Source organism: Alosa pseudoharengus, unplaced genomic scaffold (genome assembly GCF_046254945.1).
Source record: "Alosa pseudoharengus isolate Yale_2024_CS ecotype anadromous, Long Island Sound unplaced genomic scaffold, YU_APseudo_1.1 YU_APseudo_1.1_scf_2, whole genome shotgun sequence".
Classification (NCBI taxonomy): Eukaryota; Metazoa; Chordata; class Actinopteri; order Clupeiformes; family Clupeidae; genus Alosa; species Alosa pseudoharengus.
The window spans coordinates 10,619,519-10,735,534 of record NW_027468663.1 but is presented as its reverse complement, the minus strand read 5'-3'; the positions used below and the strand labels follow the sequence as shown (position 1 = coordinate 10,735,534).

The window sequence follows — 116,016 nt, the reverse complement described above, 5'->3', positions numbered from 1 at the left end:
TGGGATGCCCACATCAAAAAAGAGAGGAATCTCTAATAATATGCTTACGAATTAAGTTAGTAGCGATTTAAGACATCTAAACCCCTAATTTGGGAATCTGCCTGAGTAAGCTTTTTAGCTGGGATTTCTGACCGGCTTGCTTGCGTTCTGCATTATGGAGTCAGAGTGGGGCGAAGGGATAAACATGGGTTTAACCTGAAAATGGCTGCATCTATAAATTCTCCCGATTCTGCTGCAGCTTCTCAGGAGATGACAACATGATAATCCTGCCACACACAGGATAATTCCAGAACACAAGATCGAAATGAAATGCAAATGCTTGTAGAAAAACATGGCATGGGGATGCTTATGGGACATAGTATATTTATACTCTTGTAGCATGTACTGTATATCAGTCACGTGCTGCTGGTAGGCAGCTAAAACAGGAACCAGCATAACCAAGGAAAAAACATAAATACAACATAACAGACACCATTCCTAGTTTTGCATGAATCAACTCTTTATTTGTATAACACCAGCCAAACAAAACGCTGTAATTTGAAGTAATATGTTGAATCAGGTTGAGCCATGTTTACGTTACAAAAGCAAACTCTTGCAAAGTTATACACATTCAGAGCTGATGCTGGGCTCTGCCCCACCCTGTCAACATGATACTAACATTTCAAATAATCAGAAAGTGAGAAAGGTTGAATGCTTATTTCATGACCAATGATCTAGCCATGTAGCATAGGCCTACTCAACATTATGCTCTTTACAGAAGGTGCACAATGAGGTAAAGCATAAGAGAGAACAACCCTTCATCTGGTTTTATGGTTTTTACCCGCCATTGCCTTACTGAGGCATGGAGTCACAGATGCTGTGGTTAGTGGTGGTCATCTTGTTAATCATGATGCTGTTGGAGGTCAGCGTGTTGTGCAGTTGCTCAATGGTCTCCTTGGGGAGGGAGCGGGAACGGCTCAGGATCCAGGCGAAGTCAGCGTAGAACAGACCGCCGTAGTTCTGGCAGCCGTAGACAAGGGCGTAGTTGTCATAGTCAGTGTCCAGGACCCAGTAAGGACCAGGAGGGGATCCTGTGGGATGTTGAAATGAGGTGTTGAGAGACACTGACTTTCCACACCTGATCTCTAACCTAACTGTAATATTGACCTAATAGGTAAACACTAGCCTATCTGGAACACAGCTAGTGCTGCTAAATGTGATTAATTAGAATATTTTTAAAAAGGTTTCAATGACACTGCCCTTCAACATGTTCAGCAGCAGATTTGAATTAAGGTTTCGTCTGAGAGATGTGGTTAAGGTTTTGCTGAAGAGTCTTGCATTGGAGATGCAAATCAGTGTTTACCTGGGAAGAAAGTAACGGCCAGCTTGGCGGGCTGAGCAGGATCCACGACCTTGGCAGAGCCCTCAATCTCACTGACAGTGCCATCAGCCCTGATCCAACCACAAAGCAACACAAATACTGTTGAGTGAGATGTTGACTACAGGTAAGCTATCTGGCACTGCAAACCATTTTAGTCACACACAGTAAGTCAGCTGCGCACACCATGTACTCAGCTGTTAAGAGAGAGGGAGATTAAGAACAGCTCTTACAGCAGCTCAGCGTTCAGGACCTGCACAACCCCATCACCCAGGGTGTAGGTGGCCTGGCCACACTCGCCTTTCTGGAAGATGGAGGGGAGCTTCTGGATCTCATACCACCGGCCCATGTACTGAAAACGGCAGAACAAAACATTCAGCCTCAAAGCCGGCAGGTGCACTTTTTACACATTACTGGGAAATCTAAGGCATGGTGTTGCTCTGTCCTGTCTGCGCTGTTGTATTTGTTTCATTTTTCCTATCAAGTTAATATTCTTTCAAAGAAGAAAAAAGGAACATATGAACATACGTTGTTCAAATGGAATGAGAATGATCATAATATGAACTAGAATTAAAACATAATACTTCAACCTTTTCTTTCACTTTTGTTTTGAACGGCATGTATTGCATGTCAGCGATACTTACACTGGTGACATCAAAGTTCTCCTTGACTGGAGGAACAGGGCATCTTCCTGGATGGAGGACCTGGGCGTTGGCGACCAGGGCAGAGAGTAGGACCAGAGACAGCACCTGTAGAGCCTGCATTGTTCAGCTTTCACCTGGAAATGGAGATCATGATCAGTACAGCTCATTTGCTTTTGGAGCTGGCCGCGGTCTAGGCTCTGCTCAGAACTCTTACCTGAGGTGTTCAGCTTGTTCTGAGTGATGACTGACACCCAAGGATGCACATTTATAGCCCATGCTCAGACCACTCCTCCAAATAAGGAACACAGCCCTGCAACTCTAGGAAATATGTTTTGGAAAGTAATATCTGAAGGAGCACCTGTGCTAACAAAACTGATGTTTACAGTGTTGTGTGTGTGTGTGTGTGTGTGTGTATGTGTGTGTATATGTGTGTGTGTGTGTGTGTGTGTGTATGTGGGTGTGTGTGTGGTGGGGTGCAGGGGGTTAGGGGGGTTGCTCAACCTTGTTGATCAACCTTGGGTGACACTCATGCTCATTGATGTGGGCCAGTCAATAACATTGGTCTATTATGGCATATTAAGGCACAGGCCTACATAAAAGCTTTCCTGTAGTAATTGGTAAATATCTGTTAATCACAAATACCCTGCAGATACTAAAGTGTCCATAGGAATATGGGCAGATCACAACACAATTGGTAATTTGTTAGTATTGCAATTGGCTGGGAAAATGTAAACTGTTGCAATTGAAATACAATTTATAATCGCTAATTGTTCATTGATTTGACTATTAAATAGCATAATTCAATACACATACAGGATTTGTATCTATTTTGAGTTTTATCATGTCCCTTAAATAACATCTATTACATATTGCAGACTAATTTGCATCTGTTCCATAAATATGAATACATTATTATATACCCCAAGCTTCATGTCCTCAGCAAGAGGAAACATTTTACCAGAAATGTGATTAAAACTTATTCAACTTACCTTTATACTGGCCTGTTTGTTTACAGGTCATGCATCATATGCAAAACCTAAATGTGTACAAAGTTAACAGACGTATTTGACTGCTTTTGAGGAACTGTAAGCTTTTCTTTCTGGGGACATGTATATCTGTGTATCTGTGTAAAATGTGTAAACTTCAGACTATTGGACAAAAAAGGTTCATATATTCTAGCACATCTGTATTTTTCCCTTAACATGGCTCTAGTTCATAACATACATTCTTCAAACACATCTGCAGCTTTCCCTTAACATGGCCCCAGTTCAAACACTTTTTTTTGAGTGGTGACCTCATGCACTCTTTAAGGGTTATCAAGTAGCTTGAAATAGTGAAGGGAAAAGATTCTAATCTTAACGCAGTGTTTTTCAACCTTTTTTGTGCCACGGCACACTTTTGACACTTAAAATGTCCCACGGCACACTAACATCCTTTGTGAAGAAAAAATAAACATACCATAGCCTAAAATTTCAAATAATACACAGATATGGCCTTATTATGGCTTCTATGCAAGACCTGCTCAATAAAACAAGTGCCCTCTGTTTCATTTGTAGGTGACTATATCTAATTTAATTGTTGTTATGAACTGGATTATGTGATGATTCTGTGAATACTGGATATGTTGCCCCCGTTGTACAATGCCTGCATACCACAAATAGTGCAATCATACAATCAATGAGAGCATTAGTGGGGGGCCTTAAGCACATAAATAGGTTGTTTCGCGCAATTTCTTCTAAAAGTGCCAAATTTGGCACAGATGTAGCTCAAATTATACTGAAATGATTTAGCTAGGGCGCCGGAGCCACAGACCCTCGGAGCCAAGATGGCAGCCAATCCAATATGGCCGCTGCCCGAAAAGGGTTTCGACTAGCTTTTAACCACGAGCTACAAATACAAACTTGATGTCTTTTTCAACTTAATTGATCATGGGAAACACATAGGAATGTTTATATTTATGACCCAGTATATCTGGACAGCTTAATCCTCCAATTCCAATATGGCCCCTGTCCAAAAAAGCAGTTTTGACTGTAGTTATACCCCATTGTTTGCGCCAATTTATCTACAAGCACCAAATTTGGCACAGATGTAGCTCAGGTCATACTGAAATGATTTAGCTAGGGTTCCGCAGCCAGCGACCTTTGGGGCCAAGATGGCAGCCAAATCCAATATGGCCGCTGCCCAAAAAGGGTTCCGACTATAACTTTTGAACCACATGAGCTGCAAATACAAACTTGATGTCTTTTTCAGCTTAATTGCTCATGGGAAACACATATAAATCTTTATATTTATGACCCAGTATATCTGGACCCCTTAATCCTCCAATTCCAATATGGCCTTACACCCCATTGTCAAAATTTGGCATGGATGCAGCTGAGGGCATACTGAAATTATTTAGCGAGGATGCCGGAGCCAGTGGCCCCTGGGACCAAGATGGCTGCCAAATCCAATATGGCCGCCACCTGAAAAGGGATTACTGTAGGCTGCATATTTTGAACCAGATGAGATACAAATGTAAAATTAATAAATATTTCACCTTTTCTGGCTATGGGAAACACAAAATATATATTTATGATTGGGTATATCTGGACTCTCAAAGTCCCCAAATGCAATATGGTGACTGTCCGAAAAAGGGTTTTGACTACAACTTTTGAACCGAATAAGCTACATATGAAAATTAATTTTTTTTACCATGACCACACATTAAATTACCTAAGCTTTGCTATGCTCTGACCCTTCTTTGGGGCAGCCGTGGCCTACTGGTTAGCGCTTCAGACTTGTAACCGGAGGGTTGCCGGTTCAAACACCGACCAGTAGGAACAACTGAAGTGCCCTTGAGCAAGGCACCTAACCCCTCACTGCTCCCCGAGTGCTGCTGTAGCAGGCAGCTCACTGCGTTGGGACACCTGCGCTTCTGTGCTTCACCTCACTGTGTGTTCACTTTGTGCTGAGTGTGTTTCACTAATTCACGGATTGGGTTAAATGCAGAGTCAAATTTCCCTCACAGGATCAAAAGAGTATATATATATACCTCCAATCCAGTTTATTGTCTATAAGAACCCGCACATATTTGTAGTTCTCAACAACTTCCTCACCCAGTATTGAAATGGTATTTAGCTCAGGCCTGGCCCTACGAAAGTCCACCACCATTTCCCTTGTCTTAGCCACATTCAAGACAAGGTGGTTGTTTCTGCACCATGTCACAAAGTGGTCCACCAGTTGCCTGTATTCCGTCTCCTCACCATCCTCACTGACACACCCAACAACTGCAGTCTGTGAACTGTCTGAGAACTTCTGCAGGTGACATGACTCAGAGTTGTACTGGAAGTCTGAGGTGTACAGTTTGAAAAGAAAAGGAGACAACACAGTCCCTTGTGGTGCTCCTATGCGACTGACTACCTGTTCAGACACACACCCTTTCATTCTCACAACCTGTGGTCTGTCAGTCAGGTAATCAGTAATCCATGAAGTTGTGGAGGTGTCTACTTGCATCCTTCAAAGCAAAGCTTGTCACATAGCAGCATAGGCTGTATGGTGTTAAAAGCACTTGAGAAATCAAAGAACATGATCCTCACAATACTGCCAGCCCCTGTCAAGGTGAAAGTGTGTTCTATGAAGCAGGTAGATTAAGGCATCCTCCACAACCACCTCTGGACGGTATGCAAATTGTAATGGGTCCATGTAGTGGTCACCTGTGGTCTCAGAAGATGACCAACAACAGTGTTTAGCCAACTACTTCCTTTCCTACCAACTTCCTTCCTAACCAGGTGTACTTTTTTCTATAAGTGTTTTGTTCTTATGACTACAATTGTGAGAGAGACCATGAGAATGAGAATTCATGAGAGAGCAAACAGTTACCCCACCTTCTGGCAGGTGCAGGACAAATTAAAACTTACTCAATTGAAAAAATATAATGTCCACAACACTGCTTTTGACTCCCATATATTTAATGCACATCAGGCAACGTTTCGACCCTGCTGGGTCTTCTTCAGGCAAAAATTCATGAGAGCGACCATGAGAATTCACTGTTGTTATTTTTATGTTATTGCTGTTTTTTTGATATGCTAAGCAAACCTTTGAAGAGTTTTGGACAAATTGACTATATTATTCTTTTAACAATTTGACATACTATAAATATTGCCTTGCAATAATAATTATGTCTTATTCTTTCTTATATGATTACATTTCGAAATGTATTCACCTGTGGTACACTGAAAGCATTCCACTTTTATAAGGAAATTAATCCACCTTGAGAATAACCGTCAAAGTTGTGGTAAAAAAAGATTTTCAAACAAAGTCTTGAAAAGAATACAGGTTCCAGACTTACACAAGCATATATATAAATATGCCAATGGACTTCCTGTGGTCAATAAACTAAAAATAGACACAACATCCTCATTTGTAGCGCATTTGGTTCAAACCCTTGGTTGAACCCTTTTTCGGACAGCAGCCATATTGAATTTAGGGAATTTGGGGGGTCCTGATATACCCAATCATAAATGTAAGTATTCCTATGGGTTTCCCCATCATCAAAAAAGGTCAAATAGACATCAAGTTTGTATTTGTATCTCATCAGGCTCCAAAGCTATAGCCGAATCCCTTTCAGGCGACAACCATTTTGGATTTGGCTGCCATGTTGGTCTCAGGGACCATTGGCTCGGGCGGCCTGGCTAAATCATTTCATTATGCCCTCAGCTGCATCCGTGCCAAATTTAGTGCTTGTAAATTAATTTGCACAAACAATGGGGTGTAAGGCCCCATACTACAGCCAAAACTGCTTTTTTGGACAGCGGCCATATTAGAATTGGAGGAATAAGGGGTCCAGATGCACCGGGTCATAAATATTAACATTCCTATGTATTCCCCATGATCAATTAAGCTGAAAAAGATATCAAGTTTGTATTTGTAACTCATGTAGTTCAAAAGTTATAGCCGGAACCCTTTTCGCGCAGCGGCCATATTGGATTTGGCCGCCATCTTGGCCCCAAGGGCCGCTGACTCCGGCGCCCTAGCTAAATCATTTCAGTATGACCTAAGCTACATCTGTGCCAAATTTGGCGCTTTTAGATGAATTTGCGCGAAAATGTGCTTAAGGCCCCCCACTACATGTGGTTATAAATTATTTGATGCAACAGTTGCTTTTCTGGACCAGTGAGTGACATTTGGGTAATTTTCTGCGGCACACCTGATGATCTCTCACGGCACACTAGTGTGCCCCGGCACAGTGGTTGAAAAACACTGTCTTAACATATATAATCTTAAATATTACTCAACATATCAGACACCCCCATCACGCTGACCCCCTATTGGTCCAGTGAGCAGTCATGGAGAGTTCAGGTGCGAGGTCTCATCAAATGGAGGCCTTTCAGTGGGTGTGGTTTTATTCCCACATATATGCAGAGGTGATGCAACCTCTGACTATCACCTGTGCACGTGTGTGGGACTGTGGTCCCCTAATGGCCCCCTTACTTGTGAATGCTGCAGCTGTTCACTTATGGAGATTTATTCCACATTTCTCATAAGGAACCATGTTGCGAAACAGTGCCATTATACAATATTTTTTTCCATGATTATGTAAGTCTTATGCTATACAAGCTTCTAAGACCTTGGGCTTTCTATTACTACCTTTAGAGCTGAGGTAGAGCAAGCTCTATAGCCAGACAGGTAAAGTTTATATGCGCCATTTGAAAGATATAGAGAATGACTGGTAGCTTTACTGTTACCATTGATATTTTCTACTAATATTATGTGTTAAATATTAATGCTATGTATTACATAGGCCCGTAATTAATTCATACAGGGAAGATGCGCAAAGTCTCTATTTGTTAAGTGTTTATTGATATCTTTCCTACGTTATTTAACTCTAATATTAGATGTACTATTAACAAGCATGGATTTTTTTTATGACTTATTTATTGATTCAGTGCTAATTTTATAATATGCCTCGGACATGAAACCAAACCATACCAAACCAGCCAGCCAGAGTTCATTTACGCCTGTATACGTTGCAGTCTACCTTTGTGTTCACGTGTGAAGGCAGAGAGCATGCAAGCTGTGCGGGTGCTGTTGTTGACCCTCTGTGTTACCCTGGGGGTTGGTGCCCAGTCCTTATGGGAGGGCCGGTGCCCAGTACCTCCTGTCCAGCAGGACTTTAACATAGCCCAGGTGAGTAATGCTTTTTCTTCACTCGGTACACCAAGCCCAACTGCCATGGCTCAACTGCCATCTTTAGTGACTCTGCTCTGCTACCTTTGTACTGTAGTATTCGGGCAGGTGGTATGGCATCCAGAAGCTTCCAGCTGTGTTTCAAAAGGGAAAGTGTAGCCAGGCAACCTACACCCTCCAGAGTGACGGACTGGTCAAGGTCCTCAACCAGGGTCTTCTGTAAGTGGAGTGTGTTCAAGTGGAGTTTTAAGTTCAAGTTTATGTTCTTCTGTGAAAACTTACCATGGAACAAAATCATACGTTTCTCAGGACCAGCATGGGTGGACAAACAGTCCTGCATAGCTGCAACACACTAATAAAGTTAGATCTGGTGCCTGAGTTAAGATCATTTAAAACTAGATGTACCGCATAGCGGTACAAAATATGACCGCCGCTCAGTCCTGTACAGCCGTTCTGCGAAAATAAATCACACTTCAATTTGTCTCCATATTTTACTCCATCCCCCACTCTTGAAACTTTTGTGTATGCTTGTTTGGCATGCCTGAGTGTGTGGGTGCGGCTGCACAGAAAGTAGCCTACTGGTGCTGAAAAGTTGAATAGATTGTAGAATAGCCAAAGAAGATGTAGCATTGTTATAAAACCTTTAAAATCTCTAAACAATCACAAGTAGGGCAGTTCATCACAGTTCATCCATTGCAACTGATTGATGAAAGGTCATTTACACCTGTAGGCTACATTGTATTTGGGAAAAGCAAAAGGTATCAGCATAATGTTATGTATGTATTTATTTGTTTGTTTGTTTGTTTGTTTATGAACAAAAACATCTCTGTCAGTTCCATGCCGTTTTCAACAGCTATCAAAAACAAAGGTCATTTTTGGATGGATGGATTTTTTGTGAATGTTTCTTCTTCTACATAAGATTTTAGTCATCTTTAGTTCATGTAATACTTCATTGTCAATGCACAAATTAAGTAACAGTAGTCTGAAACGTTATTGTTAATGCACAAATTAAGTAACAGTAGTCTGAAACGAAATGCTGTTTTACATGTAACCAGTGGTGCAAATAACTGACAGGTCCAAATGGGCCTTGATGAAATGCGTCGCTAGACTGTTCATACACATTTTAACGGGCCAAAGTTGAAGAACTGTTGTCCGTTATTGTTCGTGCAAATATAGGCTGATTCATGTTCCCTTGCACTGTGTAACAGAGGTCCATGGCTAGTCTGGCTTTCACCAGACCAAGCTCAATCTTTTAAGAAATCAAAAAATAAATAGCGGGCAGATCAGGCTGGGTGAACCATGGCAGTCCATGGCACCCGATATTGTTTAATTTTCCGATTGAGATATCCACGCTCTGGCTATTCTAAATACAAAAATGCACCAGTTATGACAAAACTGTGACTAATAAACTAGATCCTAATAGAAAGCTGTTAGCTTCCCTAAGCTACAGGTAGGCTTATAAGGTAGGCCTATTTACAACATGTCAATAGGCTATGCTGGCGACACAAATAAAATCTCCTTTGGAAACCAATGGCTTACGCCTTACAGTATCAAGCGGACTTAAACTGCCATATTGTGGCGAAAAGTTGTAATAAAATTCATGCAGCTCCATGAGTTAAGGAAAGCGCGAATGAAGTAGCCACTTCTAAATGGGACCCACCCACTACACAGTAGCTTAAGGTGTGTTGCTAAAGCAACCATAATGAAATGAAGGTGTCATTGTTTGGATACTTCACACACACGTGCTTTTTAATTTCACAGACTACAACTACCAAGCTGGAATCAAAGCACATCATCGATTCCCCTCTCACACACCCTGCACGCACTTAAAACGAAATAAACAGGCGTCTAGTCTCACGCATGTATAGGCAAAACTGTATCAGTAACGTTGGTTAATCTTCCATTGCACAGAATGATTTTTGTAGCACGTGCAACAAATGACAGTCGAAAGATACAATTACAGTGCTGCTATCAATTTGCTTGGTATAACCGCATTTCTAGTTTTCTACAAATGCAATCAATCAAATTGGCCTCCATCACTCAACCAACGCTAACGGTAACATTACCTAGGTCCTTATTGATATTATAAGATTAACGTACCTGCAGTAAAAACCAAGCGTGTCCGATAAACATCCTCAGATTTATGTCGGCTTCAAGAAGAAATGGGAATTACATTTCATGTGAACATCGTCCTATCCTTATTAGACGTTCTCTGCGGTAAATTACAGTCCTTGTAGGAAGCGTCCATTGTTTTTTTTCAACCCACTTTTAACTTCCAACAAAATTACGTCTCACTGCAACGATGCGCCATCTAGTGGACAAACGACTACTTATCGCCAATACTGGAAATGCAGCCATGATGATGGTGATGAATATTTATTATGGCTTTCTTTTAATCCTACTGAATTTGTAATTATGTATCGGCCGTTCTAATACCGATAGTATGTGGGTGCCTGTGTGTGTGTGCATGTGTATATGTTAGCACCGCCATCTACAGGCCAATGAGTGTACAGTCACTAAATGTACACATAATCTAAATTTTTTTAGACCCCCCCATGGATGAAATTCTACGAAACTTGGCATACCCCCAGAGAATGCCAGGTCAATCATACACATAAAATTTGGTGCAGTTCTGAACATCTTAACTGAAGATAGGGGCGATTAAAGCAGAATAATATTGCATTTTCATTTTTTACCGGGGGGGGGGGGTGCAAATCACAAATGAGTGATTATGGGCCAGGTTGTTATTTAGGAAAAACTGTTTTTTTTGCGGTTCGGGGGGCCCAGCACGGGGGTGGAGTGGCCCCCGGGGACGAAACGAAAATTTTCCGTAAAAGTCTAGTGGGGCTACATACCCACCAACTTTCATGTGCCCCGGTGGTTCGGTGTCCCGGGTATTGTTGACCAAAAATTCAGGAAGTAGATGACGAAAAAAAAAAAAAATAAAAAAAAATAAAACTTTGACAATCCCTATATGACCGCTTCGCTAGCTTCGCTAGCGGCGGTCATAATAAACAGAATGATAAAGAAAGAAAGAGAAATAATTACTCTGAATGTTTTTAAAAGGTATCTGTGTAAATTCTGTGCAAGTTACAAAGAGTTCAGTAGTCATATGGTATGTTTGTTTTAAATGGGGCAAACAGTCTGTGAGGTGTGTGTGTGTGCGTGTGTGTGTCTGTGAGTGTCTGTGTGTGTGTGCGCGTGCATCTGTGTGTGTAACATCCACTGGTTCAGTGGGAGTCCTGCAGAATCCCTCCACCAGCATGTCTGGGATAACTTCTGCAGCCTCCCTCTGGGATAACTTCTGCAGCCTCCCTCTTTGACTGTCTCAGTGTAATCCCATTGTGCTGTTGACAGGCCTGATGGAGAAATCGCCAACACCAGGGGAACAGCTCGTGTGGCAGATCTGAGTGACCCTGCCAAGCTGGAAGTGACCTTCACTGGAAGTAAATACATACCACCGACACATTTTACACAATTACAACTGAAAAAATAAACACATACGTTTCCCAAAGGAATATGTGAAGGCCAGGGGCGTCGTTAGGCCTATTTTGGGGGGGGGGCTGAAGCCACCACAAGATGATCAAAAGCCCCCCCCCATAAAAAATATAGCAATGTGTCCAAATTCACACCCATTATTCTCTGCTGAATTTCTCACAGAGTACTTATTACACATAAATCACACAGATATGCGAAAGAGCGGAGCCGGAGCTTTCCGATAATATTAGCGGCTACCGGTTGTGATAAACAGTTTGTGAGTAAATTAACGTGGATCAGGGACAGACTGGCAATCTGTGCATTATTTTTTTTACATTTCCGTCACAGAGGACCATGCCCCCGAACCCCCCTAGCATTTGGGAGGCCCAAAAGTATTTTATCACATGGGGCCCACATTCTCCAGCAGCACCCAATCAATAATTAGTATTTTTGTAAAATGTAACCTATTTGTGAATGTGATGCCTTGACTGGCAAAGTATATAAGACAGCAAGGGTGTGTGTGTGTGTGTGTGTGTGTGTGTGTGTGTGTGTGTGTGTGTGTGTACTGCATATGGTCGTGGGCCTATTTGGAAGGAAGTCCAGGGCCTTTTTTTAGTCCCAATCCGTCACTGACGTGGATATATATGACATTTCATCATATTTCCATTCTGCACACAGCACTTCGTCCATCTCCACCCATTACTCTCAGTGGTATATCTCACTAACGCTTCACTCCACACATGGCAAACCATATAAACAGCACCTTACCGGACATGAGGATATGAAGCATTCCTCTGTATAGTAAGCCATTCCAAATAAGTGCAGCACATTTCTACATGGTATCCAAATTGGAGCTGGAATTCCAATATAATAGCAGCCCAAAATAATGAACTTGGTTTCCATATCAAAGAATCAAAAGTTGATCATGGCATGCAGATCAACTGTGCTTTTGAATAGATATTTCTTCAGGCATACTTCAGGTGACATGAATGCAAAACATTCATGAGAAGTATTATTCCTTGAAGGCTGACATAAGATATGCAAGCATGATCACATCATACTTTCCCAGATAGCCTATACTGTCTTGAAAACGATATAGCCTAGCATATGAAGAGCTCTTTTTCAAAAGGTGTATAAATGTGTATTTCAGCTCATATCAATTAAATAATTTTACCGTGTTTACTATTCATTTAAATACCTAATGTGAACTCACAACAGTTTATGACATGGGGGGTGGCGACAGCAAACGTCTCATCTGGCCATTCCTGTTAAAATGTTCTGGGGGTGCCACTGGCAACACACAATATTAGTCACTGCAGACTGTTGTTATACATGGTGTCCCTGTTAATGCTATTGTACCAGTATATCCTTCAATTCATTGAAGCCCTTTAAAGGTGTGATGAAAATGTTTCAGTGCATGCATTACAACTCTGGGAGCTAAGTCTTTTAATCCTAGTGGCGCCCCTGGTAAAGGCACACACTTAAGTAAAGTGATACTGCATAGAATCAGGAATAATAATGACATCTTTTCAGGTCCACGTCCGAGGCCTTACTGGGTGCTCGCTACCGACTATGACAGCTATGCTCTGGTGTACTCCTGTACCAACACCAGTGAGCAGTCCTATGTGGAGTTCGCCTGGATCATGAGCAGGACTCGCTCCCTCCCTGCAGACACCATCACAGAGCTGAAGGACAAGCTTCATTCCCATGGCATCAAGACGGAAAACATGACTGTCACGGACCAGAGTGGTTGTAGTAGCATGCCAGTGTGATCGAGGCGGCTCCTCATCCTCCCCTAAAGCTTTTCCAGCTCAAATCAGAAGCGAGTGATATCTGTATCTGTTACAAACATCCTCCACAATCCAGTATTGAGGTGTTCACCTGAATAAACACAATGTGAAGTTGAGGTGAACATTATGTCTGTGTCATTTGCTTTAGGTCAAGGTCAATATCAATGAGACAATATAAACATGAATTAACAGCCTTGTAACATGCTTTTAAAAGTTTGTTGTGTCACATATAACATTATGGCCAAATAACCAACACTGAAGTAATATTTGGGAACTGAGTACCTGGTGGAGCACTGGGGGTGGGCTGATGGGGAGAGTTGTGGCAGTCAGAGTTGTTGCCCCAGGGCCTGGTTGTAGCTGGGTCCTCTTTGTGCAGCAAATGTGTGAAATTCAGAAAAGGGCGAGCCCATGGTCCACTGTGTACTTATTCTGACCCCATAAACAAACTATTTTGTTTTGGGAATCAGGAGCAGCCTCTTAGCTCGGCTGGTGACGTGAGGCAGGACGTCCCAGAGGTGAGTCAGACTGGAGGCATGTGTAGTGACAGAAGACAGCAGAGGCCCTTCATGACTGACCAGCCTGCGCTGCTGCCCATTGTGCTCAGTCATCACTGTATGCCCTGCCACTCAGGTCATGCTCTCCATGTTTTTGAGGTTGAGCTTGGCCATACTGGCACAGTCTTACATGAGCTGCAAGCAACCTGTGTAAATGTCTATGTACACTGACAGATGGCATACTGTTTCAAAGACCATAACAATAGCAACTTTCTGTAAAACAGTATTTGTAAAAAGATATGGTGTCATGCACACATACACAAAAATAAGTAACGTCTCAGCTTTCATATCTGTTACTATTCTCATCTAACTTGAAAGAGCAACAAGGAAAGTAGAGGTGTCCCCTTGAGTGTAGATGCAGACCAATTAAATTTCTGCCGGAATGTCCCACATGATTTCAATTTGTCTAATGGCTCGCTTCATGTCCGAGATAAGCTTGGCCCTCACAAAGACACTCATTCATGACACACAACTTTGGAGTAACGTGACCCTGGGCAGCAGAGTCGCTCTTATAAATACACAGCGCGCCATGATTTGTTGAATATTTTCACGCAGAATCCAAAGAGGTAAGATATCGTGTTTTCTTTTAGCTACTTTTTTCTGTCATATTTCCCACTGTAAGAATGAAATGCGATGCTGTATGTCTGTGTAAATGGTAGCAAGATGAATCAAAGGATCTAGATTTAAAAGGTTCCAGAGACTGCACTAATTTGTATGGCAACCATGTATAGATATTTTAGATATACACATGCATATTAAGTAATAATAACATTGCTTGCTCTGCTTGTATTGATAGTTGGATGTATGCTGATGCAATGTGGTTCTTTGTTTTACGAAACTCTTGAACTCTTGCTTTGATTGATCTATAAAGCTTTGGTGGTGCTTGAACCAACTGAGAGGGACATTACGGATGCTTCTGTCTGCTTCTGTTTTTTTTTTTTTATATAAATGCCCAAACTAACAGCACTGTTTATCTGCATTTCAGGTCCAGGTTAGCACTGTCGCCATGAAGCAGTCCATGGTCTTGATCCTGCCCATTCTCCTGCCTCTCATCAGGGCACAGGTTCCTCACTGGGGCCCATGTCCAGACCCTCCCGTGCAGTCTGCGTTCAGCATGAAAAAGGTATTAAAGATTCCTCTTCACTTGCTACTGTATGTGCATCTCAGATAATGCCAACTATGTCTCAGAGATTGGCCTTAGTCAAGCGAAGTAAAAGGTTAGAGCGGTTAATGGTGGATTTTCCCCCCATTATTATTATTATTTTAATTTGTTTACATTACCATACATGTACATAACAAGGTGTGTTTGCTGTGTTTTGTTGTTAAGTTCTTGGGAAGGTGGTATGAGGTTGCAAAACTGCCGGCTCAGTTTGAGAAAGGGAGATGCATTGAGTCCAACTTCACCATGAAAGCAGATGGGAGTGTTCGTGTGGTCAGCTCAGAGATACTGTAAGTTCAGACGCTCTCGGCCACATTACAGTACTCCACTGTAGTAGGTCTATATGCTGAATACTGAGAGAAACTAATAACATATCAATAGACACCTTTATCATTTATGTCAATGTTTTCATATATGTTCATTTTTGTGTGATGCTATTACAAGTGAAATACCTGACAAGTGAGTACTTGACCTGAGTGTGACACAATGAAATAGTTAAATAATGCCAATAATTAAGAATAATGACACAAACTTTATCTTTACTCAATGTCATCCTGATCCTACAATTGAGGTGGTCATTAAATGAATTATCCTTCAGGAGGTTATAAATCTAAAAGAGTATTGAATGTAAATGTCAACATTGATTATACAAGATTTTGAAATGGACCATCTCTGTTTTTGTGGGACCTTTAGAAAGGGTGAGCTGAGGGCCATAGAGGGCACTGCTGTGGTGCAGGACATGAGGGAACCGGCCAAGCTCGGCATCAGCTTCTCCTACGGTGAGTACAGGAAGGGCACACAACCACTCAGCATGAGGATGCTCACATCACACACACACACGTAAACACGCACGAACGGACGCATGCATGCACGCACACACACAATCTGGATTTTTACATATTGTATTTTTTTTTTTATCATATTGTACAAATTATAATACATATTTGTGCGTATTATTTGTTTGATCCAATCCCAAATTGACCATCTGAAAAGTTTGATAGGTTCTTCATGAGTAGAGGATGTAGATCAGAGGATTTAGATCATGAGAATGTCTTGAGTGGATGAGTGTAGTGTGTTCTGTGATATTGCTCCCTGTTAACTGAGCTGTGCTGCACTGCTGTTGGCTCTCCAGTGCTCCCCTACACTCCATACTGGGTCCTGTCTACCGACTACGAAAACTCGGCCCTGGTCTACTCCTGCACAGACGTCCTGCGTCTGTTCCACGTGGACTTTGCCTGGATCCTGGGCCGAACCCGAACCCTGCCGGTCGCCACAATCACCAAGGCCAAGGACGTCTTTAACAACAACGACATCGACATCAGCCGGATGATCATGAGCAAGCAGGCAGGCTGTGAGAAGGACTACTGAGACACCAGCAGGAGAGAAAAAGAGTGAGAGAGCCAGAGAGGAAGAAGGGAAGAGTGGGGAGAGAAGGAAATCTGGGGAGAGCAAGAGAGGAAGGCGGCCACGCTGGCAGGTCAAGAGGTCTGCTGGACTGGCTGCAGCCTGAGGGGCATCACTGATTGAACACCGATTGTTTTCAATTATCTCCAACTGTCACTTTTCCTTTTCATCCATTTTGTTTTATTTTTTTATACATCATATCATTTTATGGTGAAAGGAGTCATTTGTTATGTAATATATATCATTATCTTGTTTCAGTTTTTGTAACATTTTTAGGGCACAAGTAATTGCATCACTAAAATGGGTTCTGAAATTTGATTTAAAGAGTTAATGAAACAAACTGAAGCCATGAGATCCTCCGTGGAGAGAAAAATAAAGTACAGTGTCATAACAAGCATCATGTGAACGGCACTCATCATTTTCTAGACCACTTTACATAACATGTCTCCAGTTAGAGGTCTACTGACACTATTTTACAACTGACACAACCCCCAAACTAGAGTTAATTAAGTTAATTTGGTGGCCATAAGTCAAGACACCGAACATGTTTACTCTTTACTATTAAACATTTAGCTATTTTCTGGTGCTTCATTCTAGTCAGTTATGGCTTATTAATTCAGCAGGTTAAAAAAACAACAAGCACAGACTGAAAGGCCAAGCATTTATTTCAGTGTTTGCAGAAGGAAGAATTGCAAAATAATATATTTGATACATTTCCATATTTTCCACATTTTTCATCTAGGCCATTGCAATCTTCAAGAAGCCAAAAGAATTTAAATGATTTACGTGTGCAATCATTGTGGAATGCATACCAATAGCCATGACACATTACTTAACATTTCACTTGGAGCATTAAATCTACATGTAAAGGTTAAGGTTCCTTGTGTCCAGAACAGCTTTCTGAACACATTTGATAAATACATGGGTGTCAGGCATACAAACAGATGGTTAGCCAGGATTTGTATAGACAGGAAGAAGGGTTATGTGTATTTGATAATGTACAAATGGAGGTCCCATCTCTACTGTAGGACTAGAGCTCAATAGAGCCACTTCTGGTAAATGTAGAGGGGTGTGGAAACCGGGATAGACAAGGAGAAGGAAGGGAAGCCAGAAGGGACAAACAAGCCATTACATTTTCTGACATAATCAAATGTGCCAGTTTACGTACATCCCACGACCAATCACACTACGTTTTCGTGACCTCCATCAGCTACGAGCCTGGGCACGCACACCGTCAGAGGGACCTGCTGCCTTCCCTTCTCATTCCTCTAGCGGAACTGCAGAGGGCTCACACGCAGACCAATCACATCCTTTCCAATCTCCGTTGCCTGGGAAGCAAAGAGGAAGACATTTTATTTTCACAACCTAAAACGATGAGTCTAAGGTGGTTAAGCATTATTGTAATTTCTTTTTTACATGAAAATAAACAAGAATGCCTTTTGGTTATATAAATTCCACAAATGTACCAATACTGTAGTCAGTTAACCCAGACAAGCCACAGTAAAAGAGAAGAAGTAGTACTAAGGTCAGACTGTTTTGTCCATTGTGGGACATGGGGGCAGTGAGGTGGGCCTACCTGTGTGACCCTGCAGACCTGACCCTTGTATGTGGGGCAGTAACAGGCTCCAGACAGGGGGCACTTTTCCACCGGCCGGCCACGGTAGAGTGGCGTGTAAGAGGCGGCGCACAGGTCAAAGGGATTGTGGGGGTCGTAGTTCAGCTGGTGGGTGTCTGTCAAAGTCTTCTCACAGGCCGCCAAAATCTTTCTGGTCTAATAGACAGACAATAGAGGCAATGGTGCCATTGTAATGAGCTGGCAGTTCTCTGTTAATACTCTTACCTTGGACACAAACAAACTCACACACACACACAGAAATGGTTACCTGTTGTGCCACCTCGGGTTTAGGACCGAGTTCGAGCAGGCGCCGTGCAAAGCCCGCTGCAGTCTTGAAGTTGCGTAGCTTGAAGAAGAGGTTGAGAGCTGTACGAAGCACTAGCACCATGTGAACGGGCTGCAGGTTACAGTGTGTGAAGTACGCCGCCATCTGGTGGGCAAAACGGGGAAAACAGTTTCCTCATCTGCAGTCAACCAACACTAATGATACCAAATGAATTAGTAGGCACGCGTTCAATGTCATAACATCGGCACATGTCCCATCTCTGACGTTAGTTCTTTCACTGTGTTGTGACTCAGAGTTGTCCCATCCCCAGCGCATCCTGTGTGTCCTACCTCACACAGCCGCTTCTGTTGGTCAAGGGTGTCTTTTGGCAGCTTCTTCCTTTCCGTTTCCATGGTGAGCCCAACAATGTACTCTCTGCAGATGGTGATGAGCTGCTGAGCCTGTGGGGGGAAAGACAAATCTGATCACTGACAACCCATCAGCACTAGTCACATGAATCACATTTTCATTGAGTGGTTTCACATCAAACGACGTTCGATTTTGATTCCAAAGGTGGGTATACATGGCCTTGAACAACAGATTTGCACCTTACAGTAAAAGTATGTGCACGCGTACACATACACAGACACGGACACAACGTTACCTCAGCAATCTCCTGCTTGTTGTCCACCACCAGCAACGGCACGGAAAGTAGGATGACACGGAAGCGCTCAACGGCCTCCTCGAAGCGTCCGGCCGTGGTCAGCTGGTAGCACTGCTGCAGGCGGGCGATGAGGTCGGCCAGGCGCAGGCCTACGGCCGGCAGGCCACCCTTGGCACCGCCGTCCTTCCAGTTGCGCAGTGGGTGGCCGCGCAGGCAGGGCAGAGAGGGCAGTCCCAGGTAGGCGGTGCGTCCACGCGACAGCGTCTGCATGAAGAGCTGCTTGTAGGGCTCGAAGCACACCACGCCCACCTGGTCATGCAGGAGCTGAGGGGAGGAGGGACAAACGTTACTGACTGACCCGAGGACAGTGCGGGAGCTTTTAAAGGAACCAGTTAGCCTAAAGCTAGCCTATAGCTAACAGGGAGCTATAAGTTATCTGGTCGAACCCAATTCCAGTGAATTATGAGCTAGGCCAACGGTGTCAGACTGGGCAATTGCACCGCTTGCACAGAGAGAAGGGTATGTATCTTTTTGGTAAATAAGCTTATTTCCCAAAAAAATCCTTTCACAAGTCAGTCACAAGCTGCAGTCACAAGCTCCGCAACGTGACACTGTCGTTTCATTCATTTGATGGGCTCTTAGTTAGACCTTCTGTAAAAGGACTGTTGTTTAGTCTAGTCTAGTTTTAGTCGCTGTGATTCTGCTTATTATGAAAAATTCTAGAAAAAACTCAATTGAAGTGACCATGAGCTGAGGCCTGAATAATTGGGGTTCTGGACTCACCCTCATGGCAGTCTCAAAGGATCCGGCCAGAAGGTGGTCCACAACCAGCTGGGAGTTGTTGCACCACATCTGGGTGGGGCTCATGCCCTTGGTGGGCGGCACAAAGAAGCCATCTTCAGCTCCGCCTCCAGCTCCAGCAGGCAGCTCCTATTGGTCAAAGAGTGAGGAGAGTCAGTACCACTTTATTTACAGTGACTGGCATGGACAAGCTATTTAACATGTGCATATATGCATGGTGAAAGTCAGATATGATGACATAACAGGAAGCTTGAATTGAATAACAAAAGTGTGACCATAATAATGACCAGACCATAGTATGTGAAAATGATACAATTATAGGGGAGCATAATAGTCTGAGTAATAATTATTATGGGATTGTAATAGTGCGAGTGGGGAGTGTAACAGTCTGAATGGAGAAGCCCACTCCTCACCAGCTCTGGGGGCAGGTCCAGATCCTCTTCCACCTCCCAGCCGCCTCCCTCTCCCTTCCCGACGCCGGCCTCATCACCCAACACATCCTGGGCATCAGCAAAGCCATCTGAGGGGGAGAAAGAAAAAACACACGCTCATCAGACAAGACAGCAGACAATGAGAGAAAGGGCGAAAGACAGATGGGAGGAGAGGAGGTGAATTAACACAAAGCAGCCCTCACCTTCATCCATGTGCAGTTCAGCATCCTCTCCCCACCCTTCTCCTCCGGGAGCTTCCATATCCATTTCTGCAGCCATCTGGCCGGCTTTACCTGAAACACACACCAACGTTACATACAAACAAACCCACACAAGCACATAGACGCACACAAACACACGGTCAAGACAGCAAGGCCAGTGAGTGCTTATAGTTCACCTTTGGCAGCAATGGCCCCCTCAAAGAAGCCCTTGGAGACGGTGAGCAGGGGCCAGTTGGTGTCTAGGGGGTTGATGGGAGGTGGGGGCTGCAACAGCTGGGCATTGGAGTCCACCTCAGGAATCTGAGAGAGAGAAAACAATTTTTATTCCACAGTCTGTGAGGCTCCATCCCAAGTGTATAAGTGTGTATAATGGAAGACATCCATTACAGCATGGTAAAAAAGGGCATTACCATGACCAAGTTGTGAAATTTGTCCGTGTGCTCATCTGGTCTTACCATCTCCTTCTCGGGGTCAAAGGTCTCCTTCAGGGCCTCAGCCTCCTCGTCCAGGCCGTGGGTGGCAGCGGTCAGATAGGCCAGAGACTCTGGAACACAACCAGCCAAGGACACTTACAGAGCTGGTCTCACTGATAACCAGATGACCATTACACTAGAGCCTTATTATACTGCACCTAAAGTACTGTGGGTGTAGATATGGACTCTATGGGGTTAAGGAGGGACATGGTGTTTGTATCAGTAAAATACTCACTCTGTCCACAGTTCTTCAGGATGCGCACTCGCTCACTGACGTCGCCCAGATACAAGGCTCCTTGGTAGTGTCCACTCATGTCTTTCCTGATCTCAGCTATAACACAAACAAAAAGGATCAATATAAAGGATCTCAGATTCACAAAAACACACAAGTGTGTGTGTGTGTGTGTGTGCGCATGTGGCTCACTCACCGATCTTCATCATCTTGCGGAGCTTGGCCAGGTTGCCGGTGATGAGGTAGAGGAAGGTCAGCTTGTCAAAGTTCTTGGTCCTCTGGTAGCACATCTCCACCACCTGGTGGTGACCCTGCAGCAGTGCGGCCTCTCCCAGGCGTTCCCAGCAGCTGCGGTCATCCAGGGCCTTCGCAGCCTCCAGCGCCACCTGCAGATGAGGGGGAGACAGTGCAGTCAGGCATTAGCTTCAGATAGCTCCAAAGTGGATGCATTGTGATCCCACATTGTGATCTCAGATCAGTTCTCACATTTAGCCACTAACGAGAAGAGAAGCCGGCAACAGACCAGCAGCTAACAGCCAGTAAGAGTAATGTGAAATGGTATGTTTGGGGGAGCTGTGGGGCGGAAGTGGCTGCAGTCTCCATACCACATTCGGGTCCGAGTGCCCACGGGGACCTGGGTTCGAATCCAACCCACGGTCATTTCCTGGTCCCACCCCATCTCTCTCTCTCCCACTCGCTCCCTGTCACTCTTCGCTGTCATATCTGAATGAGGTGCCTCCTGCTCACACGCACCTCAATGTTGCCACATTCCAGAGCCAGGCTGAAGCGGGTCTTCTCATCCTTCACAAAGTGCAGCGCCACCTCCGGATATCCCTTCTTCTGCAGGTATGCGATGATAGACTGGCCAACCAGCTTGGCATTGCGCACCATGTGCAACACCTGATAGACAAAATCAGATTGGTCAACTTAAGAAAGCTTGGACAGTGACTGTTATGCAAATCCCCTAAAATCAATGAACTTCCAGTTTAGTCAAACACATAAAACGTTACAATACTAATACTATGGAGAGTAAATACTGACAAAAATGTAATTCATTGCGGAATTGGCTTCAGTGGAAGCACAGAGTAAGTATGTGGGTTGAAAAATGCATGCAGGATGGCAGGTGCCAGCACAGACCTCTTCGTATTTGCGGCTGACCAGGGCCAGTTTGAAGCGATACTCAGTGGGGTCAATGTTGAGCACACGAGGGCGGCACTCACGGTCCAAGCAGTACACACTGTTCCCCCGCACACGCGTCACATAGATGGGCAGGTCCAGCGTGCGGATGATGCCGTGATCACTGCAGAGACGAAACAGAACGGACCAATGAGGAACAGGGGAAAACCACTGATACCTGAACTGAATGGAATGACTGCAAAATTGATTTTGGATCCAAGATGGCGGCGCAACGCGCATCGGCTCGACGTCTCTCTGCACTTGGTATTTAATGCTTCTTTTGCACTTTTGGTTGGATGTCAACTGCATTTCATTGGCTCTGTACCTGTACTCTGCTAAATGACAATAAAGTTGAATCTAATCTAAAAAAAAATTGATAGCGCAAAAATGCTTTTAAAACATTTCGCTGATTTGACAATCACACTGGGAGGTCGCTAGACAAGAACCACTGGTCTAGGTTAAAGGGATGTGACTGATGGTCATAGGGACACCGAAGTACTGGCATCTGTGTGTGTGTATGTGTATGTGTGTGTGTGTGTGTGTGTGTGTGTGTGTGTGTGTGTGTGTGTGTGACGTACCCTGAGGTGAGAGCGTATTTGATGTGGTTGGAGGTGGTGTAGATGAAGACCCCACTCTCGTCCCAGGCGCCGCTCTTCACGCGGATGTTCTCATGGATGTTGCACAGGCTCTCCAGCTTCCTGTTGCAGATCATGATGGCTGTGTGGTGGGTAGAGGAACAGAAGAGAATAGTGAGGTCCTTGTTTGGCAGAGTGAGGAGCCACAAGGCAAGACAGAGCCCATTGGCCAAGGTCAGCCTGAAAGACCAGAGAGAAAGCCTGAATGAAGAACAGACTTGTGTCAGTGTGGGTGTCCTACCGTGTTTGGCCAGCAGGGCCACGTGGCTGGTATCGGCACTCCACACCACGTACTTGACCTTGGCGATCTTGACGGTGGCGAGCGAGCGCTTCTGCTGCACGTCAAACAGCGTGACTCCGTCGGCGTCGCGCAGCAGCAGGGAGCCAGTCCCAGCGTAGAAGATCTCCTCACAGCTCGGGACCTGCACCTTCTTCACAATCTCATTCTTCAGGTTCTTGATCAGCAGCTGGTAAGAGCATAGGGGTATAAAGTCAATAGAAATGGTGATGGAAAAGCCCTCAGCATATGCTGCCGGAAGAGTAAAGGGAGACACATTTTACTGTTCAGTTTCGACCGAGGACCGAGCCGCATGTGAACAGATTCTCCCTGTTCTCAGAGTACTGAACTGATATCATTGCAAGGAAACAGCATAGAGGGAAATGGATCCTTACAGAGTGCATGCGGTCCAGAACGGCAAACCTGTTCCTGGCCACCCAGACAGCCGTAAGACCAGAGGAACGCTTGCCTTCAGGAGCTGGGAGTGAGTGCAGAGGAGACATTACCATCATTACACAACTTTAATATTATCATATGAATACTCCTGATCAAACTTTGCTTTATAGCTGAAGAACTCTTAAATCTAGGGCGTGGCAGGCTTACCATCAGGGTTTTGGGAGTCACTTTCACGTGGGATGGAGTAGAGATCATAGGTGCTGTTCTCCAGATTCGTCGCTCTCTATTCAGTCAGGACAGAAACGGGGAAAAAGTTACACATTTGTCTACGAGCTATCTCAGCTTTGCTGATGTGTCTGGACATTCCCAACACTAAATAAATGGACAGTCAAATGCAATACTCACAGTGCACAGCAGGACGGCATTCTCAGCTGGGTTGTAAGACATGCTGAACACGGGGAACTTGGAGCCACTACATAAAGAAAACAAACGAACATACTCGGCTAAACATGTCAATCGTTGTAATCTCATTTACCTCTTCTGATATAGAAAAGACCTCCTCACTCAACCATCTTATCATTTTCACACAAAAGGCAAATGCCCCGTACCTGCGCAGCTGCATGACGGCTGTGTCCTTGCTGCTGTTGAAGTCCAGCTGGCGCAGAAAGCGGTCCTTCACGTAGTACAGCATGTTGCCGTACACAGAGTAAGCTGGCCTCTCCCTCTCCAGCTTGAACACCAGCATCCCACTGTCATGGCCTGCAGACACACACAGCCTTAGCGCTTTACTGACAAAACTGACAAAGATATTACATCAATTCAGTTTGCTATATATGATATGTCACAGTCCATTTCTCTCCATCTTCTCTCCCATGGTCACTGAAAGTTAAAGGAACACTTGCCCGTTTTGGTTTAACATTAGCGGGCTAGCTACCTACAAGGCATGCAAGACCTTACAAACACCAACAATAGAGCCTTATTGGCACTTCTACAAGTTTGCCAACATACAAACTGGTGTATTTTTCTTTCATTTCTGCCCCAAACACAGAACTGCATAGTGCAAATCCTGGATGGAAGGGGGAACGACATGCATTTATCCGTCCTCCACATGATCATATACTATCAAAATGAATGTGAAGACGAGTTGCCCGATAAAAGCATACATCAAAAACTGACAGCATTCTGAAAATAAATAAATAGAAATAATATTTGAGGGCCTGTATGGGGGCGCTGAGAGGACATTCTCACCTGCGGCAAAGAGGTTGAGGTTAGGGTGAGCTCCCAGCACCCAGAAGCGGTCATGGTCCCTGCGGAAGGTCTGCACCCCAGTCCTCTTGGACATGTCCCACACGCGGATGCTCTTGTCCTCCGAGTTGGACAGGATGAGCTCCTGGCGGGGGTGGAAGACAGCGCAGGACACGTTGTTGTAATGTCCTCTGCAGGTGTCTAACTCCCATGCCTTGGACTCTGTGGACAGTATGAGACAGAGTGGAGAGATCAAGAACATAAAGTAAGAAAAAAGAAATAATAATAATTTAAAAAAAATATATACACAGCACATCAACCAAAACAAAAACAAACAAGTAAATCAACTAAATCTAATGAGTGTGTAAAGTACTTTAGTAAGTAAAGTCAGTACAATTTATTTTTACACATTCATACTGATCAAAGTGCTGTCCAAAGTACAATTAAACAGATACAAGTATGTACACACGTACACATACATCTACACATTAACTACAGAACAGCCGGGAACAAACACAGAACTACAGACACAGCAAGGGACAAACACAGAACTATAGACATAGCTAGGGACAAACACAGAACTACAGACATAGCTAGGGACAAACACAGAACTACAGACATAGCAAGGGAACACAGAACTACAGACATCACAAGTTGTACATTAGAGGGCTGAGAAGGCTAGAGAATACAGGTGTGTTTAGAGTCTAGATTTAAAGGCAATGATGGGGGGGGGGTAGCCTAGAAATCTAGACGCACCCTAGCGGCGGCAAATTAATTTGCTCAGCCTGTACGTCTAGTATCGAACCATAGGAATTTCTTTTGGCTTAACACCGTGGATGTTATCCAATCACAGCGCTCTATTTCGTTACAGAGTCTTAAAGCGGGCTTAACCCTAAGCTGTTTTTAGGGCATTTTCACTACCTTTATTCATAAGGATTTATTCTGGTCATTGTAAGTGCCACACACATATATTATATATTGTTTTTTTCAGGAGAGTTTAGGCTATTCAGATCATTTCATGTATTAATCATTTCATGTATTAATACTAGCATTGATTTTATTTTGATTTTTAAAGAATTAAAATATAAAAAGTGTATTATAAAAATTCTTATATTTCCACATGTATCTCACCACTGCAAGCTCACAGCTCTACATGCATTTCATGTGTGTGTAGGGCAGACTGTCCTGAATCGGGCAATATAATTGCCATGTTGGAGGGATACTCTGGGGCTGAGCAATTTACAGAAATATTTGCTGTGTGATTTACGGAAATAAATGCCATTTTTTATTTAGTGATGAAAAATGACCTTTCTGCGCTCCATATCTGTGACACGAACTGATCTGACCTGACTTGACCCGAGGTTGCGTGTTAGCCTGCGTGCCTGTGTGTATGCAGTCATAATAATTCTCAACTCTTTACTGCATTGCCATGAACAAAGTAAAGGCAAAAAAGGTGTTTATTTGTTGAACAAATTGGGATGCAATGTGAGCCTTGAATTGGATGCCATGCAGGAATTTGCTAGGATCTCAAAACCGGAATATGAACATGCTTTGCCATAGAGAAACACATGATGGCATTGGATTATAAACATGCTTTGCCACAAGAACAGACACAAACGTGGGGTAAGTCCAGCTATATGAAGTTATTATTTTGCTGTCACTTCGTCTGTTTTATAACCCAGAAGGATGTACTTGGTATCAAATGATAGCTCTGAGTCTCCTCTTTCATCTGACATGCGTGGCATATCTATGCGATCACGGGTCCGCGAGTAATTCAAACGAGAGTAATGAGTGTGCAGCGTTGGTTTGTGTACATGACGTTATTATTTTGCAGTCACTTCGTCTGGTTTTATAAGCCAGAAAGATCGATAAACATGGTACCAATGGATAGCCCTGTGCCCCCTCTTTCATCTGATATGCTTGCCATATCGATGCGATCACGGGTTCGCGAGTAATTCAAACTAGAGTAATGTGTGTGCAGGTGAATGCAGAGAAGTGTAGACTGTAAATATGATGCAATTTGATTTAATTTCATGATTTTTTTTAATTTTCATACTTGATCGTACAGACAAGTGTGTAGTCTCGTTGGAAAGCCCCACTTCTGCTCTGTCGTGCAATAAAGGTTTCATCTCGCTGCGATGAACCGTTCCAGAGCAATGTAACAGAGAAGAAACGGTGTGTTTTTTGACGCACTTTGCGTCAATCGGGTTCTACGGGTTAACAGGATAACGACAGTCCTGTGACGGTGAACAACAAGGAAGGTGGCTATGGCGAACGAAGAGCGGTTGTTTGAATCGGCGTTGGCGTCAACTTTGGAGGAGTTGGACTTGTGCTTTTCTTTGAAAGTTGAGCAACACAATGCACTTAAGTCATTCCTTTCTAAGGATGTGTTTGCCGTTTTGCCTACCGGATACGGATATGGTCGTAGCGCTGGCCTATTGCATGCCTAGGCAGTTTGAAAGACAATTCTCTGCCCGCCCCTTGGATTAAGCGAGGTGAATGATTCGATGCCAGACTATACATCTCAATGATATAGGATGGCCCCGCCAGGCTAGGGGGGGGGGGGGGGGGGGCATTCTTTATCATTTTACATACCCAGTACCTACTCACCATTCATCCTCCAGATCTTGACCTGACGATCGTCTGCTCCTGAGACAATGAGAGGCATGCTGGGATGGAAGGCGGCCCAGTTGACCCCGCGGTCATGACCCTAATGAGAAACACAGAAGCATACTTCCTTAAAATGTTTAACCCATTGACATTCATTTGTAATTTCTTCTCTCCTGGTTCATTCTTACTCAACCTAAAAAATGTGTCAGGTCTCAGTTTAAACCAAAGCATTTTCTTGCTAATGTAGGGGCCCTCATTTAAAAAGTGGGTGAAGTGTGTCAACACGTAAAGCTCTTGTGCATGAACAGAACTAAAGAAGACTCTATTCATCAATATTTGTGCTTAAGATTTATTCGCATGGTGTTAAATTGACAAACTGATTTTGCATTGTTACCAAATTAATTTTGGATAGTCATAAGGTGAATAAGCCCCAGAAATGACTGGCATATTTATTTGCCATTTGGACGAACAAAGCAGTGTGCGCACACTGACCACTCCATCATGAAGGCTGACATCGCTTACCTCGAGAACGTGTTTTACTACGGCATCCGACGCCCCAAACAAATCCACCCCTGTGAGGCCCCGGATTTCTGTCTCCACGGCGCCGGGCGAGAGGTTCTTCTTCCTCAAACCTGGAACCGACAATCCGCGCAAAAATGGGGAAAGGAACCAAACATGGGCAACACAACAACACCCACGAAAGAGAACAGGGGAGGAGAGGTGGGAACAACAAGCATATTACTCAGTCATTTAAACAAAATATTTATAAGAATGAGGTGATTGCTACAAAAAAAATAAAAATTTGAAAGGAGAAACACTTAGCACACACTGTTGGACTGCTAACCACTTACAGTCGATATGAATTATAAGCACAGCCAATGTTCTCTAGTTCTCCAGTCCAGAAAACAGTAATTCTACAGTGGCCAAGGACACAGCCATTAGCTGCCTCTATAATCAATTTCCATACATCAACAAAGGCTTAAGATTGGGTTAACATGATTGTGGAATCACAGAGAGCATGTGATTGGGTTCAGAGGTAGTGTCAGTGATACAGGCAAGAGTTACTTATTTTAAAGCACTGTTTAATGCAAGATGCCTCAGACTGAATACACAGACTGACAGGCAGACCATTGATCATGAATGTATTTTTCATTAGTATTACTGACGCTACCTTAAAATAATTAATCAATCATATCCCCATGACCAGGATCATTACTGTTCTCTGGTAGAAAATGACAAAGAAACGAGAGAACAGACTGTGCTGGTGATTCCAGCGCACAAATCACTTAAGTGAACCAACAGTCCAAGAGAAGTGGGGCAGGAGGAGCAATGAGCGGGAACCAATGTACAGGTGCGGATGTTTCCAGTGGGAGCATGAGAACTGGTGGACCTGAACAGGGTGGAAACTGACTGGTGAACTGATGGGCCGGTGCGGGCTGGAAGGGGGTGTCATGATATGATATGCTCTGATGAGGCACTGGGTTACTGAAAGGATGAGAAGTATGCAAGCTATTTCATGCTGTTGTTAGAAGATGCCTGGGTAATGACACTGATGTCACTGATGCGAAGGGGGAGGGGAGTATGCCATTAAACAGTCATTAATGTTAGACTGATATTACAGTCAACTGAGCAAACTTCACAGTAAAATGAGAGGAATTACAGTGTGAGGTAAATGCCTGTGGTACTTTTTATAAAAGCATAGTATAGTAACTGCAACACCCTTTGGGTAAGATGCCACTTTTTAAAGGGTAATATGTTAAAAGTGTTTTAAAGTACTCATGCTCAAGTTTTTCATCTATTCAGGATTCCACCATGCAGACAGAGACAGGGAAAAAAGTGTCACTGATTAAATCTAATGGACAAAATACACAGATCTGAGCTGAGAATGTAAGTCAACTGTACAGTTAGTGTTTAGTTGTGAGTTTGGAGTTTGGAGTATACACCCTCAATATGACTAAACAGCTTGAAGCAGACAGTAAGCCAGTTAAAGGTTACTTGTTTGAGTAGTTACGAGAAATTAGAGTTAAGTTAGAGGACAAAAAACAGACAGAAGACAAGCACACCACACACAAGTCAGTAAGAATTAACATGCATAAATACAGAAACACTTCTTGTATGAGGGAGTATCCATTCTCCCACTGTACTTCCAAACTGACTAGTTTCAAACCCTGTCTGGGCCCACTCTTTACTTGTCAGGGTTCCTTTGTGAATATTCATTTGAGATGACTCTATAAAAAGAAATGGGAGCAAAATAGTCAAGCCCCCTTGGCTTTCAGGGGATTTGGCCATGTTGCCTTTTCAAGAGTCCTTTCAAATCAATGTCCACAACACACACAAGAGAAGAGTGAAGGCTTTGTCCCTAAACCTCACTTTACTATGCCTGATGTGCTCTCTTCTGATGACATTAAAAGACAAGAAGTGTTTCTGCAAGCAGCCCACAGAGATCAAATCTTCACACAGAGATTGAGGAGGAGGAGTTTGAGGACGCCGGAGAATCTCTCCTCACCTCCTCTCTCTTTCTCTCCCTTCATCCCGCCCAGCCATCCCACCAGGCCCGAGTTCTCCCCTATTCAACTCCAGCCCTCCCCACACGCCCTCACCAGAGATATCCCACACGCGCACAGTCTGATCCAGGCTAGCCGACACCACCAGGTCCTCTGAGGGGTGGAACTGAGCACACATCACATAGTGATTGTGGCCCGTCAGGACACTGTAAAACACAAGGGTCAGGAGACGCATATAGTCACAAATATGAATTAATATTGACTATTATAATATATTATGTAGACTATAATAAACATGTTTATTATATAATTTTGACGTGACGCGAGTCTTTTTTTTTTAATTTGTTTTATGAATAACAAATATGATCTCAGTATGACTGGAAATTAATGTTTTCATACAGAGGATCTGTGAATTTCACTTGACATGACAACATTAGAGAAACAAGGTGTTCCCACTCACCAGACACAAGTACGAGACTGCCAGTTCCAGATGCGGATGGTTTGGTCATCTGACGCACTCAAAATCCAGGGATACTCCTACAAACACAAGGCAACATTGACACATGTATATAGTCAGACATCCCCAAGTACTGTCAATATTTTTGTTGTTATTGTTTGATTAAAAGGCCTTATGCTCACATGATGGAAAAAGGTAGTCCGGATGTAATCGAGGTGTCCGAGCAGTGTGAACAGGCATCGCCTTAACTTGTAGTTCCATACCTGACATGCAGAAAATCATAAGATTTAACACAACAATTTTCTTGTGATTCTATGTGGTGGAATACTGTAACACAAGTATTGTGGCCACATTCAAATACATGTAAACAAATATTGATTATGTGCTTAATATTCTCTCAAACCTTGATTTTGTAGTCATCGCCACCAGACACAAACAAGGGCTGCTGCTTGTGAAAGTCAATTCCCCTGACCGGGCCTGTAACAAATGTTTCATTCCTCAGTAAAAGTGTCACAGACGGCCCAGGTAAAAACAGGAAGGTGTTTTACACTCAACATTTGATCATAGATAGAATACCGTCATGCTCGTCGAATTTGTCAATCAAGGTGCACATGCGGTAATCCCACAGTTGAATGACTCCGTTGTGCAAGCTGGCAAGAATCCATGGTCTCTTTGGGTGGAAACTGAGCCCTAGAAAAAGGAATTGACATAGATAGTAGAACATTACATGGATGCTATGAAATTAGCTACCAAGCTAGCAAAATAAGTGTTACTGATCCGACTGCCCGCTCAGTAACATTTAGCAACGTTACATGGTCGTAATTGACAAAATATATGCTTTCACTCCCACAACTCAGGTTCTATTTAAACACATGTCTCATAAAACATTCTAATAAACACTTAACATTGCAATCGCTTGCTGCTCTGATTAATGTAACGTTAACTGCTAGCATTAGCGGCCCATTCATATTAGCAAAGAGAGACAGCATTTAGTAAACATCTTAATTCAGCACATGCTGTTGTCATTGTAAATGCAAGTGTGAACTGTAATAATAACAGCATATGAAGTTCAATAACTTGACGTTGCTACTTAAATAACTGCTGGCAAGCTAGCTACAGTCGCAGCTAACTTACATTGCTAACTCAAGTTTACCTTACCTTTAACACGAGCCGATTTCGTCTCAAATTTGGTTAACATCTTAAAAGACGTTGTTACACTTCCACCAACGATGATTTGAGAAAATTATTTATTAAAAAAGAGTTAAGATTTAACAATGTTTCATCTACTATTCGCGTCTTAAGAGTGCTATGCCAGGTCCTTTCTTGTTAGATTTCGCTTGCTGGAAGGCTGCAGCCAACCACTTCCTTAGCTGACACGTCGACGTACACTCATCATACACTCTCTTCCTGTTCGTGCTTGAACGCAAAAACGCCATCATCCAAGGTTCCACGTCGCATTTTCCGGTGCCAGGGTTTACTTTGGGATCCATTCTAAACACCTTGCATAAAACTTACTACTGCATTTAAGTGGCTTTGTACCCGTATCCTACTCAATACAACGACAAAGTAAAATCCTACTTTATTTACTTGCCTTACTTCAGTGATCATATTTGAATACTGATTTAGGGCCTATCACATAACTAAAGGGAAAAAAATGCAAAGCAGATTTTAATGTAATCGTGATTAAAACTACTAAAACACCTTCTATACATATCTTATTTTTATTTGCTAGTTAGATCTGACATGATGTATGTGATGTGTGCTTACATTGTACAGACAATAAATCATGAACAAAGTAAAATTGGTGTACTGTAGCCTAATTGCAGGCCTGCCTGTATTTTGTTTCTCTGTAACCTTTTCCACTGTAACCTTCAAAGTGATATCATATCAATAGGCCTATTACTTTACACAATGAATTAGACACTCCAACCTGCACTTTGTGTAAACAGCTATGGTCCGATTAAGTCACACATCCAAAGACAAGAGAGACATTGTTAATGTTTCAATCGATAGATTTGAACTTCTTTATTATGAAAAAAAAGTGGTGGGAGTAAAAGGTTGTAACAGGCTCTCTAATTTGGAGATTGGCGGCTAGATTATGCCCCCCTTCACTTTAACTTTGCACTATGCCATTTATGTCATAATTAATGTGTTATTGTTTTGTTGAGTTGCTATTCAATTCTGTCTTTAGACACGACTTCTATTTTTAAAATGTTACTTGGTATCTGTCAGAACTGTACATGTAAGTGATCATTGTGAGAACATACATACATACAACATATAATTATAACCTAATAATCTGAGCAACGCACAATTCTATACAATATACAAGGGTACAACATAGAGGATGAGGAGGCACATCACTTAAGTGCTGACAGAAATTCAAATGCACATTCCAAGTAATTTATTTCCTTATCACGGTTTTCTTTTACATCACAAGTTATCAGGATTTCAGAGTAATGAATAATATCTGGGTGTAGTGAATATATTCACACAGGGTGCAAAATCCATGACATCCTTTCCATTGTTACTATTACACCATTGCAGACTGAAAGAAGATCAGAATGTGAATGGTATTCAACATCTAATGTGTTTAGTGGTGTTATCTAGGAAATGGGAATGTTAGATAAGATTTCTTTGAAATTGTGAAGATGCTGATTATGTAAACATAGTTAATAGTCTTTTCTTAGTCTTAATCTTTTTGTCCTGGTTAGTTAAAACAATATAAATTAATCACTTACATATGCAGAGCATAGCATAAACAAAAGACCCCAGAGGAGAGTGAAACAGTATTGCTACCCTGAGGTTTATAGTGGTACCTGTCGGTCATTCTCAGTGAGGCCTTCTAGCTGTTCTTAAGTTTATTACATTGATGAACTCACATCCTCCTCCTGACCCCATTACAGACAAGACTGAGCTCAGGACCCAGGTGAGTCTGAGGTTATTGGCACACCAGCTGAAACCACACAGAAACTTTATAGAATCATGTAGTGCATTGTTTTTACCATTCTGCCAATTCCACTCTCCTGCAACCGTGAGATGATCAAAACTGATCAGTCATTACTTGAGCCTTCTAACCAATTAAGATTGCAAAGAGGTGATTGAAGTTAAGTGAAAGATTCCAAGAGCGGCTCTTTTCTTGTGAATGTTCGATCAGTGAAGGAGAGACTTTTTTCCCCATCAAGGGTAGGCATTGCACTGGGGTCTTGCCTGCATCCATGTAAATTTGTATACTCTGAGCTCTCTCCTGAAAGTATTCAGAACAGAACAGATCAGATCATGTCATGTCATGTCAGATGTGGGTCTGACTTCTAGTTCCTCATGCTCCTGGAGCAGGGTTTGTGACACAGTATTGCAAACACCTGATATAGTGCCTCGTGATGCATCACATAATTGAGCACTGCTCAGCAGGTCCAGCCCCAGGTGCTCCTGGGATATTCAAAGATTCCATATCGAAGTTCAGGCCAGGAGGCTGTAAGGGAAAAAAAACAGCATAGATTACATGAAATACAACACCAGTGGTGCAAATGAAAATCACCTATTTCTATCAAAAAACTATGTACATACCGCTTCTCCTGCCAACTCTTTTGGTGGTTGTCCCAGATCTTGCAGCTACAGAAAGATATAAGAATGCAATGTGTTGTTGTATAAAAGATCAATCATTGATAATCTTTTAAGGTGAGCATGGAGAAAATGTCTGATAGAGTTACTTACCTTCTGCATTAGTTCCAGGATATTCTCAAAATTGCTTTCCTGATCTCCATCTTTCTCAAACTGGGAGCAAATGTCTCCCATGATCTTGTGCTGCTGCTCATAACGACTGAAGTCCTCTGGAGTAAGGGACTCTTTGTTGCTGTTTAACCACTCAGGATACTTAAAGTAAATAGAGAAGTCAGAGACATGTAACATACAATACTGGAAAAAATCAATCTCTCCTACAGATACAGTACATCTTCACAATAAGTGATTGATGATATGATATACCTTCTGTGTAATCTCTTTGAGTGATGGGTACAGAACTTCCTTGGAGAGCAAATTTTGCATGATCGATTGCATTATGGGTAAAATATTTCCATCCTCTCCACCTCCTCCTCCTCCTTCTCCATTATCCTCTAATCCCAATCCTTCTAGTGTCTTTGCTAGGTCGTCTCCAGCTAAACCTGAACTCTAAGAATGGGATTAAACAAATATTAAACAATATTTTTCATGTGTGCTTTTCATTGGGTAACAATTTGTTTTTCATTTTTACTTCAAATTTCTGACATTGATTCATATAGCTGGATTACCTGCAAGTAGTCTGCATTTTTTGCCAGTCCACTGAGGGTGTCTTTCAGACATGAGGTGAATTCCTGCTGTGAAGCTACATCAGTGCCTTTAGGAACAAATGTGATAAAACAACAAATCTTATGTCATTTGTACAGTTGTAAAACACACTCTATGGAAAAATAAACTAAAATAATTTAGTAACACATACAGCTTGCTCTACAATCCACTGTGCCACTTTAACATACAATGATCTGTTTAGCATGTGCATGTAATTTAAAGGAAGGAAATCAGTACACAAACACACACACTCTTCCACATACCGACTTTCCCTGCTGCTTCAGACAGTTTTTGAAAATGCTGCAGCAGCTCTGGCTCCTCCTGGGCAAGCTCAGCCATTGCCCTCTCCCACTCCTCTTTGGCCTGGTTCGCCATCTCCCCTTCAAACAGGGACTCAAAAAACTGACTGTCTTCCAGCAGAGGGGCCTGTTGCGAAAGACAGTCAAAATGAATGAAAACATATAAATTATAGGCCTGGGTGACACAGGCACAACAATTAGGCAATATACTACATCCTCAAAACAACACCTTTACATACAGTGTCTGAGAATTCATTAAGTGTACTACAGTGTACTACCGTGAAATGAAGCTTACCTTCTTCCCATCTCCCTTTTCTGCATTTGGACCAGCAGCTGCCTCTGGTACAGAAGGTGGAACGTTTGTCTTGTCAAAGTCATTGAGGGCACCTGCAAGAAATATTAACTTAGTCCTAACTTTTAACACTACTTTGCGGACTGTCTGTGACAGCCATTGTCATTAGCAATGGATATTGCATCCACAAAGACCTGAAAACATTTAAAAGGTGAAGCAGAATAATTTCAGTAATAAAATGTACTCTCTCTAAAGCAGATAAATCTGAATGTTAAGTCATAGTAGATGGTTAGTGACAGTTCAATTCTGTAGATAACATGCTCCTCTTAAAGCCATTAGGTGATGGACAGTTCCGGACAAAAGCCCATGTAAGAGAGTGAGGTAAGAAGGTCTTACAACTTAACTATTCACATGTGGGTTTGTTTCAGTTCTGTCATGCAGTAACATTGCACTCTCTGTGTAATGGCACATTATGTGATAAAAACATCATCATTCTGTCAATAGGATCTCTATCCACCTGAGAACATGTCAAATTTACAGTTACAACATGCTTCACATGACACAATAATAGGACTATGTTACAAAAAAGGCAGGTCCAGGCACTCAGTCAGACTTAAGAAGAGAAGGGATGAATTAAAAAGCCTTTATTTGGTATGGCTTAAGTCATTTAAAAAAAATATATAGAAGAGCCAACATGTTTCAACCAACAAGTGGTCTTCTTCAGGGCAGAGCAACACAAAGAATGAGAATGACACCAACTACCTGAGCGCCGGGTTGAACCTCTTGCAATAGGCCTATGTTATTTTATGTCAACTACTCGTTTGTTCAAAGTTTTGCTCAAATATTTCTGTTAAATTGCAGTGTGTTCATATGTTTATGCCCTTGGTTTCTTACGGCCAAAATTTCAGATTAACATTCATGCAATCCAACTACATTGGATCTATATACCATTTCACAGCTTCTCCTGAATTATATCAAGTCATCAGTTATTTACGCAGCAACTTGACTGTTCCTCCGTGATCCTCTACGGGTCGCTTCTACATTGAGCAATTTTGGCTATTTCAAGGGCAAAGCTCAGCAAGCGTTATGACAGAGCATTTATGAGACGAACAACTAAGACGCCATGTAAAAGAATGCCCCAGGACGACCACAAAATAAAGACATTATCTTACAAATTAACTTAAAATGTAAGGTCAACTAGGGCGTCAATACTCTCAACCTGACGGGCAGCTAACGTTACTGTGCAAACCATGCCATGCGCATATGCAAAAGTAAAGAATAAACACTACAAAGTAAACCTTTACACATACAAAGTACTAACATTTGTTGTCCCGACCGACCTGACACACATGTTAAAGGTATAACTCTAAAGCTTACTGTCCAATAATTCATCCAAATCGGTGTCTTCTTCAACCTGGGGATCCGACGCTGACGCCATCTTGTTGCTGACTTCCTAGAGACGCGCGTAAATGACGTATGAGTGAATAATCTGGACTCAGGCAGTCTAGCCAGATCCCGTTTCTGACTATCACCTACAAAAACACCAATTATTTGCACCAATACAGAAATATTGGCATGATATGAGTAGCCTACAGTAGATATGAGGAATGATTAATCTACAAACCAAAATGTGAATAGCCTATACCAGGGGTGTCAAACTCATTTTGGTTCAGGGGCCACATACAGCCCATCTGATCTCAAGTGGGCCGGACCAGTGAAATAATTGCAAAACATCCGAAACATCCACAGCTTAGTTTTTTTCAGTAGGCTATGCTTTACCCTTCAGCCTACATTTGTAGCCTACATAATCACAAGGGATATATTAGATTATTACACATTCATCCAGAGAGGCCAATGAAATTGAAATAAAATGCATTTCACTCTCATAAACAACTGGTTTATTTTTATAGTTGAGTGGATAGGCCTACATTTTTACATCTGACCACCTGAACCAACTCACCACACTAAACTCAAGTGGGAGCTATGAAGAAAGTTAACATCCTGCCTTAAAAATGTAAATATGCAAATGTATGAAAAATAAAATGAATTTAACAAACATAAGTTAGCAGTGCATGAGCAATACGATCAACTGGTACGATTAGGTTACATCAGATCAAATAATTTTGTAGGCTAGGTGGTGGTGCTGTGTAATAGGCTATCCACCATATAGGCCAGATCCTGCACCCATTCCGGGCATTTAAATTGCTACTGGTCTGCCTTTTTTCTCCAAGAACTGTCCAATTTCCTCTCGTAGTTCAAAGAAACGCTTGAGTACGGCACCTCGGCTTAACCACCGCACTACAGCGTGGTATGGTAAGCCAGACAGAATGCCATTATCACTAAGAAAACAGTCAAACTGACGGTGAGTCAGACATCGCGACCTGATTAAATTTAGTTTGCACAACCACACTTTAACATGATCCAAGTTTAGTGTTTTACAACACAACACTTCCTGGTGCAAAATACAATAAAATGCCCAAACATCTTGTCCTCCGTTTGCAGGCTGCACTTTGTCTCTGAATTTTGTCGCAACGCCTGCTTTTCTCCCGACAATGTAGCCAAACTGACAGCACAGGACCAGTCAACTTTTTTGGCTGCGCCTAGCGGCTGAATTGAGCATTTCGGTTATTTCTTTGAAAATTCATAACTCCTCACAGGAATGGGCTAGAGATTTTTTTTTTTTTGACATCGTCAGAAATTTATTCTCTACAAGTCTGGGCCGGATTAACCCATGTAGCGGGCCCCATGTTTGACACCCCTGGCCTATACTATTGGCAGCAGTGTTCCGATTTGACTGTGCAAAATATGCGATTAAAAAATGAATCATACGGTGTCAATCCTGACTCGTTTTTAATATTACATTCTTGCAGTTAGTAGCGGAATATAATGGTACAATTGTATAATGGTACAAAAATTGTCAGGCGACTGCATTGGTGCAGCTTCACTACCCCGATATGATATGTGGCCTACTAAGACGCACCCTAGCGGCAGCAAATTACATTTGCTTCCAGGGCTAGTCTAGCAACTCTCCGTTGGCTTGTGAGCTCGAAAAATGAAACTTCTATCAGGCTAATCAAATCGTGTATAGAGTCGTTAGGCGGGCTTAACCAGAGCCGGACAGTAACGGAGTACATTTACTTGAGTACAGTACTTGAGTACAATTTTGAGGGATCTGTACTTTACTCGAGTATCATTTTAGGGGAGTAGCCTACTCATGACTTTACTCAAGTACATTTGAGAGGCAAATATTGTAGGCTACTCTTTACTCCACTACATTTCTATCCATAACCGTGTACCCGTTACTACTTCTAAGATAAGAAAAATCTCGGAAACCCTCAATTTTTTGTTTCCCTCTCAAACGTGATTGGATTGTGCAGGCGCCACTGATTGGGACAGCCTATCAGCAATCACCTTCAGCTTTCCGCCAAAGTCAACTCCATGGTTAGATTTAGATAAGAGACGAAACATGGACGAAACAATGGATGAAGACGCAGCAGGTCCATCCCGGGAATGTGCCAACCTGTGGCCCCACCTCGCCAGACTATTTACATTTTCTGAACAAGTTAGTGATAGTTTTCGCTTCAAGTGTTTCAATTACAAAATTGTATTTTGTATTTTGAAAAACGTATTTTAAATACATGTATTACAAATACTGCCCATCCCTGGCAACATGGTAAAAAGATGAAAATGACTTGATTTTACTTCCAATTCCTTTTACATTCTATAAAAAGTGGTGTGTCTGATGAGTCCCATATAGGATAACTATTCTGCATTGGTTTGGAGTCCCTAGGTCACATGACTTGGGAGGTATTGAAAAAAAGGAGACCATTCCTTATGGGAAATAATGTATTTTCTTTAAAAAAATCATATAAAATACAGCATGCATACAGTCGCTATAAAAAGAGGTGTGTCTGATGAGTCCCATATAGGATAACTATTCTGCATTGGTTTGGAGTCCCTAGGTCACATGACTTGGGAGGTATTGAAAAAAGGGACACCATTCCTTATGGAGGCCATTTCCTCTAGCTGCCAACATACTCCTACTGTTTTCATGCTAGCATAAAGTTGCTGTGTTGCCATGTGCGTTACTGATAACAAAACCATACTCACAGACACACACAATCCCTCTCTCTTGCAAGAAATGCACTTCATCAACCTGTCCACTTTCAAATATACCTGTTGAACTACAATTGGAGGTTGCAGCTGCTCTCTTGGTGGAGCCAGTTAGGGTATACCAGCTAGTGATGCACTTTACAAGTGTCCTTCAAGCTGGAGTGTTCAGGAGAACAACATGGACAAGACTAATCCACCGACCATTTCAAGAGAGTTCCATTATCAGCATCATAGTTGTTCCCACAAGGCTTCAGTTTTAACATTCCATATGTTATCTTAATGAAACGGAAGTAGATTGGGAACAAAATAGAACGTGTGGTGGATTTCTATGACTTAAAGGATGCATGTATGGTTTTTATAAACTTTGATATTACTGCAATTATTATGAGACTTCAAGGCCTGTACACATCTTAAGCAGACCAGGCCAGGTGTCAAAGAGTGGGGTGAATGAGTGCACAGTGACACTGGGCCTAGACGGTCAAGAGCGAGGATGAGGTAATGGCGATGAAAATATCAAGGCCAAGTACAGGTGGCAAGATAAAAAGCCCTGTTACACCCAACTGGAAAAAAACAGAATCAGATAATAAAAAATTATGCATGATGAGACAAGGGGTTCCACCAATATCCGTAACCTTGGTGGATGCTGATAGGCCAACAGGTGTCTTTCGAGGGTGGCGAGAGGGCCCAACTCTAGGTTAAGGAGTATAAAAGATAAGCCGCAGCCATTTTGATTTCAGATCTCATCGGGGGCCGCCATCTGATGACATCTCACCTCACCCTATTGCTTGACACCTGGTCTGAACATTGTTTAGGCTGGACTATCACTGCAATACGGTGAATAAAGATTCAACAGTCTTCAGAGATCTCCTGTCTGTATTGTCTCCTTCGGACGCCTTGTCCCAGAGTGCTAATAAGTAATAGTCAAGTGATAAATTGCTAGTTGGATTTTGGAAGTGGACCAGTTTTTCCACGACAAACGTTCAAGCATTGTTTTTGTTTTTCTTGTTGAAAGGGTCTATACCCAGCCAGCCCTTCAGACTGGGCTACGGGCAGTTATAGATCATGCTGCACCTGCTCACCCCACCTTTCTGCCAACTTTCCATCCTTTTCAGGATTGCTTCTTTATACGGCATACTGAAGTCCAAACTCACCTCATTGCTGGTAAGGAGAGTCACTTCATAATGCTGAAAGGACTGGACAGTGTGCTTGGACCACTTAATGTAAATGTAAATCAGGTTTGTCGGCCAAGTATACTTGCGTATAAGGAATTTGGTCTCTGCATTTATCCCATCCGTGAATTAGTGAACACACAGAGCACACAGTGAACACAGTGAGGTGATGCACACACTATGCAGGTCACAGAATATGAATTATTAAAAAGATGTGAACTTAATATGAATTACAAAATATATGAATATAGCCTATTGAAACATATGACATGATGCCATCTCTTTAGAGGACTGTCTTTTTTGGACAGTTCTACGAAAGGTTATACTGCTTTGTGAATTACCCCAGTCAAAGCATTTGCACAAATAAAGTAGGCCTACTTTGATTTTCTGTAATCCATTACCTTTACTTATCCTTTTTAATAAGCATTAAGATGACCAGTGTGATTTTGGTCTTACTAACCTTAATTGCCCTCTATTTTTGCAATTTTCACGTCCTCCTGCAATTTCTTAGCAACAAACAGCTAAAAACACCGCTACTTCCATTGCAATTTTTGCGAAATCAGGCATTTTAGGTCCAGTGCAATGCAAGCTATGCTAGGCTCCTTCATAAGAATGAACCACTTCTCTGCTTCATCTAACAGGATATATAGAGAGTGCAGCCCTAATATCAACAAATGGTGTGTCCTACCCTTTGGCACTGCTGCAACCCTTGCTGTATATGCTATGCACTCCAACAGCGCACCAAAGACAACAGGACTGGAAACAAAGAGGTATTGGACTCTGTCATCAATCCCTTGTCTGCAGTCTCCTTGTTCCCCATCACAGTCAAAACAGCTTATTATAGACAAGATGTAAGTCCTGAATCGACATGAGAAAGTGGTCAGGCAATAAACCAGAGGTCATTGTTCATCTGCCCCCAGAGGCAAGGCCAGTGGGCTGTGTGCTGTGGCAGACTATAGACAGAGCTGATCCAGGAATCAACACTAGGTCTCCGGTGGCACTGACTGTCTGACATACTTGGTTACAAACACCGCCAAGCAGTAGCCACTGAGCCCACACTAAGAAATGTATCTCAGCTGATCAATACACCCCTCGGGTACATTATTCGCTACACCACGGGGTGTTGATTCAAGCTCCCTGGAGAAATGAACAAGGCTGGGACGAGTCCATCACTGGTGAATTCCTCTTTGTGTCTGACATGGGAGAAGGAGCTCCCTTAGGCCTACTTTCAGCACAAATATGCCTCGTGCTACCAGCCAGCATGGATCGACCATTCTCCTGTGGACTTGCATGTTATCTGTGACACCTCAGAGAAGTCGTACGGATCTGTAGTCTATCGCAGGACTGAAGGATGTGTGATTTGTTTTGGCCAGATCCCTTGTTGCTCGATCACGGAGATGGATCCATGGAAACAGCTCTGCCCTGCTTAGAGCTCAGCACTGCACTGACCAGAGCTCAGCAGGCCAAACTGATACTGAGCTCACCATATAGGCCTACACTGGCCAACTAACAGTGAAAATAGAATTAGATAAGCACAGGAAATCCACATTCTGCGGCCAGCTCACTGTCACTTCACTGACACATCCTCTACACTAGTCCCCATGGCAGACGCAATATTGTAGATTTAATTAATCTCAGAAGATTGTTAATAGCCTACTTGTGATACTAGGACCACATGTGACATGACACTAACACCTTTCTCTGTGATTATTTATATGGGGGGGGGGGGGGGCTTTGGAGAAAATTATTACAACTTTTGAGCAGTTAACCACGCGATTATTTTCATGTGACAATTTGTAACATTTCTTTTCAAACGTCAAAAACAGGGCTAGCTGAAAATACACCAGACGTGACCATAGGACGCCGGGCATAATTGACAAGAAAGTCGACGAATAACCTGACGAAGTAGGCGGGATAAAGTTAGCCTCGCTTTTTTTGCAGAGGGTCCCGGTGGCGTGTTTGTGTCACGAGAAGTCAACGTCAATATCCATCTGCATTCGTTCACAGACGTGTAGGGTAGCTCAGCTCTAGAAACGAGATTGAATCGACGAAGCAAAAAAGTTGGTAAGACGAATTTGTATTTCATTGTTTTACGTAAGTTGAGGGTTATCATGTCTTGATTTTGCAGAGTGGCCTCCACGCAACTAGCGTGGGGTAGCTGAAGGCCTACAGGCCTGCCGATGCTTGATTCATGAACGGGAAGAAAATTTAGCTAACGTTAGCTTGCACCTTTAGTACCTAAGCTTGAAATATAGTTATACTGAGAAGGATGCAGTCGAATAAGGGTCGTTTGGTGTTATAGAATTATCGATCCCTAAGAATTTTATGCGCACAGCATCAATGTATGATTATAAAGACATTGTAATTTACCGGAAGACATCAGCTATCCGGCTCATTCAGCTAGCTAGCTGGCCTGCTAAGGGCCTAGCACTGCTACAGTCCTTTCACGCCCCCTTTTTCTTGCCAGCATTTCCAACCATAAGCTCACATGTCATGGGTTAGCCATGGCAAAAATGTATGTTTAAAGTCACCTAGAGGTACCCGAGGCACTGGTTTACATTATGATCTCTATGATTGACCGCGTTGTTTATTTGCCATCATTTACCAAGCTATCGGTACGTTAGCTAACTATAACCTTAGTGGGTTTGGTAACTTGAGTAGGAAGCTAACTTTAGGTGAACGTTACTTTGTCATGGTGCATTACTGGTATGTTCTGGTCAACGTTTTCAATTACTGTACCAGCAATGTAAATACGATTTCTGGAACCTAGTTGTGGAACCTTTTTGGTGCTGAAGGTGCGCATACACCGCGTCATCAAATCAGTCAGCTTGGTAGTTGTCTTTGATTGCAAACACTGCAACGATCTTTTCAGGTTAATTGTAGATCATGCATTCGCATAACGTTACATTTCAAATATGGAAGCAGTGGAAAATTGTGTTCAAGTATTGTCGATTTAACACAACCTTTGCCAGAGAAAAGAACAATTTAGATGAGGATTTCTGAGCGTTCCGGTTTTAGTAACCTGGCGAATTGGCACTATATAATAAAAAATGTTTTTAAAGCAAGTGCAAACATTTCAGGTTATGTTTTTTTTGCCATCAAATGAGGTGGTTTCTGTTTTGTCCTATTGAAGTCCTGAAAATGACCATAAATGGAAATGATTAGCCAAGGTTAGGAGACTTGTTTGTCTGGTTTTGTACAATATTCATTGTCTGTGAGACATTAATGCTGTATAACAACATTTCCTTGCTCATGAATGAAAAACGTAGCCTAACTGACCAGAATGCACCAGATCACAATTCAGACATAATTTTTCTTCATCTAAGAACTTTCTAAGTCTGAAGACTCATATTATGCATTTTAACTTAAACTGGGAGTGACTTGTGATGTTTTGAGTTTGGGATTGGTGGCAGAAATAATCAGGGTCATCATATTTTCCCCTTAAGAAATTAATCAAAGTGAGGTGTTCAATCAAAATACACGCTGAAACAAGCTGGACCAGACAACAGAGGCTTATAGCTGTTATGTTCTTTCCACAGGTGGTCACAGAAGGCAGCTTGGCACCTCCTTGTGTTTTTATTTCAATTAATTGTTTTCCTGCTAATTTTGATCCCACCCCTCTGAAAACACCTGCCTTTGCCCTCTCCACACCCTCAGTCCTCTCCCCTTTTTTGTCAGCGTGTATTTTTATTACCTTATTTTTGTTTTTGGTGCCTTCAGATTCGGGATCTGTGAAGTCTCTTCATGGCAGTCAGAAGGGGACACATTAGATACTTAAAAGTGAGTAGCAACTTATCTCTAAAAAATTAGTCATGTACTTCTTGTTACAGTAGATTATTGTGATGTAGCTCAACCCATGTATATCCAAGGTACTGATGGTTATAGTAATACTACCTGGCCAAGAAATTTTGTCTAGTTGTAACGTTATATACTATGTAATGTCAATACTAGTATCGAGAAGCAAAGACTATGAGCAGTTTGACGTAGTGTAGACGAATAGTGTTTCTAATGGTACCAAGAGCCTTCTTCTGAAGACCTTGTTCTTTTTGAGCTTTTGTATTTGTGGAACTTGACGTCATAATGCTAAATCGGTGAGACAGCGGCTAAGAAAACACTTTGGGTGTCCATGTTTTAAAGATCTTTCGTCCATTTCCCCATCACTGTTAGTTTCCCAGAGTGGGAATTTCTGCAATAAGAACAGTGTTTGTTCAGGTCCTGAGAGCTGATGACTTGCACCACAGGAATACACAATAAGACTTCTTTCTCATCATGAATGGGACATTGTCAGATATCTGCAATGCTCAAATTGATCCCAGAGAGATTCTCTTTTGCTTGAGGTTGGCATTCAAGCTTCAGAAACGCTTGGTGGCTTATTTGTTAAGCTTATGGGTTTCTTTGTGCAGTTTTATTTCAGGATTCTTTTTTGACTTACATGGAAATGATTGGTTAGGCTTATTACTTTACATTGATGATGTGTTTTATCATTTCAAATCACAATCAGGTATTGTGGGTTCTATGCCACATAGGTTGATCCTGTTACTGAGGATCATAAGTAAATTGCAATAAATTACCTATACCTTTTAAATAGCACTTTTGGAAGAGCTAGACTAGACGTTGCTGCCAAGGTGAATTAAATGGCATATATTGCCTTGCCAGAGATTGCACAGGTCAAAGGATGTGGAATTTTACATTTTTCAAACGACTGTTCATGTGTTAGCTCAAATAAATAGATAAATGTATATACATTTATAATGAATGTATATACAACACAATAAAACAATAATTACCAATAAAATAACAATAAATAAACAATAAAATAACATAAAAACACAATCAAACAATAATAAACACAGTGGTGGGTTCTGTAACCATCCCAAGAAATAAAACGGAGCTTTGAGAGAGGACACTGCAGCATTACGGTAGAAAACATCACTATAATCAATAGGGGCGTCACGGCCCCGGCTGTGGCGCAACTGTCTGGGGCACCTGCACCGTACACCGGCGACCCGGGTTCGATTCCCGCCCCTTGGTCCTTTCCGGATCCCTCCCCGACTCTCTCTCCCACTCACTTCCTGTCATTCTCCACTGTCCTGTGAATAAAAGGCCAAAAAAAAAATAGGGGTGTCACTATTTTGATTTTATATCGAAATCGGATCACGCACGTGCTGAACTGCGGCATCAACACTCCTCTAATTTTAGGCTGCAGCCAGTTAAAATATACACACCAACCTACCGAAATCAAAGCCCCTCTTGCTACTCTGAAATCACCGGTGTGGAAGTATTTTGTCGTTCATTCACGTCAATTAACACTAACTTGGCCTACTCAATTTAGCAAGTGAAAAGATGATATAGTTACAGTTAGAGATGTCCGATAATATCGGCCCACCGATATTATCGGCCCGATATTAACATAACGATATTAACAGATATTACATTTTTATCGGATTTTTTTTTGCCTTAAAACCAATAAAATAATGCTTGCGTTACACCCAAATAGTGCCTATGCGCTCCTGAAGCGTTTACCGGCGCACAGATGATGACCTCATCAAGCTGCGTCTTGAAGCATACAAACAAGCATGGATGGCTGCAGTAACAAACTTGCTCGCTCTGTTTCAACATTATGTCTGTGGTTTGGAATTATTTTCAAGTGTCTCCTTCGGACGTTAAACTTGCGATTTGCAATAGGCTTGTTTGAGATGGACTGAGTCTGACTTGGTCTGGCTTAGCCTACTACGTAAACGTGATCTTCAGAGGCTAGCCGGGAGGAGCTACAACAGAGGGCAGCTCATCCCGGACAGACAGGCTACAGTCTGCCTGACGTGACTCGCGGGAGACATCGCGGGAGATATCGCGGAATTTTGTTGGCAATAAATACAGCAGAACTTTCATTCTTACTCATTAAAATGAGCATGATGACTGACGAAATAAATCCTTATGATGTAGTTTAAATAAACCACTGTTTTCATACAGTTAACAGGCCTGCATTGTAGCACATAAATTCAATATCAAGTGTTTTCCCTATATGTGTGTATCTATTTAACCAACAGCAGAAAACAACAGAATATCCAAACATTTTCAGTAGGCTAGCCTACCATTGTTGCAGAAATTACGTATAAGAAGGTATCCCTTGTTGCATTCAAGAATGCATCCAGTGGGGCATCACAATAACATTAAGCATGTTGTGATGTTACCTAAATTAGTTTTGAGGAAAAATAACCCACATATCGACATCGGTATCGGCTGATATCGGAATCGAACATTGAGAGTTGGACAGTATCGGCATATCGGATATCGGCAAAAAAGCCAATATCGGACATCCCTAGTTACAGTCCAAAATTACTTTAAGGCTTAAAATGCACATTGATAAGTACATATTCCATGAACACTAACCTTGTGTCTCTTCGGATGTTTGTTTGTTTTGTGTACATTACAACCTCGTGGTTGGAACGGTTTCAAAATAAAAGGCCAAAAAAAGGTCAATAACATACAAGGAATGCATTAATAGTAATATTAAAACAAAGGTTGAAAATCGAATCGAATCGTGACTTTAAAATCGAAAATGAAATCAAATCGAGGATTTGGAGAATCGTGACACCCCTAATAATCAAGCACCAATAAAAAACAGCTTCGACAAATAGTAGAAGTGTTGTGGTACACTCCGGATGTTTTTAGTGTGTTGTCTTTAGACGTATAGTCTTGTGATTAATTGACAGTCCCCTTTAATGGTCCTTGTGAGACTGTATTGCCCAACCTATTGCAACCAAGTGAGTTGAGCATTTGTGGAAAATTTATATGGCCTGAATTCAGTTGGAGTGTCATTCAGTAACTTCAACTGGCAGTTCAGAATAGAGGTCTGCACTCCCGCGGTAGACCCGCGGGACCCGCGGGTCCCGACGCAAAAGAGTGCGGCGCGGGACAACTTTTGAAAGCTCTTTGCGGGAGCAGGCGGGATGAGAGAGGTGCGTTCGCGGGTGCGGGACAAACCGATTATTCACTGCACTCCCGCAAATTAAATATGTGCGTAAAATTAAATATGGAAATGATTAAAGTAGTGTTCATAACTATAGTTCAGCTGGATGTTCTGTTAGGCAGCATTAAAAAACTGGGTTTAAGCATAACTGACGGATAGTAGGCCTATATTGTCGTTTACGTGGGTTCAGTTTGTTCCTGCTGCTCATTGTCAAAACTCGAAATCGAAAGCACGACAGAGGAAGAGGGCACCAGACTAGGCCTACTTCAGTTGCCTACATTCAGAACAAAGAAACTGACATCAACTGAGTCTTTCTCAGGTGTGTGTGCTCCTTTCGTGAGACAGAAAGAAAAACTGAATAGGCTATCCCTCCTGCATGCAGGCTTTAGCGGGCGGGAGCGGGCCATCATGTTACAGATGCGGGCGGGAGCGGGACTAAAAATGACACATTAATGCGGGAGCGGGCAGGAGCGGGACAGAATATTGGGGAGCGGGACCGAAAAATCAGTCCCGTGCAGACCTCTAGTTCAGAATGTACTTGGTTGGTTATGTTTGTTTGTCTACAAATGCTTGGAGAAACAACTCATTTTTATTACTTAACTAGGTCTGCTAATATGAAAACCAAATAAAGGGACAAGTAGTAAGTATGTAGTATGTGTATGTAATATTTTTCTTATAGTACTGTAAAGGACAAATGGTTGATGCCAAGCTTTCTCACATTTTCCTATGGACTTAAATGCTTCTTGTAACTTTGAAGCTTCCATTTTCCATATTTTTTTACAAGGTCAGACAAAATCAATCGTTATGTTGTTGAATATGCTAATTTTTAAAGATTATCTGATGGCCTCCAGCACAAGTAGGCTGATACTATCATTATACAGAGTTTCCCTACATTTTTCCAAATTATGAGAGAGCGGTAACTCTAAGTAAGATGTTGTCTGGATGGCCATGTTGCGACTCAACTGGATTGTGCTTTAGTTGGGAATGGTTATGTAAGTGTAAATTACAGCCAGCAGGACCAACAATGTTGGCTGGACTTTCTAACTTCGATGAATTTGTCAATCAGACATGCACCTTGGCCATCATTGATGTTCCCTTATTCCTCAGTGTAAAGTAGTCAGAGGTGGACATGCGTCTGCAGAATGTTAATTTTATGTTTGCAAAACTATTCTGTTGTTGACCTAGAATACTTGCTATATCACCATTGTGCCTCTGATGGCAAACTCTTAATCGTTTTAGAGTATTTTTCCAAGTGATTCTAGCATCTCTGTTTAAGATGGGATTGGCATGTTTTGATTATAAAATTTATCCGAACGTCACCTATTACCGCCCTCTTACGTGCATGTGTCACTTAATATTCATTTCTATACAAACCAAGACGGCGGATTCATAAAGAAACGCAAGCACCCACACCATAAGTGTATCTAAATTAGCTATGTACCAAAAATTAAATTTTACCGTGACTTGAAGAGCTGTAAACAGTGTTGTAAGGCTTCGTGTACAAATCCGCTTGGAGCTCCAGTGGAATTTTGATTTTGTGACAAGAATTATCGGTCTAACCGTTGATGTGCCGTGTGAAAGGGTGGAAATAGGGCGTCAGCCCAGCACCAAACTCCTATCACGGTGAACAAAATCAGATTTTGGAGGCAGTAAATGCTCCCGTTAAGAACCAAACCAGATTTTGTTGAAATCTACACACCTATGACTACCGGAAAATGTAAGGTTCATTATCAAATGTTATTGTGAAGTATTAAAAACATATTTGTTTTAGAATTTTCAAACAAAAGGGGCGGTAGTTGGTGCTTTTATGATAGAAAGGTGACTTATGGAGTTATTCAGGACCCCAGCCTGTCTTGAGTACTCTAACGATTTCCTCTCCTGGATTTACGTAGGAGGTGCATGACATGTCTAACGGTTACGAAGATCACATGGCAGATGAAGGCAAAGATGCCAGAACAAACCTTATTGTCAATTACCTGCCCCAGAACATGACCCAAGATGAACTACGCAGCCTCTTCAGCAGTATTGGGGAGGTAGAGTCTGCCAAGCTTATCCGTGATAAAGTGGCAGGTAAGCCTTCTCCCTGCAACCATTCACACACACGTGTGTGTTTCGCTCTCCCTCTTCCTCCCCCTCTCTCTATACCTCCCTCTTTCTCCATCTCTCTATCTCTCCCTCTCTCTCCCTCTGTCTGTCTCTCACTCACTCCCCCTCTCCTTGAGTTGGAAAAGAGAGGCTGTGGATTTGTCTGTCTTCATGTCAGGAATATTCCAACTGATGTATTTCAGTACCCCCCCATGATTCTCCTGTTGACTGACTGTTGACGACAGGTTGTTTACTTTCCTACGTCTCCTTATACCTGTCGTAGAGAGTGTGTGAGAAACTATCTACTCCGATTGGCTCATATTTTTGTATTCTTGGTGTCATTGGCTTTCTCCACAACTTCAGTACAGTGGGCGGTCAGAAATCTGTGATAAGATTTGTCGTCAAATTTTGTGGACAATTATTGACATACTCATGAATGTTTTTTTTCAGTGTTGACATTATACTTAATATAACTTTTGTTTTCTTTTGCTTCAGACCTTTTCTGAAGATGAGTCAGCATCTACCATGCAGTAGTTGTTTTGTCTCTTAGTCTGGCTCTTAATTTACTTCACAGAATACTTGTCCTGAACATTTTTGGGTTTTTATTTTCTTCTCCTTTGCTTACAGACTTGTTTAACCCTTTTTAATATTAGCATGTGTTGTACGGATTATTTTGTTCAGTATGCAGCGTTTGGAACTATGCAAAGTTTTTTTTATTTTGTTTTGTTGTTTTCCTTTTTTTTTCTCTAGGCCACAGTTTAGGGTACGGATTTGTTAACTATCTTAACCCTAGTGATGCAGAAAGGGCAATCAATACACTCAATGGGCTGAGACTACAGTCTAAAACTATCAAGGTAACGTGCTTAAAGGTGTTCCTGTACACTTGTTTCAAATGGTAGAATGAAAAGCTTTCACTTAGCCTTGGGTCTCTCTGTCAAGTCTCTCTGTAGACTTTTAGCATTTGTGCAGTAGAGACTATGCTACTTGATAGACATTTATACTCAACAAAGACAGAGGAATATCCCAGAAACGATCCTGTAGACTTCCCTTGTGGCCTCATGCAGCATTTGTATACATTTATTTTCATGTGTTAACAAAGTTATTTATTTTATGGTTTTCCTTTATAAGCAAGTTGGTTCTTTTTAGTTTTTACTTATCCCTTGCTACAAACAGACTTGATATTAGTCTGTAAATTGTTTGAGAATAAGCTTAGTCTTGCTCAAACCTCCAACCCCATTTTGTTTGACTACTTTTTGGTGAGGTCGGAAAGTATAGGAGCAGTATAGTGTCTCCTTTATTAGTGGTCACTTGAGGCTTTGGGTGTAATTTGTAGAAATGTATAGGACATCACACATACCAGTTAATAACCATGGTGCTGAACAACTGGTGTTCATAAACTATTTTTTTAGTGAATAAAGCATTAATAGGCAAATAGTCAGCAGTACTAATGCTGTTTTTCTTGTTTTTCTTGTCCTAGTCCTACTTCCAAGCGGCTAAGAGTTTGTGTCTTTAAACCTCTCTTGTCTTCAGGTTTCTTATGCCAGACCAAGCTCAGACACCATAAAGGATGCCAACCTGTACATTAGTGGGCTGCCCAAAACCATGACGCAGAAAGATGTGGAGGACATGTTTACTCGCTATGGTCGAATCATTAACTCACGCGTTCTCGTTGACCAGGGAACAGGTGAGTGCAGTAAGTAAAAACCGTGCAGCCACTCACTCTCCTTATGTCATATGTCGTTAGCTTTTTTACCGAAAGGGCAATCCTCCTGTGCAGGTATGTCGCGAGGTGTGGCATTCATTCGCTTTGACAAGCGAGCAGAGGCTGAAGACGCCATTAAGGACTTGAATGGCCAGAAACCACCTGGTGCCACAGAGCCCATCACCGTGAAGTTTGCTGCCAACCCCAACCAGGCGAAGAACTCGCAGATTATCTCGCAGATCTACCATGCGCAGTCCCGGCGCTTTGGAGGGCCCGTTCACCACCAGGCCCAGAGGTTCAGGTAAGGCCACGTATTCCGTTAAACACTCAGAAACACAGAGGTTCAGGTCAGGCCGCATATTCCGTAAAACACTCAAAAACACAACCACAGCCTTAAAATTATCATTTTAATTTGAACATTTGATTGGTAAGCCGTATTGTTTTCATTGCATTGCAGTTAACAGGTGCTTATTTATGTCTGCCTTTATGTAACACACTTTCAAAGCAACAAGCTACAATTATTACGTCCCTGTATCATCAAAATGAGTTTAAATTTCAAAGATGAGATGAGGTCCTATTGTGTTGCGTTAACTCTTCCTGTGTTTCGCCCTCAGGTTCTCACCCATGAGTGTGGACCATATGAGCGGCATCTCTGGGGTGAACGTCCCCGGGAACTCCACCTCTGGCTGGTGCATCTTCATCTACAATCTGGGCCAGGATGCCGACGAGGGCATTCTTTGGCAGATGTTCGGCCCGTTTGGAGCGGTCACCAACGTCAAAGTCATCCGAGACTTTAACACCAATAAATGCAAAGGGTTTGGCTTTGTGACCATGACAAACTACGAGGAGGCAGCAATGGCCATTGCTAGCCTCAACGGTTATCGCCTTGGGGACAAAATCTTACAGGTGTCTTTTAAAACCAACAAGTCTCACAAGTAAATGTTAGACCCAGATGAAGGAGAGATCTCAAGTTTTTCAGTCGAAAAAGAGAGGTTGGCACTGTTTAAATGCTAATGTTTTTTTAAGTGTAATCCACTCCGTGCATTTTCAAGTTTTACAATACTCGTAGAAGTCTAATGGAAAGTAGACATTTTTCAATCTGTTGGATGATGCGACAAATGTTTTAAATGTGCTCCGCATCTCCGAAATTATATAGACCAACTCCATATTTCAAAAAGACTTGTAGTTCCTGTCTGATAATGTCACAATGTGCCATATATGTGGTGAAAAATGCAAGGCATGCTCTCTTTTAAGACTCTGATCTACTGTCCACAGCACTATGGGGATTTCACGAGTCCAAGATAGTTTGGAAACAAGATGCCTTAATTTTATTTCGCCCCAGTCCCTCCCCACCTCTGACTCTCGTTCAGATAAGTTGTCACATGTTGGTCTGTAGATTTGCATGACTATCAGTCACCAAGTAACACTGTAGTCGAGGAGCTCTTCTCAGAGCAATATCAGAGTTTTTAAGTACAGCTTTCTTGGCACGTGACTTAAACAATAAATAAAGAAAAAAACGTTCATGGACAACGTGTGGGGTGTAGCGCTGTTGCGCTTCTTAGTGCATAACCAGGAGCCGATTTTGTTTCCTTTTTTTTATAACTAACTTGTAATTTTACGAAAGGGACCCAGAGAAAAGACACTAGGTAAAGAAGGACCAAAGAAATCAATTGAAGGTGTCATTTTCCTCTCAAAACAAAAATTGGGGCACGAAAGCACCCCCAACCCCCCCCCCCCCCCCAAAAAAAAAACAACAACCCAACAACAACTAAAAACTCATTGGAATTATCTGGATACAAGGAAGGTACTAAATATCTGTTTAAAATGTCATATTTGAAGTTTGGTGTTCTCTTGTGAAATGTTTGCTTTGTGTCTGATTAATTTTCTTTCTTTTTTTTGCCTGCGTGAAAGTCAAATTTGCTTTTTTTTTTTCTCTAAGAAGTGTAGTTAAATATGAAAGAGGCTGTTTAATTTTTCTACATACTAATAATCCCTGACATTTCTGGAGACTGCCTTGTGATTTTATTGTTTTCTTTTTTTCCCCCTTTTGCTTTTGTGGTTTCCTCTGTTTTCATTGTTTCACTTGGCATTTGCTATCATTAAATTTTATTTCTTTTTGGCGACCTTTTTTGTTTTGTTTCATTTTTTTTAAACTCTTTGATTTCACTCATCCATTTTGGTTTGTTAGTGTAGTTAGGACGGAGGTGACTGCCTAGAGAGGGACAGACTGCCATATTCAGCGGAGGCTCGGATAAACTTGCTCCAGCTTTAGAATTTTCTTTTCCCTCTGTGAGAGGTTTTAGACAGCATGTACGTTACTCGAACCTGCTGTTGGGCCAAATGAATGTGAGATCTGGCATTAACCAGTGGATGCTTTGGAACACTCAAGTCATGTCCATTAATTAAATCATTCAAAACTGTTTCTGAATATGGGATATTCTGACATTTGTCACTGACAGGAGTAGATATAGTGTAGGTGTTTTGTGCAAGCGTTGGAGCAGACAGTTGTCATACAGAATAAGCCAGAGATCCAAGCACTCAATCACTCAACCCAGCAAGAGTTAAATTAATGAGTAAGATTTATATTATTTTACTGCGAAACATGGTGCTGAAAGAGGATCTTAATATCATTCCTCCTTAAGGATCCCTGAAAATGTAATGGCCTGAGGCGTAAAGATGAACATATTTTGATTATTAGTGGGTATGTGTTGGAAGATAGATGACATTTTGGTAGGAAGTTTTATATATATATATATATATATATATATTGCAGGTAAGACAGGCTTTCAAGTTGATTTGACTGACGCATTACTTTAAATGTCAGTAGAGCACATAGAAAGGTTCACATCATGAATACACCTTTTGAGATGTGTTAAAACCATGTGATTTGATTACCATATTTAAGCAAAACCAACCTCAGAGATTGCACCCTCATGTGTGTTCATGATTTAGAATAAGTGCTGCTTCTGCCAAGTAATCAGGAACCAAGGTTTGTGCAAACTTAGTATTAATCTGCTCTGTCGTGAAGTGTCGATTGGAAGAGTATTGTTACAGTCAGTTGATTTTGAATTTTGTCGCTGCATGACAAACCATCACCTGAGAGTCATTTTTCCTGCTGTGAGGTGAAAACAGTTCCCTCTTGTGGCACAATCAGTCGGAGCATCCACACATTGATTTTACCTTACAGTTCAGGCTGTTTCTCTATTTACTTTATTGCAAATATCATATCTATTCATTTGTATTTAAATGGGTTCCTTTTTCTAAGCCTTCATTTTGTGTGAGAAGGGGAAAGATTGGAGAGGGAGATGCACAATATATTTATTTCTGTCATTGTGTGTGGTTTTACATGTTTGTACATTTTCTTCTGAGCATTTATTTTACCGTTGAATGATTTGAAGTCTGTTTTGCATCTGTAGTAGGAAACCTCTGTGGCGAGATAACGTCTAACATAAATTTGTATAAAATAAAACGGTCCTGAGATAATATTTACTGATATATTATATGAGGATTAAAATGATTCATGCAGTTAGGAAAGGGCTTTTTAATTCTTCTGATTTCCGAGTAGCCAAACATGCAGCACATGTAGGGCCAAAAGATAAGTGATTCAGTGAGTACTGTATTTAAGGCCTACCTTTGTGACCTGTAATGGAACAAACTTTTCCACAAATTAAATTGCAAAGGGATCATTAGGTTAATACAGACCTTGAACACTGTCGTTATTATTTTTGGTAACCTATCATATCTACAAGTAGTCATCTAGCTTATTCGACTGATAGCTATTGAGTTTATGCTGAAATTAAACATAAAAAGTGAGCTGAATCACTGTGCAAAGAAGTGTTGCTGTGCATTACTGACAAGCAGCTCACAAGTAGATATTCTCTAGTTTTTCTCTAAAAATGATGACCCTTTGTGCCAATAAAACAAGCAGACTGTCTATTTCTCTCACATTAACATTAGCACTGACATCATTTCAGCAGATCATGTCAATCTGTCTTTAATCACTGGAATCTATTACTTTAGTCAGGGTACAATGAACCATACTGCTGCTTAGCTTGGCTTACTTGCCAGCTAGCTAGCTAATCAGTATGGGGAAACGTGTTTAAGGCAGTCCACATAATAAAGTGATACTAAATCCAAAGTAGCTTAATTAAGAAAATATGACTGTTATATTAAGTTTCTTTTTTTTTTAGAACAGTGACAGGTGGCCAAGTTCCATCACAGGTGCTTGTGAATAAAGTTTGAAGCCAACCAAACAATAGCGCCATCTGATTACCAAAACTCCTTGAATCCAGAGCCAAAACAAACGCTTTTCACATGAAAGAGCATGGAACACACCTGCCAGAGAACACAGGTAGCGCAGTGAACCTGACCAGAATTTTAGGGAATACAAATGGTATCTAAGTACTCCAATGGTACTAAGCATATGCTTAATTTTTTATGATTTACTATGATTATGAGAACTTTTGATTTAGAAGAACACAAAGACCAGAGCAAACAGACCTTTCAGCTTTCCTTTATGATACCAGTAAATGTGATGTCAACATCACTGACTCCGAAATGGCATGGATACCACACCTTGTACATGTACACTTTTCCATGAATCATACTGACAGTGACGTATAACAACTTGTCTTTTATTTCATTACAAAAAGCAAAGTGCAAGTATGCAACATCTGAAGTGTGAAAATAGGTAGTGCTGCAATACACTTGTAAGTGAATGAGTAATGTTAACCAGATTGGTAGTAATAGATTACATATCGTGAAACTACCAATAATTACAACTACTGGTAAAATTAACTACCACAAAATTGTTCTCAACAGTCCAGTTCTACTTTTTGAAATAATTGTGTGGTTTCTACACACGGGTCATGACAAGGTACACACAGTAGTTGTAGAGTTAACATCCTTTCTGCTTCCGATCAACCTCATATGCATACTAAACTCATCAGATATCAAGCTTTGCAGCCAAGTGCATTGAGTTGACATTGATTTGTAAGGCATTTCTTAAAATGTGAACTGCACATCTACTTCCTTGTAAAAAAAAGCCTAAACAAATATGTCAAAAGGCTATCATTGGAGGATAATAATAATCCTTATAACAAAAACAACTGTATAGTAAAAAAGAAAAACAAGAATAATTTCTTCATGGCACAGTTATATGAAGAAAAAATTCGGAAGGTTTTTTGTGTGTTCAAGGCAGCAACTGTATGGTGCTAGCTGTACAGAGATTACACCTGGCAGAGATTATAGAGGGTAGGAGGTCTTTCCGTCACAGTGTCTCCAGCCACTTCGAAGATATAGTCCCTGTTGGTTATCAGCGGGATCTCAGATAAGGGCACACTCTGGACACTCTGAGTCCCGTAGGATATCACGGTGTCACGCTGGGGAAGCACAAAGCAAATCCATTAGCAAATGCAGTGGGTAAGAGATTAACTCTCCAAGAATAGTCATATTGTTATCCCTTAGTTCCTGTATTCTTAGAATGTATTACGTTCAAAGAAACAATCAATGATCCTTGCAATAACAAGAAGACCTCAGCATGCACATTATTCTGACATGTTGAACAAGGAGGACATGAATTCTCTTACCCTTTCGCTTTTCTTTGGGAAGTCTTTTCGGCATAGATGGGCCATAATGCCTGCTGCCAAGGCATCTCCAAGAACATTGATCATGGTCCTGAAGCGATCTCTGTTGAGCACAACATTTCCAGGAAATGAGATCAGGAGGGCCCTATGATGCGCTTCCTGGGACATAATGAAAGTCAAGGGGAATAACGTATAGACTCTGACAGTGTCATACTTACAGGATCCAATCAATGGCCACAATAAGTGTAATGTCATCCGGTGGAAGGCCCACCGAGGTCAGGACAATGACCATGGTGACCAGGCCGGCCTGGGGGATCCCTGCAGCACCGATGCTTGCAGCTGTTGCTGTTATGCTGGAGAGGAATAGCCAGAGTATATCATAAATACATTACATATGTATATAACTTAGTTACAGTAGTTACAGTTAAAGAGTTTATTGTTGCAGTATCGACTGACACTGGCATACTGTAGTCAGATATATTTCCAGAGGAGTTACATGGGGTTCACTACAAGAAAGGAGAGGAAGTCTATAGAATAATATTTAAAAATACTTAAGTCTAGAATACTTAAATGCCTGCATGCACTTGGTGTACTTCCATAGTAGAGCCCTTATGCCTTACCTGATGGTGACGAGTTGTCCGAAGTCCAACTCATAATCGTTGACTTGAGCAATAAAGATGGCAGCCACGGCCTCATAGAGTGCTGTGCCGTCCATGTTAATGGTGGCGCCGACAGGTAACACAAATCGAGCGATCTGACGATCCACGTGGCAGTTCTCCAGCAAGCACTTCATAGTGATGGGAAGAGTCGCTGAGCTGCAACGCACAAGGGAACAGATTTTTTAAAAAGCTATATTTTTGGCCTTTTAGCCTTTTTTTTTAATACAGATTTTAGAGAGATGGGGAGTGGGTTTGGGAAATGACCCTACACCGGACTCAAGCCTGGGTCCCTGTGGGCACTGAGACGCCCCCAACAACAACAACAACATTTTATATAGCGCTTTTCAAGGCACCGAAAGCAGTTCAGACTGAGCACTGCGGCTCCCTTAAAAGTATAGATTTGAGGTGTTTCAATCATTGTTTTGCCTGCTGTGTGTTCTAAAATACTACTAGAGTTGAATCTATAATTCAATAATATATATAGATAATATCAAATATATATTTCAATTAGCGCTTTCTTTAAAATAACAGAAATGACTAGTCACTATGACTTGTTTGTTAGTCAGTATGTTAGTTAGTTTGCTGACGTCCTCAGGTTCCATGTGTTCCACATGTTTGTGGGCCTACCTGGATGATGTTGCCAGAGCGATGACCAGCGCCTGCAGGAGGCCCCGGATGTAGCTGAAGGGGTTCTTCTTGGTGAGGATGAAGAAGAAGAGAGGAAGTAGGATGACGCCGTGCACAAACAGGCCCAACAACACCGTGATGAAATACATGCCCAGCTTCTCAGCCAGGTGGACGGGGTCATGCATGTCAAGGATCTTTCCAGCCACCAGGAAGATGATGCCAAAGGGGAAGTACCTGCACGTTTGGAGAAGACAAACACAGAGTTCAGGTAAGCTAGTTCATCCACCGTCCACTATTCCATCACAGTGCAGACGCTTATGTAATGCCCCTAAATGGATGAGCTCAGAGGACGGTGAGTGACGTCTATTGGGGTTACTTATTTTATTATTATTATTATTATTATTATTATTATTATATAATTATTATATTGGATGACTGGCCAATAGTGTTTTGTAAATAGTTTTTCTTTCAACATTTTAAATCAACAAGTTTGTTTTGTCTTTTGACATAACTTTGACCCATGCAGCCTTAAGTGACACTATCCTGACACAATATTGTTATGGAATTGTTATTACATTTTGTGAACATGCAGAATGTGGTTTGTGTGAGACTGTCACTTGCGTACATTCCACTCTGATATCCTAGCTGTGTAATCCTCTTCACTCGTGGCCAGATTAGCCTCAGACACAGGGCTGGGTGATAACACATCTGATGAGACCTGGCTTCCCACGCTCTCCAAAACACTTCCGCTTTGTGGTGGCAGCCATAGTCCTGAACTTGCTATTCATGTTATTATTCTAAAGTGCCATGCTATTGCACCCCCCTAAAGTCTGCCTTCACAGTTGTGTGTGTGTGTGTTGCACTGTGTTGAGATGCAGTGAGCCAGCATGGTGTAGCTCAGCACCAGGGTTACTCACCACATGGCTGCATTGATGATCTTCATGACACACTCATTGATGCACTGGCACAAGTTTACCAGGGGCAACCCCCTCTCTCCCAGTTTCCCTAGCAGGAGACCTAAGAGGGCAGAAACTCACAGTGAAGCTATATACACTATATACTGTATGCATCTGTACTATTGACGTTAACACTTGTGCACCAAAGGGTTCCTTACCCATGGTGGCAGAGAAGATGACGATTCCGAGCACGTTCATCTGTTTGCTGCTCCCCGGAATCACCTTGTACTTGACCTCCGGGGCCGGGGTGATCTCCAGGAACACGGGGTGACCCATCTTGGGGTTGTCATAGTCTGGCATGATGTAAACATAGTTGGCCTGGGACTCCTTTGTTGAGCTTTTGACCAAAGGCACCAGCTCTGTCTTGTACTGAAATGAAGTTAGGGCATAAAATATGCTTAGATGCAAAATAATCTTTTGTCATGTATGGTACACAGGAAATCACCGGCTCTCATGTGCATTTATGGGGGGTTGGCTTTGTTTGATTTCTGCTCACCTGCTGAAATGTTGCTTCAATCAGATTTGAGGGAATCATATTCCTATTAAAAAAGAGAAACAGAGAAAAGCACATGACAAAAGAGAATGAAGAGTTACATCCTGTGTGTGTGTGTGTGTTTAGCTCAGGTGATAAAGGCCTGTTTCCTGGAACTACCTCTACATATAACCCCCTGTCTTGTTTCACACTGAAGCCACTAAGGTATCCTGAGGTCTCTCTTCCCTCAGAATACATGCATGGTTTTCACAAGCACACAGTCAGATAAGGTTCATCCAGGCCTTTGTTAAGGTTAAAAGCTAAAAAAGCAGATCTGATATCTGTAGTGGTCAAGGATTAGGAGGTGAGCAAGTGACAAAAGTCACTTATTTATAAGGCCCTGCACCCGCAGGCAGGGGCTTGTGGCTCAAATCTAATTAAATCTGTTAGAGGGATGTGCTTTCATTACGTAGCCCAGCCATTCACATCCTATAGGCCGCATGGTTAAAAATACACTCTCCGGGCTCCCGTAATAGGATTGTTCACAGGTTAAGATTAAAGCCCATAAACTGGTCACTAGCCAAGACAGTCTCTCCACGAGGCAGTCAGATAAACACAATGTTCTTCGAAGAAGGCAGGGCTTGAGCCGTCACAGTATAATGACCTATGCGTCGGACAGCAGTCCTGACATTTTTGGCAACAGCATTACTGAAGCCGTGGTCACCTTGGTTTAGCTGTCTTTCACACGAGGGATGCTGGCTGACGTCAGGCAGAGGTTGTTTGATGCATGTGTACATACAGTTGTACAGTACACACATGTCCACAAGGGTGACCAACATGGAACTGTCTCTCAGAAATCCTGACAGGTCAAGCATAGCTCCACCTCCACTTCCCCAAAGGCTCTTATAGGAAAGAAGTGACTATACACTTTACACTGTAAAAATGTAAAAATCACCCTCTCTGTATAAATTGGTAGATTCCACCTTTTTCAAAATGTCAAAATTCTCCTCCTCAAAAAGTTTGTCAGTGTTGCCAAATCACCTGATGAGGTCGAGGAGAGCGTCAGCTGAGGTCATCACAGGCCCGCTGGATCCAGTGTGTCCCTCTTTCTCTGTGCCATTACCAGGGTGTATAATGAGAACCAGCACAATCCCCACTATCACAGCAATGAAGGTAGTCCACAAATAGTATGTTATGGTGAGAAGTCCCATACGCCCACTGGCCTTGGTGTCCATGGATGCCAGGCCGGACATAAGACTGTTCACAGGGAAATCACAGACAAACGCAAAGGTCACATTTTGTACACACAGCAAGTTCAAACAGCAAGCATGTGTTTGTTTGGTCATGTTTAGTTGCATGGCAAGTAAACAGCTAAACCCTTTGGGATAAAGAACAGGAATACTGACTGAAGATTATATGTCTGTCCCAAACTGTCCCTGAACTGCCCCAAACATCTAACGTGTACATTCATATGTACAGAGTAGACACTAGAGACACTAGTGAATAGAGTCACTGGTAACTGTAATTGGTAGAGTAACTGGTTATGTAACTGATAGATTAACTAACTGGTGAGAGCTGTGTGTAGGGATGCAACGTTTAAACAGTGTAGGGATGGTTATACCTGGATGTGATCAGAGGAAGAATAAGCATCTTGAGCATTCTCATCAGGAGTTCTCCCGGAAAGGAGAAGTAGATCTTTGCCTAGTGGGAAACATGTTTAAAACCATTATGCTACTCCCCTGATTCAGCTGTACATAGGCAATGAAACAGGCACTAACAGTATATTGGCATTATACATTACTCAGCATTTTAAACCATTTAATTTAGTAGGGTGTCTTTGTCTTGAATAAGAAGAAGCACACATCTTGAATTTCATATAGTATAATTCATGTTAATTCATTCTACTATCTTTTATCATAGTACACACATTCAAGTAGTGAGCAGCTTGTTGTGTCTGATAGTTGCTTAGCCAACCCATTTGTCTACCTTCTGGCAAATAACATAGGCACTCTAAGCAAACCAAAATGACCCTGTCTGAGCTCCATTGACATCTCCATTTACAAACCAAGTTTGCCCTAACTGTCAGCTGTCTCTGCACTGTACCTGAGAGGACAAATTGAGACTCCTCAGCATGTATCCAATGAGACATCCAGAAATTACAGCAAGGACTGAGAGAGTCAGCAGGCCATTCTGTTTGCAGTAGTCGTTTATCCATTCCCGGATCTTCGCAGACACTAGCTTGCGGAGGACGCGCTTCATCCCCTCCAGCATCCTTCCCCAAAGGCTCTTCGACGGAGAATGACCGTCTGAATAAGTTGCCTTGGCACACGCCCTTGGGTCCTCCATTGCTAATGCCATCAAGTGCAGGATGTGTATGCTGGCAAGTGCCGTAAAACCTTTTTCTGGTAAAGGGCTAAGCCTTCGAGGCAGGCTGGCTGCCAACTCTTGGTAAAGCTTGCCTCACTGAGCTTTGCTACGCTGCACTGCGGAGACTTAGCGTGGCTCAGGGATTTACAGGTGTAGGGGGACCTGTAGGTCTAGTGACTTTTCAGAATGGAGAGGTGTGGTCATATTTAATGGCCCTTTGTGAATGGATGTTTTGTCATGTGAGTTACATCCAAGATTGCAGGTTTGAAAACAATAACAACAATTTGAACAATTGCAATAACAATGAAAAAATACAAATATTTAATTAAAATAATTAACAACAAAAAATGAGTTGCAATGAAGAAATAAAGGAGTGAGAACAATATTTGACTTTCTATCAAAACAAACAAGGCGTTTCACATACGGCAAACATTATTAACAATTAGCTTTTGGCAAACATTCCTTTGCCAGGGTAAATAATGACATGACATCTGTTTTGCTTTCATTCAATGTAGTATCCTGGGTATGGACAGCAGTTGACGGATCAACTCAGTTATGGAGATGTGACTACTTCCAATGCCGCCTATTGGGGCAGGTCTCTCGGCACACTGCCAGATCTTTTCCTCTAAAAATCTTAATGTACCCCCTTACCCTTCGTGTTACCATTTACTTTGAGAGGGTCACCAAGTCCTATTGTCTGAAAAACACCCAAAATTAATACATTTCTATAGCTATTCTTCACTTTGAATATGGTGTTTTGGTGGTTAAAATGTTCACCCCATCCCAAAATGGACCACTTGGTCATCATAGATGCTGATCATGGATCACTCTTCTCCAAACATGCACAACTCAGCTTAACCTTTAGAAGGGCACAGCTTCTTGAGCCAGGGAAATGGCCTGAGATTGGCATAAAAAAAGAAGCATTAAACCCCAATGACTCCATGTCCATTTCAAGTGGGGGATAAGATTATTCTTTTGGGATGTTTTTCAACCAGGGGGACCTGGTGACCTTCTCAAAGTAAACAATAACACTAAAACAAGGGGCTAAATTAAGATTCTAAAGGAAAAGATCAGGCAGTCTGCTGAGAGACCTGCCCCAATAGACAGCATTGGACCATTAAACCACACAATGATCCAAAACATACAGCCAAACAAGGCAAGAAATGGTTAACAGAGGACAATATCAATATTTTAAAATAGATTTTTTTGGGGGCTTTTTATGCCTTTAATTATAGGACAGGGGAGAGTGACAGGAAGTGAATGGGAGAGAGAGCTGGGGTGGGATCCGGAAAGGACCACGGGGCGGGAATCGAACCTGGGTCGCTGGCGTACGGTGCAGGTGCCCCAGCCAGTTGCGCCACAGCTGGGGCCCAATATCAATATTTTAGAGTGGCCCAGCCAGAGTCCAGACCTTAATCCATCAAAAAAGTTAGCACAAGGCCAGAGTGATGGAAAATTATTATTCCTGCCTCAAAACCTGGGTTGCTGCTAAAAAGGTGCGGCCTACAATCATTGTGGAGACATGGAGAAGCTTGGTAGGTATTATAAGAACCATTTTGAGAGCTATGAATGTAAATAAAGATGTTTCCACTAATTATTTAAAAAGGGTATGAATAATTTTGGACATGACATTTTTCATACAAATGTTAAAGAGATGAAAACGCTTCTTTTTTTGATTCCATGTTTCTACCACATTGTCTTGCAACCTTTTGGCATGTGGGAGTGTTATTTTCAGTCAGAACAAACATATTGGTCAAGAGAAAATCAACATTAAATCAATATTTATGAATAGTATCAATAATTTTGTTTTTAACTGTATATCCATAGAGTCCCAAGTGCTTGTGTTGTACCACCTTTTTAAACGCACACTGGTCTTATGGAGCTTTTACTTGGGTGGCTATTCACAGACAAAGGGCGTGAACCCCCACCCCCCACCACAGTCTTAACGTCATAATGAGATATCGGGCTGTATTTTGGGCACCAGCGCATGGCATAAAACTCGTTTTCCACCCGCGCAAAGTTTAATTCGGTATTTTGCACGTTTATTTTTTAAACATTGCGCCCAGGGGTGTGGCAATTAACAACCTAGGGAGGGGCCTGGCGCGTTGTCTAAAAATCGCTATCGTACACCACCTAAACCTGGTCAGAAGTAAATGGCGAGTTGTTCATATGCTATTTTAAGAGCTCATGTCAACAGTCATTTCACTAGTTCACATTCCTGAATTTGCATAAAGACATAAAAGCATAATACATAAAAGCATAATAGAAAAGCATGTTTGGCGAGGTCTCTCCATGGTCCTGAAGGGCTTCGCGGAATCGTGCCGGAGTCGACTGCGCAGGCAGGAGTCGGGCAGGATTCCGCCATACACCCCCTTATTCTTTAACTATGGAAGACGGGAGGCGTAAGGGGAGGTGGTGGGTTGCGAGCGGAGTAACACCGATGCTGCAACTTCGGCAGGTAGACTGCGGAATAAATAACCTGACTGATTGAAGAAGGAGGCGTGGCAAATTCCGTCACGCTCCTCCCGAACTTCCATTTGTAAAACGCCATTTCACTAGTTCACATTCCTGAATTTGCATAAAGACATAAAAGCATAATACATAAAAGCATAATAGAAAAGCATGTTTGGCGAGGTCTCTGGCCATGGTCCTGAAGGGCTTCGCGGAATCGTGCCGGAGTCGACTGCGCAGGCAGGAGTCGGGCAGGATTCCGCCATACACCCCAAAAATTGCATTTGAAGATGAAGGACCCTATGGCAAGAACCACGCTGAGCAAATTCAATGGGAGTGCGCGAGGTGCGCTTCCTCAGATCAGAGATTTGATCTGATATATGAGTGATAGGCGTCGGAGGACCACCGGCCGAGAGTTTTGAGGGCTTGATCGGACAGACCGTTATTTGCCGCAGTGGTGGCTGCACCAATCCTAAAGAATAAGTTGAGTAACGGTCTGCTGGGATTCCGACTTGCGTTAGAACAGCTTTGAGCTGCATTTGAAAACAGAAGCAAGTGACGGAGCGTCCGTCATCTGTATCAAATGGGGGATCAAATGGGGATGCGATAGAGGAACGACTTGAATTAAGACAGCCAGGGGCGCCTGTCGTCTATGGCAGATGGAGGTCTAAGATGCGAAATCTATCTATGAGTTGACATGCAAAACAGCAAACTTGTTTGGCAAGATCCCTAACCAGGGTGAAGGAGTGCTTAGCGGATTGGTCAGACCACCAACCGCGGTGGTGGCTGTACCAATCCTGAAGTAATGGGAAGCTTGAGAGCTAACTTAACAGGCATGCACTTGCACACATACTGTAACATGCACTTAACATGACATGCAGGGCAATGAGCTAGCAGTTGCAGAGCTCGGGGTCAGTGCAGGGGAGTACAGCTTGCAGTTGCAGAGCTCGGGGTCAGTGCAGGGGAGTACAGCTTGCAGTTGCAGAGCTCGGGGTCAGTGCAGGGGAGTACAGCTTGCAGTAGCAGAGCTCGGGACCAGTGCAGCGGGAATAGAGGACTGATGTAGTTGCTGATGCTCATGGCATGTGATTCGAAGATTTGTGAGTGATTCATAAAGTTCAAAGTTGAATGTCCGCACACTTGCTCCCGTTTGGTGGCCTACAAGCTATAAAATCTTTTCTAGAGAAAAGGACCAGTAATAGTCCAACAACTGAATGTCTTATCGAACTAACTGAGTGTGTCCTGTCATGTAATTATTTTTTGTTTGGTGCTGATTTCTACCTTCAGACCTCGGGTGTGGCAATAGGATCAAAAATGTCACCCAGCTTTGCATCACTTTATGTGGGACTCTTCGAATCAAACGTGATCTTTAATACACAGAGGAACCCCTTCATACAGAACATATCATACTGGAAACGCTACCTGGACGACATCTTTTTCATATGGGATGGTGATGAGAACGGACTACAAGCATTTCATACATACATGGGTGAGAACAACCAATATCTGAGATTTACTATGTCCGTGGATAAAACAAAAATGAACATTTTGGACATTCTTGTAATAAGGGAAGGGAATGTGTTAAAAACAAACCTATATCGCAAGAGCACAGATAGAAACTCTTTGCTACATGGGGAATCGTACCACCCGACATCTCTAAAGAAAAACGTTCCCATCTCCCAGTTCAGTAGAATCAGGAGAATCTGTAGCTCGGAGGACGACTATCAATCTCAATCAACCATTCTGAAAAACAGGTTCAAAGAATGGGGCTACAAGGATCAATGGATTGGAGAAGCTGCTGATCGTTTTAATAACATATCCCAAGATCAAGGCTTGAATAGGAGAACAAAAAATAATTAAAAAAATGGAATCAAGAATATCATGTTGTGTACAATACTCCCCAATTGCCAGGGACATTGAACAGAGTGTAAAAAGACATTGGCACATCATTGACTCTGACCCAAGTTTAAAAAAGATTTTCTCCACAGCGTGTGGTCTACAAAAGACAACCAAACCTTCGGAATATGCTGGTGAGGGCAGATTTACCCCCTCCTCCTCCCCCCACACACTTTCTGAGTAACATTCAACCAGGCAACTATAAATGTGGAAACTGCCAACAATGTAACTTCACTAGTAAAACTCACTTTTTTAATCACCCCCATACTGGTAAAAAAATTCACATCAAGGGTATCATATCCTGTTTAACAAAAAATGTGATCTATATGCTTAAGTGCCCATGTGGCTTGGCTTACGTGGGGAAGACCACAAGGGCACTTAAGACTAGGATAGCAGAGCACAGATGTGCAATACGTAACATGGACATGAAAAGTTCAGTGGCAGCCCATTTTAAAGAGGCCCGTCATAATGTGTCTGCCCTTAAATATATGGGAATTGAGATGGTAAAAATGCCCAGGAGGGGGGGCAATATTGACAACTTACTTCTCAAACGTGAACTATATTGGATTTATACCCTGGACACTATGGCACCAAGGGGTATGAATGAGGACTTTAATATCAGACCGTTCCTGTAACTATTTTAATGACTGTGGTTGCTAACTGAAAATCTTTAAATAATGGTACTTCTGTTTCGGGTTCTTCTGTTTGCCCTTTGGAAGTGAATAAAGACTGTAGCAAAAGTTTTTTAACATGATGCTGTATTGTAGTCTCCTGGATAAAAATAGTAACCTTGTGAGTATATAGACACCTTATCATGCTTACTTGAAATTATGATGGCCATAGGGCCTGATGCTATGTCAAGTACTCTGAATAGACTTCTCTGTACACTCTTAAGTCGTGTTTTAGAAAGAACTTCAAAATATGCACTTATGTTTGTATGTATGTATATATGTGTGTAGGTATATATTTTCTGTATATTTTTGTATATTTAGTAGAGACTGGTGTAGTGTGGTGAAAAATATTTGTGGATGTCTGTTGGTACCTTGGGATGCACCTCTCTGCAGTGGGTGTGCCTTCCAATCAGAACCTGATTGATACATCATGTGACCCTTTCTACCTAATAAGTATGACGTGTGTCTATTTTGATTCAAGTCTGATGAAGAGCGTGTAGCTCGAAAACGTTCACTTGGTGAAATAAAAAATAAAAGATAAAGCAAAACGGGAGCAAGTGTGCGGACATTCAACTTTGTTTTTGATTATTTGACCCTTTTGTCCTGCACCTGCGTTTTGGATGTGCGCACCTCTACCTGAGCTACTTGATTCATAAAGTTAACATTCCAAATTACGATCTACAATTCTGCTGTTTGGCAAGATCCCTGGCCAGGGTCATGGAGTGCTTCGCAGGGATCTTGCAGGAGTGTACTGCGCTGGCAGGAATCAAGCAAGATCCATGTCATGTTATCACCCCAAAATATGCAACCCAATTGAAAAGACCCTGGCTAGGACCGTGTAAGCTATAGATAAGGTGATATGAAAGGTATCTAAGGCGCCTAGAGTATTCTACTACTCGGGTAGACCGTTATTTGCCTGAATGAAACCTAAACGGTCTGTGCCAATACCAATATGCGTTGGTAGATATCCGAGTTGCCCTTAAAACCAATGAGGGTTACATGTGCAAAAAATGTCAAATATATGCTATAAGGGGATCTTAGACATTACATAGCATACACATGTCTGAATATAAGGATAGTTACTGAAAGGTGATAAATGGGTGTTACAGGTTTCTACTTTGCTGTATTAAGTTTGTAGAGAACACTGAGCTACCTAGCAATATGGTAGCCAATCTAGAGAGTAAATATGAACCTGTAGCAAACACTTAATAGAGGCAGTTTGCATTCAAGAGCATGAGAAGAAATTTAGAGAATGAGAGCAAGCGGCTAGGCTGGAGTAGGTTAGGCATTGACACGTAGATTAGTACAAGTGAAGAGCCTGAAGAGCCATCTTGAAGCGAAAACTGATTAATGGATGTTAAGAAACCCATGCTTGGCAGAGTCTATGGCTCGGCCAAATTGCTCTGGGGGGATCGTGCAGGAGTCACTGTGCAGGCAGGAGTCAGCAGGATCCGTGTATACAGCCCAAAGATGAGGGCAACTAAGGCACCTTAAAAAATGAAGCAAAAGGGTTTGTAAAGAGCAAACATGAAGAGCGGAAAGAGAAGATTGACCTGGGTGTGATCTGGAAAACATTGTTAGAAGGATGCGGTGACCAGTGTTTCCCACAGAATTGAATTCCAATTGTGGTGGTTGGTTTGCAGAATTAACTTGAATGGAACAGTTTATCAAATTAGCACAGTGTGGTTATGATGCTAACCAGATTTAAGCACAATTTAATACAACCTGGAAAATCATTGTTTGGTGGTCAATGTTGATATTGTGGTAGGCCGCTACAAATAAGTCAATGTATGGGAAACACTGGGTGACCCCATGGGTGGTGGACCAATCCAGGGAAAGAGGGGTGAGGGAGAACCAGGGACGCGGTCCCTGGCTGGGGAAGAGACACGGGCACGAACGCGGTTCACGCCGGTGGGAGATGATGGGGAAAGGGAAAAGGTAGCGACGCGGTCGCTACAGGGGAGGGGGAGGAGGTTGCACAGCACCCTGGGTCTGCAAAGAGAAGAGGCTTGATTAGCTGGGATAGAGAAAAGAGAACGCAGTAGTGGAAGGCAAGGTAGAGGGCTGCACGCGGGCACCCATAACTTGCTGGGTTGACAAAGCATGTTGCATGGACAAAGGGAGAGATGCCGGAGGAACGGAGCTCCACACTACGGCGCAGGTGCTTGGCTGATTGGCTAGCAGGAGGGAAAGAAAAAAGGATTGAGCTCAACACTCTGACTGAGGACAAGTTTCAGGAGAAAATCGGGAAAGTGTTGGCCTTGATTTGAAATTGTTTAAGAATGTATGTTTCATTTTAGCCAACACCTATCAAGCAATTCAAAATGAGCAAATTACATTAACCCTTAAAGGAGTACCGTCACACCGGTGTGATGGGAATGTTGAGAAATGAACGTTCTAAAGAATATCTGGGTTCATTGAATTCAACATAGAATTTTAGAACCTTCAATTGTTGCGGAACTTAGAATGTTCAAAAACCTACACCTTTAAGGGTTAAGCCACAAAGTACAACGGAGACGATAGTAGTCTAGTAGTTGTAGGCTGTTGCTTACAACATGCTTTGATGATACAGGCCTAACACCCCAGGATAGTGCATATAATTACATAGAGTTGTGATAATTGAGTTTGAGTAATCCAGGGATAGCAATAGCGCCAATTTAGCAATATGAGGTGCTATGGAAACCAGGATGTAATTAAAATACTGTAGCTAACAGCAAGAAAAGTGGTGAGCAGCACATTATTAGAGAGGATTCCAAGGAACAGCAGAGCTACACGCTGGTGTAGGTGCTTCCATGGTCAGCTAGGAGTGTAACAGAGCAAAGCTACACGCTGGTGTACCTGTGCTCCCATGGTAAGCTAGGGAAGGCTTTAATATGCTGGCACTCTCAACACAGAGGAAGGCGAAAAACTCCCAAACACTTTAAAGGAGAAAAAATTCCTTCCTTGCCCTCTTAGCAATGAGCGACAGAGCAACAGCTCCTGTGTATCAGCTGCCTTACGGCCAAAGCCGGCATTGAGGTGGGGGTAAAAGCGGCAAAACTGACCTCAACTCCGCATCTCACACACACTGGGACTCAATATTTGTGCATGTCTGGATCAGAATGATACCAGATTGTTGCGGCACAGAATCTGGCCGAATGACTATGGAATCAATTTTGTGTCAAAAAAATTAAAGAATACTTATAAAATAGCAAACAAAAAAATACAAATCAAAATACCAAATAGAAAAAATCAAACAAAAAAATTAAACTCAATTAAAAAATACAAGATTGCAAAGAAATCATTTGGGTAACCGTGTAAAATATTTGTCTTTGCCTCTTTCTCAGTTTTGTTTGATGCTGTTTTCTTTGATTACGATTCCAGCTTTCTCGTTTGCGCTCCCTGACTTTTTGATTGCGGTTTTGACACAAACATGTCTGGGGGGTGGGATTCCCTTGGGTGCATTCCCATTGGCTTATTTATGTTTGATGGACAGCTAAGCAAGTTTACGATTCAGTTTATTATTAACAATTGTAACTATTACTGATTGTACATTGTTGTTTACAGGAGCAAGTATGAACTGAGTTCTTACAAAGAATACAACAAAGATTCCTCTTAATGTTGAGAAATGAAGCACTAGACATCGGCTATCTATTAGATGTTGCCCAGCAGGAATGGAATGTTAGCTACTAGCTAGCCTACTGAGCGGGGCTCAAGGCGAGGCGGTGTGTCTTGACGTGAGCTAGCCGGTTACCGAGCGGGGCTCAAGGCAAGGCTGTTGTGATTGTGCTTGACTGGGACTAGCGGTTACCGAGCTGGGCTCAAGGTAAACCGCTCCGTGTTTGTGTTTGACAGAGGCTAGCCTGTGGCTGAGCTGGGCTCCAGGCGAGGCTACCGTGCTTGTGGACAGTAACGTTAGCCAGTCACCGAGCATGGCTCAAGATGAAGATTCCTCTTAACCGGCTGTTCAGACTACACTCTCGGATAAATTGGATTGTACTGACGACCTACGTGTTATTTAACCTGGAGCTTGTTGTAGGCTATTCTTTGTAAGAACTCAGTTCGTACTTGCTCCTGTAAACAACAATGTACAATTGTTAATAATAAACTGAATCGTAAACTTGCCTATGTCCTGCCTTAGGGTTGAGCTACACCAGGCACGTAACTGAAGCGTTCCGTTCGCGTTGCGTCTGCTGCAACAATTAGCTTACACTATAAACAATGGAAGTAGCTATACCAGACGTGATGGCGGCGCGTACGTTCAAAAAAAATAGACCATTCATCTAAAATGGATTTTACGCGTCGCGAACGTAGCGCTTCAGTTACGCGCCTTGTGTAGCTTCGCTGTTACCTCGGATTGCATTCTGCCATCAAGGTGTAATTTTGTTTAAAACTGTGACGCACCGGTGATGACGTTGTTACAACCAATCAGAAGCAGAGTACGGCATTCGCAATACGCTTGCTTAGCTGTCCGTCAAACATAAATAAGCCAATGGGAATGCACCCAAGGAAATCCCAACCCCCAGACACGTTTGTGTCAAAACCGCAATCAAAAAGTCAAGGAACGCAAACGAGAAAGCTGGAATCGTAATCAAAGAAAACAGCATCAAACAAAACTGAGAAAGAGGCAAAGACAAATATGTTACACGGTTACCCAAATGATTTCATTGCAATCTTGTATTTTTTAATTGAATTAAATTTTTTTGTTTAATTTTTCTATTTGGTATTTTGATTTGTATTTTTTTGCTTGCTATTTTATAAGTATTCTTTAATTTTTTTGACACAAAATTGATTCCATAAATGACAGTTCAGCTTGGTGTTCATTAAAGGTTAGCATCATGAACACCGCAGCGCAATGCGTTCAATACTAATGCATATTAAACTGTTCTTATCACAAATCAAATGCCGAGATAAGACTCTTTAAAGGAACACGCCACCCAAAATCAGTAGTGATATATGTTCTTACCGTAACTTTCACGAGTTGAGTCGTACCTCTCCCGCGTCGGTAGGTGCACTCAAACGCTCTGTCGCGCGGCGCGAATGTGTTAGCATGTTGCTATGCTAGCGGGCTCTGCCGTGGCCGTAGAGAGAGGCACATAGCAGTATTCAAACACCTCCACGTTTTACCTACTTAAATACAGTTGCACGAGTAGTTGATGAAAAATGTTAGGGCACACAACATGAAACGTGACGATTTTCCAAGCGAATAAACATGAGAACTACAATGTGTGGCGCAATAGCACTTGGGAGTACTTTGACCTAGCGTGGTAATATTATTAACACCTAATTGTAGATCCTATCCACCACAGAGTTTAGAATCCATGCTGGATCGACCCTCAGCCTCTCCCTCCCCTCTGAGCGAGAGAGGCACACACACTAGAGATGCGCTGATGGGCTATTATTTCAACCATAACTGCATAGCAAAACTTATCATCCATCAGCCATCCATCAGCACCAAAGTTTGTTGACCAATTTTCAAAACGGCACCTGCCCACCATCAGCTGGTTGTTTTAATGTAGGCTATATGGGTGATGCAGCGCTGCTGACGTGAGGCTAGAAAGCCCTTGCCTGTTCTAGAAAGACTGATCTAATGCAGCAAATATATTAAAAGGCAAAAGTCGTACATTGGCTAGGCCTATCCCCAGAATATCAGCAGTCTCTGTCGCGCAAAACAGTCTCCAAATAAAACGCACATCGGCCTGTTGCCTATTCTGCCAGCTTGTGACAATATATCGTCCAAAATGCTTGATTGCATTGCATTCTCCACATTTTTAGCTACATTTTCATGTACCACATCAGCATTTTTGTTCAGTGAATCTTTTGTAAATTGCTTTACAATTACCGTCGGGCCCTTGTCAGCAGACTTCGGCTTGCCTCTAGCCATATTCACTCCTTGTCTTCCGATGTCATTTCTGAGTCATCTACAGATGTTCACCTCCCTAAATAGAACCAACTTCAACCTGTGTTATATCCTAGATGAGACTGCCTGGGTTATTTTGTTTAGATATTAGCCTATATATAAAACACATAATTGTAGCCTACCATTCAGGGAATAGGAGTAGTATCTAAGCTGTACCTTATGTCAAAAAAATGATTAATGACCCACCTGTCAAAATTTGATTGATTGATGACACCTGCCATAATTTGATTGATGACCGATGTGTCAAAATTGGATTGATGACCGATGTGTCAAAATTGGATTGATGACCCATGTGTCAAAATTGGATTGATGATCCATATGTCAAACCCTGGACGTAGTGTTGCTGATTTATGGTGTGCATGTCAAAGTTGATTAATCGTCCGACCATGTTGCAACTAAGTGTCATTCATATATCAAATGGTTTTGGTCAAAATTGATTAATTGTCTGACCATGTTGCAACTAAGTGTCATTCGTATATCAAATGGTTTTGGTTACCTTTCTCTCACCAGTCAGTGATACCTGGATGTGTCCAACCCTGGACGTTGTCCCCTTCTTATCATTGTGCATTCCAAAAACCTGAGGGGGTGTGTGTTTCTGTGTCTTGTCAGGGATAGAGCTATGAAAGGGTCAAATGAGGGTATATTTCATTCATTCAAACCAATTTTTTAAATGAACTCTCTTTAAAGAGATCACAGAACAGAAGAAATGTGTACAAAAAGCACAGCGCAAACTGAGTGGAAGGAACTAGTCTAAATATAACATGAATCTACCCTTAATCAAATTACTATTACTATGTCATGTTCTACATGGTCCATAGGTTTTTATTTAGTTTTTGAGGGGGTATCAGACAGTTATTTTCTTATTATTTCAGTTAACCAAAATATCCTCCACAGCCTTTTTTGTTAATTATAACACCATTTTTTTCAGTGGGTTGTGTGACCAAGACTGAGATACACTGGTCACCATCTCCATTGTCTTTGGGGTTCTGACTATATCTAAATGAATTGAAGACAAGGTAGTCAGGGCAAGCCCCTGCAGTTAGTGCTGTTTCAAGGCCATGTAGTCCTAATGAATACCAGCATAGCTGCACCTGTTCACACACATGTTCACCATCTCCATTGTCTTAGGCTTCTGACTATTTGTAAATGATTTGAAGAGCTTGCAGGCAGAGCAAGCCACACAATAAGCACTGTTTCTGGAGCCATGGCCCAGGTAGAATTCATCTTGAGGTCATGATAATTCAATGAAATGGTCAAATGTGGCATTTTTTTAATTCATTCAAACCCATTTTTAAATGAACTCTCTTTAAACAAATCACAGAACAGGGTGTGTACAAAAGCACAGGACAAACTGAGTGGAAGGAACTAGTCTAAATATATAATATGATTCAAGCATTTATCAAAATACTATTACTATGTAATGCATGGTCCATAGGTTTTTTATTTAGTTTTTTAGGGGAAATCAAATATTGCTTTGTGTGTTTTTTATTTTGGGAGTTGTGTCATGGTGGGGGGGTTGTCATGGGAATGTCATGCTTGAGCAATTATGAGCAGTGTTGTTAGGGAGTATAAAAGCGGTGTAAAAGTATGGGTAAAGATAGCAAAGTAAGCATGGCTAGTCTGACAACTCCTGAAAATGCTGGGTCTAGTAGCGAGCGGCTAAGTGGGGGCCCCCTAAGAGAAAAAGCTCTGAAAGTTATAGGCTTTCTCGCATACAGGAACCAGACCCTGTACAACTATGCCTATGCCTATCTGTTGTTGAACTTGCTATCAATTGAGTGTGTCTGTTTTTGGAATTGGTCTGAGGGGGGTTTTGTATTATTCATGTGCTCAACACAGGTGTGTGACTCCTGTGTGTCGGCGTGAGGGTCTGTGTCATGGGTGGGTGTTGTCATGGGATTGTCATGCCTAGACAATTATCAAAGTTTGGGTTTTACTTTATTGGGTTTTTCTTTGAATCGAAGCGGATCAAAAATGTTTGGATTAAAAAAAAAAAAAGATTGTTTGCTGCAACCAGAGAATTTGTTACAACATGAGTTTAAAAAAAAAGAAAAGACACAGAAACAAGACAGTGATAAGAATAAAAATGTATCAGACAGCAGTGGAGGGAGAGAGGGTAGGAGCAGGATCAAAGGCCAGAGTGTGTGTGTGTGTGGGTGGGTGTGTGTCTGTGTGGATACACTGAATTTGACAGATTTGTAGGTTTCAGTGTAATTTTTTGTAAGTTTTATGATAATTTTGAATGATCTTTTACCGTTTTATCATTAATAAATGAAGAGAGGGAGGGGTATACCAAATGAGAAAGTCAATTATATCAACAAAAGAGGCACCAAAGGCAAGTAAATTGAGGGTATGCCTGTACTGGGTCAGATTATATAATTATATGCAGATTTTTTCATAGTCAGATTGTGTCTCTGATAGGATATCATGAGATAAACTAATAGTAACATTTTATAATAACCAGTCTCTTGCTATTTGGCTGAAAAGTATTGAAAAGCCTTGAAAAGTATTTACTACGGCAAGGTAAAATATAAGTTTTTCCGAGACAAAATAGACAAAGACAAAATTGTCTTAGCCTTGACAAAGCACATGAATAGGTCAGGCCTCCTCATTCACTTATTCACTTGCATTATATTGTATGTCACAGAACAAAACAGGGTTCTTCTCAAAGCATAACATAAGACACAATATTGCATCAAATTCTACTGACAGCATAACTGTCTTTATAAAAACCCATGTATTCTGGCAAAAGACTCATGGGAACACCATGAAACGGTGACACCAAAACTTGCCATAAGATCATTTGCATGCCTGGTTCAGTACTTAGCTGCACTTACACATGATTCTGTCAGAAAATTCATTGAGGAGGTAAAATATATCAGTTCAACATAATTCCATGGATCACTAACTGCGACAAACCCTGTTTTTCCTTTTTTCACAGTATTAAAAAACAATTAGGTAAATGGAATGCTCAATTGAACTGACTAGACTAGCTGAAGGCCATACGTTGGTGTTTCATTCAAAACTAGACTGTTTTATGTAATGTTACAATAATATGACTTTTCCTTTTTACAGTGATTACACTTTTTCAAAAGGCTACAAACATTGATTTACAAAACACTAAACATCTCCCTACTTCGGTGATGTAGAAATCACATATTTTCCAAAATACTTCCAAAATACTACCACCAGAACCCCCAATTGATCAAACACAATGATAAGGTGTAAAGACACCTAGCTGCATAACTGTCAACTCAACAAGGCCTAAACACAGGGCAACAGTCGAGCCCTAGTCAGCAACAGAAAATGAAGGCAATATAGCACTGAGGAAGAGATAACTGTAGGCACATGTGAAGAAAGACAAGGACCATATGTATTTATCAGATGAGATTTGAGCAACATTGCTTGTGAAGATTGGGTCGAGCCACGTAACATATGTCAGCTTTTTTGGTTTGTTTGTTTGACCTTTGTGTGTTTTTGTTTGACCCAACTACCAAACACTGCTCTTTTACTCTTAGTATTTCCAGAATTTCTGAATTTCCAGATCAAATTTAGAACTGGATAGATGTATTTGGTGTAAAAAAAAAAAAAGTCTGCAATGTACAGGTATGGTCTTATGCGGTATGTTTGGGCAGTATATTCTCTATGTATACGTACTCTAAATTATCCTCTAATCCTTCGCAAAAATATTAGGTTACTATAGCATACCAGTTAGAATACTATTAGGCTACTATAGCATACTGCAGCGGCCTGTAAGGCCAGGGGTGTAAAACGCAGGACGCAAATGCAGACGCCGAGATGGGAAATGGATATAAGGTTACAATGTTAAGGTTAGTCAGGTTTATTAATAATAAAAGAACAAGAAGAAGGGTGTGGTTATTACAGAAAAAAGAAGATGAACACCTCTTTTTTTAAGTTTCATGAACTAGGGGCGTTGGTTCCAGAGGTGACAATTCACATTGTTTGGCCAGATCCAGATCAGCACTCCATTTGGCCATTTTCCAAATCAGCACTCCATTTGAACAATCTATCAACCTTTTTGAAAACATTACTTAGAACATGCAGGTCTTTCCATAGATACCTCACTTTAGGTGTATCTGCCAATTTATTTTCTTCACAATCATATGATGGTTTTCTGTAAACATCACTAGACAGATGAATGAACTCCTTTGGACAGTGAGCATAAATATGGTAGCGCTGGGTATAGAACGCGCTAATCCATGCCGCTGTGTAGGTGGTGTCCATAGGTAGCTCAATATTGCTCCAAATGTCCCTAAACATTTTCCAATCTTCAGCACAAAATTAGATGTGTGGCATGTCATCTGAAAATGCTACCCCGGCAAAATCCAAAGTGTAAAGCTTCACACAGCATTCTTCTTGTTCTTTTATTATTAATAGTATTTTCATGTCATTTTATTGCCTGTTTTCTCTGAATGCTTGTTTTAATGGATCGAGTGTTTTATTGATGTAAGTTGACCTTAAGTGTTGAGAAAGTAGCCCGTAAATAAACTCCATTATTATTAGTAGTATTATATTAGTTTTCCATTTATAAGAAACAACTTAGAGACAGACCTTCATTTATCCCATTTGAGATGCAGGTGTTTAAGTAAAAAAATGCCTAGTATATGCTTATGTTACAACACCCGCCCCAAAAAATGTTATCGTCCAATGAAACACAACGGGTAGAATTACACATCTAGGTAAGACACAGTCCCCAAACGTCCCTAAAACAAATTTGGTTTATTGATATTGGAATATTGTTTGTATGAACTTACATTTTCAGAAAACTTGTGTTACGAAACAAAATTGTCTCAACATAAGTAATCAACTAAAGAAGTTGCCACCTAAAGATGCTGAGGCCTGTAGAGGTCTATGTTAGGCCTAACATGCTATTTAGACTACTATTTCGGGATAACTAAACTATGTTGTTTCACCTATTATTATGACCTTCTTGACTACTGTACCTGTTCATGTTCTCACCTGAGATCCTGACTTTTCAAGAATTAAATGAAAATGCGGAGAGGGTGTTTGTATAGTGGGACTTTGATACATGCGTTCAATTTTTAAACTATCTACATACTTTACCATTTGTTGATGTGTTTGTGTGGGTAAATATAAAAATGTTCAAAAACATTATTCTGTATCTGTCCCTACCTAAATAAACTTTAATAATAATTGTTATTAAAGTATGAGCTTAATGCACACAGTTGTGATTAGGGTACCAATTGTATCCATTTTTCATAAAAACATTCCTGAACCCCATTATGCCATCCCATTATGAACCACTCCTCATGGATCCTTACAATAAAATGTGTTGCTTAATTAATATATTAGGAATATATAGCTATCAGTGTGGGGCCCCTTATAATAAAGTTGGTTAATCTTTATTAATATATTAGTAATATACACAGACGGATTATAATATTATATCTACACAGATTAGTAATATAGACAGACAGACAAAGCTGTCTGAAATCCTAGTACATCCGCAAAGGTGAGGTCTAGATTTGGTCGCATTCTCAAGCCAGTTGACAGACTGATTCAAACTATGTCAAGACAAGATATTGTTCACACACATCCGTCTATGCAAGCTATCTGCAGGTCAGTGTTTCGGGTTTTTCATGATTAGACAGTTAGAGTTGAGGTCATACACACGTTTTGTAACATGGTTATGTGGTCCAAGCTTTTCTGATTAGCTTTATGGAGAATGTATGGAATTTATGGCTTTATGGTCTTGTGGGGTGTATAAGGCACCCTACTGCCAGTGGTTGGTTGTGTGAGAGTTTGCACACCTTTTCTTCCACTTCATCCTTATAGGATACCTTTGTGGTTGGCTATCCTGTAATTGGTGACCCTCTGTCTAATGTTTGAAAGTAGTGTACTTTTTGCCTTTGGAAGTACTATTTGGTTGCTGCTTTTGGTTGGTGAAATTCAGGAGAGGTGGGTGTAACAGAGTTAGAAATGTAGTTTAGTGTTTGTATGTGATTTTCGCCATAATAAGCAGCTTTATTGAGATTGGTGTTTTGGAGCCCCCTTTGGAGAAACGGTATACTGCAGCTCTGCTGCGTTTTGTCCTTGTATTGTTGCCGTACCCGATCAGAAGCATTATGCTTTGCATTGGGTAGCACTCCCCACTTTGTTTTAATTTTGTAACTGTAAAATGTTGTTTAAGTTGAAAACTTCGATATATCACCTGTATTATATTACTTTACATGTATTGCTAGGATTTGGGTGCAATTCTAGCAACTTAGAGAAAGTTTATTAATGTTTTCATTATGACCACGAGTTCATACACATTGAGTCTTATGTGACTAGCTGTAAACTCCGCTAGCAACTTTCCATGCATTTAGTGTAGTTTAGTTTAGTGTGCATGGAAAGTGCAATTCAGTCTAGCAGTTTAGTGAGTCTCAGAATATTAATTAACTGTCGTTATGTGCACCTGAACATTCCATGTCGCATGTCTCCCTTGCTAGTAGGGCTGACAGTGATGGTATAGGAATGATGCATGTAATATAGCCCATTCAACTACTTTTTATTTTGCTTGTGCAGATGCTGTTTCATGTATGCCAGTGCCTGAAGGCATGTTTTGTTTGAACTTTTCCTAAAAGACTAAATGTGATGAGCCAATTTTGGTCTCAGTCCCTTCACCGTCTGACTATATATTACTAATATATTAATAAAGATTAACCAACTTTATTATAAGGGGCCCCACACTGATAGCTATATATTCCTAATATATTAATTAAGCAACACATTTTATTGTAAGGATCCATGAGGAGTGGTTCATAATGGGATGGCATAATGGGGTTCAGGAATGTTTTTATGAAAAATGGATACAATTGGTACCCTAATCACAACTGTGTGCATTAAGCTCATACTTTAATAACAATTATTATTAAAGTTTATTTAGGTAGGGACAGATACAGAATAATGTTTTTGAACATTTTTATATTTACCCACACAAACACATCAACAAATGGTAAAGTATGTAGATAGTTTAAAAATTGAACGCATGTATCAAAGTCCCACTATACAAACACCCTCTCCGCATTTTCATTTAATTCTTGAAAAGTCAGGATCTCAGGTGAGAACATGAACAGGTACAGTAGTCAAGAAGGTCATAATAATAGGTGAAACAACATAGTTTAGTTATCCCGAAATAGTAGTCTAAATAGCATGTTAGGCCTAACATAGACCTCTACAGGCCTCAGCATCTTTAGGTGGCAACTTCTTTAGTTGATTACTTATGTTGAGACAATTTTGTTTCGTAACACAAGTTTTCTGAAAATGTAAGTTCATACAAACAATATTCCAATATCAATAAACCAAATTTGTTTTAGGGACGTTTGGGGACTGTGTCTTACCTAGATGTGTAATTCTACCCGTTGTGTTTCATTGGACGATAACATTTTTTGGGGCGGGTGTTGTAACATAAGCATATACTAGGCATTTTTTTACTTAAACACCTGCATCTCAAATGGGATAAATGAAGGTCTGTCTCTAAGTTGTTTCTTATAAATGGAAAACTAATATAATACTACTAATAATAATGGAGTTTATTTACGGGCTACTTTCTCAACACTTAAGGTCAACTTACATCAATAAAACACTCGATCCATTAAAACAAGCATTCAGAGAAAACAGGCAATAAAATGACATGAAAATACTATTAATAATAAAAGAACAAGAAGAATGCTGTGTGAAGCTTTACACTTTGGATTTTGCCGGGGTAGCATTTTCAGATGACATGCCACACATCTAATTTTGTGCTGAAGATTGGAAAATGTTTAGGGACATTTGGAGCAATATTGAGCTACCTATGGACACCACCTACACAGCGGCATGGATTAGCGCGTTCTATACCCAGCGCTACCATATTTATGCTCACTGTCCAAAGGAGTTCATTCATCTGTCTAGTGATGTTTACAGAAAACCATCATATGATTGTGAAGAAAATAAATTGGCAGATACACCTAAAGTGAGGTATCTATGGAAAGACCTGCATGTTCTAAGTAATGTTTTCAAAAAGGTTGATAGATTGTTCAAATGGAGTGCTGATTTGGAAAATGGCCAAATGGAGTGCTGATCTGGATCTGGCCAAACAATGTGAATTGTCACCTCTGGAACCAACGCCCCTAGTTCATGAAACTTAAAAAAAGAGGTGTTCATCTTCTTTTTTCTGTAATAACCACACCCTTCTTCTTGTTCTTTTATTATTAATAAACCTGACTAACCTTAACATTGTAACCTTATATCCATTTCCCATCTCGGCGTCTGCATTTGCGTCCTGCGTTTTACACCCCTGGCCTTACAGGCCGCTGCAGTATGCTATAGTAGCCTAATAGTATTCTAACTGGTATGCTATAGTAACCTAATATTTTTGCGAAGGATTAGAGGATAATTTAGAGTACGTATACATAGAGAATATACTGCCCAAACATACCGCATAAGACCATACCTGTACATTGCAGACTTTTTTTTTTTTTACACCAAATACATCTATCCAGTTCTAAATTTGATCTGGAAATTCAGACATTCTGGAAATACTAAGAGTAAAAGAGCAGTGTTTGGTAGTTGGGTCAAACAAAAACACACAAAGGTCAAACAAACAAACCAAAAAAGCTGACATATGTTACGTGGCTCGACCCAATCTTCACAAGCAATGTTGCTCAAATCTCATCTGATAAATACATATGGTCCTTGTCTTTCTTCACATGTGCCTACAGTTATCTCTTCCTCAGTGCTATATTGCCTTCATTTTCTGTTGCTGACTAGGGCTCGACTGTTGCCCTGTGTTTAGGCCTTGTTGAGTTGACAGTTATGCAGCTAGGTGTCTTTACACCTTATCATTGTGTTTGATCAATTGGGGGTTCTGGTGGTAGTATTTTGGAAGTATTTTGGAAAATATGTGATTTCTACATCACCGAAGTAGGGAGATGTTTAGTGTTTTGTAAATCAATGTTTGTAGCCTTTTGAAAAAGTGTAATCACTGTAAAAAGGAAAAGTCATATTATTGTAACATTACATAAAACAGTCTAGTTTTGAATGAAACACCAACGTATGGCCTTCAGCTAGTCTAGTCAGTTCAATTGAGCATTCCATTTACCTAATTGTTTTTTAATACTGTGAAAAAAGGAAAAACAGGGTTTGTCGCAGTTAGTGATCCATGGAATTATGTTGAACTGATATATTTTACCTCCTCAATGAATTTTCTGACAGAATCATGTGTAAGTGCAGCTAAGTACTGAACCAGGCATGCAAATGATCTTATGGCAAGTTTTGGTGTCACCGTTTCATGGTGTTCCCATGAGTCTTTTGCCAGAATACATGGGTTTTTATAAAGACAGTTATGCTGTCAGTAGAATTTGATGCAATATTGTGTCTTATGTTATGCTTTGAGAAGAACCCTGTTTTGTTCTGTGACATACAATATAATGCAAGTGAATAAGTGAATGAGGAGGCCTGACCTATTCATGTGCTTTGTCAAGGCTAAGACAATTTTGTCTTTGTCTATTTTGTCTCGGAAAAACTTATATTTTACCTTGCCGTAGTAAATACTTTTCAAGGCTTTTCAATACTTTTCAGCCAAATAGCAAGAGACTGGTTATTATAAAATGTTACTATTAGTTTATCTCATGATATCCTATCAGAGACACAATCTGACTATGAAAAAATCTGCATATAATTATATAATCTGACCCAGTACAGGCATACCCTCAATTTACTTGCCTTTGGTGCCTCTTTTGTTGATATAATTGACTTTCTCATTTGGTATACCCCTCCCTCTCTTCATTTATTAATGATAAAACGGTAAAAGATCATTCAAAATTATCATAAAACTTACAAAAAATTACACTGAAACCTACAAATCTGTCAAATTCAGTGTATCCACACAGACACACACCCACCCACACACACACACACTCTGGCCTTTGATCCTGCTCCTACCCTCTCTCCCTCCACTGCTGTCTGATACATTTTTATTCTTATCACTGTCTTGTTTCTGTGTCTTTTCTTTTTTTTTAAACTCATGTTGTAACAAATTCTCTGGTTGCAGCAAACAATCTTTTTTTTTTTTTAATCCAAACATTTTTGATCCGCTTCGATTCAAAGAAAAACCCAATAAAGTAAAACCCAAACTTTGATAATTGTCTAGGCATGACAATCCCATGACAACACCCACCCATGACACAGACCCTCACGCCGACACACAGGAGTCACACACCTGTGTTGAGCACATGAATAATACAAAACCCCCCTCAGACCAATTCCAAAAACAGACACACTCAATTGATAGCAAGTTCAACAACAGATAGGCATAGGCATAGTTGTACAGGGTCTGGTTCCTGTATGCGAGAAAGCCTATAACTTTCAGAGCTTTTTCTCTTAGGGGGCCCCCACTTAGCCGCTCGCTACTAGACCCAGCATTTTCAGGAGTTGTCAGACTAGCCATGCTTACTTTGCTATCTTTACCCATACTTTTACACCGCTTTTATACTCCCTAACAACACTGCTCATAATTGCTCAAGCATGACATTCCCATGACAACCCCCCCACCATGACACAACTCCCAAAATAAAAAACACACAAAGCAATATTTGATTTCCCCTAAAAAACTAAATAAAAAACCTATGGACCATGCATTACATAGTAATAGTATTTTGATAAATGCTTGAATCATATTATATATTTAGACTAGTTCCTTCCACTCAGTTTGTCCTGTGCTTTTGTACACACCCTGTTCTGTGATTTGTTTAAAGAGAGTTCATTTAAAAATGGGTTTGAATGAATTAAAAAAATGCCACATTTGACCATTTCATTGAATTATCATGACCTCAAGATGAATTCTACCTGGGCCATGGCTCCAGAAACAGTGCTTATTGTGTGGCTTGCTCTGCCTGCAAGCTCTTCAAATCATTTACAAATAGTCAGAAGCCTAAGACAATGGAGATGGTGAACATGTGTGTGAACAGGTGCAGCTATGCTGGTATTCATTAGGACTACATGGCCTTGAAACAGCACTAACTGCAGGGGCTTGCCCTGACTACCTTGTCTTCAATTCATTTAGATATAGTCAGAACCCCAAAGACAATGGAGATGGTGACCAGTGTATCTCAGTCTTGGTCACACAACCCACTGAAAAAAATGGTGTTATAATTAACAAAAAAGGCTGTGGAGGATATTTTGGTTAACTGAAATAATAAGAAAATAACTGTCTGATACCCCCTCAAAAACTAAATAAAAACCTATGGACCATGTAGAACATGACATAGTAATAGTAATTTGATTAAGGGTAGATTCATGTTATATTTAGACTAGTTCCTTCCACTCAGTTTGCGCTGTGCTTTTTGTACACATTTCTTCTGTTCTGTGATCTCTTTAAAGAGAGTTCATTTAAAAATTGGTTTGAATGAATTAAAAAAATGCCACATTTGACCATTTCATTGAATTATCATGACCTCAAGATGAATTCTACCTGGGCCATGGCTCCAGAAACAGTGCTTATTGTGTGGCTTGCTCTGCCTGCAAGCTCTTCAAATCATTTACAAATAGTCAGAAGCCTAAGACAATGGAGATGGTGAACATGTGTGTGAACAGGTGCAGCTATGCTGGTATTCATTAGGACTACATGGCCTTGAAACAGCACTAACTGCAGGGGCTTGCCCTGACTACCTTGTCTTCAATTCATTTAGATATAGTCAGAACCCCAAAGACAATGGAGATGGTGACCAGTGTATCTCAGTCTTGGTCACACAACCCACTGAAAAAAATGGTGTTATAATTAACAAAAAAGGCTGTGGAGGATATTTTGGTTAACTGAAATAATAAGAAAATAACTGTCTGATACCCCCTCAAAAACTAAATAAAAACCTATGGACCATGTAGAACATGACATAGTAATAGTAATTTGATTAAGGGTAGATTCATGTTATATTTAGACTAGTTCCTTCCACTCAGTTTGCGCTGTGCTTTTTGTACACATTTCTTCTGTTCTGTGATCTCTTTAAAGAGAGTTCATTTAAAAATTGGTTTGAATGAATTAAAAAAATGCCACATTTGACCATTTCATTGAATTATCATGACCTCAAGATGAATTCTACCTGGGCCATGGCTCCAGAAACAGTGCTTATTGTGTGGCTTGCTCTGCCTGCAAGCTCTTCAAATCATTTACAAATAGTCAGAAGCCTAAGACAATGGAGATGGTGAACATGTGTGTGAACAGGTGCAGCTATGCTGGTATTCATTAGGACTACATGGCCTTGAAACAGCACTAACTGCAGGGGCTTGCCCTGACTACCTTGTCTTCAATTCATTTAGATATAGTCAGAACCCCAAAGACAATGGAGATGGTGACCAGTGTATCTCAGTCTTGGTCACACAACCCACTGAAAAAAATGGTGTTATAATTAACAAAAAAGGCTGTGGAGGATATTTTGGTTAACTGAAATAATAAGAAAATAACTGTCTGATACCCCCTCAAAAACTAAATAAAAACCTATGGACCATGTAGAACATGACATAGTAATAGTAATTTGATTAAGGGTAGATTCATGTTATATTTAGACTAGTTCCTTCCACTCAGTTTGCGCTGTGCTTTTTGTACACATTTCTTCTGTTCTGTGATCTCTTTAAAGAGAGTTCATTTAAAAATTGGTTTGAATGAATTAAAAAAATGCCACATTTGACCATTTCATTGAATTATCATGACCTCAAGATGAATTCTACCTGGGCCATGGCTCCAGAAACAGTGCTTATTGTGTGGCTTGCTCTGCCTGCAAGCTCTTCAAATCATTTACAAATAGTCAAAAGCCTAAGACAATGGAGATGGTGAACATGTGTGTGAACAGGTGCAGCTATGCTGGTATTCATTAGGACTACATGGCCTTGAAACAGCACTAACTGCAGGGCTTGCTCTCACTACATCGTCTTCAATTCATTTAGATATAGTCAGAACCCCAAAGACAATGGAGATGGTGACCAGTGTATCTCAGTCTTGGTCACACAACCCACTGAAAAAAATGGTGTTATAATTAACAAAAAAGGCTGTGGAGGATATTTTGGTTAACTGAAATAATAATAATAATAATAAAATAATAATAAAAATCTGATACCCCCTCAAATACTAAATAAAAACCTATGGACCATGTAGAACATGACATAGTAATAGTAATTTGATTAAGGGTAGATTCATGTTATATTTAGACTAGTTCCTTCCACTCAGTTTGTGCTGTGCTTTTTGTACACATTTCTTCTGTTCTGTGATTTCTTTAAAGAGAGTTAATTTAAAAAATGGTTTGAATGAATAAAATATACCCTCATTTGACCCTTTCATAGCTACTCTATCCCTGACAAGACACAGAAACACACACCCCCTCAGGTTTGTGGAATGCACAATGATAAGAAGGGGGACAACGTCCAGGGTTTGACACATCCAGGTGTCACTGACTGGTGAGAGAAAGGTAACCAAAACCAAAACCATTTGATATACGAATGACACTTAGTTGCAACATGGTCGGACGATTAATCAACTTTGACATGCACACCATAAATCAGCAACACTACGTCCAGGGTTTGACATATGGATCATCAATCCAATTTTGACACATGGGTCATCAATCCAATTTTGACACATCGGTCATCAATCCAATTTTGACACATCGGTCATCAATCAAATTATGGCAGGTGTCATCAATCAATCAAATTTTGACAGGTGGGTCATTAATCATTTTTTTGACATAAGGTACAGCTTAGATACTACTAATAGGCATTTAAAAGAGAGACAGAGAGTGATATGACTAAGAAATGACATCGGGCGATGGCAGTGCGAGATGTTCAGAACGTAAGAGCTAAAACTTCTACAAACTCACTAACATCCACAGCGGAAAAAGAAGGTAAGAAAAATAGTCGGAAAACTTAGATGTGTAAGGCAAGCAAGCAAGTTTGGCGGTTGTTACTAAAAATGTGAACATGCACGTTGCATTGTTGTGCGGTGGACTTTCAGAATGAATGGAGTCGGAGTTTCTTTAATATCGAGGCGTCATATTTGTCCGATGGCCTGCTATAAAATGAATTGCAATGTCTGTCTGAAAAAGACGCGCTCGTGCAGTCAAAATGAATGGGAGTCATCAGAACAGGCTTGTCAGTCAACCTGACATAACAGTGTGTAAAGTAGCCTATAATGTGAATGACTTGTTATTTTATCAAGGATTTCTTTCTTTTTGCAAAAAATAAAGTACAATAGGCATTAATTAGTAGGCCAGGCGCATGCTGAAATTATGTGGCAAATTGCGTTTTTTATTACAATGATAAAATTGTAAAAGGACGTGACCGAAGCTGAGGCAAGCCAGGCAATAGGCCCGACGGTAATTGTAAAGCAATTTACAAAAGATTCACTGAACAAAAATGCTGATGTGGTACATGAAAATGTAGCTAAAAATGTGGAGAATGCAATGCAATCAAGCATTTTGGACGATATATTGTCACAAGCTGGCAGAATAGGCAACAGGCCGATGTGCGTTTTATTTGGAGACTGTTTTGCGCGACAGAGACTGCTGATATTCTGGGGATAGGCCTAGCCAATGTACGACTTTTGCCTTTTAATATATTTGCTGCATTAGATCAGTCTTTCTAGAACAGGCAAGGGCTTTCTAGCCTCACGTCAGCAGCGCTGCATCACCCATATAGCCTACATTAAAACAACCAGCTGATGGTGGGCAGGTGCCGTTTTGAAAATTGGTCAACAAACTTTGGTGCTGATGGATGGCTGATGGATGATAAGTTTTGCTATGCAGTTATGGTTGAAATAATAGCCCATCAGCGCATCTCTAGTGTGTGTGCCTCTCTCGCTCAGAGGGGAGGGAGAGGCTGAGGCTGAGGGTCGATCCAGCATGGATTCTAAACTCTGTGGTGGATAGGATCGATCTACAATTAGGTGTTAATAATATTACCACGCTAGGTCGAAGTACTCCCAAGTGCTATTGCGCCACACATTGTAGTTCTCATGTTTATTCGCTTGGAAAATCGTCACGTTTCATGTTGTGTGCCCTAACATTTTTCATCAACTACTCGTGCAACTGTATTTAAGTAGGTAAAACGTGGAGGTGTTTGAATACTGCTATGTGCCTCTCTCTACGGCCACGGCAGAGCCCGCTAGCATAGCAACATGCTAACACATTCGCGCCGCGCGACAGAGCGTTTGAGTGCACCTACCGACGCGGGAGAGGTACGACTCAACTCGTGAAAGTTACGGTAAGAACATATATCACTACTGATTTTGGGTGGCGTGTTCCTTTAAACAGGCAAAGTGGTAGCCGTCAGCAACATGTAGATGTGTTAGCTGTAGAACGCAGCTGAGTTTGTTATGTAGGTCTACTACTGATCTTTAATGAGATAGAAACTCGTCACAGCAAGTGAGACTTTAAAGTTATTATTGAAATAATGTAGCAAGAATTAGCCTACAAACTAAGCTAGAACCCACTGCATAGCCCACGGTGACACACTGACTAGCAGGGGTAGGCTAGTCAGTAGGTTAGGTAATTTTAGCTAACGTTATACAATTACCCTTGGCAAACGGCAGCAGTTTGTAGCCTAGTACCAACTTCATGTGTAGGCTAACCATTAGCCATCTGCAATGAGGGAAGCTAGTTGCTTGCTAAAACAAACAAAGTGGCAAGAGATGTAACGTGTTAGAAGTTACAAGCTGGGGCCCATGCAAATCACGGAATACAGGCACATTGGCTACTGAAGCAAACTTGAGTGACAAACAACTTAGGATAGACAACACGTTGGTTAACACAATTCCAAGCAAACTTTACCAAAGAACCACGAAGGACTGGAAGCCTGATTTATCAGAAATGTCACGTCTATATAACATGGCCGCTTGCAATGTTCAAGTGTTTCACGGGATATTTAGCCTACACTGACTTCAGTTCACCCTATGCCTCTAGACGAGAACTCCGTGAGCCTGTAACTATTAACACGGCCAATGTGACCGAAAGTTGTTAGCTAAAAACAAGTAAGGCAAATAGCTAAACAAGTGCCTTCATCTAGTAGGCTAGCTGCTATAGCCTACATGTTTGTGACATGTATCTCAACATTCAGCAGGAACGAGTGGGCTTTACAAACAGCTCTAATATAAAGCAACAAGATAAGAACTACCTCCCTGCAGTAGTTTCCCACGCAACCTAGACCATGAAAGTCTGTAACAGATAGTGGGCAGCAAGTTCTGCTTGAGACAGGCGAGCAAACCGGTAGTCATTGCGAGCGGAGTAACACCGATGCTGCAACTTCGGCAGGTAGACTGCGAAATAAATAACCTGACTGATTGAAGAAGGAGGCGTGGCAAATTCCGTCACGCTCCTCCCGAACTTCCGTTTGTAAAACGCCATATTGGCAGGTGCATGCACCATCCTTCTATCATTCATGAACTCACACCAGCGCACGTCCATGCAAAGCATTACAAATTGCATGATTACAATGGGAAACATAATTAGAATAAAGATATTACGAAATACTGTACATCTCATGATGAGTAGTTATTCACCATCATTTGCAAATTGGTAATGACGGCTAAAAGTGATTAGGGGAGAGGCGAGAGACATATGGACAGTGCCGGCCCGAGCCTTTTGGGGGCCCTAAGCAGAATTTGATTTGCAGAACAAATCCGCAAATGTGCATTAAATGAGCATTAAATGAGCATTAAATGATCTTCAACTACAAAATAAAACCAAAATAGACAAACATTAATAATCAAAAATAAAATGTCCCAAAAAATAGATACTTATTCCTACTTCGTTCCTGGCTTTCAGGTATCTGCAACTCTGCAGTGGACGAACCTGCAATGATTAAATAAATACATAAATAAATAAAACAAAAACTATGTTAAATGTGTCATGTCATATTAACAGGCTATGTAACCATTTGCCATCAAGAAAACCTCACCTTCTGTGTCATCAGCCATGGAGGCAGACACTTGATGAGGTAGAGTTAGGTAGTGGTAGAGATGTGCTCCAAAGTACTTCAACAGTGTCTCTGAAAACAAAAAATATTGCATAAGTGCATATTTGATCGAGCAGAATGAGTTTATTTTGCTATCATTACTTACACTCATCAACAAACAATTCCACATGTAACAATTCATATTCTATTGGCAAATGAGGCATAATCAAAAGTAGGCCTATACTTAATTGCAGTATGGTCAACGCTTAACATGGTGATCTACTGCAGCCTAAATATTAGGGTATCACTTGCCACTATCTTAATCAAATGTAAGTCTATTTTCATCACAGAAGTCTCCCCACCCAACATGGTATATTTTCTCAAACACTACCATCTCTCTCCAAAGATCTTAGAGCAGAGCGCACGTACTGTTCCATCTTTGCTAAGTTGGAACGTTACCGATGCCCAGAGTCGCGCTAGTCAGTGGGTTGGGGTTGGGACTGGGAGCCTGGGCTTAGCCTGCTGTTGCTATCAGACTTACCATTATGTCACATATTATAGAACAGTAATAAACTATCAACACTTTCAGGTGAGAAATCAGAAACAATCCCTCTGTGGTAAATTTGCCTTCAGCTACGTTTTCATGTAGCTACTGTAGTGCTAATGTCCACTTCAGTCAGCTAGCTAACTTTAATTTACAACATAAGCCCACCTATGGCTAGGGTACATGCTTGATTGAACATCCAAAACAATCCCAATATCCTTGACATCTGAAATACACCTAGATAAATATATATTAATGGGAGACATTTCTCTGTTGATGGCGGGGATTTAGTAACCTGACCCTCCCCAGGTGAATTTCGCTCCGCCTAGCTCCACTCATCCATCTGGAACCGATCCATTGGAATGGTGTTTCAGAAGGCTGGGCCTAATCAAAAAATGCTTGCATATGATTGAATTAGCCACTTGTCCGTCATCTATTGACGTGCTACTTCAACCACTCACATTGACAGTCTCACGGTCGCTTCTCCACTACTCATATCTATGAAACTCCCACCCTGCGTCCTGATTGGCTGAACCATAAAGTCGGTTGCAGAAATCACTCTCCATAGACTTCTCCAGAATATATCCCGCCTCCTAACTTCCGTATCCATCCAACTTCCGGGCGTGGATTGTCTATGGGAAATAACATGGCGTTTTGAAAGATCGTACCTGTCAAACTCTGTAGGTGACAAAGTAGAAAAAGCTGCTGGGCAGATTGACCTACACACTTCTGCCATCTAGTTTCCACTGGATTTTTTGATTTTCGGTGCCGTTTAAGTAGTATAGTCTATAGTATACTACTTAAACGGCACCGACAATCAAAAAATCCAGTGGAAACTATATGGCAGAAGTGTGTAGGCTAATCTGCCCACCAGCTTTTTCAACTTCGCTACCTACAGATGTTTTACCGGTATGATATTTCGAAACGCCATGTTATTTCTCATAGACAATCCACGCCCGGAAGTTGGATGGATACGGAAGTTACGGAGGCGGGACTTATTCTGGAGAGGTCAATGGAAGAGGTCCCAGATGGATGTGAGTGAAGCTAGGCGGAGCTAAGCGGAACGAAATTCATCTGACGAGGGTCAGGTTAGGGATTTAGCTCTGGTGATGGCTTATATTAGATCATGACAGCTAGTTAGCTACCTCAAGCTCAAAACATACTGTAAATAATCATGCAAACATACCTGTATCTTGCTCGTTTTTCTCCTCCTCTGTCATTTTCTTCTTTCTGTTTTCGGCATCAGAGGGATACGTCCTTTTTTGTGACTTGTCTTAACATTACCGTCTCTTCCGATTTTTGAACTTGATGCAGTGTCTGCACGAATTATCTATGCACCCGAGGTGTCTAGTTTATGCGCGTGACTCAAAGGCTGGCAGACACAGTAGAGGTAGGCAGGCATATTGATCATGAAATCAGAATTTTCTTGTTTTGAATTATTAATTGTTTAATTTATTTATTCATTGATGTCACTTGTTTTTTATGTTATTTATTATGTAAAAAAAAAAGAAACTCGATTGGGGGTCCCCTGGTGGCCAGGGGCCCCCAAGCAGCCGCTTAGTTCGCTTATGCCTATGCCTCGTGCCGTCCACGTTTGATAACGAAACCCCTCCCAATGTGATCTGGACATCCTACTAAATTTGAATAGACTTTTGACGAGTGACGATGCACTTTAGAATGTCATGATAGGGCCCTTCAGACGGCACGCTAGTGTCACTTCTCATAGTTGTGTTTGTGTTCAATTGTCTTGGGAACCTTTGGGGAAATGAGGGATGTTTTTTTCTGGTTCAGAAAGAAGGGAAAATAATGGAGCTGGATAACATTTTCTTTCATGAACAGATAATGTCAATATTGTCAATGTTGTCAGTGTCAGCAGTGGTTAAAGTGGGATTTGGCAGGTGAGGGAACCCTAAAATCCAGTGTCGGTGCAACGGGGAAAAATGACTCACCGTTGGACAACATATTGAGTATCGTGGTGTAGCAATACTTTTTGGATAAGAATTAGGCTTCTTGGTCACCTCTGTACATGTGAAAAATTAACTTGCCAATTATTTTAACAATATCATCACACTATATCATTAAGATTAAATTAAGAGTAAAATTATACTAAATGGCTTAAACATTTTAATTGTGTGTGTTTTTTGCAAATAAAATGGTCTTATTTTCTTGGATTTTATCATAGCTCAGGGCCCAGCTGTATGTTTGATGCATATGAAAATAACATTAACAAAACAACAGTTCTGCAGCTGTTCTGTCTTCAGTGTTACTGAGTCATATATCATGATTCGTATTTTGGATTTTTTTAACATTCCATTTTCAATACTGTTTCCAGTGAGATGTTTACAGAATAAGATAAACAGAAAGTGACAGAGTAATTGATGACATTAACAAACTTGTCAAGAATAGTTTTAGCTGGGATTACATTAAGGGGTAGACACAGCAGAGACACTGACCCTACACTGATAACCAATGAGCCAAAATCCACAGCAAAAAATGTGTTCTCCGATATGCTTAGAGTAACCTACCTTCCAAGCACCTTAGCAGTATGTATATACAGTATATTTAGTATATTATAGTGTTAATTATAGTGTTGTTTTAAAGACAATAGGTTGTGCTTATTTATTATTATTTTTAATCAACTCTCTCTCAATGTTTTATTGTTATGGCGTGCTTGTATGGGGTTTAGGGTTAAGGCTGACAGTTTTCCAGCCGGCTGTGTTCCTTGAACGTCTGCATATAAATTCATAAAATCAGTACATATGTAGTAGTTCTGTACAAGTACTTCTGATATTGCTTGGTATGTTGCTGATCGGTTCATAAATGGCCACAGCAACAAAGCAATGAAGAGGAATGACTGAGGAACCTGAGGGAACCCGTAAAAAGGGCTTGCGGTCTGTAGGGTTATCTAAGCATTTGTTAGCAAAGCCTATATACAGCGGGGAAAATAAGTATTGAACACGTCGACATTTTTTTCAGTAAGTATACTTCCAATGAGGCTATTTGCATGAAATTTTCACCAGACATTAGTATTAACTCAGATAATCCACCCATATAAAAAAATCCAAACATTAAAGGCCATAGGTAGAGTTATGTGCAATAAAGTGGAATGACACAGGAAAAAAGTATTGAACACGCCTGCTGAAATGTCTTAAATACTTTGTGGAAAAGCCTTTATTCGTAATGACAGCTTTAAAGCATTTCCTGTATGATGAAACTAATCAGTCACAGTATTCTGGTGTGAGTTTGGCCCATTGTTTTAAACAGATAGTCCTTTAATATTGAAGATTTCAGGGGTCCCTGTTGTGAATCCTGATCTTTAGTTAACTTTTAAAACTGCTCAATTGAATTAAAGTCAGGGCCTTGATTTCCTTTCTCTGAAACCAATTGAGAGTTTTCTTTGCTGAATGGTTTGGATCATTGTCCTGAAGGTCTAGCCATGTCTCATCCACATCATCCTGGTGGATGTAAAGATTCTTCCGGAACAAAATGACTCCATTCATCATTCCTTCAACTGTATGAAGTCTGCTAGTACCATGAGATGAAAAACAGCCCACACCATGATGCCACCACCTCCAAACCTCACTGTTAGGGTATTTTTAGGGTGATGCACAGTGCCATTTCTCCTCCAAATATGGTGTGTAGTATGACATCCGAAAAGTTACATTTTTAACCAGAATACATTCTCTCAGTATTTCATAGGATTGTTCAAATGTTGTGTAGCAAACTTTCAACGAGCTTTGACATGTTTTTCTTCAGCAATAGAGTCATGCGGGATGAGCGTGCATAGAGGCCCAGTGGTGGACATTACTTGAGTACATTTACTCAATTACTGTACTTAAGTCGCTTTTTTTTTTATGTATCTGTACTTTACTTGAGTATTTCCATTTTGTTAAACTTTTTACTTTTACTCCAGTACATTTCGAGGCCAAATATCCTACTTTTCACTCCACTACATTTTGTGACAGCTGAAGTACAGCTGAAGTTCCTTTTGGAAAAAAGACTGTAAAATGGTGTTGTCTAACCTATGTTATTGTTATATCCACTATTTACTGTACCTTGTTGACCCCTTTTCACAATATTGATGTTACCATAACTAGCCTCTTGACGCCATTGAGCAAATGATAGACAATATGACACTATCAAACACAAAAGGGAACATCTTGATTTAAGTGTAAAGCATTCAACAAAGAAAAATTTGGTTACTTTGAAGTATCTAAGATACGATATCACATTAGTTTGTTTTTAGTTCTTTCTACAATTATTAGCTGATTTTGTCCTTGTATTAGTCATAATACATTTCAGGACATTTTACTTTCGATACTTAAGTACATTTAAAGGCAAGTACTTTTGTACTTCCACTCAAGTGGAAATGTAAAAGAAGGACTTTTACTTTTACTGGAGTAACATTTGACCATGTATATCTCTACTTTCACTCAAGTACAGGATTTGTGTACTTCGTCCACCACTGTAGAGGCCATGGTGGAGTGCATTACCTATGATTTTCTCTGTAACAATTGTACCTGCTGCCTCCAAAACTTTCTGGAGCTTTCTCAGAATGGTCCTTGGCTCTTAGGCTACTCTTCTGACTATCCTTCTGACTTCCTGGTCAGAAATCTTGCAAGGAGATCCTGTGCATGGCCAGTTGATGATGTAGTGATGTTCCTTCCACTTGCAAATAATGGCTCCAATACTGCTTGCTGGTAGCCTGACGAGCCAGACCCACATTAAAAGGTAGGGTCTGGGCACTCACCGTTCGCAGTGCTCAGTCCGAGGGGCGGGATAATCGGTTGTCTTTCAAATTCCCTCTGCACGCAATAGGACAGCGCTATGAGTCCCATGCGTTTTCCCACCAGCGGAGCTAGTTGGCTAGTTCAAAGTTTTGCCAACTTAAAAAAAGCTTATCTCGTGTCACACTGTTCGCCAACAGCAACATCCATCATCTTTGTTTCCATCTTCTTTGTAGCAGGGAATTCAAGCCAAACCGTTGCAACTCTGCCATCAATCATTATGTTAAGCCCGCCTAACGACTCTATACATGATTTGATTGGCTTGATAGAAATTAAATTTTTCGAGCTCACAAGCCAACAGAGAGTTGCTAGACTAGCCCTAGAAGCAAATGTAATTTGCTGCCGCTAGGGTGCGTCTAGATTTCTAGGCTAGCTTGCTGGATGAACTGGAAGTTTTGAAGTGCATCTGTAACCAGTTCCATTAATATGTTTTGCAACAATAAGGTTGCAAAGATCTTGGGAGGGCTCTTTGCTTTTACCCATCATGAAATGTTTCTTGTGTGACACCTTGCTAACAAAAAAACTTTTTATAGCCCACCAGTATGTACTAACCCATCTTATATCAATTTGTACAGATAGGAGGGATAATTTCTCTAACTACTTATAGATTCCAGTTTGTTCCTTGCCATTCTTTGCGTTTTTCTTAGCGTGTTCAATACTTTTTCCCTGTGCCATTACACTTTTTTACTCATAACACTACTTTTAGACATTAATGTTTGGATTTTTATATATGTGTGGATTACCTAAGTTAATACTAATGTCCGGTGAAAATTTCATGCGAATAACCTCACTGGAAGAATACTTACGGAAAAAATTTTTGACGTGTTCAATACTTATTTTCCACGCTGTCTATATATATATACCAAAAACTATATATAACAACTTGCTGCGTTAGTCTCAAAATGTATTATTATTATTATTATTATTATTACTATTATTATTATTATTATTGTTATCTTCTCTATTATTGTGTTAAATGTTAAGTGTGCTAAATGTAATGCACTTTGAGCTGCATTCTATGTATGAAAGGTGCTATACAAATAAAGCTTATTATTATATTATGAGCTCCCTCACTTCACAGCAATTTCGTTAGCGCAAAAATACATTTTTGCACAATATCATAGACCTATGATGACACAAAGCTACAGGTGATAAATACCCAAGTATGTTGTTTAAATGGTGAACTGACATTTGAATTCACGTCATGGCAAGGAGAGCAGGGCCAGCGTCCAAATGTGACAGTGCCCTGCCAGTCGTGACGACATCTGACGACAATGGCCCCAAACATAATCCCTCCATCGATGCAGGCCAAAAGAACTAGCCTAGACTAGGCTGTAGGTTGCATATCGGATGCAGCACTGTTGCCATTCAGGGCTGCTGACTATGATTCAAGCACCATGGCCGATACAACCAGCAAAGGTGGACAATTGAATGGATATGTACTAGTAAATTTGCTTGTTCATTCCATCAAATTTAAAATGACTTTCAGTCATCACACTGACAACCTAAACCTCACGGTGACCTTTGCTGAATTAAGCCCAGGCCTACTAATACTGACAATAGTCACAGAGTGCCTCTTATTAGACGTGAGAAGGAGCATTGTTAGCTTAATGAGGAGGACAAGTGATGCTATTACAATAGGATTAATTAGTCCATGATAAATATGTGATGTAAGTCAAAGGGAATCTTCAGTATTTTTAACTTGGGTCCAAATATTTATAGGATCACAGTCCAATTTAAGTGTATACTGCAGATTGAGAGTTGTTCGATAAACATTCATTGATTATAGTTTTAGCTGTTTTAGAAAAGGCTAGAAAGTGCTGCAATCAGACTATTCAACTGACACAATAACAATGTTGAAACAGTATTCTACCAGTGATCCTTATGGTGGTAAGCAAGTGCAACAGGCAACAGGCAGGGGGGAAATGATGCTGTCTTTGTCTCACAGAAACCAGAGGAAAATAAACTTTAAAATGAGATTTCTTCTGTTTCCCCTGGATATAATTGAGCTCAATTTAACATTTGAGATTTTTTTGCCATTTTCATGTAGTTTGTACGTGATCCATTGCACCTGCACATGACACTAAGAACATCACACTCATAGGACATAGCAGACGCATGTAGCCAAGCACAAAGATGTCCGTGGCAGAGACTCAAGAGAACTAAACTAAACTAAAATGCATTAATTGTACTGTACTAAAATGCATTAATTGTACTGTACTAAAATGCATTAATTGTACTGTACTAAAATGCATTAATTGTACTGTACTACAATGCATTAATTTTCAATGGGCATATGCGGCTGAAATAGGTAGTGCATCCAAAATGTTTCAACATTAACATTTTAATATATCATTATAGTCATTTTAGAAAAATGTTTTTTGGGGGAGGTGGGGTAGAGCACTATAGGCCCCTGTGGCACAGCATAAGCTTTTGTCCTTAATGGCATTGTTTTCCCTTACATTACTTTTACTTTTTTAAGTAGTTTTGAAACCAGTACTTTTACTCTTTTACTAACTCTTTATCTTCTATTGAAGTCTTTTTAACCCCTAGTATCTATACTTCTACCTGAGTAATGAATGTCATACTTTTGACACCTCTGGAGCTGAGACAAGATGAATGCTTTTTCTTGGGAGCTGAAATTAAGCTGAAATTAAGTAATACACGTGTGAAAAATACTCAACATGCTATACTGATGTTACTGAGCTTAATTGTCAGAGAAATGGGCTAGCTTAAGAAGTATTGACGTTTTCTTTGCCCTGGGTCAGTTTCTGCTTGTGTCCACAACAACACAGAATTAACAATGAAGCAATGGGCACATACAACTTATCTGTAGGATAGTGGCTAGACCATGGACTAGTTCCATGTAGGGCATCAATACAGACACAGACCAAGCAATTCGTGCCATGAGCTTAAGGTGCCCTTATTACACTATTTCCCTCAGGATGACATACTGGGTTAGGTTTGTAAAGCAAAGGTGTAAATGTCAGCCCTAACAGAAATTACAAAAATCTGTGAATTAAACATGGAAGATCACAGTTTTTCTTTATTCAGTCATCTTTGGGAATTATGAAAATACAAGACTTCCCTCTACATTTCAAAATGCTGAGCTCATGCATAACCGTATTTTTGCGTAAGTGTATTAGTAAATGAATGGCAGACATCTAGTCAGCTCAGGTAAAGCGGTCTATGCATTCTTGCTTTGATACACGAGAGCAGTGCCACCTCCTGGTGAAAGGATGAAGGTGAAGATTTTTATGAATTCTGCCTATTTGCCCAACAGAACATTATAGCCTTCATTCACTGACTTTTGAGGAATAGGCCTAGACCTACATTATCTGATAATAAAGAAATAAAGCGATTGAGAGGGTCAGCGTCCTTAATAGACGTTCCTCAACGTCAACCCGTATCTTTTGCGCACAATCTCAACATTTGAACCACTAAAAAAAAGCATATGTTAAGACAAACAATGGATAGAATGACTACAATTATCTTGATACTGATCAGCTGTACTTTGGCTCGGTTCTCTCACCCAGTTACATTTCCACCAGATATGGCTCCTCCCGCATCACTGACGCGACATGCTTGATTAGTGTAACCAGCAGCGAATATTGAACTGCGACCTCGTTTTGAGAAAGTTTGTGGAGCACAAGTGAGGTTTGCTGATATGCATTTTGTAACAAATCGTGCCAATACTGCCTGATTTTATTTGTCTAAATGTATTAAGGTCTATAATATTTTATGATTGCAGTTAACGGGGTCTACACTCTCCGTCCAACCGACCAGAAAACATGTTCACTGAAATCAGAGATCAAACCGACGGATTTTTTAAAGAGAAAAATGTACTCACAGATCTCTTGGGAAAGCTGGAGGACAAAACTGGAATTCAGAAACAATATATAGCTTTGGGTAAGTATATTTTAAGAACGTGCCGACATGTCCAATGCTTGAAAGCGTTCTAGGCTACAAGTAATGTATTTCAGGGTTGACGTAGTGCCAAAACAGCATAAGCTATCGTAGGATAGAACCACTGGCCAGCGCGGACTAGTAGCCTACTTTGACAACATGTTCTCAAATTGAAATGCTCATTAAAAAAACATACTCAATAGGGAAGTTTACTCTGTTCTTATTGAAAAGGTGTCTGTTTATCACATGACTTCAATCTGTTCATGGCTGTTGGTGACTGACGAAGTAACACAAACTAGTGTAGCTACCATTTATTTGAAGTCAAAAGTCTTCGAGACCATAGCAGTTTATGCCAAAGTAGCCTGTGAAAAAAAGGGCTTCTGTTATCAAGGTAATGTTATTTCAGGTGCCCCTTTTATCACTGCACCTGTAATGAACTCAAAGGTCAGTTTGTTTCCCTCCCTAGTTGATCTAGGAGTCTTCAGAGAGCTCCTCATGAAATGGCTCTGATTTCCATCTGCCCAACAGCTGGTCTCAGAAGATATTTTTAACATGTCTCCATATATCTGTGCACTGCAGTAGGCCTTCTGCCAAGGCCCCAAACAGTTCAGTGGATCTTGATTCTTGACTGCTTTACTGTAACTTGTTTTTTTAATGAAAAGGGGAAAAATTATTGATCCATGAGTAGCCTACAGGTCTGTGAACTAAAGGAACCTGGAACTGTGGAACCGTAGGCCAATTTCCCATACATGCTTTAAGCCTAATCCTAGACTAAAAGGTTGTGCCAATGGAGATCTTCATTTAAGGTTTCTTTTAGTCAAGTACTAGGATTATCCCATGTATGGGAAACTAGTCCATTGGGTCCGAGTTGATTTTGTTCAGCTGATCACCTGAGTGCTGGGCTCACTGTGCACAATTCCCCACAGAACTGTTTTTAACAGTCCTTTATATCTCATAACTGGAAGTCAAGTGTTGGCAGAATGGTGTTCAGATACTGTTTGACAAAACAGAGTAAAGAGGTGACTAAGCATTTCATGCTGAGATTGCTGATTTGATGAGGCTGAAATATATACCAGTCATACTTGTAGTTATTATTACATTATATTTAGCAGACACTTCTTGACCAAAGTGACTTACATATGTCAGCTATATTACAAGGGATCACATTGTCCCCGGAGCAACTCAGGGTTAAGTGCCTTGCTCAAGGGCACAACGGTGGAAGCCGGGAATTGAACCGACAACTTTCAAGCTACTGCACACTAGCCCTGCTCTTTAACCACTACACTACCACCGCCCGTACACTACCATACTTGAGAGGACTATTGGATTTTTGCAGGAACTCAAGTATATGTGTAATTTCCCTATGCAAATTCACAGGGTGCCCAGTTCCCATTGATCCTCCGGGGGCTGTACAGGTTGCTTCCTCATATCCAACCCCCCAAACCTGCTCTGTGTTGTACTTAGCAATACCTGGCATTAAAGACATGCAATTAAGCAGACCATTGTCATTTGCATACTTGTGGAATTTGGCACAGTGGTGTGGAGAATTGTTGAAATGGCACGCTCCTTTTGAGGGTCCTTGACAAAGCAGACTTCAAACTGAAAAGCAGACTTCAAGCTCCGTCAAACTGAACGATAATGTTGCAGGATTTGCTTGAAGACAGAACACGTAGGACTTGTCAGTAACATCTAACTTTGCTGTATCTGTAGATTCTTCTTTGGACACCAGCTGTTTTTGCATTTTAACTCTTAATGAACGAGCACCTAAAAGGCATCTTTAGTGGCAAATGCAAGATAGGCTAAACTCAAGACTCTGTCCACATCAGTCTCTTGGAATTTCTATTTGAATGTGATGGCTGGTTGAGCCACTGCCGTGAGCTGTTTGTAGACCGTGTTTGAACTCCTGTTTAGCTCCTCTCACATCCTGTTAATCTGAGAAATGTCTGTGGCTCATGTGATGCAGTGTCCTATTTGGGTAGTGCAACATGCCAGTTGAAAAGGTCTGCATGGTTCTTTAATTATTGTTTTCATCCTGTTTTATTCCACAGGTTTAGTGGCATTTCTTGCACTGTACTTATTGTTTGGATATGGTGCATCTCTGCTTTGCAACTTGATCGGTTTTGTCTACCCAGCTTATTTTTCGTAAGTATAAACTAATCGCTCAGTGTATGAACTTTCCATGTAAAGAAGTATCTAATAAAACTTGTACTACGTTAGATTTAGCATTACTTCTCTAATGACCATGGGTACACCATGCTACTTGAAGTAATGTATGCATTTGTGATTTATAGAATTAAAGCAATTGAAAGCAATAACAAAGATGACGATACCAAGTGGCTGATCTACTGGGTGGTTTATGGACTCTTCAGTGTGTCAGAGTTCTTCTCAGACATCTTTCTCTTCTGGTTTCCGTTTTATTATGCTGGAAAGGTAAGGCACATGACATGGCCTGCTTTTGGTCAGATGTTCTTAATTATTGTTTTTATGTTCCTTTTCATGTAGAAATGGATTGTACTTTAATTTGTGAAAGCAGTCTTGGAAACCTAAGATACTGCTTAATCAACTTTTCAGTTTGACTAGTGTGCTGAAATAAATATTTTTTATAAAGTTATTCTCACTGTGATGTGTGAAGTTGCGGTGTTTTTAAACTATGATAAAGGATTTTCATGTTTCATCACCCTGTGATCTTGGTGTATATTAATAATAGACCTGAGTTTGTAGACCTGTAATATCCAGGACTTGTTTTTTATATTTTGGATTCATGTGTTTGGGATGCGGACACCAGGTGTTAAAATCTCCTGAAATAAATATCTTAAGCTGCTTTCAGACCTAGATGTAAGTCCGCATGTTTTGTGGATGTCAAGCGGTTGGGCCGTATATCTGAACAACATAACAGGCCATTTGGAATTCCAAACTTAGCCGGCTGTTATACTACTCTCCTCCTACTATTTCCGACAGACATTATGTAAATGAGCAACTGCTTATCAGGGGAGATGCTAGTTCTGTGCTTTTCAGCTAGAATGTGGACTTTAAACTGAGAGCACTGTGTCTGCACTTCCCCCCTCTAGTGTGTCTTTCTGCTGTGGTGCATGGCTCCAGTATCCTGGAATGGGTCGCAGATCATCTATGGACGTTTGGTACGACCTTTTTTCCTCAAGCATGAAGCGAGAATGGACAGCATGGTCAAAGATCTGACCGGCAAGGCCAAAAGTGCAGCAGAATCGGCTACAAAAGAAGGCAAGTATGCCAAGCCTGGGAGTAACGTGGATTCCAGTGCTTCATTGAATTAGAACAATGCAGTATTGTATGCTTCTTGTACGGTTTAATTCTGCTATCCTCTTTATAACCACATACATCACGTATATCATAATGGGGGCAGAATTAGGGAGCTGTACACATTAAGAAAAGGATCATATAAAATCTTTGGGAGGAAGATGTATTATGTATTCACATGGAGTTAAATTGTCCAAAGGCAATCATTTATGCAAGCATGCTACTCCAACTCTGAAAGACATGCCTAAATCAGTTAGTTGTATTTTACTTTGCACCTATGATTGGGAGTGCCTAATAGGCCATCCATGACCTCTTATTTCACAACAGTATAGATATGACAACAGAAAATGTCCTCATTCTTCACGACCTGTTTGTTACCAATTCATTTTACATACACACAAATGGGTGTTTGCCAAGTCGGCTCAGTCTCTCTCTAGTGTCTCCACTGTATTGGAATTGTGTATGGAATGTTGTGAACATTTTATATCTAAAGGCCAATTTACACTGAAGATTCACGAGACGAGCTGCAACACTCTTTAAACCAGCAACTTGCTGCAACACACTTTCTAAAAAAATTGGGGATTCATATCACCTTTATTACACCACTTGTTGTAGCACTCCGTAAATGTGTGATTGTTTGTAATTTTAATAGCATATGTTTTGGCTGATGTGCAGACACCGCTCTTCTTCAACCCCGGGTTAATAAGTATTTATCTGCCTTTTTTTTGGTAAAAACGTTGACTTGATGCCTCTGCTGGACTGACTGAATGACAACACGACATATAGACCATCTGGCCATTAATGTTTTTGGAGGAGGTTCATTTTGGGAAGATGCATGAAGTGTTATTTCACTGAACTGTAATGTTTGGAAAGTAGTTTTGGGTCACATGTGGATTCAAGGACGATCAGATGTTTAAGATCAGGACCATGTTTATGTACATTTAAAAAAAAACCTGTCAGACTGTTTATCTGACTGTATGTCTTTGTCTCTGTCTATCTGTATCTCAGCTGTCAAGTTTGGATTTGGACATAACAAGGACCAGTAATGAAGGACACAAAGCCTGTGGCTTTTTCACCAGGGTGATTTTGTTCTGACTCGACCACATGGATTTTGGAAAAGACACCTTTCTGATCGACACAGTACTACAATATTGCACCTGAGCCAAATACTAAGCACTATCAGCCAATGTTTTATTTAAACGACAAATGTTCAGTCACTGTATACTTTTAAGAGTTTAGAGAAGGGGAATGTTCTACAGTTTAATACAGCAGCCTGTTGCTTGTGTCATTTTTTTATGTTTCACAATGTATTTGTGTGTGTTATGTCTGGTACCACTTCATCTCCTTTTAAAGTGAATAAACTGGAAATGTTTTGTGAAACTGAGTGGTATCCACATTCTGAATTATTTGTTGTGTGCCACTTACACTAACACCACTCACTGAAATATGCAATAATATTGCAAAGTCAGTCCTTTTTCTTGCTGAAAGTCCTGATATTATGCTATCAAACTATGCAGGAATGTAACTATGGGCAACAAGTGATGCCGACCCACTCAGTGTTGTCAAAATATGAATTCTGACTTTCTTAGTCGTATTCCTTTTACTCTTAAGATTCAGTGCCAGTAGATTTTATATGAATGGAGAATGAGAAGAGTTTGTCTTTCCTTACCATGGAAAAACTAGTGAAATGTTTTTTTCTAACCTGTCAGTAAGCCTGATTTTAATACATTTACTACAACACTACATTAATGCATCTCTAAGGCAGGGGAAATTACTTGACTGCAATCACTTCCCCTCTTGGTGAGGGATTCCTGAACTGACTCCCTGGTTGGGAGTGTGATGAATGATACGGCCCAATCTTCTCCATCTCATCTGTGGTTCTGTAGCCGCCAGTGATCCTTCAACTTTATAAAAGTGTCACACAAAATTATAACCTGACTCGCCAGATGAGCGATCTCATCTGGGAAGAGTCAGGTTAACAAAATGATGGATTAGTATTAACATTTTGGTCATTCAAAAATGTTTAACAGTTATGAATTTTGTTGGTGTGTCTTATTTTTGTGCAAATGTAAACCTGTTGGATCCATAAATTAATAATACAAAAATATATTTGTGTCCATACTTCAGCTCAACCGATCGAAGAAAAAAAACATGGCAATTAAGCACTCACTTGGACTAGGATTCCTCTAACTAAAAATCTGTGTCATCACTCTGGTTTTGGCCAAATGTGTCATTTGTATGCATTTAATAAACATAACAGAACTTCTAAATTTCTTTAGATCATTTTAAATTGAAACCAGGACCAGAATGCAGAGTATTTGTTGCTTTGCCTCGGCGGCTGGCAGCGGAAGGGTGGAAATGTTCTATGATTGCTGGTTTACTGCCTCGATAGCCTCCTGAAGAAGCTGCCTGCAGCTGCCTGTACACATAAATCAACAACTTTTCCTTGATTTTTTTCTTGAATTTTGTGCAACATTAACTAAGATAAATGTTTACACATTTTAAAGGCACAGTGGCTATAGACTACAAAAACACAGAATCCTATATAGCCATGGGTAAAATTAACACAGAATGCCAATGGTCAAATTAGAAATAAGAAATAACCTTCCTTAACCAGAGCAGTGTCATGTTGATTCACTGTGTAAAATGGCAAGAAAGTGTATGTATCAGCATCTCCAACCGAAATGGAATCTACAGGCCTGCATAGTAGCCTATCCTACTTTGTGGACACCTCTGATTATTTATGTGTGCCACCCACCGATCCCTAAAGTATTCTTTAGAGATCAGTGGTGCCACCATGAGAAAACAATTGGGTACCTACAGTAGCCTACTGACAAGTTTAATTTTCAGTTCCATATGCTACTGTGTGTAAATGAGCAGGTCGATGCAGATTTAAATCAAGTTTTTTTTTCTTTTTACAATTCTTACGTTACAATTCAGACACTTTCACAATGTGATGATGATAACCATAATATACAGTAGGTCAATCGTTTTACACTATTAGCCTACATGTAAAATTCTATTTTCTTTTCGATTCTAAATCACCAGTGGCGCCAGCAGAAAAATTTGACGGGTGGTCAGGGGAGGCCATTGCAAATCTTGGGGTGGCACGCCAAAAAGGGGGGGGGGTATTTAAATTAATAGTAATACACAGTATCATATATAATGTGGACATTAGGACACATACGAAGAGTTTGGCTCCAAAATGCTATATCCTCCATTTTAATGCATTTTCATAAATCATTTTTTAAAGGATTATTTTGTTTTCTGAACTGTAATTGGGTAATTGTTATTTACTCAATCAAAACAACACAACTGCACTGATATTACCTGAAAAACACAATTAAATAACATGACATATTAATGTTTACAAAATGGATTTATAGCATTTCGGAAAAGAGCTCTTCAAATGCTAGGCTATATGGTTTTCAAGACAGTAGCCTACCTATATCTGTAAAAGTATGATGTGATCATGCTTGCATATCTTAGGTCAGCCTTTATATTAGGAAAATACTTTGTGCTGCATCCATGCCACCTGAATCATGCTGGTAAAAAAATCTATTCAAAAGCACGTCATGTCATGCATGTCATGACCAACTTTTGATTCTTTGGTTTGGAAAGCAAGTTCATTAGTTTGGGCTGCTATTAGAATATATTAGAATTTCAGCCCAAAGTTGGTTAACATGTAGAATTTTACTGCAATTTCAAAACCGGATTACTTGGGATCCGCTTACTGTACAGAGGACAGTACTGTCATATCCCTGTGTTCGGTAAGGTCTGCTATTTATTTTGATATATGGTTTGCTATGTTTTGACCAAGGTGTCCGTGAGATATACCACCGAGAGTAATGGGTGTATAGATGGACGAAGCTTGCACAATGGAAATATGATTAAATGCCATGTATATCCAACATTAATTTTCTCGCCAACCGTTTACCACAACACCTAGCCGTTAATATCATGGGAAAGCTCAGGTTCTGCTCTGTCACGTGATATATGTGTAATTTATACGTGATAATTACTCCGTGAGCAATTCAACAGAGAATAATGGTTGTGAATTTGGACACATTTTGAGTCCATCGGCCACATAGCCAGGGGTGGCCAGAGTTTATGTTGTGGTGGCCGCGGCCACCCCTGACCACCCCTTGGTGGCGCCCCTGTAAAATCACTGGCATGAGAGATTAAATTAAATTAAATTAAAACGTAGGCCTATTGTCATATTAGGCAACATTAGTTAGTATAATTTCGCATAACACATAGCCCGAGACGAGTTATCTTTTTTACTGTCACATAGGCTATACGCTTTCGTTCGCCGTAGCCTATGCATTGCTAATGGACCACCCTATTTCCATGCAGGATGCTCAGTCTCCTAGCCTTGCATCTCATCGACCACACTAGTCGGAGTCCTAGCGGCGGAGGACAACATAGCGTAGCCTATTGCACTAGCTCTTAAACAATGCCGTTTGAGAGAGTAGGTACCGGTATATTAGTTACCGTTTTTGTGGTTAGACTGACATGTGCCTATACGAGTCAGCCTATTTTTGATATGGACCCAATTCGACCCGAGTCATCTTTGTTGAAGCCCAAAGTCTTGATTGCTATACTTGCTCGAAATGCAGAACATAGTTTACCTTTCTATCTGGGATGCATAGACAGACTGGACTACCCCAAGGATCGCATCGCAATTTGGTATGACATATCAGATTTCTAATGTTTTAATTTTAGATTTAAACTCATGTAGATAAAAGAAAATGACATAGCATCACATTCTAACCTTCTCCCTTGATAACAAAATAATACTTAAATACATTTCTAGATGGAGTTTAAATGGTGAAGTTAAATGTATACTGAAAATGGCTTTAGAATGCTTAAACTGTATTTTTTTGTTGTTTTCCAAACCTATTTTCCAGCTTATTATCATACCAACCTAGAACAGAACATTTTACTGGAACTTGTTTCTTTCAGTTAGGTTTCAAACTGTCACAACTGAATATGGATGATAAATAGAAAAAAAAGCCATTTGTGGTGGATTCATTTTGTTGCAAGAGACACTGTGTAAGAGACCAGAGACTTTCTGCATTGCCTGTCTGAAGCACTTGGGAAAGTTAGCAAAGCAAACAGTAGCGCAGAGTGGGAAAGCAATGACAGGAGTCACAGCACAGTGCAGGAATGCTGTGGGCAACACAGGCGAGAGAAAGATGAGAATGAGGTGCTCACCATTTGCTCATGTGGGCACCGTTTGCTTTGCAACAATAGGAAAACTAATAGCACCAAAGAAGCCTCATCTATCTGATCTGAGGACTGTATATCTTATCTGCATTAGGTTACCAAACATATCAGTTCCTTTTGCCATGTGCATTCTGTACTGTACAGGTCAGAGCACCATTTGGCCCAAGGGCACAGCATGATGCTGAAGATATGAAATATTATAACATGGTGTTTTTTGCAGGGCAGCCACAGATCATAATGTGGACAACACAACGGCAATGCTACAGGACTGGCTGAGTGCGGTAGACAGCCATTACCACTCGGCTGAGTTGAGGACCACAGAGGAGTCCAGGTAAGCTTGCGCTGTACTCACTGCACTTCTACTTCTACCTGGCAGCCACCTACTAAATGACACAGTTCAGTTTCAGAAGACTGCTGTGCCACTGTATTAGAGTGTATTATTTCACGAAAGCATTACACTTTCAGGTTTAGGAACAATTCACAACCCCACATGGTTGATACAGAAATTACGACCCTGAAATATATCAGCCAGAAAATGTAAAAAAGCCTGAAAACCAGGACGCTTAATAATCAGTGACTGCTGTGTGTGACTTCCTTTGCAGTGCATTGTTTGGTGAGGAGGGGCCGAAGCACTGGGCTGACTCCAGGTATACCCACGTGCTGAAGCTGAGACAGGCAGCGCTGAGGAGAGCCAAGGCCCTGTGGGCAGACTACATACTGGTGAGACACCAGCCAGCAGCTATCCTTTCACTGCCCCCCATTTTGTCATGCTTTATCTACCGGCCATATACATTATATTTTATGCTCTTCCACAGCTGTCCAGTTGTCACTGAAGTATACGATGTCAGAAACATTAAGTAGTCAGATACACAATTTTGTCTTTCCCCTGGTTTTGATCTTCAATGTTTCCAGTGGTTGCATTATGTTCAAACACTTTTTGCCACTGGTTTTATTTTGTTTTGATGTATCTTGTGTTGCAAAGGCCTTTGTTTATCTGAAGGTACAGTGCTGAGCATCTCCCTCTTCATGTTATCAAGGAAGGTCATGAGATAAATTAGTTGGAAAAGACATCTTATGCATCTCCATATGCATGTGATTTATACATTTTGATACAGTATATACTTTCCTTTATACATTTATTATATGCAGGCCTACAGTATATAATTAGTAATTTAAACCATAGTGATAAGTTGGCATTTGAAAAAAAAAAATATACAGTGAACAACTGATTTTGTGCTGTTGCAGTTTGCAGACAGTGACAATTTGCTGACAAATCCAGAAGTGTTGACACTGTTGATGGCTGAGAACAAGACTCTGGTGGCTCCCATGCTGGAATCCCGTACCCTGTACTCCAACTTCTGGTGTGGCATGACTCCCCAGGTACACATTGTCTTTGTTTACCTCCTGTGTTTTTTTCATTTTATGAACTAATTATTTGAAATTGTTTCGTAGTGAAATTTAAATGTCTCTTTCTCCACAGGGTTATTATAAACGCACCCCCGAGTACATACCCATTAGAGACGGGAAGCGCGATGGATGTCACGCCATTCCCATGGTGCACTCCACATTCCTTCTGGACTTGCGGCGGAAAGCCAGTAGACATCTGGCCTTCTACCCAGTCCATCACCTTTACCCCTGGATTATGGATGACATCATGGTCTTCTCCTTCTCAGCTAGGCAAGCAGGTCAGTACAGGAGGAACCTGAACCAACTGCTAAGCTTCCTGGAGTGGGTGACAACCTGTTACGTTAATCATGATATATTGTGCAGAATATAAAGCACTGTACCACAGTCTACCATTGTAATTCAGTATACTTTTAGTAAGATTCAGAAAAGGCCTCCTTCTGAGTGTCTGCTTAAAATGAAACTCAGGTGTTGGTAAACAGTCCTGGCTGTAAATTAGAGGCAAATAAAGGGGCCTGGGCTGAGTCATACACAATTCCAGCCAATCAACATGACCCCAGGAGCTCGGCTGTTAAGCTATATCAACTGCATTTATCCAGACCTACCTTTAAAGGAATCTTGTCTCCTGTTTCTCCTCTACTTGGAATTCTGAAACATTCCATCCTGTTGTGAAAATTAGACATCCATGAATGAGTGTAATTGATTTGTAAAGACATGTAAAAAATCGCTGTCTATAATTAGTGTCTCTTGACTGTAATTTCTCTCTATTCTCTATGTGACCATGCATAGGTGTGCAGATGTTTGTGTGTAACAAAGAACATTATGGGTACCTGCCTGTACCACTGAAGCCTGATCAAAACCTGGAGGAGGAAGTGGAAAGCTTTTCTCACACTGTCTCTGAGGCTTTGAGTACGTTTTACATTATCACCCTCAGAGACACTGTACCAACTGACTTTAAACATAGCATTATACAGTTTACAGTATAGTCTGTCAAGACTATGGTAATGGTAATTTTGTAATATTTTGATTATTGCTTTAGATTATAAACATAGATGAAATAAAAAAAAACCTTTGGGGCCCTAATTTAAATGCTTATTTAAATTCATTCTATGAGCAAAGTTCTTGTGCATGAATGGGCATCATGTGATCATCATGTGGCGTGAGACCGCTTTTAGCTGACCCATCGATGTTTGTGCTTAGGATCTTTCTCATGGTATAAAATTTGTAAATAGATTTTGCATAGTTATCAAGCAAGCTTTAGTTAGACTTTGTACTTTGCCCAACATTTAAGTTAGGGCCCTTGATGGAACCTGTCTGAAAATATACAGAGTATGCTAAATCAATAAGCTTCAATTTCTTTCTCTCTCTCTCTCTCTCTCTCTCTCTCTATTTCCTCTCTTTTACTGTCTCTATGTACTCTCATTCCTCTCACTGAGGAGAGAGAAGTTTCACTTTTCTGTGACGTTTCTGTCTCATTCCTCCGACAGTAGAGTTCGCCTCATGCCGCCAACTATCTTCCACCTTCAATGAGTCTTTTTTCCCCTCCTCACAGTACTTCCTACTTGCATAACTGACCTGCCAGGAACAATCTGGCTTCACTCTTATCTCCGCTCCTCTTTTCATCTCTCAATTACAAATGACCCAACATAAGCCAGTCACAAGTTCAGCCATCATGATTCCTGTTAAAGTATGCCAAGATATGTTTTATTTTATTGACAAATCATCAAAGTAATTTTAATAATAGATGGTCACATTTGTTTGTTTTATAGTGAGTTATGACTTGATTTGGACAATGAAACTGATAATATTATACATGTAATACATACACTGCAATGTAAACATTGAAAAGTGATTAGACATACCGTTAATGTGAAACTTATCATACCGTTAATGTGAAACTTACGTTCGAAGCACACTGGGCCTGACCAACACAAATTCTCTCTTCATATGAATTTGTCAGCAAACACCCTGATGACTGATTTCTTTTACAGTTGAGTATACTTTGGAACCATCACATTTCTTGCATGCCCGACCTAGGCAGAAGGATAAAATGGTTTTTGATGAGGTAAATAAACATTTCCTGGAACACCTTTACCTTACCTTTTCTCACCATCTTGCATTGTAGGCTACAAAGGGATTTTTAATTTGTATTCCTCCTCACTCGTAAGGCGCACAGCTGCTTTACACTGTTGCTCTGCTAGAATTTGCATTTTTGTTGCTTTGAAATCTGCCTTCACAAGTCATTGGATTGCACTGGAATGAATAACACACTGATCAGATTATAAAACTCAGATGTAGCTCTGTAAGATTATGTCCAGCCAAAATGATTTAAATGGGCATTTAAGTGGGACAGGGACCACAGGCTAGATTGTGATGGATGCCTATGATTCAACGTACATATGAGTATATATAGTCATTGCCATTGCCTACTATGTATCTGGATCTACATATGGCACTGTTACAATTATGAGTGACCCACCATGTGTAAAATTCATGTAGCTTTTGCTATAACTCTAACTTGTCCATTGTTAGATCTACTTGATCAATCTGAAACGCAGGCCGGACCGGAGGAAGAGGATGTTGAGCACGTTGGATGCTCTGGGCCTTCAGGCTACACTAACTGATGCGGTGGATGGCAAGTACGACAGAAGAACTTGCATTTATTTTTGTTTGTTGTTTATGGTTTAGGTGATTCCCATTAGCTGAACCATATACAGCCCCACTATTCTTCCCGGGGTCGAGCATAACCTGTGATGTTTATTTGAAAGGTCAATGAACATATGTATGATGGCATTGCTCAACACAGTTTGCAAGAGGTCTCCCTCTCTCCCCTTCTCTTTCCTCCTCCGTTTCTCCTCTCTCACAGAGCTCTGAACACCTCTCAGTTGCTGGCACTTGGCATTCACATGCTCCCCAACTACAAAGACCCATATTCTGACCGTGTCCTGACAAGAGGCGAGATCGGATGTTTCCTGAGTCATTACAACATCTGGAAACAGGTGCTTCTTGCCACACACTTCATCCACACACTCTCAGTGCAGCACCGGGTTAGCATTTGGCTACCCTCAAAGCACTGTGTCTCAGTCACTTTTATTGTTTCCAAGATGGTAGAGAAAGGACAGCAGCAAGTACTCCTGCTGGAGGATGATGTACGATTTGAGCCTCGCTTCAAGAGCCGTCTGATCACCATCATGCAGGACGTAAAGGCAGCTGATCTTGACTGGGACCTCATGTGAGATCCATGTGCTTCCACTTTACCTTTCCACATTTCCACATTCATACAGACAGGAATTTGACTTTGGAGGTGCTACTTTGGAAGAGGGAATAAAACTCTTCCAGTTACGAACATTTCCAAACTGTACCTCACCATACCTGCTTGTGTTTTTTTATGGTTCTTGGCAGACTCTTTTGTCCAAAGCAACATACAACAATAACAGTAAACATTGTCATCAAAAAGTAACAGTTTAAGTAGCCATGTAGCTTACATTGAAAAAAAAAAAACACATTTTCACCCTCCATAATCTCTGCAGTTCCATCTTTCCCCCTCATACTAAATCTTTTTCATTTGACCCCACTCCTTTCTCTTTCAGCTATGTGGGCCGGAAGAGGCTGCAGGTGAAGGAGCCTGAGCGCTGGGTGGAGGGGGTAAAGAACCTGGTGCACCCAGACTACTCATACTGGACCCTGGGATACGCCCTCTCTCTGCAGGGGGCTCGGAAGCTTCTCCAGGCAGAGCCCTTTGGCAAGATTCTGCCCGTGGATGAGTTTCTTCCCGTCATGTTTGACAAGCACCCCAAGTTAGTTTTACTCTGTCTTTACTTATATATTTTTACATTTTAAATAAAAGATAAATGTCACTCTCATGTCACAATCTGCACACGTTTGTTAGTTCAACAATCTGCAAAGCTTAAAACCTAATTGTTGGCATCTATTAACTATTTTTGAGCCTTTTTTGAAAATGTCCCTTACGCCCTTGTGTGTAATTCTGTATTCCTGTATCTGCCTCTCTTGCTGTGTTCAGGGAGGAGTACATGTCCCACTTTGAGAACAGGGACCTGAAGGCCTTTTCTGTGGAGCCTCTCCTGCTCTTCCCCACACATTACACGGGCGAGCCGGGCTACACCAGCGACACGGAGACCTCCAACATCTGGGACAACGAGGGCGTGAGCACCGACTGGGACCGGCAGAGTGCCCAGAAGAACCACGCCGGTCCCCGCTCTCCCGTCTCAAGCTCCCCCAGCAGCAGTGGCAGTCAGAGGGATGAACTCTGATCAAAATAAGACATTTTCAAAAACTAAAACGAGATGGGAGGGAAAAAAACAAGATGAAGACCATTCTAAACTATATCTGTAATCTCTTAATCCTGCTACTGCAGTTGGGATCCACGACACTATTTGCATATGTTTACAAGTCATAGTTTGTATTCACATGGGTGATGACACCACATTCCTACTGCCTAAGGTTAACTGGAGCAGGTGCGGTCGTATGATTTGGTAAAGAAACAGGTCTGAAACATGGGAGCAGGATTGAGAGACACTCTGATGTGAACTGCTCTGGTGGTTTGCTCACAGCCCTGCGTCTTTTTAGGTTTGCTCACAGTTTCACACATAGTGCACTACTCACTGACTACTGAGGAAAATCTCAGGTGATAAATGGAGCCTTGGTGTATGAAAGAGAATGATAAAAAAACAGGCCTTTTCAGTTGTTTATTTAATAATGTGTCCTAATTTCCCTTTGAACATGGTCCAGCAAGATTTAAAGAATGGTTTGGGTGCTGAGAATAACAAACTGAATACCCTAAACACTATAAACAAGCATGAAACATGACACGGAATACAGTTGACATTTCTAATTGAATCTTAATATTTTATTTATTATTTAAAAAGCACTGGCAGTTCTGTTTGAGGCAAAACAAATATTAGTAATGTTTGATACCACAACATAAGCTATGAAAAAAAGAATATTTAAAATCACACAAATAATAGGATATAATAAATAAATCCAAAAGAATACAAAGAAACAAAAAATGCTTATATGTAGGTGCTGCATGACGAATTCCCATGTATGAAAAATTTGCTTTTTTAAAAAAATCGCTTTGCTTTTGTTTGAAACACCTGAGCAGATTGAGCATTTAGGTCCACAGTCCTCTGTAAAACATAATACTATAATAGTATAGCGTAGTTATTGACCATGACCAACATTTCCTTAGATAACTCAGACTCTGGGGGAAGCAAGAGTTCCACAGTGTTGAGTAAAGGTAAGTAAAGCATATGGGTAGGCTGGACAACATCAACACCCAACATCATATCATTCTGCATCACAACCTCTGATTTGGGTTCAGCAAGTGTGCTGTGGCAGAGTTGATTATTAAGACTCTGTCACAGATGGATCACTAGCAGGGGGAACAGTCTTAACTCTCTAGTCTAGAGCAGCTGCTATCAGGTCATTTACCATTCCTACGTCATTCACATGGCACTACCTTTAATTATTGCTAGCAAAATTCCAACCTACTGAAAATCTTTTATTATAGTCAACGTTGCATTTATGCTCATAATATCACCCTTAGCAGGGACTAAACTATGCCTATAATTCAATGTTACGGACAGCACTGTACAAACCAACAACAACAAAAAAACAGAGCACAGAACAGAAAGAAAATGACCAGTGCATGGAGAAAGACTCTATGGCTCCAGTTGAAATTCTGAAAAGAGGGTGGTGCAGGGTCCATTTAGATTTTGGATATATCATATTCAGTGAAATATGTGATGCACATTGGTTTCAACTGAGAATCATCTTGGTCACAAAAAATATGTTGTAAACATCATGAAGGTCCTGAATAGATGCAATGCCAACAGTCTCTTTCCTTACATATCTTCCCATACATACATATAGCTTTTACGGATACAAAACCTAAGCGGATAAATAGGGGCAGTGGGGAATGAAATTCAACAAAGTGTATGGATGACAAAGCATGGTTTTTTGATGTTCATGTACACATGAGGACCTTCGTAAAATCATTTTGGGAGTACATATTTTTGCATTAATTCCAATACATACATTACAAATGAAATAGGTCTGGTTTGGTTGTGTTGCTCATTTCCACAAGGGCATTTGCCATTTCATTCTAAATAACTGCCAGCAGTTATCTAAAGCAGTCTACAGACTGCTGCACATCATTGCATGGACAAGCAGCAATGCTCTTTCAAGTCAAGCAGATACAGCTGTAACTGGAGAAACAGTGATAGAATACAACGTGCTGTTACAGTATCAGATAAGACATATACTGTGCAGGAGCACAAGTGAGGAAGACTTTTGGCAGACACTGCCTGTACTGCCCTCTACAGGCTTCCTCAGTTCTCAGTGAGATCCTGCTATGGAGGCCAAACCCATGGACCCTTTGTGTATGTATGTCCAAAGAATGCCTAAAGCCAAATTCCTGAAAATATCTGGAGGAGGAAAAAAAAATGTACTGACTGCTACATTTAAAAACCAAACAAATAAAATCTAAACTCAACAATCAATTTCCATTGCCCTTGCCTAAGCACATGGACAAAGGTGCATATTAAGGATAAGCATTGGTTTATTGTGATAGACCTCAGTTCAGTTCCACAGTGTTCATTTATAGAAGCACATTTAAACAGTGTATCCTATCACACTTGCAGGCAAATAGCATTTATAAACAAACACCATTACGAAAAGTGCAATCTTGCATATGTGTATATCTTTAGTTGTGTTGTGCCATGTGGCTTATACATCTGTAGAAAAATGTTAACCTGTAAACAATGGTGCAAAGTAAGTTATGAAATAGTTTAAGGCTTTCTGAGTTTTCCTGATGTGTTTTGTTCTC

The 116,016-nt window shown here is 41.0% G+C and overlaps 10 protein-coding genes across 14 annotated transcripts in view; 5 read left to right on the top strand and 5 right to left on the bottom strand.

Moving 5' to 3' along the window:
- Positions 1-794: 794 nt before the first annotated feature.
- Positions 795-2,121, bottom strand: LOC143135032 (apolipoprotein D-like). Its single transcript, XM_076295764.1, has 4 exons — positions 2,002-2,121; positions 1,591-1,709; positions 1,343-1,431; positions 795-1,070 (listed from the first exon to the last, which is right to left on the bottom strand). Exons 1-4 carry the CDS (start codon positions 2,119-2,121, stop codon positions 832-834), a joined length of 567 nt encoding a protein of 188 aa, XP_076151879.1. The 3' UTR covers positions 795-831.
- A 5,925-nt stretch (positions 2,122-8,046) lies between these two features.
- On the top strand, positions 8,047-13,415 carry LOC143133366 (apolipoprotein D-like). The gene is made up of 4 exons (XM_076293129.1): positions 8,047-8,166; positions 8,264-8,385; positions 11,524-11,612; positions 13,177-13,415. The coding sequence occupies exons 1-4, from the start codon at positions 8,047-8,049 to the stop codon at positions 13,413-13,415; spliced, it is 570 nt and encodes a 189-aa protein (XP_076149244.1).
- Positions 13,416-14,984: 1,569 nt separating this feature from the next.
- On the top strand, positions 14,985-16,514 carry apoda.1 (apolipoprotein Da, duplicate 1). Its single transcript, XM_076293128.1, has 4 exons — positions 14,985-15,110; positions 15,315-15,436; positions 15,840-15,925; positions 16,279-16,514. Exons 1-4 carry the CDS (start codon positions 14,994-14,996, stop codon positions 16,512-16,514), a joined length of 561 nt encoding a protein of 186 aa, XP_076149243.1. The 5' UTR covers positions 14,985-14,993.
- Positions 16,515-17,197: 683 nt separating this feature from the next.
- Positions 17,198-31,920, bottom strand: copa (COPI coat complex subunit alpha). The gene is made up of 29 exons (XM_076293658.1): positions 31,711-31,920; positions 31,129-31,242; positions 30,956-31,029; positions 30,735-30,815; positions 30,556-30,632; positions 30,192-30,301; positions 28,114-28,223; positions 27,592-27,691; positions 24,985-25,203; positions 24,345-24,495; positions 24,142-24,208; positions 23,944-24,019; positions 23,736-23,818; positions 23,305-23,530; positions 23,007-23,145; positions 22,390-22,552; positions 22,006-22,152; positions 21,449-21,638; positions 21,256-21,351; positions 21,003-21,091; positions 20,724-20,847; positions 20,530-20,619; positions 20,309-20,415; positions 19,878-20,024; positions 19,095-19,418; positions 18,781-18,891; positions 18,434-18,595; positions 18,127-18,321; positions 17,198-17,878 (listed from the first exon to the last, which is right to left on the bottom strand). Exons 1-29 carry the CDS (start codon positions 31,748-31,750, stop codon positions 17,819-17,821), a joined length of 3,672 nt encoding a protein of 1,223 aa, XP_076149773.1. The 5' UTR covers positions 31,751-31,920; the 3' UTR covers positions 17,198-17,818.
- A 642-nt stretch (positions 31,921-32,562) lies between these two features.
- On the bottom strand, positions 32,563-36,930 carry pex19 (peroxisomal biogenesis factor 19). Its single transcript, XM_076293657.1, has 8 exons — positions 36,844-36,930; positions 35,470-35,561; positions 35,139-35,301; positions 34,839-34,924; positions 34,537-34,719; positions 34,267-34,425; positions 34,120-34,164; positions 32,563-34,024 (listed from the first exon to the last, which is right to left on the bottom strand). The coding sequence occupies exons 1-8, from the start codon at positions 36,902-36,904 to the stop codon at positions 33,938-33,940; spliced, it is 876 nt and encodes a 291-aa protein (XP_076149772.1). The 5' UTR covers positions 36,905-36,930; the 3' UTR covers positions 32,563-33,937.
- Positions 36,931-42,683: 5,753 nt separating this feature from the next.
- elavl1a (ELAV like RNA binding protein 1a) lies at positions 42,684-54,988 on the top strand. 4 transcript variants are annotated; one of them, XM_076293654.1, is made up of 7 exons: positions 42,684-42,808; positions 44,469-44,528; positions 49,611-49,788; positions 50,554-50,657; positions 51,334-51,496; positions 51,581-51,806; positions 52,120-54,988. In XM_076293654.1, the coding sequence occupies exons 2-7, from the start codon at positions 44,493-44,495 to the stop codon at positions 52,442-52,444; spliced, it is 1,032 nt and encodes a 343-aa protein (XP_076149769.1). In that variant the 5' UTR covers positions 42,684-42,808; positions 44,469-44,492; the 3' UTR covers positions 52,445-54,988. The 4 variants fall into 4 exon arrangements, with proteins under 4 accessions (XP_076149769.1, XP_076149770.1, XP_076149768.1 ...); XM_076293655.1 differs by having other exon boundaries at positions 42,684-42,812; positions 51,334-51,487; XM_076293653.1 differs by having other exon boundaries at positions 42,684-42,812.
- A 1,654-nt stretch (positions 54,989-56,642) lies between these two features.
- slc1a8b (solute carrier family 1 member 8b) lies at positions 56,643-62,150 on the bottom strand. Its single transcript, XM_076293652.1, has 11 exons — positions 61,908-62,150; positions 61,426-61,505; positions 60,846-61,061; positions 59,829-59,871; positions 59,491-59,701; positions 59,294-59,393; positions 58,377-58,610; positions 57,711-57,905; positions 57,309-57,443; positions 57,094-57,193; positions 56,643-56,886 (listed from the first exon to the last, which is right to left on the bottom strand). The coding sequence occupies exons 1-11, from the start codon at positions 62,148-62,150 to the stop codon at positions 56,734-56,736; spliced, it is 1,710 nt and encodes a 569-aa protein (XP_076149767.1). The 3' UTR covers positions 56,643-56,733.
- Positions 62,151-98,922: 36,772 nt separating this feature from the next.
- LOC143135031 (receptor expression-enhancing protein 6) lies at positions 98,923-103,920 on the top strand. 2 transcript variants are annotated; one of them, XM_076295763.1, is made up of 6 exons: positions 98,923-99,009; positions 99,109-99,266; positions 101,312-101,405; positions 101,555-101,693; positions 102,332-102,500; positions 103,545-103,920. In XM_076295763.1, exons 2-6 carry the CDS (start codon positions 99,149-99,151, stop codon positions 103,580-103,582), a joined length of 558 nt encoding a protein of 185 aa, XP_076151878.1. In that variant the 5' UTR covers positions 98,923-99,009; positions 99,109-99,148; the 3' UTR covers positions 103,583-103,920. The 2 variants fall into 2 exon arrangements, with proteins under 2 accessions (XP_076151878.1, XP_076151877.1); XM_076295762.1 differs by having other exon boundaries at positions 98,941-99,014.
- A 3,162-nt stretch (positions 103,921-107,082) lies between these two features.
- On the top strand, positions 107,083-113,440 carry colgalt2a (collagen beta(1-O)galactosyltransferase 2a). The gene is made up of 12 exons (XM_076293126.1): positions 107,083-107,225; positions 107,986-108,096; positions 108,368-108,485; positions 109,011-109,145; positions 109,246-109,450; positions 109,959-110,078; positions 111,161-111,234; positions 111,702-111,808; positions 112,036-112,168; positions 112,274-112,401; positions 112,760-112,966; positions 113,191-113,440. The coding sequence occupies exons 1-12, from the start codon at positions 107,083-107,085 to the stop codon at positions 113,438-113,440; spliced, it is 1,731 nt and encodes a 576-aa protein (XP_076149241.1).
- Positions 113,441-113,862: 422 nt separating this feature from the next.
- Positions 113,863-116,016, bottom strand: part of LOC143133792 (Krueppel-like factor 13) — a 5,943-nt gene continuing 3,789 nt past the window's right edge. The window contains exon 2 of the mRNA XM_076293651.1: positions 113,863-116,016. This exon is cut by the window's right edge and continues 1,850 nt beyond it. The gene's annotated coding sequence lies outside the window, so the exon portion shown is untranslated.

Excerpts from the sequence above, each read along its gene's own strand:
- LOC143135032 (XM_076295764.1), bottom strand. The coding sequence starts at position 2,121 with ATGCAGGCTCTACAGGTGCTGTCTCTGGTCCTACTCTCTGCCCTGGTC. Across the intron at positions 1,432-1,590 it reads GTCCTGAACGCTGAGCTGCT|GGCTGATGGCACTGTCAGTG; the intron begins GTAAGAGCTGTT and ends TGGTTGGATCAG. Across the intron at positions 1,071-1,342 it reads GGCCGTTACTTTCTTCCCAG|GATCCCCTCCTGGTCCTTAC; the intron begins GTAAACACTGAT and ends AACATCCCACAG.
- LOC143133366 (XM_076293129.1), top strand. The coding sequence starts at position 8,047 with ATGCAAGCTGTGCGGGTGCTGTTGTTGACCCTCTGTGTTACCCTGGGG. Across the intron at positions 8,386-11,523 it reads GTCCTCAACCAGGGTCTTCT|GCCTGATGGAGAAATCGCCA; the intron begins GTAAGTGGAGTG and ends TGCTGTTGACAG. Across the intron at positions 11,613-13,176 it reads GGAAGTGACCTTCACTGGAA|GTCCACGTCCGAGGCCTTAC; the intron begins GTAAATACATAC and ends ACATCTTTTCAG.
- apoda.1 (XM_076293128.1), top strand. The coding sequence starts at position 14,994 with ATGAAGCAGTCCATGGTCTTGATCCTGCCCATTCTCCTGCCTCTCATC. Across the intron at positions 15,437-15,839 it reads GTGGTCAGCTCAGAGATACT|AAAGGGTGAGCTGAGGGCCA; the intron begins GTAAGTTCAGAC and ends TGGGACCTTTAG. Across the intron at positions 15,926-16,278 it reads CGGCATCAGCTTCTCCTACG|TGCTCCCCTACACTCCATAC; the intron begins GTGAGTACAGGA and ends TTGGCTCTCCAG.
- copa (XM_076293658.1), bottom strand. The coding sequence starts at position 31,750 with ATGTTAACCAAATTTGAGACGAAATCGGCTCGTGTTAAAG. Across the intron at positions 27,692-28,113 it reads TAGTAAAACACGTTCTCGAG|GGTCATGACCGCGGGGTCAA; the intron begins GTAAGCGATGTC and ends GTTTCTCATTAG. Across the intron at positions 20,025-20,308 it reads TGGACCTGCCCCCAGAGCTG|GAGCTGCCTGCTGGAGCTGG; the intron begins GTGAGGAGTGGG and ends TTTGACCAATAG.
- pex19 (XM_076293657.1), bottom strand. The coding sequence starts at position 36,904 with ATGGCGTCAGCGTCGGATCCCCAGGTTGAAGAAGACACCGATTTGGAT. Across the intron at positions 34,925-35,138 it reads TGAAGCAGCAGGGAAAGTCG|GCACTGATGTAGCTTCACAG; the intron begins GTATGTGGAAGA and ends TTGTTCCTAAAG. Across the intron at positions 34,025-34,119 it reads AAGAGTTGGCAGGAGAAGCG|CCTCCTGGCCTGAACTTCGA; the intron begins GTATGTACATAG and ends TTTCCCTTACAG.
- elavl1a (XM_076293654.1), top strand. The coding sequence starts at position 44,493 with ATGGCAGTCAGAAGGGGACACATTAGATACTTAAAA. Across the intron at positions 49,789-50,553 it reads TATCCGTGATAAAGTGGCAG|GCCACAGTTTAGGGTACGGA; the intron begins GTAAGCCTTCTC and ends TTTTTTCTCTAG. Across the intron at positions 50,658-51,333 it reads TACAGTCTAAAACTATCAAG|GTTTCTTATGCCAGACCAAG; the intron begins GTAACGTGCTTA and ends TCTTGTCTTCAG.
- slc1a8b (XM_076293652.1), bottom strand. The coding sequence starts at position 62,150 with ATGGAGGACCCAAGGGCGTGTGCCAAGGCAACTTATTCAGACGGTCAT. Across the intron at positions 58,611-59,293 it reads ATCATCAATGCAGCCATGTG|GTACTTCCCCTTTGGCATCA; the intron begins GTGAGTAACCCT and ends CCAAACGTGCAG. Across the intron at positions 57,906-58,376 it reads GCTCTGGCAACATCATCCAG|CTCAGCGACTCTTCCCATCA; the intron begins GTAGGCCCACAA and ends TGTGCGTTGCAG.
- LOC143135031 (XM_076295763.1), top strand. The coding sequence starts at position 99,149 with ATGTTCACTGAAATCAGAGATCAAACCGACGGATTTTTTAAAGAGAAA. Across the intron at positions 99,267-101,311 it reads GAAACAATATATAGCTTTGG|GTTTAGTGGCATTTCTTGCA; the intron begins GTAAGTATATTT and ends TTTATTCCACAG. Across the intron at positions 101,694-102,331 it reads CGTTTTATTATGCTGGAAAG|TGTGTCTTTCTGCTGTGGTG; the intron begins GTAAGGCACATG and ends TCCCCCCTCTAG.
- colgalt2a (XM_076293126.1), top strand. The coding sequence starts at position 107,083 with ATGGACCCAATTCGACCCGAGTCATCTTTGTTGAAGCCCAAAGTCTTG. Across the intron at positions 108,097-108,367 it reads AGGACCACAGAGGAGTCCAG|TGCATTGTTTGGTGAGGAGG; the intron begins GTAAGCTTGCGC and ends CTTCCTTTGCAG. Across the intron at positions 109,146-109,245 it reads GGTGTGGCATGACTCCCCAG|GGTTATTATAAACGCACCCC; the intron begins GTACACATTGTC and ends CTTTCTCCACAG.